Genomic DNA, 113,227 nt, shown 5'->3' with positions numbered 1-113,227 from the left:
CGCCGCGCCGCCGTCGAGCCAGATATCGTTCTTACGGATCTTAGAATCCAGGACACCCGATAGATGATCCCTTGTCTCGCACGATTCCCCTATTTTTTCTGATCCCACTCGCCCCAACACTGATTTTGCCCCACGCAGAAAATCGAGTCGTGATGTTTGCGGCTACATCCCGTGCGGGCGCTTTCGAAGATTTCCCGGTTCGAAACGTGTTAGGGTAAATGTGCCGTATTGCAGCCCCTATAGTCTGCCTTCGCGGCATGGAATTGCTTGAAGATAAACAACTACTAATCTTAGACGTTTCAATGAACATAATGATTCAGTCTATTCCTTATTCTCCATGTGTAGGGTAGATATAAAACGTTTAGAAAATATGTACTACGTTATTAATAACACAGTAACCATTTTTCTGTAACCGTTTTTCTTCGTCGATATTAAAAAAGTTGTGAGATTAGTTCGTTTCTTGGAACTTGGAGCAGAGAATTTTAATTTTACACTAGCATCCATAGTCCATAAAGCGGTCTTTATGCAAAATAAAAATGTTACGCATAAATTGTAAGGAACCGGAGCCAAGTAAATAGTTCTTTCTTTCGTCACTAATTTCAAATTCTCTGAATCCTTTCACTGTTTGAATTTGTACCTACCCATTTTTGTTATAAATGCGTACAATCCGCAGTCTAGTGATCACGTAAGGTTTAACAGAATACATAGTCGGCCCTTCATCCACAAAACTTTCCATTCGCGGTTCCGAGTATCCATTTCTGTCGAGAAAAATCGTTTCTTCCATTAAGCGTGTAAAAGGTGCAGCAGGGCGCTTAAAATCTGCAAAGTATTCAAATCGAGTCAGTGCGAAGTGGCCTTTTGAAGGGCGGTGCGCACCCTGCACGACGGAAATTCGTTTTAAAACGTATAATCACGAGTCTTCAGCTCTCCCGGAATAGCAAAAAGACAGTTTCCGAGAGCGGTGCTTGCGAGACGGGCAAATATTTTCATTTCGTAATCGGAGAGAGTGTTAATTACGAGTCAAAGGGTGCCCCGAGCAGCCAGGTCGGATGTTACGAGGCAACTGTGCCGAATGATATTCGTTTTTCCCTGGGAAACGCGTCACATCGCCTCTCTTTCAGAACGTTTCCACACGTACTTCGACTAGATTAGGCTCTGAAAGACCGGGAACCAGCCAGGTGAGCTCTTTTGTTATTTGCTCAAAGGGATATTCACCAGAATTGAAACGCGAAAACCGAGTTTACCCTGGCGAAATACTTTTCACGGGGAAAAACAGACAAACCTCTTGTAACGCTCTTTTCACTCCTGTTCCAACTCGGAACTTTCGAGATTGATGGTGGTTACACCCTCTGACGTTCCAATAGCGGGAAGTTACATTTTTACAGGACTTTATGGAATCTCGCTGCTTTCAAAAACATTTATAAGTGGATTCGCCGCATCTGCAGCGCGGCGGGAAATAAAAAAAAAGAGTCACACCGGGATGAAAGTTTTGACGAGCATTTGAACAACTGAACTTTTAAAAGCCTCGATTAAATGCGAACGAAGCATACCGAAGTTCGTAGCTGGTCTTCGACTTGTTCGCGAAGCAACGCGATTCTTTCGCTGCAAAATTCGAGTCCCTGAGCTCTGCTCGATGTGGAGACATTCATAGTTACACTGTGGATCTTATGCAGCATTTTTGCAAAACTTTAACGAGATGTTTACCTTCCTCGGATGGATCGAATTTCTCTCAATTTCTCAAGAATTAGAAAATTGAAGTTTGCACGAAGATCCACAACCTTTTCATGGTGAGTTCCACAAGCTACCATATTGACGATGGCAACATTTTTTATTTACTTTAGGAGGAATACCAGCAGTCAATTTTTAGCCTTCACTCTGCGTACACATATTCTAATGTTAACACTATACTCGGCTGCAATCACACCCCTACATGTTTTCAGTGTAAAATGTAAAAAGAAAACTCTTTGACTGCGTGAATATCTCTGGAATTTTTTTGATTTTCATGGCGGTAGGTATAAGAGAATTTGGGTCATTTTCATTCGGTAACATTCCGTATATGTTTTTATTAGTCTGGGGTGTAGTTACACCCCTATACGCAGAGTAAAATAATCAGAAATTCCTGGAGATTAAGCTAGCAGAAGATTATTGAAATATGCGGAACACATTTGAAAGCTTTTAATGCAGACATGGGGATGCATTTTATGGAGGAATGCGGGTATGAATGAAAAATGGAAAGTCGAGGGAACGCATCAATTTTCCCGAACGTGTTACCGATACGTTTTCTATGAAACGGCCGTTTCTTGGCCACAAAAGCCCGCGACACACCACAACATGGACAACCGGGCCGGGCTGTGCCATGGAATGCGTTAACGATCGCTCGTCTCCTGGTATTTCGATGAAATCCATTTTTCACAAGGCCGACGATTCTAAATTGACCGAGCGGATCGGCGGGAACACCTTCGCCGATGATCCACTCGACGCGAAACTGCAAAAATAAATGGGACGCGCCGTAAATAATTTCTCGCTGTCGGAGTTCTTTAAAATAGAATCCTCCGTGCGATCCTTGCTACACCGATCTCTCATCTGTACGTGATACAATCCGGTCTGCCGCGAGAAACATCATAAATCAAATATACAATAATTTTCGTCTGACCGTCGCGACGAGAGTCGGTCGAAACACGTCATTTTTATACAACTAAACTGTCGCGCGCTATTGATTCGACAGATTCGTCGCATTCATCGCAATTAATATTTGAAACGGCGCTTCGTTTAAAAATTAACCGCCTTTTCGTCGTCCGCGTAAATTTTTATTCCGATTTAAATGTACACTCGAGCTCCGGACAGTTTTGACGATTATACGAATGACAACTTTTTTGAACCACTCGGGATTTAGCAATTTTTTAAGTCGAAATTTTCATGTTTATGATTTCTGTTTGATGACAGTGCTTAATGCATCAATTTCTTCTAATTTTGACAGTGGTTTACTAATTTATATACACGTATTTTTAATCAACCCAAACAGCCGAATTACTGATCGAAAATAAACCTAAATAGCATAGCAATGGGTTAAATAGTGGGACGTGAAAGACTTATACTAAGCTAGCAGAACCATCTCTATGTATTCTCGAAGTTGCTAAACTAATCGTACTAAAACACACCAGAGATATTATTCACATCTTAATAAAACGGAGCATTATAACATCACTGTCTTCTCTTGTTTATTTTCACTATGTATTCAATTAATGTGAATTTTCTTAATATACCGTGCCAACGGAACAAAGTTTACTGAAGGCGGGGCCGGTCTTTAGCCAGTTAATGAAATTTCTTAATGAAGCGATGCGCCACCTTGGTTCTGGCGTTCAATCTGTCCGGCCTAATCTGGTTACACCGCCAAACGCAAACAAACAAATAATGCAAATTACGCCTCGTAAACGAAAAAATAGGACTTTTGAGGGCGATAGTGCACTAGATCGATCTTTTATCTAGCGTTTTTGACTACTGAGAAACCCCATTTGTGTGTTATCGAGGAATAAGAACGCGAATCTCGCACCCTTGCAATCCTGAAAACGAGTCTACCGCCTCCAACCGACGACATTCGCGCGTGAACACTCACACACCGCTAGACCACGTATACGTACGCGAGGATTGCAAAGGTCGGGGATTCCACTTCTGATTTCTCGATAATGTTAAAGACGGAATTTTTTAGTAGTCAAAACCGCTAGATGAAAGATCAATCTAGGGCGCTGTTTGCCTCAAAAGTCCTTCTTTTACCTTTCCGAACAGTGGTTTTGCAATATTCGGCTGCATGTTGCCCGTCGCATGTTGCAAGTCAGATGACGCTGCAGTCACGCTGGCGTACTAGCCTCTCCGACGGACAACATGCAGCCGAATATTGCAAAACCATTGTTCGGAAAGGTAAAAGAAGGACGTTTGAGGCAAACAGCGCCCTAGATTGATCTTTCATCTAGTGGTTTCGAGTACTAAAAAACCCCGTCTTTGCATTATCGAGAAATCAGAAGTGGAATCCCTGACCTTTGCAATCCTCGCGTACGTATACGTGGTCTAGCAGTGAGTGAGTGTACCCTAGCGGTGTGTGAGTGTTCACGCGCGAGTGTTGTTTGTTGGAAAAAAGACTCCCTTAAAGATCTACACTCTACTTATATGTACATATGCAACAAGAGGTTAATAAAGATGCAAAGTGTTTCTGTGAATATATTAACAATATTGCAAATATTGTAAGCCAGATGGAAATTCGAGATGTGTTTCATACTCTTTTCAACCGAATTGCAGCACAAACGCCTGTAATAAAATCAAGTATTTTGCATTCTCGATGAAGCTGCTGTGGCTGCAAAGGCAAGCAGCCACGGCAAACGCAATAAAGCATCGGAACCAACGAGCTGTGTCACTTTCGTCAACGTTTTCGAGAAAATTGACCGCCGTGTGGTGTGATAGGAGATCGCCGAAACAACCCGTGCAGCTTTCATTAAGCTCGAGGACGACGAAGTTGCAACAGACGCGATAAACAAACAAAGCTGCGGAGCATGCTCGACAAAGTTCCCTATTGTTCCCAGGTCCCAGCTGCGTTTCCCATTACCTTTTCCAACACGCACCGAACAACACGGAGAAATCGCGTGTTTTTTCATCCGCCCACGTTTGCCTGCGCTCACCTTGGTTCGTCTAGGCTCGCCTACGTTTAAATATCATGTAGTCTCGTTTAGTCCAAATGAACGAATGCTCGATCGGTCTCCACTTAGACAAATTCGTGCTCATTTAACCTTGACTCTACGTATAGGGGTGTATCTACACCTCAGACTAATAAAAACATACATGAAAAGTGGCCTAATGGAAAATTTCCAAAATTCTCTTAGGGATGCTACCTGTGACATAATTCACAAAAAATTGAAATGTTTAAATTTATTATTTTTATTTATAGAGAACTCTCTTATACAGGGTAGGGCGTTATAAACAGATCACCCCAATAACTCACTTTCTTTTTATGATCGAAGAAAATGCATCACATCGAACTTACTTGGTTTTCGAGACGCTCGTAACCTGATGCTACTAATTTTTTTATAGGTGGAGAGGTCAAGGATGTACGAAGGTCAATTCTGTTTTTGTTTAAATAGAAGGGTATGGTTTTTTTTATGTACATTCTGGTACAGTGTTACAGAACGAATACGATGACCTATTATAGAGATCATTCTAGGTCAGTCAAGGTCAACTGCAATAGAAAAATTGAGTAGCATTCTTCGATCATTCTGAACGCTCGGCAAATACTTTAATGGTCATAGACGAATGCTCGTCTAAATTTCAAGTTTTCCGGAGTGGGGGCTGAACAAATATTAGATCACCAATCCTCGATTGAACTAGGTGTCCGGTCGCCTGTTGTTTTTCCATCGCGACTTCTCCTCTTCGACGTCGACGGCATCTGCTGACCGAGCCTGAACCCCGGGTCACGCCTCGGCGAGCCCGATCAGCACGCTTCGACTGCGACGCCTCTTCCCTCCGGGACCGAATTATCGTGCTAATTGACTTTGCTTTTCCCGGTGCAACGCGGTGTAGCGCGGCGGTTCGACCACCCCTAACGAGATCAGATATCTCGTTGCTCCCTTTTTGAGGCCAGGCCTCAACTTCCCAATAATAGATCTTGAATCGTTCTGCTGTGACTTTATCGAGGAATTTTGTTAGACCTAATTAAATAACTACTTGTGGGATACTGTTAGCAATCTGTCTTTGACCGAGTTCATTCCTTTGTGAGTCGGATCGTGAAACTTTGTGAACAGTCAAATTGTTATGTTGCTTTCAATGTACATTTCTACGTAGAAAACCTATTATGTATATGTTCCCTTATAAAAATGACAAGATTGATTTTATTCAGACTTTGTGCAGTTTCTATTATAATATGTGCTCTACTAAAGATATCTATACAATCATTTCTTATGAAATTATTTTTATTATATCAGTAATCGTAAAAAATAAAAAATCTGGAACCGGTCATTTTGACCGGTGATAGTAGGTTTAGTGTTAAGGGATGAAATGTGAATTTTTATGTAACTTCTGCTTCCAAGAATCGACGCAGAATACCATTGTACAATATGTACCTTGAACTGCACAACAATGAGCAGATTAAATACTTGTTTATGACAATAATGAGCAGTCCAATACGAAGCAGTGATATATTTAAAAAATTCAACAATACTGTTATGTTATTTTCGGCTTGCCAAGAGTATTAAAAAGAAAAAATATAGTTCTACTTAGTTGGTGATTTAGACTTTGAACATAGTTGTAGAAAATATAAGAAAATATATGCAAGTGTAAAGTGAGAAATGATAAAGTATGAAAGTTTATAATAAGAGTTTAGCACCTGTAATCGATTTTTAAATATTCGTCAGACTCGGTATGGTGTACTAACGTCATCCTCGAAGGGTTAACTGTCCTGTCTTCTGCGATTAATCACTTATACTTCTCATAAAAATCCGTAGTCTAGTGGTAAATAAAACTCGTGAGAACAATAGCATGTCCACTTCCGGATCGCAGCAGGAACCGAGTCGTTTCCCACGGGAAGAAGAACACGTTCCGGACGGTATATCCTGATCGACTCTGTACAGAGGAAGGATACGGTTGCGGATCCTTCACAGAATTGGGTTATTCGAGAACACTGTCTGCGGCAGCGACAGGTCTAATTGTCTCAGCCTCGTGACCGTTCCACTCGTAGTACAGGGTGCACTATGGCCTCCGGAGATTCGAGACCTTCAGCCACTCCATCTTCATTAGGTTGCCTACTCTGTCTTTGGAATGGTGTGCCGATTTTAGAGACTGCGGAAAGTACCTCTCTAGAAGAACCTAAGGATCTTCTATTTGTCTCAATTTATGAAAATAAGTGGCGAACAAGGACATGATGTGAAGCGATTGCTTTGGAAGATAATCTGGTTCCTTCGATTCAACTCCTCCGTAATTTACGAATTAGTGAAAGAAATCACGTTAAAGAAACATTATTAGATTTTTATGGAGCATAAAAATTGTCCAAATCAATTGTAAGAAGCACAAGCTAAATGAAAATGTGTCTCTTCCTTTAATCATCCTAACAATATTACCTACCAACCACTAAAAGCGATTAAAATGTTTTACCTCCTGAAAACGACAAGGAGAGTTTGTCACGTTTAATTATAATAATTAGCCTGCGGATCTTTATGCAAAATAAAAAAATATTCGCATTGATAGCACGACACAGGAGCCAAATAAAAATTGTATTCTTCTTTTAATTATTCTATTATGCTGAAACTAATGCATTGATGTCCTTAAATATTTTTAACATGTCCACTGCTTTAAATTGTACGTGTCCATTTTTGTCATAAATGCATAAAATCCGCAGTCTAATAATAATATAGTAAATCGTAAAATAAATATTAATACTTGTATTTGACCTATTTATTTTCATCGTAAATACATAAAATCCGCAGTCAGATAATGCACTATTACCAAGATTGCAACAGGAACGGAGACGCAAGAAAATCGGGTACAGCCTCGCAGCTAATCTACAACGTCGAACTAAACGGAATGAATGGATTCATCGCATTCATCTCGTTCATCGTGGATAATTCATCGAGAAACATTGTCTTCGGGCTTTTGAAAGTTGCATCATTCGCGTTCATTGTGTGAAGGCTGGCTCATCCGCGATAATCACCCGACGCGAAACGATGTAAATTCGGCTTACGATAATTGAACCTCGGAAGATTGATGCGCGCTCGAGCTTAACTATCGGTAGGCGTGCACCGCACGGATCAGGGGCTAGAGAATATTGCTGCTAGCTATCAGCAACGATGATCGATGAGGGAAAATGGTGGTTCTTTCTCGGGGAAGACCATGGTTCTTGGAAGGCAGGTGGTAAATTCCGCGAATCGATCGTGTCACCTGTCGTCGGCCAAGCGTTCACAGGACAGTGAACCTCGCGTGCGTCTTCGTTCGAACTGTCTAGACCTGTAGTCCACTGGTAACTAGAAAAAAAACCGCAATATACACGCATAGACGACGACAACGACGACGACGATCGTCGAAACGAGGTTTCTATGATCGATTCGATCTTGGTTAGACACACGCGATTCTCGGGGAAATTTTCATAATGCCCGTTGAAATATGTATATGGAGGTGTTGCATCATGGATGAGGTATGGCTCGGACATTAATTCGAGCTGTTTACGACGCCGAGGAAAACACGCCCGTCTAATTACATACACCCCCGTCGCGTGGTTGTAATTAAATATGGAGGAAAAGTTGCAGAGATGAGGTAATCCGAGAATGAGACCGAGCTTGTTTTTGATCCAAGAATCCAAAGGTACACGGTGGTTGAGAATTTAAAATTAGATGCACAATTAAGCTGTACATCATATTCTCTTGCCCATTGGACGTGAACCAACTAAATGAGAAAGCTAATAATTTCTTATAAATTGAAGCAGAATATTCTAGCTAAAATGCTCATTAAAATAACATGCTCTTTTCTAGCTAAAATGCTATATTGAAGTTAATTTTCCAATATCAAGGTAAGCGTAGATATTGTTACGACGGCTTGTGATGAAGTTGCCTCCCCCTGTGATATTCTGAAGATATCGTAGTGATCGGGAGAGAAGGTTGGATCCTGTCGGATCAATATTGTGGTATCCGGACGACGAGGTTGCTGTTGACAAGAAAAAGCACGACAGATCTTCTCGAGTCGTTGAAGCGAGAGCACGCGTCATCCATTGCACCGTTATTAGACATTGTCCGTTTGAAAGAGAATAGAGAAGTGTTATTGTTCTGTGTTTATAATTGCAACGTGTTCTCCGGCAAGACGGGGCCGAAGCCTCCGCAACACTGGTGTCAGAAGTTGGGATTGCGGACGATCGCACCGCAACGGCATCCACTTCGGGAGCAGATGCGATGATGTTGCAAACGCTGTTCGAAGGTCCCAGAGGAACATTTCGGGGCAGTTTCAAGAGCAGCAGAAAATCTCGGTACGGAGATGGGAAGAGGAGTGGGCCAGGTTTGAAGAGAGAGAGAAGCAGCAAACAGGGCCGCTCAAGCTGTCCTAGAAAAACGGTTCGGGATCCTGGGGGCTCAGTGTCAGGTGCTCACGCAAAATCTGCACGCGCTTGTACAGCCGCAGTTAATTAACTCTATCGAGACCCGTGAACCTCAAAATGTAAATTGTATATCTGTTTCTAACGGGTCCACGGTTCCGGTCCTCCCACCTTCGCAGCAGATACCTCTGCGCGATATGGTTGGTGTGTTTCCTGGTGTTTCGGAGTTGGGATACGCCGTGGAACCGCCTAGATTCGATGGTAAATCTTCGTGGGAAGAGTATCGAATTCAGTTTGACACGATAGCCCGCGCGAATGGATGGGATGAACCGAGGAAAGCTTTGGCCTTGGTTGCATCTTTGGAGGGCCCCGTTCGAGGAGTGTTGACCTCTCTTTCTGTGGATAAGCAGAATGATTTCCAGGCGATTGTTTCGGCACTGGAGTTCCGTTATGGAACCACAAACACTTTCAAAATTTAAGCTATGTAATATTTCAGAATTACAGACAACGGAAAGGAGAATCGATCTTCAGCTTGCTCAAGCTGCATTTGGCGAATGCCCTCTCGAAAGTAGAGATAAACTTGCAGCCTCACTATCGCTGAAACTCAATACAGAAGCCAAAATAATCGCAACAAACCTCACTATTTCCCAGAACAACACTTTCCTGGACGGAGTTACGGTGTCCGAGGATACGAGAGAAGACCGGACGGAGCCGTGTGCGGAAGACGAGTTTCGTGAACCAAAATTCGAGGACCGACACTGAACGGGAAGATTGACCCAGAGTGTGTTGGACTTGTCGGCAGACTGGACACTTCCAGAAGGACTGCCCGAAGACGCAAGCAAAGAAGAAGATAGGAAACGCAAAGAAGTCGCAGTAGAGGGGGAGACTGCAACTTTATCTAACTTCTACTCCCGTCGCGCTGAAGACTTACTCGAAGAAATATTGTACGGCCATCGAGGGATTCATCGATGGAGAAAAAGCCACGATAATAAAAGTTCGAGCGTCAATCTTTTGGAGACAAATACGTTCGGGAAAAGAACAGGTCGTTGGTGAAAAGGGAGACGTCGCGGTGCCTGTTTAATTGGTGTACAATCTCCCGCATCAATCCTATGTTGGAGAATGTCACAGTTTCCAACATGTTCAGGATTTTCCGCGAACACATCCTGGAACTCACGTGTTACTTCCGCAAATGCTGTCTTCCGTGGCGGGGTTGGGGCCGTGCCGCATCGCTGGAAATCTTGTCTTATAAATGCTTTGGCACAGGTGGGACTGCAATCTCCTCTTGCTCTTCCGCTGCCGGAGTCTTCTCTTCCGCTACTGGAGTCTCCTCTTCCCTTTTCGCAAATAAGGCCGTATCCACCTTATTTCGCTTTTCCTGGCCAATAAAGCTGACCTCCTCCTTCTCAGCTATTTATAGGTTTCTCGCCGAATAGTCGAGCCTACCACGCGTGTTTCTGGAGAAATCCACTTCCTAAAATACACTTCTCCGCCATGTTATCAGGTAGGAATCTTCCTCTGATTCGAACCCATTGATTTTAAGGGGGCATCTGTACCCACCCCGAATAGGTAGGTTTTCTCCGGAAATGGATACAATTTCCATTTCAGGAAGTCCCTCCGCACAAAAGTTTCGAGTCGCTGAAAAAATCTCTGCGCCGGGTGTGGGACCCAATGACGCCAGAAGAGCTGCGGCCCATCGCCGAAAATTTCAAAACACGTATGAGCCTCTGAATCGGCTCAAAGGGTGGCCACTTCGAAACTTCTTAAATATATGAATACTAAAAAGGTCTATATGTTATGGTTGTTATCATTTGGTTTTTCAAAATTCGTCGATTTGGCAGAATTATAATAAGAAATGTTTAACTCCGTTATTTCTTGTCACCCTGTATTAGACATTGTCCGTTTGATAGAGAATAAAGAAGTGTTAGTTCTGTGTTTATAATTGCAATGTGTTGTCCGGCAAGACGGGATCGAAGCCTCCGCAACAATATACATAGAATAAAAGAATAGGCTGTGAACAGCATTATAAAATGGACATAATGGAAAATAAAAATTGTCTAGTACGAACGAACGAAAAATGGATAAAAAGGAATAGGATCAAGAAAATTGTATTCTTAATGAAGCTATACATTGAAACCTCACCAGAAGAATCCTATAATTAATTAATGGAACGGAACGAGTTGCGAATTCAATACAGAATGAAGAAGGACAGAAAAGATTGTCATTAACAGAAACAATAAATTTAGAATTTGATGTCGTAATACGACGATTCAGACTGCTATATGTATGTACTATGTACCAGTGCTTGAAATGAATAAGACTGTCGATCGCGATTCGATTACCTTCCGTTTCGATCCCTCAATCGGCTTCGAAGAAGACACGGAGACACGAGTCTCTTTAAAGCTCTTTAGTTCGGAAGGCAATTGAGAGAGTCCAGCTCGAGAATTTCGAAATAAATGTTTCAGTTCGCGAACGCTTTACATTGCGACGGTCTCTAGAGATGTAGGCTTGTTAAGCTGAAAATCGAAGAAGGTTTCAATTTACAGTAGAACTCGCGGAGGAATCTATCGAAGATGAGGTTGTTCGAGTAATAAATAAATGTTCGATCTTCACCGTTTCTCTTCATGCCAGTTCCGATAATGAGGATATCAAGTTAGTGAAATTATGGGGTTAATCGATGGTACGTTCTATACAGGGTGTCCAAAAAATGTTTCGATTCCTGAAGACATTTGAAGCAATTTCTTCTTTTGCAAAAATGTTCTCCGCAGTTTTGTTCAGGAGTTATTAACGAAAAACACGGACCAAACAGGACGCGGTTACAGCGGACGGATTCCATCACGGCGACGTTGTCATTGGCCGAGCCGGAATCCGTCCGCTGTTGCCGCGTTCTCATTGGTCAACGGTTTTTCGTTAATAACTCTTGGACCAAGCCGTGGAGAACATTTTCGCAAAGGAAAAAGTTACTTCAAATAAACTCGAGAACATCCTCCTATGACTGGAATATGTATATATGCATGTCCGATTTAAATAAACGTGAGTGATCGTCTTGAATTAATAGAACAAACCGCGATGGATGGATTCGCGAAAACGGTCTACCTTTCCTCCACACTGTTAATCTCTCTAATTTTCTAGAGACAAATTAGACAATTCAAATATCTTTGTAATTAGCAGACTGCGAATTTTATGCATTTATGACAAAACTAAGTAGGTGCGATTTAAACCAATAGGCTGATTAAAAGAATATAATTACATTCAAATTATTAAAGGAAGAACAAATTTTCTATTTGGCTCCTATTTCTTGCAACTGATGCAAACAATTTTTATCTTGTCGTCCTTAATGGAATTTAAACGTACATCGACTGCACAAGATGAAAACTGATAGCAATTGTAAATGCGTTGGAAAAATTAAAATCGTCCACGTGTAGATTTATCGTCGAAAATTGAATGTGCGTGCGCCAGTATCCTTGAAGAGGTTAATATCCTACGACAGCCCTTCGTCCTTGCGCCCTTAGACCCTCAGAGCCATTTGTCACGTCCCTCAGGGAAAAAAACGTGTCAGGCGATTTAAAAAAAGAGGAAAAAGAAAGAAAAAGATCGTAGGCGACGGTCTCCCATAAAAATCCCGAATAATCTCCTCCACACCGAGTTACTGTCCCAGCAAGCCGTATCTTCTCACGAAGAATCGAGAGAAAAAAAGCTATATCCATGACCCCAAACCGAAGATGAGAAAAGTTTCGTTTGTCGAAGCCGAAACAGCCTCACGATGGAACGACGATGATCACAAAACCGATTACCAGAACAGTAAAACGACGTTCATAGTACCGAAACTCGTGGTGCTTGTGCTGTCCTTTGGTGACAAATTGACACGATGGTAAAAGATCAATAGAATGGAAGGAGAAATAATTAACGTTGCTGTAATTACAGTCCCTTTGTCTCTAGTTGACGCGATCGCAAAGGATCAATACCATTAACTCGAGAAACAATTAGCTCTGGTATAATTAAATTTGTCCGTTGGAATCAAAGTAATCAGCAGTCTAAAAAACCAATATGTTGGAAAGATGGATACCTAACGCTAGTGTAATTTCCCTCGGTGTCGGATGGACATAATGGAAAGAAACCAATGAGATGAGAAAATAAATAATCAATTGACAGCGGATCTTCTTGCATTCATGGCAGGAATGGGTAGGCGCAATTTGAAAGAGTATCAGCATACATATTGTTCAGAGCTTTTGAAGAATTAACTAAAGAAACAAAGAATTTTCTGCCGGGTACCAGTTCCTTGCAATTGATAAAGACAATTTCTGTGTTGCATAAGAATCCGCAATCTATCACCATGAATGGGGATGGTAATTATGCGCGATCTGGCGGTCACGAGGAAGTGTGTTTCTGTGAATCCAAACAGAAGTGGCACGCGTCGCGACACGACGCCGACGTCTTTGGGCGCAGACGCCGAGCGGAATATCGCGTACACGAGAGCACGAGCGTCGCATCGTCGTTCCGTTGAACCGAGGAACGACGCCGACACTCGTGCGGCGTCCGCGACCGCTGCAACACGCGAAAATTCCGCGCGCGCTTCACAGAACAATCGGCAAACACCCGCCACGTCCGTCATCCGCCGTGCCGCGCCGCGCCGGCTCGTGCCATGCTCGATCGCGCTACGATCCACGAGATCACCGATCCTACGGAACGGTGAATGAATCCGAGGCGATCCTGATCCTTGCGTCGAGAATTGATTTCGGGGAAATCGTTTTTCTTCTATCGACCGGTGAAAGTGGACTCATGGTAGGTGGCTTGTGTAATATTTATCGGCTACGATCGGTCATTGAAACAACCCTAACAGAGTCAGCGACGCTGCACGATAATTGGCCAAGGGAGGAACACGCTGTCAGATGGAAATTTATAGTACCAGCTTTATTTATGTTTTTGAATACTGTTGATGTTTAATCGGGCTATTAGTTCGAAACTTGATAGAGATAACAAGAATACGTATATCCTTTTTAACCAATTTTTTCAAACTATATTAACGTTAAACCTACCATCACCGGTCAAGACGACCGGTTCGAGATTTTTTATTTTACAATTCAATAATTCCTTATGAAATCTACTATTAATGTCTATTAATATCAACTATGACTTATGAAATCATTTTTATTATTTATTGAAATACCGCACAAAGTGTAAATAAAATCAATCTTTTCATTTTTATAAGGGAACATGTGTACCAGTTATTGTACTTTTAAGGCTCGGTAGGTTTAGTGTTAAATATATGACAACAAGGATATATATCCAAATTTTTAACCAATTATTTAAAACTATATCAAATATACGACAACAAGGATACGTATGTATATCCAACTTTTTAAAACTATGTATATCAAATATACTACGAAAAGGACACCGTGTATCCAAATTTTTTACTAATTTTTTAAAAGTATATCAAATATACGACAACAAGGATACGTATGTCCAAATTTCTAACCACAATTTTTTAAAACTATATTAAATATATGCACTAATAAATAAATGTGTTGAAAAATTTCTCATATCGTAGATTATAAATATTAATCTAGTGTTAATTCTTCGAACTCGACTGTCTCCTCCAGGGAAATACAGTAGATCTAGGCAGCAAGTCAATAAAATCTCCTTTTCGAGAGAACGTGAAAGGATTGCTAGCAATTATAGTACTTAACATACTGTGTGTGAGTTATTTTTGACGATTTGGTTAGAAGGATTGTAAGAAGTCGTTGTAAGTACTAATATACTGTAAATTTTCGTTCGATCTGTTTTCAGTTGTTCACAATCAACCATTTTCTCCAATGACCTCTCACCTTATGATTCTTATGCAATTTCAAACTCGCATTTCAATCGGCAATACATATGTGGCACATAGTGTGTTGATACCTAACAGTTTTGATTCATAAAGTCTGTGTCAATTTCATGCCAAATATCGTTTACAATACTGTTGGACACGATTCCAGATTCGCGTATACACATGCCCATACTTCTCATTCAGCTTATGCTAAGCTAGCTCCGAGCTTACCTTCCCTCTATTCTACATAATGTATTCTGTACATAATTGCGTATGCAGACCTTGGTTACATTACTCACTACTAATCTCGAATCATAGCTTGATTCTCCTACCAACACTTATTAGCCAAGAATTTCGATTCGTACTCTCAAACTTTAAAAAGACACATCTGACAGTCTTAGGTTTATAAGAAGCTTATTGTCTTAGCTTCAGGAGAAACGCATTGTCTTAAGAAGGAATGTTATGTTACTTACAATTAGTCTTAGAAGAAGCGCATTTTGTCTTACAATAGATCCATCAGTTTGAAGAATTAGTGCTAGAAACAATCGGCGCTTTGTGAGATAGAGAACTTCCTTGTACAAAGTTTAAACATCGGATCTTCGTGTACGATATTTAAGCATCTTTGTACAATGTTTAAACGTCAGTGTTCCTCGCACAAAGTTTAAACATCAGATTTCCTTGCACGATATTTAAGCATAGGAACTCCTTGTACAATGTTCAAATATCCGTGCTCGTTGCATAAAGTTTAAACATCGGAAGTTTGTGTTGAAAAATCGGAATCCATAATAGAGTAATTATTTCCGTAAATAATGAATGAATAAATGTGCTCGTGCTGCTGGTACGTGATCTGAAAGGGGCCTCCGTGTGCAAACGGTTACATATTTTAACTAAATTAATATTGAACGTGGCAAGCAATCGAAGCGACCGAATTCGATTTTATTACATAAATTATGAGAGCGCTTCACCGAGATATCAATCGACGAGGGCTCAATTTGCTGAATAAATTGCCGCGAGGATAGTTGTGTGCCTTTGAAGGTTGTGAAATAAGAAGTCCGAAATTGGTAAGTTTGACTCTGTGGACACAGTTCTAGTTGTCACAGTGCTTTTATTTTATCTTGACAATTTTATTTCGAAACCTGTTAATAGAACCCTCCATAAACGTTTTAATTGCAGAAGAAAATTCTTATTGCTCTGAAAAAATTTCTCAAACAATTCCCAGTTGTAAACCGTAGAATTTTAAAATATAGTGAAACTCTGTTGGTAATTAGTTTCTTTTGCATATTTAACCCTTCGCCCTATGATTTATTTTACGGTTTCAGTGATTAGAATTTTTTTGTAGTTCGTCATTTCCTAAAAACGAAGAAAATTTGTATCTATTACATATATTCCCCAATAGAGGACATGAATAAAGACATGAATAGCATACATATTTATCAAACTCTGTTCAGAATTTTCATGTAGAGTCTGGCACGATATTGTAGGGCTATCGGTTAAAACGCCCGAAAAATTCTGTCAAAATTTACAGAACCACTCTCAGGTACTCGGATCGTGTTTGTAAAATTGGAATATTCGAACGGAAGTAAAAATGTTTTATAACTCCAATTATATTTTATTTATTCGGATCGTATATACGTATAATGTATACATATGTCGCCCTAATTTACTCGGATTTGCTTGATCGAAACCACTCGCTTCGCTGAAATAGGAACAAGCTCAGTATGCGCAGATTTTAATGAATTTCCATGTTGTTTTTAGACGATCAGTCGAATTCTGTACATACATCGAGGTCGAACGTTCACATAGGTACTCGATTTGTGAATCGGAGCTAGAGGTGTGTTGAGTCAACGAACTCGAGTGCAATTAATTCTATCAAAAGAGAAGTTCCGAGAAATTTCATTAAAAATGATCAAACCGTTTCCTATTTGAATAATCGACGGCGAGAAGCGTGCTCTTTGTGGAAAGAATTTTCATGTTAATGGCGTCGATTACGCTATTCCCAGAATTTCAAACAGAATATCAAACTTGGTTGAGTGGTCCAGAGGACCGAGCTACATATCACTTTGGCCGACTATAACGTCGACTTGGGCGAAACTTTTCGGTCTTGAAGCTGTTAGGCGTTTGCGAAAGAGAACACTCGGCAAGGACTCAAAACGAAACCCTGTAAATCCTTCAGAAATTAATATCTTTCGAACACACTTTGTCTCTCTACTTTCTTGTCGAATTTAACACTAGAACTACTGTGGATTTTCTTTGGACTTTGTGCGGTTCCTATGATAATACTGTACTGAATATATGTGTATACTCAGAGAGTCACCACTAAAAATTACTGTACCAGTATTCACAATATTGTTTACATTATTTATGCAAAATAAAAATGTTTTACATTGCTTGAGGGAAGCAGGAACTACATAAAAATTGATTTCATCCCTTAACGACTTTGTTACATTAAAAGCAACATTACAACATTCTTGAATTTTTTAAATACTTTACTGTTTTATATTCTACCTAACCAATTTCTTCATAAATGCATAAACATCCGCAGTCTACTGATCACACACACTTTAAATCAGAATCATAATAACTTTCGAATGACGTATAAAAATATGTTGAAAAAATGCATTTGGTCGGAATTGTGAAAAACAATCCTAAAAATTTATTTTTACGACCTTTTTAACTGGGACAATAACGAAAATTTAACAGATGTGTTTGGTTAACTTGTATAAATTTTGTACGCTCCGAAAATTTAATTTAATTTAATAAACGTTCGAAAGTGGTAAAAAGGCTCAAAATCTTGAAAAATTGCAATTTTCACCGACGTCATTTACTAAACTAATTCTTCTAGCGCTACAGAGAAATTCAAGTCGTTTGGTCCATTCACAAAAAAGTTATTCTGATTTAAAAAAGCGTGTGTTCTCAATTTTGCTCCTAACTGTATATTCGTATCGAACCAATTATTAAATATTTAAGTACTGTATGACGTAGGTATCGCATCAATTTTATATCCATAAAATGAAAAAGATCATATACAGTGGAATTATTCTAGGTCGCATAAAATGTTTAATTTTCGAGTTGAAATAGCTCCGACTGCAAAGGTTTGATCTTCTTGTAAGCCACACGAATTAATTTATTTTTCATGCGATTAGGAGATGCTACAAATTGAGATTTCATTTTTCAAAAGACAGTTTCGATATAATCCCAGTAGGCTCTGAATATCCTTGACAAGGTAAACCGAAGTTTGCAACCCCAATTACCGCTCCAGACGCAGACAATGAAATTACTGCGGTCGAATAATAAAACTTCCGATTCAATGAGCTTCATAAATGAGTTACGCGTTGGAAATTATGTGTAACGCCGTCGCTGCTGTGCTGCGAGCAGAATTCGATTCACACTGTGTGTGTAGCTTGTGGCCTGCAGCATGCGCTTACAGTTTATTTCATATTCGACTCTCTTTGCTAGAATTCCTCTGTTGCAAAATGATCATCTATTTCTGTGATGGCCGCGATCGAGAAGGATCAAACAGTCCGCGAAAATTTTAGTTAGTCCATTTGTCGATCAACTCTTTCGTCGACCTAGTTCGCGGGACTGTTTATTCCTGCGTTCGCAATCGGGAAATAAGGAAGTAGAACAATATTCACAGAACTCGTTGGAGGAATCTGGAGGTTCGATGAAACTACGCTAAACGACGCGACGCTTGAAAATTCTATACTTGCGAACGACCCTTTCCGGTTTTCCCATTTCTCTTTCGCTCCCGCGACTCGATTGTTTTAAAGTCGGAGCTATTTCAACTTGAAAATTAAACATTTCTTCCGACCTAGAATGACTCCATTGTATATTATTATATTCGAAGTCCTTTTACACAAATATTTACAATAGAATGACACAAAGAATTAACGTAATTTAACTAAGAGGGGACAATTACAAAACTGTTGGAATACAGGTATGGTATTATCAGATAATCGTGCGTAATTTTCTTTTGAATGTGTGTAAAAATCCATTAAAAGAATTAATACTATTATATAGTGTGTTAGAGTTTGCAATAATGCGATTAACAGGATTTATTAATCCATACGTGGTTTTGGATTTAAGTGTTAGAAATCCTGCTCTTGATCTCGAAACACATTCAGTTAAATAAAAATTGATTTGCATAAGGAGAGAGGAACAATCAATATTATTTTTAATCAAATTAAAAATAAAGCTTTGGTTGGATACTATTCTTCGAGCAGACAATGTTTCCAGGTTGACTGTGTTTAATATTGTAGAGTAATCATGATCAAAGATTGACATAGGACTATTTGTCTTATATGTTTTTTGATTGATATAATACCTGATGCAATACTTAAATGTGTCGTAATTGATTAGATACCAACATATTTAATAATGTAAATAACTTGACTTGCGGTTCATTGCGGAATGTTTGCGATTGACAGAGACATTTTATATTCCCATTGAAAAAATAGCCGCATCACTGTCGATGTAAAAAAAATCATTTTTCGAACTTCTTCAACAGATCACTTCCTTCTCTCATCCGTCTTCGGCGAAGAAACTTTGAATATGAAATATCTCATTCTCCCGACTTCGCTCTTATAAAACAGCGCAGATGAACTCGGTCTTTCGGAATTTCTTAGACATTTAATAAGGTGCGGCATTGTTTAAATTCAGAGCAACCTTTCTCGCCTTTCGGTACGAAGTTGCGCCGCACAACGCACACAGATGGGAGTTGCTGTTGAAAGACTGCTGGCTATTTTGAATTGTAGGGTTTTGTACGAAGCGTTCGAACACTTCCTGCAAACTATAATAATATTCATCAATTTTTCTTTCTTGAATGCCGATCTAGGTAATACTATCTGTCATAGTTTCATAAATAAAATAAGTACGAAAATCAATAAATATTTCCGAAAATGTTCTAGCTCGATGTCGCAGGTGAAAAACTGAAGACACGTTCTTTCTCGAAAATGCTATTACTCGAAACGTATGTGAAAGCATTGTAAAATTTTTTTCGTGAACGAATCTACCGTGGATTTGAAGATTGAAGCTTCCTCTTTACAGTAAGACCTCGAAAATTGATCTACGATTTTTTTTGGTTGCTTTATGTAACAAAAACAAAGAACAAGTTTTCCCGCGTACACCTTCCATTCGAAGCTCTATCATTCGAGCGAAAAAAAATCGCAGATAAATTTTTGAGGTGTCGTTGCAAAGGGGAAACTTTAATCTTCAAATCCACGGAAGAGTCATTCACAAAAAAGATTCAGTGATGTTTTTAGAGACATTTAAACTTGAAGCATTTTCGAGTCGAAATGTGTCTTCAGCTTTACACCCCCTATATGCTGGAAAAATATTTTATAATACAAGGGAAGAGAAATGAACTAAGTGATGTCGAACTTCAAGCTTTACAATGAGGCCAGGTTTATATTTTTTTTAACGAAGCTATCACAGTCTAAACATCGAAAATTTTTGAATATTTTGCAATCGCAGCATGTTGGAACTTACGCAAATTGATTTAGCCAGCGGTACGGAGTTAGACTTCGTGTTTTACAGGGGGTTTAGCTCTCCGCGGGGATGTAATACAACAGCTCTTTAATGGCGATAAATGTATAATGCGCTCCATTCCAGCTGAGAATATCATTTCGGTCTATATTTTCGCGTGGGGAGCCGCGCAACTGATGTTATAACAGTAATACCGTCGCGTGCAATATCTTCGCATCGCGGTGCATTACAGCCACGGACGTAAAATGCTGAACAGTATTTAACGACGAGGCCGAACCGGAGAGAAAGACGGAAGCCGCGAGATACAAAGAAGTACAAAGAGAAATAAAGAGAAAGACGAAAAAGGAGGATTCGAATATAGACAATTATCTTCCGCGTGACATCGCGTTCCACCGGCTGAGAGGAAAAAGAAAATACGGAAAATCGATGGTGTTACGCGGTCCAACTAGCATAACGTGAAATGAACTGTGCGCAGGAATGCACACTGTCAACGGAATGTACAGCGAGTAAACCCAACGGAGTAAAATATGTATAGTATTAGCTCTGCCGGCGACAAATGCCCGGCCATTATTTCTACCCTGAATTTTATTTGTCGTGTCGCGTATCGGGATAATAGGGCGAGCCATAAATTAGTGGGTCACTTTAATAAAGTTATTCTATCTTCATAATATCACTGGGTTATTCTGACGTAAATTGCGGTTTTACGTCCTGTTGTACCTGGAACGTTTGTGCACCCAACGTGTATTTTGAATTTATGTCTTGACCTGACTTGACAGACGTGACAGGACGGATTTTATGCATTTATAGTCGAACTGAGTAGCTGCAATTTGAAACAGTAGGAAGATTAAAAGAATTCAGGACCGTTTACATGTTACTTCTGGCCTACTCAGATTATCAAAGGAAGAAAGAAACTCATAAATCGCTCCTATTTCTTACAGTAGATGCTTATTAACTGCAGACCATTTCTATTTTGCATAAAAATCCCTGGTACAGAAACCTGTATCATTTCTATTTTGCATAAAAATCCGTGGTACAGAAATAAAGAACCAAGTTGAATGCATTGAATTTGATACAATCTTTACTAACTGTACATACAACATCAGTGTTAATAAACACACCAGCAGCGTGACACAATTTCAGCGTTACGACACAGTCATCAAGAAGCCTGCTAATGGGCTTTTTAAGGTTCCGGCAAGTTTTGACAATGGAGTCAAAATGAGGTTAACGTTGACGTCAAACAATATTTCTTATAACCAGGCCTAGTTCATAGCGATCTTTAATATTTTCGTTTCTCCATCGAACAGAAGAGCAAACTTTGAAAATGGGCGATGCATGAAATTTTGATCGATAATCGTTTCTGCCGTTGTCCCTTCGATTTTTGCAGTCCGCGCTTGTAGTTGGTAAATTCGAATTTTATTCACGAGGAATTCGATGTTCACGCTTTTGCCATTTTAAAATAACAGAGTATCTATTATTATCGATAAACGAATTGGAAACGAAGCGTTGTGTAAACCTACCGAGCCTTAAAAGTAACTGGTACATATGTTCCCTTATAAAAATACAAGATTGATTTTATTTAGAGTTTGTGCGGCTCCTATTATAATACGTGCGCTCGTCTAAAGATATTTTACAATTAATTCTTATAAACTAATTTTTATTATTTCAATAATTGTAAAAGAATAAATCTGGAACCGGTCATTTTGACCGGTGGTGGTAGGTTTAGTGTTAAAACCTCGCAGGTTCCTGCGTATGAATAACGAAAAAGCCTCGATGTTTTTAAAATAAACACATTCCAAACTGTTACGTATTTATTTCAGAAACGAGTTTAGAATGTTTGCCTACGGGTTGACGCATGTTGAGCGCAATTTTTCCAAAATTGATGATCTCACTGTGCGTAAAACATGAAACTCGATCTCATATTTCCGTGAAAATGAAATATGCAGGGACCAACAAGGGATTTGCAAAAATGGATTTTAAATAATAGGATCGAACATGGAATTGAATTCGATATTAACAAAGAGTGACCGTTGTAAACAAGCGGGTGCTTTTAAACTGAAACCATGAAGGATTCAATTATTATCGCGCCCGCGCGGCCCGGTGGTAGATTGTTATCGCTGTGATTAAATGTTTAATTAGGTATTAATGGATCATGAATTATTGGGGGTCTCGTCGACCGAATTTTGTAATAATATTGAACGACAATGAGAGCGCGGCAATGTCGAAAAACAGCGTGTTGACCACGGGAGAGCGGGAGAGTAATGGCTGCAATTAATAATGTAGCCGGAACGAAGACAGGCTCGTAATAACGATAAATATTAATGCAGAAAAAGAATAATGTCCGATAACAACGCGGTCACAGATCGATCCCCGGAAACGGAACAGCGACGAATGATTATTGCGAGCGTTTGTTACAACGATAACCGCCAACGCTAATTTCAGCGTAGTCGATTGGACGAAAGAACGACGAAGTCTAGAAATGACAATGCGAGCTCCTGTGCGACGGAGTATTGATTCCAAGAAACCGGAAATGCACGCCGCAACGAGCACCAGCTCGCTGTGCAAGAAGTTGAGGCTCTACTTGACTCGGTTGTCGTATAAGCTCAGTTGCGTTGCGCGAACTGCCACCCTATTTTTAGACGCTCATTCTGCACCCTCGTCCGCGGATTATGCCAGTATGATCGCGTCGCACTTGTCCTTAATTAGCGCAAACAATTGTTCTACTCGCTGACTTCTCAATTTTGAACGCTGTGTGCTGACTAGACTGTGGATTTGATGCGTTTATAACAGAAATGTGTGAATGAAATGAATATCGGCGAAACGGTAACATGTTCGCTCTACCACTGTCATACATATACAGGTTGAACCACGTATCGCGACCAGTAGAGATTACTCTATTAGCTGTAAACTGTTTTTATTTCCAACAAAATTTTTTGTCAACTCTTCTTTTTCATGATTTCCATAATTTTTTTACGCCTATCTGTTAGAGCAGGCATGTCGAACTCTTTCACCGCCAAGGGCCTCATTAAATATTATAAATTAATTCGAGGGCCGTAATAGAAAACAGCAGACTCGAAATAAAACGGAACATATTTTTTATTAACATTGCTGTTACACATACAAAATAACATACGTACAAAAGTTTTGAAACCATGTTATATGTGATAAAAACATTTTCGATCGGACTGCTAATATAAAAGAATAATCTCTACTGGTCACGATTCGTGGTTCACCCTGTATATGACGTTCATTATTTCGCGAGTCACACAGAGACAGTAAAATTAATTTTATACACTTCGGTGTCTCATGTCACCGTACTCAGCATAATTCTCTGAAATTGTTTTAATATTCCGTGAAGGAAACGCACTGCATTTAGTAAAACATTTTATCTCGTTTATACGTGGTAGCGAACGTGTCAGACCATTTAAAAATCTTGACATGAACCATCATTTGGCTCAAAAACTAGACCTACATTCGGGACGTGACAAAATTGAAGAGGAAGCACAACGGAATCTATCAGACTGGAGAGAACGCAGCTTTTTCAGTCCAAACCAAAATCGATAGTGACCGCAGCAAAGTTTAACCACCGAAAGCACATGACTGATGGTTCGGGTACCCCTCTAATCCCGGGAGGAGGCAAACAGAAATAAAACCAGAAATCGCGTCTCTGTGATGCCGGTGCGAGACGGGACGTCTCCCGACAGGATTCCCGATAAGAAATCATAATCCGTCAGGCTTGATTCCCTGTCCCATCTATCATAGAAGCCAGTGGCGCAGTGGCTCGTTGCCGACCGAAACAGAAACAACGTTTCCACCCCCGGGGAAAAACAAAAGTGCATCGCTACGAGGGTGGACGGTCCACAGCGTTTGATGCATAGCAGTCGATAAATTCTTGTTTATCGGTCCAATGAACGCGGACCGTACGCGATACTCTACATATATGCTGGTCGATTAAATGTCAACGAGAGGGTTGTTGCTGGATCAGCGAAAGAAACTGCATCACTTCGGGGATGTTATGGCAGCGGAATTGTGACTGCAGCTGACAGGTTAAGTGCTCGAGTTGCTTCACGCGACTCGCAACAGCCTTCGGAGGCCTCGCGATACGTAACGTATGTATATGGCTAATAAAAACTACCGTCGAACTTCACTTATATCGCGACACATCGATCCTTTCAGTGCAACGCCGGGAATTGACCTTTCCACCCCGAACCGTTTCAACCCCCGCGATAGAAACGACTTCGGGTCGATGGTGACACTTATGAGACACCCGATGGTAAAATTGTATGATTACTTCTATATAAATAATTGCGAAAATTGTGAAACTTCCACTTCCACTTCCTCAAAAAAAGTTCAACTTCTCTGAATGTAATATTATACGATTCGACGAAAACTGATAAAAGTTTAAATTCTAGTACGATCCGCTCAGTACATAATACTCGCTCCTATGTCTGGAAACCAATATGGCAGCGTTCTAACCTGTCAAACGCACTTGAGATCGAGCAACTGTAAAGAAGCGAACTCCGCACACTGAAACTTGGATTCCTCGCAATAAAATTTAAAGTTTCATCATTTTTTCGTTTAATTGTATAAAATTCAGCCGCGAGAATAATTGATCAAAGGCTCTCGCAAGTAGTGTAACCACACCGGACGAGGTGCTTACTTGCTCTTGGTCTCCAGGATTTCCGGTCACGAAACGTCGAATGGAACGAGGACGAAGTTCCCTTTCGAAACAGGTGAAAAGCTCTCGCCATTCGTACAGTAAGTAATGAGATGCAACACGTGAACGTCGCGTCGGGGCTAATCGGAATCGCGAGACTGCGAAGCGGAATGAAGGATTCACTATACGCACGGGGAAAAAAGAGTGGAACGATTGTGAGGCGTTCCCTAATTTTCCGAATCATCTGGGGGCTCGGGTCCAATTACCCGAGTGACCGAGAGGTAGGAGGAGGGGCTGAGAACGAAGAGAGGGAGAGGGATCGAGAGACAGAGTGCTAGAAGAGAGTCACGCGAACGGACCGGCGATTAGCCGGAAGATTTATGGATCGGACGGCTTTACGGCTCCCCGCCGAAGTTAACGAGGAGAAGGAAAAGTTTCCTCTGCGAACCGAGGAGGATTCGCGGAGGATCGCGTGCGTTCTTAAGAGGGGAGACATCGAGGAAAGATCGATTTTTTGTTTACTACGAGAATCGACGCTTCTGTTGTGCGGATCAATGTTGTGTTCCGTTAAGTACTCCTTTATTGCTCGACTGCACTTAAATCATTTCTTTTTTACCGTTTAGAGTGTCGGCATTTTTCGAATTAAAGCTTGAATTTGCTTTACATAAAATTAATGTATGTATGTACAACTAACATGTTGCGCAAAATTACCAAGTTTATCCCTGGCCACTACAATTGCCAGCTTGGCCCTCTAAAGGTTTATCCCTTGAGGGGTCATGCATCTTTAAAGTGGAAGAACAATTTTCAACAATTTTTATCGTGTAATATGTAAATATTTTCTCCAACGATTTTCCACCAACGCATTTCCTGGACAATTCAGCTAAATATCTTAAACTGTAAGAACGTGGAAGCCGTTTTGCTAAAGGCATTTCTGCGGAATATCGATTGTGGTACCCTGGTATGACCTATGATGAACAAACATTGATCTGTCCGCTAATGAATAATGTAGAAAGTAATAGATAATGTATATCGATAATACGTATATATTCACAATAATTTATGATAATAGAACGTAATTGAAAATGGTCACATAAGGTGTCCACCATGTATGTTCGTATTCTTTGATTAACTATTTAAAAGAACGTTTTAGGACAACCTGATAGCAATAGAGAATTAAATAAATAAATTTTCTGAATAAGCTCCTAGAAATTCACAGCACAATGGACCTTCAAGATCTGTTCTTCGGTGCCCGATAGGCATTTCGTTTAAATTTCCTGGCTGTACAATAAGATTGCCTATTTTATAATAATCTACCCCATACAATGGCGTCGGCTATCGATCGATGACTGATTCGCAACCCTTACTTGTTCGCAGAATCTGTCGCGAGTCGCGGAATTTCCCAGCCCTGGGGACTGTTCGGCGGTGCTCGATCAGCCGATTAATTAACAGCAGACGATTCGCGGGACAATCTGGTTGCCGCTCGGTGAACGTCATCGACGTTGCAGAGGACGACGTCAACGTGGAACGAGAGCGAGGGTTTTCCGGTTGGCGTTATCCCGCGAATTAGCGCCGCGGCAATCGGGATTAATTAATGCGAGAGTCGGTGTGGGAATAATTAACGCGACAGCTGGAACCGGCTGGGGGATCGATCGAGGATTGAATCGACGGACGCGACGACTGCGGCCGTTCCTCACCGATTACTCAGCCGTCGGGAACATCAGTGATTCAACCGTGAAAAAGCGGGTTCGCCTAAGCTACCGGAAACTCGTGAAGGTGAAGGGAGAGAGAGAGAGAGAGATGAATACCTGAGTGGAATCATCGAAGAAAAGGACCATTTGTAAGGGTTCGTGGTATGACAAAGTTTGGCAGGCAAGTCAGAGAGGCTGTCGAGGGAAAAGCGAGTCGAGGATGTTTGCTGACGGATGAGATATCAAAAGGGAAAAGGAACTTGTGAGGTTGGATGAGAGAGGTCGAAGGGTTCTCTGAGCCCTGCGGCGAGTTCTCGCGAGGTGTCCGAAAGGTTTGCGAGAGAGAAATTGGCCTAATAGACGGCCCAGGGGGCTCTCGAGGAGAGCAGTGATCGATCCGGGGACAAAGGGAAAGGTAAACGGCCGGGGGTGGTGGCCACGCAGAGTTTGTTCCGAGTGAGGAAAAATCGGGTAGCCTTCGGATAGGGATCTAATAACGGAGGAGGAAGAGCATGGCCAGATAGAAACAAGATTAACCGAGCCACTGGAACGGTACAAACAAGGACAAGCTCTCTCGCGTTTGGATGAGGGAGAGCGAGCCTCTATCCGATGAATATTCGCGCCGCGAGGAGGTGGAAGCATGAGATTTCCGAGTGGCTGTCTATCCCCGGCTCGACAAAAGTACTCGGCTCCAAGCTACATCGGCCACCACCGGCTCTCTCGTGAGGTATCCGGATCCATTGAGTGGCGAAAATGGGCGCCATCCAGTCGACTCGGAATCTGCCTACCCCCGGCGAAGAAGGTGAGTAGCTCCGTGTTTCTGCGGACGACGATGAAATTTCTGGGTGAATGAGGATGGCTCTTGATCGACGCGGATCCGCGTTGAACCGTGTGGGCGTGGCTTGCTCTTGACTTTCATGAAGCTAGGCTAATGTCCCAGAGGGCAATCTGCACGTCTATCTAGCTTAAAGTCTGCACCGCACTAAAATCACCCTTTGAATGTTCTACATTCTGTAGGAATCTTAGATTCTCTGTGTAAAATGCCCTGGGTGGGCGTGGCTTCTATGCCCTCAACATAGACGCAGTGAGATTCTAAATCTTCATCCTTTGTTGGGTGTGTCTTCTTTGCTTCCGACTTTTATCAAGCTAGATCAGTGTCACAAAGGGAAATCTGTACTTAACTTAACTTCCATATCTCCAAGAAATCTATATAGCTTTAAAGATCTCCCTTTCAATTAGATCTATCAACTTACACTAAGTTTGACAACCTTCCATTGATTCCCTCGACGTATCCCCAGAGGCAAAAACTTAAAGACCAAACACATCAAACGAAAATAAATAGGAAAAATTGTTTGAATTGCTCCAAGCAACCGCAGTAGGCGTGGCTACATAGCTCCGACTGGAGGAAACCAACGCCCCAGGGCAATATCCGTGCACACGATCCCGAGGAACGTTCGTGGAAGCTTTTCTGAGTCCAGAATACCACGCAGACGTTATTACAGAGGAAATCGTTCTCCCCCTTATACAACGTGTTAATTAGGTCTACCAGGTCATATGTTTACGATCGGTACGAGAGAGAGCGCGATCGTTCTTAGAGACATGCCGCCTTCGAGCTTGGATATTTTCCAAGTTCCGGGCCTCGGATTTGGTCCCGTCTCGTCAGCCGGTTATTAGTGTTTGAATTTTGGTTGACAGAATACGCGTAGAATCGATTTTCTCGAAGCAGTAAACCTCGACGTCGACGACGATAAACTTCCGCGGTCTCCGCCCCGTCACGAGTTTAGCAATCTGACGAGCTCATGGGAGAGTTCGCGCGCTGGGTTTACGCGCACGGTTTTCCGTTAATTGATCCTTTGTGGAAGACAATCGAGGCACCTTCCATAGGTCTCCTCCCCACCTCTCTCACTCTCTGAAATCATTGCATTGTTTCTGCCGTGGGAAATTGAATACTTTCTGGTCGATCGTCAAATGAATTCCACCGAGGCTATCCGAGCCGGTTATTAGTTTCGGATTAAAATTTTACGCTCGGACGCGCCGTCGCACCGTTTCAAAATCGCTCGTTCATTCGTAACGTAAATTCAAACAGCATAAAACAATGCTGTGCTTTCCATTGTCTCCCATGGTCGTTTCCAATCTCACAAATAATTAACTGTAACGATGCACCGTAATACACAGCGACCTTCGGCGTTCGTGGCACGTATAAATATTTTCCAGCGAATGTTTGCCTTACAAGTAGACAGCGAATTTTGTGCATTCGTGGGAAAAACGAGTAGGTGTAATGTAAAACAGTGAAGAAATTATAAAAATTTAAGGATGTCGAAGAATAACTTTCATCTATATACAATTTTTAAATATATACATATGTATGTGGCTCCCGTTTCTTACAATCAAGAAGCAAATTTTTATTTTGCTACACCCGAGAATTAGAAGTTGTATTTTGGGGATAGAAAATTGAAAAATGTTTGAGAACGTATTTATTTTGATTCCCGTCAGTGGGTTGCATTATTTTAACGTAAATGAAATGTGCAACTTGACAACGGAGTGGGATAAAAGAAATAATTGTTCCTACAATGAATTTCTTAATCAGTGGAAAAAAAGTTCTGACAAGCAACCTTTGAAAAATAAGAAAGTTGGATAAACAATGGATGATCTTTGTCTGTTTCAGTGAATTTCGACCACTTCCAAATCCTGCGCGCCATCGGGAAGGGCAGCTTCGGCAAGGTACGCGACAACTAGTTAATTATGGTCCCTGTAATCAAGCCCGCGGCATTCTTTCGTTATAATCTCCGGGCGTGCGTTTAATTACGTGGATCCGATATACCTGTTCGCCATCAACCAAAGTAATCCCTGTTATAATTTGCAAATGAAAGATTGTTTGCTTCGGGGATCGAAGCCGAAATTAGGTTACGCCTGTAATATCGGGCACACTGCGCGGGAATAATGGCCCGAGAGCCGTTCTCCGGGAACGCGTTTAAATAATCACATTAATTGAATTAGTTGAGGATATGACAGCCGCGCCGCACGGCCCGTAACGCTATCACGAAAGTTGATTGCCATCCAATCGCATTCATTAAATACGTGAACGTCCAACAACGCTCACGAAATCTCACGCAATTAATTTCATATTCATAACGTTCTCTCGTATTCATATATGTATTTAGACGGCCCGCGGGCGTATTGTGGACATATTCAAACTTTTCTAAATTAACGTGCACGCTTTTTCGACGTTTAATTACGTTATTTACAAAGTTTAATTAAATCCAGAAGCGTAGCGGCCCCCTTCTTGCCCCGCACGAAAGCTAATTACCCTCATGCAACAATTTCGTAATTAACCCTCGATCAACTGCACCTAAAATTTCGAACTTCTCTCAGTCTCGTGTTGTTGCGCGTGTTACTTTATTTACTGGTTAAGTGCGCCGTTTTACATTCAGATTTTCTGCCTTTTACGAGTGTTCTACATTTTCTTTAAAAATTGCAAAAACCCCTTTTAACTCGAGTACTCGCTATTTTCACAATTTTCTTTTTGACGATTTATTACTTTTTGAATGTGAAGTGTACCGTCAATTTCACAGTAGTTTAAAGAACACTCCTCTTTGTTTCATAAAACAACCAAAAAGAATCGTAGATCCATTTTTAAGATCCCGTTGTAAAGAGGAAGCTTCAATCTTCAAATGGATTCATTCACGAGAAATTTTTCTCAATGTTTTACAGAGGTTTTAATGCGTGACCTGTTCGAGCAACATCATGCATTCCGTTTTTCACCAGGCATGTCATGCAAAAATATTTTCGGGAAAAAGAATGATCTGTTGTCAAAGTAGAGGCTTGAAGCTTTGAAACGAGTTCAGGATTATTGTCGTACTATTTATTTCTACAAAATTATCACAATTTGAACATCACAAGTAGTATTCGAAATGTTACTTCATAAAAATCGCACAGTTCGATGTCGGTTCTCGTTTCTTTCTGTTAATTGCACCTTATTGGGTTGCCGTTGGGAAGCGAGAACTCTTCGGTTTCGAGAAACATTTAAATTACTCATCGATCGAAAGATCTCAGCAGAATAGCTGCTTCTCTCCCCTGGAAAACAACCCTCCGGGCAAACTTTCTTCCAGAACTCGTTCCCCGGCCATTAACTGAATGCGCATCTAAAAATTCCTACCTTTCATTACCTTCAAGTTACACCGCATTCTTTTCAAGCATGCTTGGCGAAAGTATATCTCACTGGTGAAAAATAGTCTGCCACCCAGTTGCCAACAGCCCTCCCCCATTATTCACCCTCCACCCATTAACGTCGCACACGCGAGTCTGAAAATCTCCACCTTTTGTTTCCAAGTTGCTCCTCCAAGTTTCGCTGTTAAATGCAAACGTGTCTGACATTTGAAAGATGGCCAATTTCGCCCTCCAAATTCTCTAGCCGCCGCGCGACGCCACCTTTCGAGATAAAAATCTCATCCCCGGAATACAAAGCCAAAAAATGTTGCTTCTCATTCTGTTTCGAACCGCGAACAGGAACAGCGTACCGGTAAAAAATAATCAACTAGATTCTCTTGTGTAGTCTGTCCCATAACTCAACCCCCAACCCCGGGTGTCCCAAAAGTATAAATTCGAAAATTCCCACCTCTTATCCCCAACTCATACTACATTTCATCCCCTGTACCATGGAACTGACGGTCGGAAAATATCAGACTGACCATTCGCTACCCTATTGTTCTAAAATATTTTAAAGGATATTTTCGAATCGCTTATTTCTTTTTTTAATCATTTCAACGAATTGGAAATAACGCAACAGTGTTTTCAAATATTCTCACTGTATTGTATTTGATTTTTCAGTTGCTGCAAGAAAATTTTTGCTTCTAATATTTCAGAAATTTCGTTCGAATTGGAATTCTTACTTTCAACAATGTTTTCATTCAACTTTATTAAAACTTAAAGTATACAAAGATGTTTAAAAAGAATTTTTACAAACCATGTTTCAAATATACTCTTCGAAGTTACCACGAGGAGGAATACGCAGAAAATCATTATGGAGTGAAACTCTTTAACTTTTCAATGCAACCGGGTTGCATTGAACCGCAGCCCCATTCGTAATTCAGGTTCGTTCGTTACCGAGCGGAATTCAAACTTCCCGCAATCTCGATCTTGCAACATTCGCGTGCGCTTCATTTCCGAACAACAGCTAATTACCCCCGCTGCGCCTTGCCGGCCACATCATTCATCCCTCCCCTCTCTAGTCGGCTAACGAGCAATTAATTATTTCTTAATAGGTGTGCATAGTGCAGAAGCGGGATCGCGCCGGAAACATGTACGCGATGAAGTACGTCCACAAGGGTGAGTGCGCCGAGAGGGGTGCACTGAAGAACGTCGCGAGGGAAGTCGAGATCCTCTCGCAACTCGAACACCCCTGTCTCGTTAACCTGTGGTTCAGCTTCCAAGGTAAGCTGTCCTCCGATTCCCCCGTCCGGCTAATTGATTTCACTTGTTAATCAATTTCGTGCGCCGTGGATTACGTGCTACTAACAACACTGTGCAACTTAAGGGGGTAGTCCCATTAGAGTCATCAATTTTCAACAATTTTCCCGCATGAGAAATGGTTAGGTTATTACAGATCAAGTGTTCTATTTCGTATACAAGTCTGGCTATACTTCAAGATGACAGTGTAATTTTTATGCAATTAGCTTTATTACTATTTAATTTATTGTGTGATTCCCGCAGCATATCAACTTTCCTATCACAGGGTATAGAAAATTACCGGCTTTTTTGATTTTTTTACTATGTGCACCCACTTTGAAGAATTTGAAAAACTATATGTTACAACCATAACGAGATGCTAACATTCTAAAACTGCAATTATATCAACTGAGTATTTCATAACTTCTACGAGAAATCGGCATTTCAAAATTTTTGTAAATTCTTTAAAATTCGGTTTCGAAGCTAATAATCCTGGAAAAATTATAGATGTGTATTGTATGATAATAGCTAAAATATGTCTGATTTTTTCAGAATTTTCAATTGAAGAGTTTTCAATTGAATTTTTAATTGAAAACTCTGTTTTTCTTTGTCACCCTATTACGACTGCAAATTCAGTTTGGTTTAGAGGTAGTTTTGACCCCCTGATCCAGCTACACCCTTTACAGACTTTGGACTGTAGTATTTACACGAGAATGTTGTCTAGTTTTTAATTTGATTGGCAGTGTTTAATAATTGAGATACATTTTGGAGTACACTTCCCCGAGTTCTCATCCTCATTTCCACTTGGGAAGATCAGAGTGAGAATTTCTGATGAGTCGAGAAACTTATAGAGATAAGTGCAAAAATAGAAAAACTTCCTTTAGAAAAATTGAATTTTACAGTGCTAATACATATACTTGAGTATTTATGGTGCTGTCTCGCGAGAGAATTGCGAATATGAAATTGTCCTAGCTTCCCTTAGAAAAGTTGAACTCTGTAGCCTCGAAGTAGTATAAGCTTGAAGGTATTTTAGAAAATGTTGCAGAATTTTAGGATGAGTCCCACGATTCCAAGACGAGTCTCTTTAGCTTTAGAAGCTAAAGTCTCTTTAGCTTCTAATTGGAAGAGTCTTGTTATTATTCCAGCGAAGGAGAAGGAGGACGGCGAAATTATCGTCGCTTTCTCAGGAAGAGGATCAAATTAGCGTCGGCATTATCGATCTGCCACTCTCGGCGAGAACATTAGAGAGACTCTGATCCCCGTGGCTCGCTGATTTTCCGCTCGTTCCGCCGCGCCGGCTTGATTAACCGCGAAATCTCTCTCCATTAAAAGCGTGGATTACCCTCTCGGTTCAACTGTGAATATTTACACGCTCACCTTTTAATGAGACTCGCGGTTGCTCGCCGGGTCTGCTCCTCGGGTTCGTTCGTTCGTTTCTGTGAATTCTACGAAAATTGATGTCCCAGAGTATCTTTCTCTCCTCTTGACTGGCAAGCCCCGTTTTCACTAAAGCTCACGAGACGCCACGCTTGAATAACGATCGAGCTTTCGCTCGTATGATCGTGAACACTTGCTCCCTCCACCCTCCAGCCCTTTGCTCGATCTTTTCATCAGTTCGCTCGCAATTTTGCTTTCCACAGTGCCCAGAAAATTCGAAGGGCGTGACGACACTGAAAGATATTCATTACGGGTGTGAGCTTAATATTTTTCATCCTTGTGTATTGAATTGTCAATGGCTGTAAGAATTAATTCTTGGATGTTCCTTCGTAGAATCGTCGTTCGATTTTAAACAAGAATGAATTCCTAGAGGATGGACAAATTAATTAATTCAATTTTAAACAAGCAATATCTATTGAAATATTGTAAAATAGTCCTCATTATTGTCTATATATTTACTGAATCTTACTGGTGAAGCCAATGGTCAATTTCAATTTGAAACAAAATTCAAATGACTCATGGCAGTGGCTACGAATTAATTTGTGAAACTAATAGTGTGTTTTGCGACGTGCATATTGATGTTTATGTGAACGAGATGTAAAACTTTTGATTCTGCGGGTAAAGAGGATTTATTCTGGTAATTTGCAGAGATATTAAACACGTTGCGAATATAATCAGCTTGTTCGGATCAGTTTCGAACAGAAACAGACCGTTGCTCTTAATTACAATTCCTCTTGCTGCAATACTAATTCATTAAACCCGCGTAGTTTGTGTACAGTTTGTATATTCCACACTAGTTAAGAGAGCTGGACTTTTTCCAGAAACGAATGCCAACGGCGATCCAATTTCATCCTCAAAATGAAATGACCCAATTTTCTAAACAGTGTAGCTGCAGGAGTTAATCTTGGGACTTCAATTCAATTTGCATTCGTTACTATTTTGTTCAATTTGATCGGAACTGTGTGTTTCCGCATTCGAATCTCCAATTTACATGCGTTTCCATTTGTTTGTTTAAGTAATGAAGTAATTAGTGAAAACCCGTGTAATCAATCGAGAATCGGGAATACGCAGTCGTTGCAGTAATTGAATATTTTTCATTGTTTATTTTCGATATCAATTTGTTGCAGTTCTAAATATATATGACGAAGCCATTATGAATTTTAACTCGACTAAACCTACTTCAATTCTTAAAAAGCCTACGTCCGCGAATATTTTGTAGCTACATACTATTTATGACTTTCGCTTAAACATATCTTCGAAACGTTTCTTTTAGGTAGCTCGATGTTCTTATTGCGGTTAATGAAACAGCTGCGAACTTAAATTATTCGGCAGAGCAGTCGTTCGACGTTGCTTTTAAAGCACTGAGACAGAAGATGGATGAAACTTGTCTCGCTTCATCACATTTTTTAATTTCCAAAGAAGGGATCTGGTATAATAATAAGCGCTAAACTATAATGACGTAATTTTCGTGGGCGCTTTTATTTATAGTCACTAATGTCATGATTTTATTTAAATTTGTAGTATATTTTTCTATCTATTCCGACACTAATTTTATAACGGAGGAAATTTTGAACTAGTTGCTTAAAATTTTGGGGGAAAATATTATTCATCATTTAGCTAGATTCGGTATTTTCTAGAGAAAACCAGGAAAAACATTATTTTCTCCTTTTTAGTGCATTTTAATATAAGCGTGGTTTTTAAAAAATCTTTTTATATATTTTTTCGAGGTTTACTTTACTTGGCCAGCGGCCTGTAGCTTCAGTGTTGCAACAGATCTAAAAATATGAGGCAGAATAATTACTTTGTTTAGAAGTGTTACGAATTAAGATGGGTACGCTTCGGAACGCAGGGAGAGCAATTGGTATGTCCTTGTTGGATATAGAAGAATAATTTTTATGCAAGATGCTTGAAAGAGGATTTTCTTGATTGACGTGGAACTAGCGTTTCTCCAGGATGTTTGAAAGGATCTCTTCATCGTTTCAGACGAAGAGGACCTGTTTATGGTGTCAGACTTGCTTCTCGGCGGTGACCTGCGTTACCATATCCAACAGGAAGTGGTGTTCACAGAGAGAAGTGTGATCCTCTTCGTCGCCGAAATCGCATTGGCCCTGGACTATCTGCAGAGCCACAAAATTGTCCACCGTGACATCAAACCGGACAACATCCTGCTGGACGAGGAAGGTGAGTCACCTTAGAAATTCATTGTCTCCCAGCAATTGGAGAATTCTCTTTCTCAAAACCACAGCCGAAAATACGAAGAACACGCCCGTCCCAGTAAATATGATTTGCCCAGCGTGGCAAGATAAAAGAAAAGACGCGTACAACGGTAGTCTAATCGATTTACGAGCATCGCGTGGCACGCGGTTGTGAAAACCTGAGAGGAAAAGCTTGTAACGAGAGTCACCGACTCCCGTTTCCTGCCTGACAATAGTAAAGCGAAACCGTGCTTCCCGGAAACACCGTGAAAACCCACGGAAAATTCGTTCACTCGGCTCTAATCGATTGATTTATCCAACCGCGGACGGGAACATAATGCATCGTCCGGGAAGCCATTGTTGTCCCCGGGATTTCCGGAAGAAATTTTCGGAGGTTCGAATCGGCAGTTCCGGTCACCGGGTTGAATAATTTCGCGGGATTCTTCGACCGAAAGGACGATAGATAAATCACGATGCACGCGAGCAGTTCGAAGACAATGAAAGTCAATTCTGTCGACGGTGTATATATCACATTCGCTCGAAGAATCTTCATCCTTTTCACGAAATTTCCCTGGCGGACTTCAACTTCACAAGCTTTCGGAGATGTCGTGATTAGACTGCGGATTGTATGTACTTATGGTAAAAATGAGTTGGTGTCATTTCAAACATTAAAATGATTACTAGAATTTTAGAGTGTCTATGCATTCCTTAAAATTTAATAAATTCATACTTGGCTCCCATGCTTTTTTAATTAATGCCAACAATTTTTATTTAGCATAAAGATCCGCAGTCTAGTCATGATAAGCTTTCTGAATAGATCGATGCTGAAGCAAAGGTGCAGCCTTGAAACTCTACACTTAATGTAATTTCATTCTATGACTTAACCCTTAGAGTATGTACATGATTATTTTCGAATGATATCAAACATATTTTCTTTCGTCTAACTGTTATACTTGAACTTTCAATCCATGATCCTGTTTAACAGGAAAAATTGTAGATACATCAGACTTCTATTTATTGTATTATTAGACCCATTGAAAAGTAAGTTAGAAAATGTTCTCGTTCACGAAGTATAATGTTACTGTTATAAATTTATTTAATTCAACAGGCCAGCACTGCTCCAATGATAAAAATATTTACGTCAATAAACGAATGAATATATTTTTTGTTGTTCTAGCAGATATAATAAAAGTCGAGCAAAATTGAAATAAATTCAATCCTGGTGTTATACCCACCATAATTGTAATTTTCAAATAATTAGAGACTTCTGTTATTCCTTTAAATAAGAACAAAATTCATTAAAGGGCCAAGAAAATTGCTTTCTCGTTTCCTCACGAAGCCCAGAGGAATCAGAATGTTAAAAATGTCGGACAAAGTCTTGAAAGTAGAATATCGATCGAGCATGGCGTGAGTCTGCGTAATAAGCAATTAAGTGCACGATAATTCGTGCTAGGGTCTATAAAAGCATGAAGAGAGTCTGCCACGTTGGCTAGCACGTTCCACGAAAAAATCTACTAAAAAGCTCGTTACCGTTGCAATCTGATTTTCGAGTGATTCAGAACTAAATATTTTATGCTCGATAACGAAGGTTCGTTAGAGTCGAAGCACGTGCATCGTGTATCGTGTTGATACACCCCGAAACAAAGCGGGGTCAACTAGATCTGTTCCAGGTTTTCGACAATCGTCGATCGAATCGTGAATATAAATCGCCAATTGCCAATCACACACAATCGCCTCTCGTTAGTGTGAAATAGCAGAACATTTGGGGAGAAGTTGCGTCAAACGAACCCTCGAAAGTTGACGATCGTTAACAGTATAACAGGTTCGAAAACGGTGGTTGGACGTGCATCGAGTTTCTGTTCGGCCAATAATCGGCTGGAATCGCTCGAAATTTCACGAGAGATACCATAACTATCGGAATACTGTGCGCCGATGTTCGGGATATTGTTAAAACACGACCACAAAGGCTGCGCCGAGGTAAGGCACATTCTGGGAATTACGCAAATTACAACCGGTCCAATTTCACGGCACGCAAATATGCTAAGCCGCTCGTAAAATCTCGGTTTTACATGAAAATCATCGGATAATCCTTCCGAGTAATTTCCGGGCTGTTACGCGCCATTAAACGTCGAGCAATCGCGTCGAGCTCCGATCAAAAATAAAAAAAATCGATCCGAGTTCCGGCAGACTTTTTTCCTTCCTGCGCAGCATCCCCTTAGGGGATACACTGTGTGTATCGACGTGTAATCCGCAGCAAAAGTTTCTTATTAAACTGAGTAAATTGAATACAATGTATTCCTGTCAAGAACCGACATGCTTTATATGTTAGTTGCGGATCTTTATGCATAAATTAATGTTGACCCGTGAAACTGACAATTCTTCTGATGCCGCTCACGCACAAGAAAAGCGTCACAAATATAAAAATACAACTTTTGCGGGAGAGCGGTTCAAAGTCCTTTGATAGTTTACCTAGCTGTGACTGCAAGTAAAAACAAATAGAACTTAATAAGGCTATCTATGGGGTTAGTTTTATAAGTATATATTAACATAAAAATGTATTTATCAATACTCTGGCGAGTATTTTAATGTAATAAAACGAGAAAACCGAAAAATTTCGAGATGTGACGTTTTTCTTGTGCATAATCACATTACACGTAAAGCGTTGAAGACGTTGATCACAGTACGAAGTATAGATATGAATGATGTAAGAATGTCGAATAAGGCAACGAGCCAGATACCAATTATTTCAAGCACTAATTTGGAGGACCTAAGCGTTTGAAAGAGAACTCGCTTCACTAATTAGCTTCCATTGCGAGATAGATACACATGCATGCTCGTAGCGCGCCGATGTGTATAGTCAATAGCGAATGTGGAAACCAACTAACCAACCGCGGCGTGCTCTGGTCCAGAATATTGGGGATAGAGAGATCCTCTATGAGAATGCTTCGATTAATTTGTTCCTGTATGGATTGACATGTTTGTGTGGTGGTTCCGATCGGTTAGAGTTAGACGATCCTCGGACCTATCAAACAAGAATTTTGCGTTTCTTTTCAATTTGGTAGCTTCATCGTGATTTCTGTGGCTTATAAACATTGGAAAACGCGATAGAATTCACAGAGCATCCATTTACGTTCAATGCTTGATTTAGTTTTGTTCTATTTTTCTTTGCGAGAGGAACGCGGTGTTACTGAAACATGCGTGGACATTCTGTGGTTGTAAGAAAGAGCGCCGCATGTCACATACTTTCCCTTTTGAAATATTGCCGTTTAAAACATAGGTCATCAGTTAAATTGCATTATTTTTTGAGCCTTCCAAAGTTGTTTTCATGATTTTATTTCTGGTAAATATACAAAATTTGTCTCGTATTTTTTGAAATATTATCGAACTCTGAGTGAGTGATCTTGTGTTTTTGAACCGGGACTATTTTGCAGTCGATAAATGGACAAGTTCAACGACCATATGGTGATCTTTAAAACGAGAAAATGAAGATACTGATGGGAATGCAGTAAATTTTCTGAACTGCCGTTTGATTGAGAACTCATGATTGCGGGGATAATATAAAAGTGCCTTAGCGAGATAAACTGCCGCAGAGGGACGCGACGCGACGGATTCCGTTTGTGACGGTGTTCGCTGGAATGCTAGTGTCCCCGGAGCCCGGAAATCAATAATATTTACCTGTAATATTTGCCTGTACACCGACCGGTGTAATATCCGTACTTTGACCCAGCTGAGCTATACTTTATTACTTAACGTATCTGATCGTATTATACAATTCACTAGCGACCGTCGACGCACGAGGAAAAGAGACATACTAGAGGACTGATGTCCTCTAGAATTGTGCATAATCCAATGAAATGATTAAGATCACTCGACGAGTTGTTTCCCGTTCCGAACATGTTAATAGCCGATCATATTCCAGCAAGAAGTTATTGTCTGAATAAAAATGGGCTCCTTATGGGTCGCGTGACGGCTTCTCTGAGTGACACTAACAATAAGTCGAGCCCGAAACGAGAACCAGTTCAAGTGTGCTCGGAACGTGACTGTTTCGTAGAAACGAAATGGCGGATCAAATAAGCTTTTCTGGATTGCAATAAAATGGAAACGCGTGTCGTGTATATTCCCAAAGCTCCCTACGACATGAATTTGAGTTTGACGAATGGCCGAACAAATATAAATTATTTCGCAAAAAACCTCGTGCTTGCGCTTTCCGTATATCGACCGCTTTGTGCCACGACACCAGTTGATACAAGGTAAAAATATTTGGAGAACTTTCCGGAGGCGACGCGAATTTCGTTTATCCCGCATCGATTAAACGAAAATATTGCTTCGCAGCAGGGACCAAAAATAACATTTATTATGAAATTTTCTACGATAAAAATCATTCATATATGTAAAGTTGATTATTATTGAAATTTAAGATAATGTACAAAAAAATATAAAGGAAAAAATTCGGAGAACAAAATGATTAGAAAATATCGATTTTTATACTTTTTGGTTACAAATAACAGTTATTAGTGTCCAAAAAATTGGATCCTCCTCGATAACGGTTATCGATGAAGAAAAACTGTCGATTGCTCGATGTTATCGATGAGAAAAGTTCATTTCGATGACTCATAACAGTTATCGATGAGAGAAATTTATTTCGATCTCTCATAACAGTCATCGATGATCGAATTTCTTTTCACTTGTCCATAATAATTATTTGACGAGAAAATTCATTTCGGTTGTTTATTTAATTATTGAGTTGTCTACTCTTTTTCTGTGGGCTTGGAAATCAGTTGGTGGGAAGAGAAGATACATTAATATGTGAAAGCATGTAGAAGAATTTAAGGATTTTCGTAATTTCCAGTGTCGAAAATTTTCAATTTTGCGCCGCCTCCGAAAAGATTGTATTGTATTTAAGTTCGTGTGTATTCACAGAAATTAAATGGAAATTATTTTATACTTTTTAGTGCGTTTTTTCGAAGTCGGTTTAATTTTTCTTTATAAAATTTTTTGTTAAATTTTGCTCTCTCCACCGTTTGGTTGATAAATGTATGATATAAAATTCGTAGGTCAGTAACGAACTGTGTCGGACCAAAATTCAAGCCAACTCGAAACTTTTTCCTCTACTAATTCTCTGAACCGTCCTGAGGGAAATTTCATCTATTAATTTTTTCCATAAACGTATCAAATTCACCATCTAATTTTAAACGCATCTAAACTGGAGCACGAAGATATGCGCTGGAACTCGCCGTCAGACGACTGGCAGTGTTATTGAACGTTGCGGGAATTTTTGGTATGGACATAAGGGTTGAACGAGCACGCGTCAGCCTGGAAATGTGGCGAAATAAGGCTCTGGAAGGCTCCTGACGGCGAACACACGCGAATAACTTTCTGTCCCGGTGTACCTTGACACTCGCCGCCCTTCCTCTCGTCTCTCATTCTCCTGTTGTCGACGCGGCACACTCGAAACTTTCATAATTCTTCCTCGGGGCACGTTGTTCGCGGATGAAACACAAACACGTGCCACCCTTGCCTTCGAATCGGACCAAGGGACCGGAAAAACGATAGAAGACAGTTTAATGAGATGGCCCGAGCACGAAAATTAGAATCCTCGAGTGGAGCGAACAAGCCTCATAAAAGCTCAACAACCAGGCATCGAAATAAACACTTCGGTTGTAATTTTTCATTCAACCCTTGGATAGCAGCCAATTTTTTGAACTACATAGGGGAGCGCCTAGGTTGGATTTAATTTATGGATCATAGTTAATTAACGCCACTACTAATACTGTTACTATTTTTCCTGTTATACCTAAATCAGATTCATTTCTAAGTAGAAATGTTGATTAATTAGGATACTAATTAATGAGATGCTATTAGGACCGATCATTTCAATAAAATCAGATTCGTTTAATCACTTGTGAAACGTATTTTTGAAGGCATTTCTATTCAAGTACGTTGTAAATTCTATTCCAGCAGGAAGCGTTTAAGAAGAAGAAAACTTTGCATAAATCCCCGCGAACTCTGTTTTGCCTTTTCATCGAAATTCGCAATATGAGGACGGCTTTTTTAAAGAGGATTTCTGCGGTCCATGTTTTAAATAGAACCGATTAAAGAGTCCCATAAATCTCTCTCGATCCCTGCAAAAAACTGTTCTCAGAAACGAGTCGGTGTTCTTGACAGCAATCGAAATAAAGTCGACGGGGGCGGCTTAAAATTGTATTCGATTAACACCATTCCACTTCCGTCTCTCGTCTTCTCCGCGCGGCGAGTTTTCCGGAAGTAATTAAAATTATTCAAATCCGAATCCGACACGGATATTTGCACAAATTTTCAATCTCGAGCCTGGAATTTTGCGGGATTCAATTATCAAGATCGTCGGGTAGGTTTTTGAAATACCACGGTTGGTTAAACACTGCCGGTTCCTATCCCGTCGGATAATTCATTTGCTTGTTTATTCTTCGAAAGGATGCACTACTCTCCGAATAAATTTTCGTTTCCCGTTTTCCTCGATGAAAAGTATACGCTTTGGAAGTTAGCAGAAATTAATGCGCGTAAATAGCTGCGGAAGTTGTTGCGCTTTGAAGATGTTCGATTATTTAGTATGTCGTAGGAAAGATTTTATTGCGACTGTAGATATTTATATGTAGAGACTGACATCTCTTTGGTGTGTAGGAGTTTGCTCGCACCCTCTTTGCTGTAAGTTCACAAAATTTACAATGTAGTTACTGTAAAAGACCACGGGAAAATAAATTGGCGTGAGCACCGTGTTCGCGATCCTTCTGAATATTTAAAACTGCATTTTCTGGGAGCACTATCATTTTAATTGGCAGGCAGCGCAATGCATGCGGAATAATTAAAAGACCACTCAACAAGAATTTAACCAAACGTTTCTCTGAGAAATACCAGACAAAACGTGGAACAATACGAAATAATTGAAATAATCGAGAGAACAGGAGAATGCTTTCTCGTAATCAACGCAAAGAATTTTTATCCCGCGTTAATATTTGTAATGAAATTATCACCACCGAGTGCAAACAGAAGTATGTTTCCCAATTACACGAGAACGTGTTCTGCACGTCGCGCGATTAACGAGGCAATGCAATGGCCGAGATTATTCTACCGCATTGCTCTTATCAAAGCCAATCCTATTAACGTGATAACGTAGGCATCCGGAAAATTGCGTTCGCTATTAGCACCGTTGGTATTAATTAAATTTCGCTGGTCCTGTGCGGTGCTGTTCGAAAAAGGACTCACGTTGAGAGCGGAGAACCTCTTTCGTGGGTTCTCCAATGGTCGAAGAACGGCCACAATGCAATGGAGGACTGCATTATATTCCGGTGACGTAGCAGGCCGCAGATCCGGTCATTTTCCTCTCTCTTTTCACGGCGTGACTATGGCAGAACACTGACTCAGCCTATAAAGAATTCTACGGTGTTCGGAACACGTTTGACCCCCCATTATCGACTACGAAAATTTGACGCGCAATCACTTCATCGATCTAGTGCTTAATTTTATTCGATATTTATCAGAACATTATACCAGAGTTAATTTTTTAGCTTCCGGGATCGTCCCCCGGTTAGTGGGATCGCGAGAATTACAAACGATCTTCGGTTCAAAGGCGGGGATAGGTTATTTTCCTCGACGGAACACACGACTTCACAAAGCGACTGCAGCGTTCGATCGCGTTCCTCGCGATCATAAACTTTGCAAGCTCCCCTTTGCTCTGAATTTCTGAAAAATAGATTCGCCGTGGAGGTTGTTGAGAAGCCGCCTTCCGAGGAAGTCGTTCCATTGAATCCTTTGAGCGTGTCGTCACGGGGCAAAATTCATTTTTGAAACGGCAAAAGAAATGTTCCGAGTGAAAGATTTAGCGATTTTCCAAGGCTCGAGACTCGACCTCCCTTTCAGCTTTAATATTATTTGTCCTGTATTTTCGTGCCACGTAATCTGTCCTATACAAATATTCTGGATATACTGCACAATATATTACGGGTATCTTTGTTTCGAAATTGGCGAGATCGTTCGACGAACGCGATAAAACAGCGAGACAGCCTTTTGTTTTATTCCACTCTCTCGATTGCGATTATCAAGATCGATGCAAACCTCCATGCAAAATTCCCAGGCGAGCACCGCTACCATTGCATCGATGCGAACGCGAATGAGAAAATGAAAGGGGTTGACATGGTGCAGCTTGGGGGAGCCTGGAGGAACGCGCAACCCTAATTCCCCGGTGTACTTAAGCGACTGTTGTTCAAGCCACGAGATTGCTTCTGCATCATTTAAAATTACGGAAGGCCGGTGTCACCGTCCTCGAGAATTCCTCTCCACCGCAAAAACCGCCTCTTTTCGAAACCTTCCAACGAGCGACCTTTTAAAAAACCCTATAGAAATTGCAGCGTAACTTCCGTATTAATTCCAGCGGAGAGCACGGCCTCGTTTTAATCCTCTCTCGATATTGGCGAACGATAATGACGGTATACGTTCGCTGCATATTTTACTGCCAAGATCCTTCAGAAACTGATAATAATTTTGTCGAAACATTTAACCGGTGGTTGAAGATGAAACAATATTTTGTTCGGAATATACATAATATCAAAATGGTACTGCGATACACTTGCCGGAGAACGTGATGTAGTTACAGGTCTCCAGAACACAATCCTAATCAGGAATCGCCGAGATAATGGTGTCTGTATTCGACGAAGCAGCACTGTGCAGTTGTTCTTACAAATTTTGTTAAGCAAATCTCGTTAGATAGAAACGACCTAATTTTATAGAAAATGCCATTATAATATTTCAATTCGCTATATAGTTATTAGTAGACAGCGGATTTTATGCATTTATAGCAAAAATGAGTAGGTATAATTTAAAACGGACCATTAGAAAAATTTAAAAATACTGTTGTATTATTTACAACCCCTTCAACATACGAGGAAAGAAAATAAATTTCTATGTCGTTCCAGTTTGTCGCAATTCTGGCAGAAAATGTATATTTCGCATAAACATCCGCTGTCTAGTTATTAGTAAAAATGAATTGACGTAGTAAATAACAAAAAAGAAGATCAATTTATAAGCACAAATCATAACTTTTCAGGACCCAACACTCGCCGAGATTTGCTAGTAATATTTCCAATATTCGCAGGACATATTTCCAGAAATTTTTCGTCAAGGGTTGAAGACGAAATATTATTTCGTTCCCAACGAGCGAAGAGACAGTCTCGTTAGAAGAAGCGTGGTTGATCACAGGTTTCCAGAACTGCACCCAGGAATTGCCAGCAATTGCTCCAGTATTCACCGAGAGCCATCCTACAAATTTCTGTTTCAGGGAATAGTCTTCCGAACAAGTAATAACGACACTGCGATAGAGATACGGTCTTGTTAGAGACGTCGTTGATCACAGGTTTCCCGTGTACAATCCTTACCTGGAATCACCGGCAATTGCTCGTGTATTCAGCGGACCGTTCCACTACAACCCTTGCTCCCATAGTTGCAACATTATACCTGTGCACTGTGGAAACAGAACACCAGTATCGTATTAAAATTCAGCACACAGGTCGAACCCTGAAAGGGAGATAATGGGATACCCGATATCCTCACGGCTGATCGGAGGCCACGCAGAGATGACATCTTGACGCTTCTCTTCAGTTGACAGATGTTGTGTGACCGGCGACGATAGCCAGCTGACAATTGATCGATTTCTCTTCACTGTCTTCGAGGAAACTCGTGGATGTAGAACGATCTCAATATCCTTGCGACTCGTGTAATAGGGGAATTATCTTCTTTGTGCAGGACACGCGCACGTAACGGACTTCAACATCGCGACGGTCCTGGAGTACGGCGAATTAGCGACGTCCATGTCAGGAACAAAACCGTACATAGGTAATGAACTAATTAGACACCACGCGTCGCCGACCTAAGGCCATTAACGACTCGAACGGGAAATCTGATTATCGTAATGCGCTTCTATCCTGCCTGGTACTAGGCCGGTTACTCTAGTTTGCAATTAGTCATGCGGATCATCGGTGCTTACTCTTTTGTCGCTAAATCTGATTTAGCAGAAGCTAAAAGTATTTAGTAGTATCATTCTGATGCTAGACAGATAAGGAACCTTATTAACTTTACGGTGAATGTGTACCAAAATTTTGAAAAATGATAAATTGCATGGGTCTTACAAAAGAAATGAGACTAAGGCCTAACCCAGAACAACCTTCGCGTGCTCGAAAATTCGACGAAAAGAATCCTCAGCGACAGCTGCACCGAGCAGCTTGCACTTCGGGCGTTGCAACTTCGCCACTGCAAGTCAGCTGCGCAAGCAACTGAGTGGATAGCTTGACAAACAATTATGTTCATGCACGTTCTTACTCTACCATTGACATCTTAACAATAGAATCCTAAGCAAACCTAGTTTTCGGTGAAATAAACGAAACTTCTAGAGAATTGTGTGAAGTAGAGAGAAGTGAGAAGTGAGAGAAGCGTAGAGAAATGAGAGTGCAATCATTAGGATCTTTATGCAAAATGAACATTGTCTGCATTGTTTTCAATCTGCAGGAAACACATATTGATTTCTTTTCTTAATGATAGTAAGAAGCTAGAAATAATGCTCTATTTAGATTCTTTCAATGATTCTCTCACTGTTGTTCATTTGGTCAATTCAATTTTCTCTATATGTATAAAATCCGCAGGCTATTACTAAATTATGGTGCAGCTTACTTCCGAATGAAAAGTCTTCATTTCCTGTCGAGCCTTCCAGCTCGATTTCTCCATTTTGAGCCCAGATTTCGACCCTATTCCCGCTGCTCCGTTATTTCTTAGCCACCGATGGTCCTTGTCCCTGATCCTCTTGGGCAGGCCTGGGCGCGGTTGGCTCGGGGAACACATGTTGCTGCTTCTCCTCTTCGCTTGGTCGACAAGTAAGTCCCCACCACGGCCACTCCGACTCTTCCCTTAGCCTTAGCCTTAGCCATAGCCTTAGTTCTAGCACGAGCACCCCCACGATGCTGCACCGGCAGGTTACTCACCACTACTATGTAAACATGTACACGCACATAAGACCCTTGCCCGAAGCTGTGGAACTAGCGGCATTTACCAATTCCTTTAATTTCGTGGGGGTGCTCGTGCCAAGGCTAAGGCTAAGGCTAAGGGAAGAGTCGGAGTGACCGTGGAGGGGACTAACTTGCCGACCAAACGAAGAGGAGAAGCTGCAACATGTGTTCCCCGAGCCAACCGCGCCCAGGCCTGCTCTTGGGTATCCTTTGACCTCTAAATCTCATTGATCCTCCTGGTACCCCTCCGATCCTTCTAACATCCCTTTGATCTCCGAATCCTCTTGATCCTTATAATAATCCTTTGACACTCGAAAACTCTCGATCTTTTCAGCACCGCTTTCCCCCGTTGACCTTTCGCATTCTACTTGATCTCCTTATTTTTTACTCCCTGTGGTCCCCGAACCTTTCTCGATCTTGTATGACCGTTAAGCACCTACGTACATTTCTTATCGTCTTTCTTCGATGCCTCGATGGTATGCGATACCTCAACGTTACTCGTAGGTTACGCGAAACAACATTGAGAACACGTTACTCCGGGAATTTCGAGAATGTATTGTAATTAGACCGTGAGTCTTTATGCACAGTAAAAATTGTCTGCGTCCTGTTCTTTTTTTCTTTAACAATCTTAATAAATCGAAGACAGTATGTATTAACATTCTTAAAATGTGTTAATCCTTATAATAATTCGAAGTTCCAAGAAGCAAGAACCAGGCATCAGGTTTGATAGAGGCAACACGATTATACAGTTAGTTACAGATTCTTAAAGTGATTTCTATGGTTCCTTTAATATCTGGTTTACCCGCAGCTCCTGAAATCTACATGTGTTCTTGCGAAGAGTTTGGTGTTCTCGGCTACGGTTTCGCAGTGGACTGGTGGAGTCTGGGAATTCTGGCTTGGGAGACGCTTGCAGGGGATCGTCCTTATCCTTTACACTCCACCACGTCGCACAGAGAAGCTCTGCGAATCTTGCAGGTAATGTTCTCAAGTACATCGAGAACTATGTATAGTACGTGAAGAGTCCACAGGAACAGTTCTTTGTAACCATTCTTCATGTTTCATCGATGTTTAGAGGGTCTCGTCGGACGAAATGAATTAGAATGTTTCAATTTGCTATCTTCGTAAATATAGTAAGTTGTAAATATAGTGCTCTAAAGGTTGAAGGGATGATTTCGCAGGAGGAAAGGCATACGCCATCCGGTTGGAGCTCCCAGATACGCGATCTCTTAGAACGTCTGCTAACCGTGGCGCCGGGCGCGAGGGTGTCGACGCTGAAGGAGCTGAAGCAAGTGAGCATAATGAGAGAGCTAGACTTCGAGAAGGTGTTGAACAAGCAAATCAAGCCGGCGTTCACGCCGCCGAAGGATCATCTTAATTGCGATCCGACTTTCGAGCTCGAGGAGATGATCATCGAGACGAAGCCGTTGCACAAAAAGAAGAAACGCCTGGCGAAGCAGAGGTGAGAAATAGGACGTGGCTCCATTCAATCGCAGATGAATTTTTACTCTCATCCGGCCCTCAACTCAATTTCTCCCTCTACGCGGTAGTGAAAAATCAATCTGAAAAATACATGTCTACTCTGTGCGAAAACGTTCCGTCGTCTTGCAGTGAACCTGTCTTCTTCGCCGTACGATTTTCTTCGTGACTACAATAATTCGAACTTCTTTGTCGTTAATAATTTCACCGAAAAAGAAGAAAAATATTTACTGCAAGCCTGCATTTACTTTAATGCTTGAGTAGTGGTTACAAAATAATAGAATCTTACTTTGTCTTAAAAGAGGGGCATGACATTCGTATTCGGAAAATTTCGTTTGAAGTGTCACTCGTTATTACACTGCAAGAGGTTAAGATTTATTTTTTCAAATAATACCATCGACAGATTAAAAAGAAACAAAATGCAAAGACTTTGTGGCCAGCTTAGCACTTCTCATTCCTTTTCCGACACAAGAAACATGCACCAGCTCTTCGTAATTAGAAATTAGCTAAAAGAGGTTGAGAACGCGCTCCGTTTTTCCGTCTCCTTATCGCGAAGTAGCGAGACTTCCGCAATATCCAACACAATACATTCTCTTAGGATAAGAGCCAAGGGTGCAGAAGACCCGAAGGATCGTAAGATGTAGTACAAAGGGCCGGGTCCTCGTTATCTCAGTGTATACGAGTTTTCGATTCAGAAATGGGGGACGGAGCTACCTCGCTATTTTCTGTTGTTCACCCAGGTCCTTGAAAGTCGAGCACCCTCCGGAGGACTCCCTCGCGTTGGCGGAAGGCGCTGGACCGAGCATGGATCTCAGGAGATTAGCATTCATTCCGGAGTACCGTGCGTACAACAGAGAACGCGAGTTAGAGAGGCAGGAGAGGGAGAGGAAGGAGAAACAGTGGGAGGAGGAACTGAACACTGCCATGCTGGGTGCTGAGGAGAGACTAAGGTCAGACAAAGCTACCGTTTCGCCGAGATTGTAGCGTTCAGAGTTCAGAAGTTGGCAGAACCATCTGCCTCTGCGATTGGTCCCAAAAATGTTAGAGCCAGCCTTTGTATTGACATCCCCATTTCCTTTCTTGGCCAAATAGTCACGCTCATTGGTCCCCAAATGATAAAAAAAGCAAAAACCTTAAGGAATTTCTTGGGATTGAAATTTTGAGGACTATTGGGACAACTTAAGACGTAGGACTACCTTTTATATTCTCTTACCATCTCTATGCTACTTCTCAAGCTCCCAATAGTGAGTGTAGTTTCAAGTGAGCATGGGCCACAAAGGGCAATTGGAACTTGGTTTTTTATTTTCAGTTTTATGTAAACTGTGATGTAGTTTGTAATGTGTCAGACCCGAAAAGTATTGTTGATTTCGTTCCAGAACGAAACAACAGCCGCAGCAGCGGACCGGAAACCGGTTAACCGTCTCGACAGCGAACGTCAAGACGCGGATAAGCTCGTCCCCTCGACAAGGCAGACGCGCGAGTACTGCGACATCCTCCGACATCGACTACATCGACGCCAGTCCCGAGCCCTCGACGTCCTAAATCCCCAGGAAACATACCGGACATCGGGGACACGCTTTTCTCCGTGGAGAATGCTCCTAGAGCATGCTGGAATCGCCCCGTTCACCCCATTCCACTGCGGAAAATCACTTGAACGGGTCACTCGTCGAGAATCAGGCTAGTTCGAGTCGGTTTTAACGATTCCAGACCTGAGAATCGCCTAAATGCAAAGCAACGGCACAAGCCATGCCCCCTCCGGTTGATTCTGGCGACAAGGAGACGCGTGTTGCTTGCAAAAGCTACAGACACGACGATTCCGAAGACAAGGATTGTCTAAAAGTGAAACCACGCACATTAGGAGCCATTATGCGAGTCCTAGCCAGCTAAACCCCCTCTACCTGACTTTAGAGACAAGACATTCTATTTCTACGAAAGCCCTACTTGGACCCACCTCCATGGACGAATCCAGAGCTAAGGGCGGTTTAAAAGTGAAACTACGCCCCTCTGGATCCAGAGTCCAGCATAGTTAGATGATCTGAGAGCGAGGTAGTCGAATAACTACTTAAACCCACTCTAACCTCTAACCTCTAACCCACTCTACTTGGCTCTAGAAGGATGAAGAGGCGTTGCACCTGCAAAAGCCCTACTTAAACCACACCCCCAGGATCTAGAATCGCATACTTATACGATCTTAGAGCGAGGTAGACTGCTATGGTGCGAGCCCTAGCCACCCAAACCCCCTCTACTTGACTCTAGAATCAAAAAGAAGCATTTTACCTGCGAAAGCTCTACTTGGACCGATTTGTTTCAATGATTACACAACTAAGGACCATCTAAAAGTGAAATAATGCTTCTGAAGAGCCAGGATCGGACGTCTAACCGATCCGAGAGTCAGGTAGACATGTTATGGGACATCCCTCAGTTACCCAGACTTTCTCCACCTGGTTCTCGAGGCAACAATCGAAGATTTATCAGCGAAAACCCTACTTGAACACGTCTGCCGTACCCCAGTCGACAAATTCTTCGGTTCCGTGACTGTTACGGGCCAATGTGATACTTGTGCTTTCACTAGGACTAGAATAGCCGTAGAGGATATTCTGTTTCGTTCACCTCTATGCTGTAATCCACATTTTATTCTAGGAACCCATCCTGGTAGACTGTCCTAAACTCTTGAAAATCATGTTACCCCTGATGAGAACTAATTGGTTCAGTTACAACGAAAAGAATGGGCAGACTGCGCACACGTCTCGAACACTTGCGGTTTGTTTCGATTGGAATAGAGGATTGTGTCTCAGACACGTGACGAATGTTTCAGAAACAATTGTTACATTTGACTAACAATAAGACTAATCGTAAGGATAAAACCGTAAAATTGTTCTTTCGGTTTCTCACGAATTTTCTAGCCAAGTTCACTTCGTCAGTCAGATCTTATAAGCTCTCTGTACCAAATAGACGACAAACGATATCTCTATTTTACCCCCCACCCCGTGTACGTGTATATTTCAAGGAAAAGTCTATTGTTTATTTTTATATATGGAATGGAAAACGCAAAACCCGACCAAATAGAGAGCCCTTTTCTAGAGAGCACTTCAACAGATATAAGCAGTTAGCTGGAAAGGAGCATCGAGTCCGCGCGATTTCCCCATTCGAATCCTGCTTTTCTTTTGGAAAAGATCGAGGAAACCGCACGGTTGAAAGGAAACTCGGAGCTTTCCTCCGCCGCTGCTCGCCCGTCGCTGATCTGCGGATTTCGCACACCAGTCTATTATTAATAGAATGAAAATTCGAGTAAACCAGCAGGCTGAGGATTCACGTGAAAATCGCAACTCAGCGACTGTCGCGAATAATTATGCAGTTGTAACACACCCGATTATCTCGAGTTATTAAACAATAAAATGTTTAATAAAGTTCGACCAGATTTTTATACTTTCTTCTTCTTTCTGTCATTCCTGTTTCAGCGAGCTGCCTCCCTAAATCTGCTCGGCTTTTCGCATGTTTGAATGTTAACAGGTAAGTTCTACTTACTTAAATTGAAATTAATAAAATGTAATTGTCTGTCTCATTAGAAATCGATCTGTAGTCTTGCGGTATCTTTTAACTTTTATCTTTTAATTCCAAAAGCACACGGCTTGCAGTCGAAAGATTCAACATTGAGAACTGTTCACTGCCTAGTCGTGGAAGCCTCTTTCTGATGAAATGAAACGTGTTTGTGGAATTGAATTTATTAATTAAAATATTTGACGGGTCGTCTGATATCTGATATTTACGAATCGGTTAGTTCTCCAGCTACAGAAACATCAGCATCTCGTTTCTCAAGCACTGTTACGATCGATTCTGCAATGATATTCTCGACGAGTGTGACTATTCAAACGCGCTGACGCATTTGTCGTTGGTTTTCGACCGCTAGAACAACCTTGCCCTACATCTGCGCCAGGAAATCCATTATCGGAACCAATACCATGGATGAAACGTTCCATTTTTACCAGTAGAAACGCCATATTGGATTCAGTCAGCACTAGACGAACAGAAACGCATATTTATATGGAAAGTGGAGCCGAGCCACTCATCTGCCAAACCTAACTCCGCAAAACGCAGAGAAGGTTGGTGAAATTGATAGTCCTTTTGTAACTTTTTCGTGTAAAACGTTCCGTGGTTCATTTATGACAAAAATGAGTACGCGTAAGTTAACAGTAAAAACATTTGAAGAATTTAAAGATACTTTGATATTGTTCTTAATCTATTCAACATATTAAGAAAGAAAGAAAATTTTTCATGAATAACTACAACACTTTGAAATACTAAATTAGGCAAGTTTCAATCACACCTGTTCGTCCATCTTCGCCCTCTTTCTATTTCAAAATCGTACAATTTGCGCTACTGTAATTGCGCACAAGTTCGTGTCACTGCTCGAACTCTCGCGCTAGGTGATTAAAATTGCAGCGACTACAGAGCAACCACCAAGATATAATGCAGTTTTGCGTATAATCGTAATAATAGGCGAAGCCACCCCCGACCGTGCCCGCGCTTTGCGATACGGGTTTATCGGTTTAGAAATCGTGGCCGACGGAAACAGGCGGATCAATCTGATTGCCGGGAGTCGACGGGATCAAAGGGTAATCGGTTATCACAATTCGCTAAAAGCCGCGCCTTTGTCGCGAGACTTTCCGCGCGTAATTGATATTTACGGTACATCCCAGGGGTTCGTGAACTAGGATTGGACATAAAGCCGCGCACTTGTCGGAAAAGCGATGGATAATCGATACATACTATCGGACTCATTTCGCAAAAAAGAAGCCGAGGATGAAACCGGCAATAGCTACACTGATGGATTGCGTACACACCGAAAATCATTCTCAACCTTTCGCCCACCATTGCCACACATGTGCGGCATTCACAATCTCGTGGTTTAAATCGAACTAGTGACATTCATTTTATGACGTTGTTATTTAAAATCATAGAACAAAGAGTTGCATTTAATCGAGTATTTTAAGCTTTGAAACGGTCGACTCGGAGACGCGGAAAATACTGCTCGAATTGCCAGGAAATATTTTCTCTAAAAGCTTCGTTCGGGGTGCTCGCGAATTACAAAATTCGAAACGTGCGTGGAAACGATTGAGGCAGGTTTTCCACAGGAAAAATTTATCGTACGTTTTCATACGGTTGTCCCAGTTTTCTAGAACTACTGCAAATTAATTTCTGCTCGCATATCGCGCAAAGAGGAAGCTTCCCGATGAAATATTTCCGAAGGACGACAAATGAGCACGGAGCCCTGAACACGAAGAAAAAAAACGAGAAAGACACGCGTACGGGGAATCGATACGTCTGTGTGCGAAACACATTCAACAGGAAGCGCGAAAGTAATTTAAAGTTGTTCGCAAATAATCTTGGAAGGGTCGCGAACCATTTTTCATCTCTTCCTTTATATATTATTTATCGAGCAGAGCATCGCCAAGTCGCGCAAACTCGATAACAACGAACGACAAGTAATCGCGTTCGTTCATTGAATTTCTCTGACGGAACACGCCTACTTTCAAGGACATTAACTCAATGTACTCAAGGGTGTTTCTATTGGAAAAAGAATTTTCATTTCCTTCCTGCAGCCCAGAAATCCTCGTCCATGAAATTTGATCAAGATTAATGCAATTTGCCGTTCACAGGCGACAAGAATCGCTTTTTGCGATCGATTCACACCTTATGGAACGTTGAAAGTTCTTAGTTGATCGTCGAGAAGTTTCTCATTCAACGGGGAACTTTATTACGTTCGCAATTCTGAAGGGTATTTAACGTTCTCGAAAACTCCACGCCTAGAAAAGAAATATGTAATTGCGAAAATGATTCTTTAAGGAGTAGCATGAAAGGAAGCTGAGCGAAGGGCTGCCAGTCTACGAAAAACAATTTTCTTGAAAATGTATATTTCAACAAGAAAATGGTACATTTTTATATGTATTACTCATTGATGAGATCTCATGAAAGGGATGCCGGACCATGGAAACTAATTTTGTGGAAGCGGAGTGAGAAATTGCAAAAGTGGCAGTGCTTACAGTTCGAAATGGTCTTTGTCAAATCAATGAACATATAATAAAAGTAGGAAGGGATGACAAAGCGGAGCTAATCGAAGGGATGCTAACAAAAATTAATCAAGCTCGAGAAATTAGATCGTAAAGGACAAGAGAGGAAGCGTTCAGGTTTCTGTTTCAAGCAAGAAAGTACACCATCCTATTCAGCCTTAAAAATATTAATTTATTCTTAACTCGAAAATAAATTCACAAAACAAAAGAACATCCTGTATCAAAGACTCGATTAGCATAGATACAGAATATGTACTTGCGGCGATAACAAAAAACGACGTTGTAGTAATTATCTACGGACTCCAAAAACGATCGATTTCGTGTTTGTTAATATCACAAATGTATTGTTTTTATGCTAGCACATAGATTATTAATTGCATGGTGCTCCCATTAATTCCTGCCGCTCGTGGCACGTTCGTGTACAACCCGAGTGGCTCATTTATCATCCCTCAACGGTACAATGTAGTATCTCTATGTATAGGTTACACTATATCAGCATGAAAATAGAATGAATTTTATATCCCTATTTACCTTCTGCGAAAATACTCTCTTCAGAAAAATAACGTACTCGATATTTGCTTATGTACGTCCCGAATTCTACCCCCTTGCGAAAAGTCTTCCATAAAAATAGAATTAACAATGACTACGGCGAAAAGCTTATTGTTACTGTCAAACCATTCCACGGGTCGTTAAAGTTAACATTAAAGTGAAACAAAATTATATCTATAGCTACTCCTAAGAATTAACGTGTTCATAGTCCCTTTACAATGGAGGAAATTGTTACTCGATTATTTTTGGGAGACAATGGATTTCCCATGGAACGATCTGATACATTTTTCTCTTCAGTGCACACTTTTCTCGGGAGGTAGTTTCGTCTAACAATTAATTAAACTATCATCATCAGTCTGTAGGGTCAGATAAGCGTTATCGAATGCCACACAGATATGCACCCAGCCCTCCGGCTTCCGGTGACCGGTCACGCGAGAAATTATTGCACTCCACACTATCCCTTACCGTTAAATATTCCTCACGCAATCACAGTAGTTATCATTGAAACGATTTGTAATGGGCACGTTAACTCAACCACGATTACAAATAAAACATTCGATCTTGACCAAATAAACTCAGCGATGTAATAAATCCGTATGAAACCGTAAAGCTTGTTCGTCTTTTCTGGATAGACTATCGATCGATCACAAATTAAATGCCTTAACAACTTAATTATGTACAAGACAGAGGAGGATTACTTTGCGACTCATATGTACAGGCACCTGCGTTTTATAGCGTAAAGTTATAAACAGCTATTGATCCGTGAAAATCGGTTCAGAACCGGAAACGCTGTAAAAAAATACTTTATCACGATTTAAACGAATGATATATATATATCATCCTGCGCATTGTTTAAGATTAGTTGCATATCGAGGAAGCACTACGACTGTCTCAGACGGCAGACACATCGGTGACTTCGATTCTCGAGATCGGCTTCGCAGGTTCGACTGTTATAAAGTCGTCAGAGACTCCTTCGATTCGGAGATTCTGTAGGTTCGCCATGATCGAGTCGACCTGCATCGGCTGTTCAGGTAAATCGGTTTCCTTCTTGGGCTTATTAAAATGAAGGTAACAGATCCCGCGGTAGCCCTGCCAGACGATTCTGTTTGGTTTGACACCACGTACCTGCAGAACGCCCTTCAAGTCACGGATTCTCGCCCGGGAGGAGATGTTCGACAGCTTTAACGAAAACTCTATCTGCATCCTGATTTTTGGCCTCGTGTTCCTATGGCGTCGCTTCCCTTCATACTGCGGCTTCTCCTGAAAACAAATTTCACACGAGCACCATACAAACAGGCTCTGTATCCTATTCAGATTTCTAATTTATACACCAACCTTCGCATTATTGGAATCGTCCGGCTTCCAGGTCACTACTATGCCATCTCTGGGGAACAATGATTTATTTATATGTGTACATTGATGCAGTTAGTGCAAATGTTAATACAAATATACTTTTCGTCCATCTCTTTCAGCTTTTGCAACACCTGCCTGTTCTCCAGTCTTTTCTCGCTCAGCATGTGCCACACTATACCGGTTGGTTTCTTCAATCTTGGATTGACTATTATCGTCTGGGTCGGCGTAACAATTATATCCACAGGTACGTCATGTTCTTTGAACAATGCTGGAGGGAGGCTATCGAACACCTGACAATCATGCACTGTTGCAATGACTGTAGTGTCCTGTGTTACTGCACCCATTCTCATCATCGTGGCAAACTCGAAGTCCGCAAACCCTTTGCCTTTACCTAATCTGTAGCCTTCACGACTGACACATACTGATCCCGTTATCACAAGGTCTACCTGAAAGATGACAGAGAGAGAATATAAGGAATAATATCGACCGAATGCAGGTGCAGAATTACAACTTTAATAAATATGTACCTTTATCTTAGCGTCTACTCCCAGCGGTTCACCAGATTCCATCAGACCATAAATTTTTGACAGACTTCTGAGCAATTTCTCACTCATACCAGGTACTGGTTTAACATGAAGAAACAGATGAGATCTCAATCTTGGTATTGGAACCAATATCTCCTTGTTGGCTCTCAATGCCAAAAATCTCACATGATCTTGAGGCTTATCTGGGTTTATCTTTATAATCTTTGCGTTCTTGAACTCCTCCAGCTCTATTAACCGTGCTGCTGCTTTGCTGGCACCTTTGAAGTTTGGTGTACGGTTGTATATGCCAAGAGGAAAATTGACTAACTCGTTTTTCATCATGTAATCCCATGTTTGCTGGCGAAAACTGTGCTTGGTTACTTCTGGTTCTGTAACACAGAAATAAATAACCTTCGAATTATTTATTTATAAAATTACATTTTCAATGCAATGAAGTTTCTGTAATTTATTAACAAGTGACCTGTCATTGACGACTCTATACTATTACCGACACTATTGCCGTTCACAATCTATACAGCTAAATTAAACACGCAGTAAAAGTTTCAATAATAGTGTTTCGTATTAGAAATGAACATGCAATAGATGAATACTTATACATAGTATATGTCGAAGTATTACTCACGTAATTGTTCTGTCATTTCTATTTAAATGGACAAAGCGATTCTTCGGCAAAAGTATACGTTGGTCACAATTTATTATTAACTCGCGAAAAGCTGTTTATGACAACCCTATTTTACGAAAATAGATTTTATGTCTGTGCCTCTACTCCCTTTTACGCGTGTGGTTCATAGAGTAATCATCTCTTAGAAGAAAGTATAATAAACAAAAAATATGTATAGTTACCGCGTGGTATTTTAAATCCTTTGGCGTTATTTAAAGTAGATTAAGACGTTTCACGCTTGGGCCGCAGACGATTCAGACCAATTCAGACACAGCTGATGCAGGCGCAAACACGAGCGTGGACGTCTCAGGCACAAACAGGCACAAATGATTCTTACCACCTTCCTCATTGGAGACTATGTAAATTCCGGCGAGAATCATTTACTCCGTTCAAGCCAAAGTACTCAAACTGTTCGCTAAATTTATCGACAGATGATCCCGAATTTTGCTGCTAGATAGCGCCATTTAAAACTTCTGTCGCCGACAAGACTGAAATTGGTTGCTATTCGTTGTGAGCACCAGTGAGCACCGACGAGATATTGTCAGATAGTCTGTATCTCGATGGTGGTGGTTATGTAGAGTTCCGTGTTGCGGTAAAAGCGCGAAAAAGTTGAATCGTGTTTTGTTTTGATTCTTAGGGGAGTCGATTCGTCAAGAATCAAAGATTCTGAGGGATAAGTCTATGGTTGTCGGGAAGAATGCCGCATATCACATACTTTCACTTTCGAGATATTGCCGTTTAAAGTTTTAATCACTAATGCTTTGACATAGGACGTTAGTTAAATTGCATTGTTTTCTGAGCCTTTCGAATGTGTTTTCATGATTTTTTCTGGTAAATACGTAAATCCTATACTCTAAAGCTCAATTAATGCAAAAACTCAAGTTTTTTGAAATTGTGACATGCGGCGTTTTTCCTTACAACCACAGAAGTAAATGAAGACATCGAGCCGATGGATGACGAAGTCACAGAAGATTCAAAATTTCAATAGATTCTAATATATATATATATCACATTTATATTTACAAAGTACATGGCGTGACAAATATTTTAAATATGTACAAATAAGATTTAGCGTATCATAAGAACACGCGAATTTTAAGTTTTGTACCAATATTGCATCCACCGAAATCGGGTGCATCTTTCGGTTTCCAGAAATATCACGCTAAAATATAGTGTATTTACATTATTTTCCAATTTGAAATCGCATCTTTCTCTAAGACAAATAATGAAAAAAGTAGGCGATTATTTCTTCATCAGAAGTTCGAAACAAGTGTCGAATGTGCACATAGATGGCGGTATATCTTCCATTAATCTAATTATACATAATGCGTGCGATATATGCTTCCTTTTCTTTAATTCTTGAACAAGAAATTCCGCGTTTTCCCTTGTATTCGCCAATGATTGATTAACAAGAACATGTTCAATAATTCGTCCATACACTTCGTGATTTGGATCGAAAGATGCAGTCAAATTTTTCAAAAATAATGCCTCCAATATGGGCGCCGACAATGTTATTGCCTGAAAAACAAAATAGAAGATGAATAAGTGCATCTAGTATTACAATAATGCTTACTAAACATTAATCATAATATAAACGCACTTTATGCCTTTCTTTGAGAATATTCACAGCTTCTTCATGAAGTTCTGGATCATCCGTATCTAATCTGATATGAACTGCATGATCTAGAGGAAGTTCTTCTTTGTTCAGGAACTCTTTAAGTGTCTAAAAGTATTATTAACATGTAATTACTTTGCCGCTAACTGGCAGGACATGATTTATTAAAACTTACGTCTAACGAGGGTAAGGCTGCCATTAAGTCTTTGTAGTCTTGGAAAATTTGTTTATACTTTCTTTTATCCGTCTCTGTGTTGCAGACACTAATCAGTTTCATCATTTTGTAAATGGGATGTTTGTCAACAGCGGTGTATTCAGGATTGCTAAATTTCGGCCATTTTAACACTATATCCTTCATCTCACAAAAGTGATCCCTACTTTGTATTTTATCGCACACGCTCTGGAATGCTTTGAAACGGTCCTCTTCTGTAGCACAATCGCCAATTTCTTTCATCAGTGAAATATCATTATCTGTACATGGTTTTTGCCGTGGAATGTTCTGCTTGTTTTCCGCAGTTTCTGCTACATCCTCGTCAGAAAACTTTCCCCAATCGTCTGTCCATTCCATATCATCTTTCTCCTCCGAATAGTTCTTGTTGACTTCTCCATCAAGTTGAGAAATTGAGTTTTCCGTCGAGTTCTTTTTTTCCTTAAATTCTTCACGCATAGGACTCTCAATGAGATCATTGTTATGCTCCACCTTCACCTCACTATCTATCCTATGATCATTCTTCTTGATTATCTGATTTGAGTCAAAGAACTTGATGTTATCCACCTCTTGATCATCCAAGAAACGTGTCTGCCAATACTTGAAGCTCTCGTGCATCTCAGATTCCTTGCACTTATGCATTGCATCGATCATTTTCCGTATCAAGCTCAATGGATTAAACAAATATAAATTCTCGGTATTCTTGTGTAATTTCTTATACAACTCCAAGGAATAATAATACATCGCAGTTTGAACGTGCAGTTCTGTTTGCGGTAGCTCGGCTAGCACATTCTGGGTCTCTTTTGCACAATCTCTCTGTACACTAAATAAATAAGACATTCCAAGCAGCCAATCTTCCCGCAACGTGTGCTTCGCGCACTCCAAAAACACTGGAACATTGAAAAGCACAGTTCATTAAATATTTCATCCACATTCATTGTACTTAACGTATTGGGCAATACATACAATGATTAATGTCGCTCACTACCAAGCCATAGCAAGAGGACTCGCTTAACATTGCTATCCTCAGGAAAGCTCGGAAACATTTCAACTTTGCATTTTGTATATCCGGCATCGAGTAGTTTACATACTTGGTATCCAAACTACTGAGTCTACTTCTCTCGTGCAAACTTTCGTAAAAACATGGAAGACTTTGGATATCGCAATTATCCTCGTGACTCTTCTGATCATTGTACTCCACGTCATTGTCCTGGCCGCTCTCGAAGCCGAGCTTCAATCTAGATTTCCAGAAGCTCGTGTCGCTTATGTTTCTTATTAAACTAAACGTCGACGCTTTCATAATGTTTGCGGAAGTCTTGACCATTTCTGTGGAGGCTTCCAGCACCTTCGGAACGAAATCTTTCGTCTCCACTTGAGGCTGCAAATTCAAGACTATGTAAGATATATTAAAATTTCTCCGTGCAGGGTGTCCTGTTCGAGACATTACCCCATGTATTCTTATTATGCTTTTTGTATTGTAATTCTTACGGTGGTCATGGCGTCTATGAATTCTTCTTCACTATCAGCATCGTCGGGGTCGTCAGGTTCACTCGGTGGTATCCACAACTCCAACTCCTTATGCAACATTTGTATCTCTATTAAATGTATCTGATCCAGCGCTTCGCTTAGTATTTCATTAGGCCCCTTGTTTATCACAAACCATAGACACTTTTGTCTAGTCTTCAAGTCATTGTACTCATCACAGTTTCCTAAGTCTAAGGCGACCGTCCACGCAGGAATGTAATTGTTCTGTATCAGTTGCTGGCACGTGGCAGCACAGACACTGAAGTCTTTTATCTGTGAAGTTTCATCGCGTTAGAACAATGTGCTTTACGATACATAATCCTAAACAATAAGTACGTACCTCCAGTGCTTTCTTCGCAATCAATTCCAAAACCTTCCCCTCTCTCGCTCTGCTGTTATTCACCTCAATCCGTAGATAAGTCGCCAGAGTCAACAGTCTCTGACGACTCTTGTGAGCATCCTCCCGTCTATTCAAGCAGTCCTCTATCAACTTCAATCTATCATGCATCAACCGGACTTGAAGCGGTAATATACTGATGTTAAACTCGTTTAAAATCTGAAGGGAGTTGATGAGATCGTATTCCTCCTTGATCTGTGGATTGTCGTCCGCAATCAGATGGAGACAAGCCCTGAAACGACAATTACTTGTTAGTTAAGAGGGAAGGTGGACGCGAGGAATACAAATAGCCACCTAGCAAGCTCCATGTTTGCATCGGTCAGAGAATTCGAGCTGTTGAAATACTCTCGGCTGGCCTCGAGGATCAAGTTCACAGCCTTCTCGTAGGAGACCTTCAGCAGAGATTGCTCGTTTCTGTTGGTCTCGATCAGAGCCGCACAACTCTGTATGTTGGACTTAGCACCTGACACCAGTCGCGCCGATACACATATCTCGAAACATATTTCTATGTCGACACAGGCGAAGATCATACCGTGAATCTCCAGCATGTCATTCAGCAATTGTGCCCACTGTTTTTCATCGGGAGGTGCGATCCTTCGAACAAATAAAGATTATAATGTTACTGGGCGCAAAACACACTTCTTCACATTATGGAGAACATCGTTCGCTTACGTTCTGTTCAAGCTTCTCGCCATTTGCACCAGCAAAAATTTCGCAGAATCGGGATCAGTCTTATTCTTTCTGAGCGCATTTAGCGTGGTCGTGAGCCCATACTTATTCAAGATCTTCGTACACTCGAGTTCCCTGTCCAGTTCCTCGAGAAGCGAATTTATTCCAGCGCTTCTCTTGTCGTCTCTGTCTTTCGAAATCGAGTCCACGATGCAGATCGCTTTCTCGTACATATTTGCATCGTTGCAAGCATATATGCAGTCCAATGCCAGAGTGTCAATGCTCTCTATCATTTGCAGAATCTCATTATCCTGAGAAACTTTCAAATGCTCGAACAGTTTCACTGGTAATCCTAGATCCTCTTTGCTGATGCATATCAGGTAATCGCTGAACAAATGTCTCTGCAGTTCTCCCTCCTGAAAAAGAAATAGTTCAATAACAATTTATATTTAATTCCGATTTCTTGATATCAATACCTACCAAGTATTGGTGTCTTCTTTTTATAAATGGCAGTACGAAATTTTTCAAATCGTCGACAAAGCTTTTCTCAGTGGTCATGCTCATCAACAATTTGATTTTCTCTAGATTAGACAATTTCTGTAGCTCGTCCAACGACAGATCTTCTATGTAAACTTTATAAATTAGGTCGTCCAATGTTTCTAGGTCTAACAATAAATTCTCTAAGCCATTAATGTTATGCGATTTCGCAATTTTGATTAATTGTAAAGCGTTGTCGACTATGTAACTGTTCCTCTCGATCTGATAGGCTCTCGACTCGTACCATTTTTGCAACAATTCCGGGGTGAGCAAGGTATCCCTTAAATAAAAATGTTATACGCGTGTAAAACAATATCAAACGCTCAAGATTTAAAAAAGTAAGTCAATTTACCTGTAAATAGATAAGGAAGAATCATGCTCGTAGAGTAGCTCAGACTTATCATCATTTTCATACTTAATCACTTCGTTGAATTCAGTCTTCTCGGACCAATCCTTTTGCCTCAATTCTCGCTGGTCAAGCAAGAACAATTGGCAATCGGTGTCGCATTTCGGTAGAAGCTTCATGTACTTCAATGGGTTCAATGTTTCCGGGAAGAAGCTGATAATTGCTAGCCAATGGGGCAGCAAACTCTCTCCGTAATAGGTGAACATGATCTCGACCCATCGGCAATCGCCATCTTTCGCGAATCTGTGCTTAACGAAGTAATGTTACAATAGACGCATAAAGTCTGGGATAAAGACATTGTGTACTCTAAATAATCTGCATCATTTTGTTGGTACCTAATCGCATTCTCAACCGCCGAAAGCTGACGAAATTCCTCGTAGAAGTTCTTATCATAATTTAATGAGGGTCCCAATATAATCTCGTAGGTGAGCAGCTTGTCCAAATGATCCAGCAGTTTTCTTCTGTACTTGATTAAATCTATCTGGGCATCGGACAGGTGATTCGGATCGATCTTATCCAACAATTCATTTGCTTTCTGTATCTGAACGTTTGTAAATGTTCACCAAGGTCAATAATTAGTCTCTATACAGCTTGTCAGATTTATGGCATACCTGTCTCAAATTTTCGCTAACTTCATCCAGATCTGTCCATTCTTCGTCCACATTGTCTGTCACGAATTTCCCATTGTCGCAAGTACCTATTGCCACGAGAGTCTCTAAATTGGCACCTTTCAGCCCAAAATTCAGTAATTCTCTCGCTGCCTCGATAGTGTCGGGAACTCTTGTTACACACTCGTGCAGGACCCAAGATCTTTTCGTGACTTTGCTCAAATGTTCCTGGATAGCGTTCAAAGACAATTTCGATTTTCGCCATTGTGTTTGATAAACCAGGTCGGTGTCCAGATTGTACTTGTTAGCTAATGCCAAAGCTTCTTCGTACTCCTGCAAGAAATTACAAAATGTTCCACCCTCTGTTCGGAAGCGTTCGTATAAGTACTCATACTTCTATATCAATTTTTCTCGAGTAGAGTTCTTCGGGTGTTGTACTCTTCAAACCAAGGATCCTGTATGTTCTGAACAGTACTTTGGACTTCCTTCTCTTAGGCTGAAATCTTTCGATGTCCGTTATGGAGTACAATGTACTCTGCATTAAATTTGTCGTGTAATTCAGTATGCTGACTGGCTCCAGCTCGTCGTCTTCCTCCTCGCTCTCCGATGAAACTTCTAATGAAATGAACAAATACTTTATCGGACATGTAAAAATTATTCATTCGTTTATCGACCTGATACTTGACCTTCGACACTGGACTCTCTATTCCGTTTTTTGCTGGTTAAAAATGTCTCACAGTCTAGACACAAGAAGCCACGATCCGAACCTAGTTCGCATATTTGTGGCTGGCCAGCTAGAAACTCTGGGCTCATTCCTAAAAGATTCTTCAAGTTTTTGGTAGCACATACGGAGGTTGATCCGGCGTATCTTGCAATTATAATCGCCTGGAAAAATGTAACTAATGAATAGACAGTGGATTTTATGCATTTATGACAAAAGTGAGTAGGTGTAATTTAAAACAGTAAAAACATTAGAGGAATTTAAAAATACTGTTATATTATTTTCAACCTATTAAACATATTAAGAATGAAAATCAATTTCTATAGCACTCCAGTTTGTTGCAAATCAGGTAGAACATTTTCATTTTGCATAATAATTCGCTGTTTACTAATCAACGATACATAACTAAGATGTAAGAGCAAGAGTATTACCTGCTCAGACCACCAACCAATGTCCAATGGATGGAACTCCGTAAAACCTGGTGGAAATTTCTTTAATTTTGCAGGTCCCAGTGGATTAGGTATATTAAAATCTGGCTGGTCAGACAATTTCCACTTTTTCTGCAACACTAAATTTGGTAATCCCCATAGGGATATAGAACCATCCGTGTGCAAGCAGGTTAAGAATTGGCTGTTTGGGGAAATTTTTATTTTGAATATAATTGACTCCGGTTGGAGACTTAGGGATGGAATAATGTTCCATATAGAGAATCTTGACTTGTTTGTCGAGTCATTGTCAAAAGCAAATGACAATTTACAGTAGGGGTAATCGTTTAAGGGTCTCCAGGATGTTAAGCCACTTTCCGAAGCAGTCGACTGAAATGTAATACATAATATGAAATGTTGTTCTTTCCAATTTAGTACACACAATTAATAAACTTGTTAACATTACTTTTTGAGTTATTGTGTTGCCAGCAACATAGAATAGACAATGTTTTTGATCATAGGCAACTGCATTGACACCGTTCTTATAAAAATTGCCAAAAGAAAATTCATAGTTTGCTTCGTATCCATTGTTTAACGACACGTGATAGGACTTGAGTAGGCCACTGTAGGTGATCAGCATGAACTCGTAGGACCATTTCTCAGAGGTTGTTCTCGGTTTAAGAAAAATCATAGAAACTATCGCGTCACCAGCTTCTAAGATCTGAGGATTTTGTGAAACAGTTTTTGGACTTATGTTAAAGATATTATTTCCCAAAGCATTATAAAAGGAGGTGTAACCATTACTAGATGCTAATACTAAAAGCGTTCCATCTGGGCTCCAGGATAGTTTACGCCAATGAGGGAAAGCATCTTTTGGAACTATAAGAAACATTATAAGTCATTGTAGTATTGTATACAATATTTTCTATATACTTATTACTTACCAGAAGCTTTCCCAACCACCGACGAATATTCATCCTTTGCTTTCCGAATTTCTATGACATTCTCTTGCAGAACTGCGAGCAGTCTGCCAGAATCGCTGATAGCGAATTTCCATGGTAAAGTGAGATTATTTTGCTGTGATATGCTTTCTGGTAAGCTGTACCTGTTATTCAGATATCTTAATGCATTTTTAATCGTTCCGGTTGTCGGTAATATTATAGCGTCGTTCTTGCATTTCTAGAACCAACAATATTGTACATAAATAAAAATGTCACAGCACAGTTAAATGATAACAGTTCGATTGAATATTTTTCTTTATAAAGAAAATAATGAAAACTTACGATCAATTCTGGTTCTTGTTTTCGAACGAAATACTCCAGCAATTCGTAAAGTATCGGCTCGTTCTCGTTTGATTCCTCGCTGTAATTAACCATTTTGAAACCAGGAACATAACCTAGCGAACCGACGAAAACATAGAGCAGAGAGTAAAGTCAGTTAGAGCTTGATGAATCAGCAGGCCAACGTCATGATTGTTTCCCTTTGCTTTATACCGACTATATGAGGGTTCAAGTATAATTGACTTGGTCGTTCTCATCTAGGTAAGCTTAAAATAGTAATTGTCTAGAGATTACAGGCATTTCGGTGGAAACAATTTCGATAAATAGTACCTGATAGTACCATATTGACGAGATATCCTCGCAGCGATGTAAGCTGCATACTGCATACAGCACTGCCGCACATGCATAGGGTTAGTGGTGGTTAGTGGTGCACGCATGTGAATTTCAAAATACAAACTGGTCCGAGCTTGCGGTTGTCAACAGGGTAGCGTGAATTTTTTATTTCCAATATTCGAAGGCTTTAAGTATTCTGGAAAATGTCAGACGGCGAGGATGATTTTATGTGCGAAGAAGAGGAAGATTATGGTCTTGTGAGTATTCGTTTGTCTACAGTGGAAACGCTGTTAGACATGTTTGTAAACGTTCCGGTCGAGTTATAGGTTAGAATTTTCGTTTTGACATGTATGAAATTTCAAAATAGTTTCGAAGCGATTTCCTGATTGCTGGAAAAACCAACGATTATGCTCACGGCAAGTTCTTACCAAAGAAATTCACAGATATATTACGATTAAATAGCGTTCGAATTGCATTTAGGTTATATCGACGACTAGGGACACCAGTGCTTTTTCTCCTTTGATTTATCGTTTTATTAGGTTACTTTAACTTAGGAAAAATGTGATATGATATGGCTTTTTAATACCGATTTTAGGAATATTCTGAAGACTCAAATTCAGAGCCAGACGTCGACTTAGAAAATCAATATTACAATAGCAAAGCATTGAAGGAAGATGATCCAAAGGCGGCACTGCAAAGTTTTCAAAAGGTTTTGGACTTGGAGGGTGGTGAGAAAGGAGAATGGGGCTTCAAGGCTTTAAAGCAGATGATAAAAATTAATTTTAAATTGGTGGGTTATCCGAATTAGTATTACGTAGAAATGTATGCATTTATTATAACATTTTACTCTCATAGGCTAATTACAAGGAAATGATGGCTAGGTACAAACAGTTGTTGACATACATTAAAAGTGCAGTTACGAGAAATCATTCAGAAAAGTCTATAAACTCCATATTGGATTATATTAGCACCTCGAAGAATGTGAGTGGCTCACTGTACAGAATGTTGGTCTTCCAAAATGGTCACCATTTTTAATTCAATATTTCCAGATGGAACTATTGCAAGATTTCTACGAGACCACCTTAGACGCATTGAAAGATGCCAAGAACGATAGGTTATGGTTCAAAACTAACACGAAACTGGGCAAACTATATTTCGATCGATCAGATTTTAATAAACTAGCTAAAATATTGAAACAGCTTCATCAGAGTTGTCAGGTTGGTGTGTTGCCAAATCATCGCTTTAGCAAAGTAAGACTGAATCAGCTTGTCTTTCGTTAGACCGACGACGGGGAGGATGATTTGAAAAAGGGAACACAGTTGTTAGAGATTTATGCTCTAGAGATACAAATGTACACAGCACAAAAGAACAATAAGAAGCTAAAGACATTGTACGAACAGAGCTTGCACATTAAGAGCGCAATACCGCATCCGCTGATAATGGGAGTGATCAGAGGTATGGCGATAGAAAAATTAATCCTTGAGTGGACTATTCGAGCAGAATCTCTAAACCAAAGATTTTCAAGACCTATTACCCTTTCGGCATTTATAATATTGCAAAGCAAAACGAAATTGCTGTCACAAGATATTGATTAAGAAGACTAGCGTGCCATATAGCCGATAGGTAAAGCATTGAACAAGCTGTTGCAGATTTAAAGTTTACTTTGGTAGTCCACTCGAGGGTTAAGGATATCGGGGCTCGGGTGAAGGTAAAATTGCACTTTGTTTCTCGAAGAATGCGGTGGGAAAATGCACTTGAGGGAAGGTGAATTCGAGAGAGCGCACACGGATTTCTTCGAAGCCTTTAAGAATTACGATGAGTCCGGTTCACCGAGACGTACAACGTGTCTAAAGTACCTAGTTTTAGCGAATATGTAAGTAGTTGTAATAAGAGCAGAGTAATCAGAGTACGTACTTCGTCTAACGTGATTACCGTCGGGTCATTGTGCTCGGCAACAGGTTGATGAAGTCTGGGATCAATCCATTCGACTCCCAGGAGGCGAAACCATACAAAAACGATCCGGAGATCTTGGCGATGACGAACTTAGTGGTTAGTTATCAGAATAATGATATCAACCAGTTCGAACTAATTTTAAAGCAGAATAGAAATAACATAATGGACGACCCTTTTATAAGAGAACACATCGAAGATCTGCTGCGTAATATACGCACTCAGGTATGTATACCTGGTGTGCACAATCACCGTTAGAACAGCACAACAGGACTAATCCGCTCGATTGTGTTCTAGGTCCTGATTAAGCTAATAAAACCTTACACTAGAATTTATATACCTTTTATAAGCAAAGAATTGAATATCGATGTGTCGGAAGTCGAGAGCCTTTTAGTTTGTTGTATTTTGGACAATACGATCCGCGGCCGAATCGATCAGGTAAGTACAGTATTTGCGTCATTGCATACGTGTCTCTTTGTGAGTATGATCTGAAATCGATGGTTTGTCTGCAACGTTATCAACAGGTGAACCAAGTCCTCGAGCTGGATAAGAAATCGGTATGCGCTGCGCGTTACAATGCTCTCGACAAATGGACGAGTCAGTTGCACTCGTTGCACTTAGCTATCGTGAACAAAATGGCATAAGGAAGCGCGTGGGTGAGTGCGGTACCGGACAAAACAAACGAAACTCGAGCTCTAGACACTACTCTGTATAGAATATCATGAATGCCTGTCTCCAAACCATATGAAGAAATAAATTCTATTGTGATATATTAAAGTCATAAGGTGTTAATACTACCTCTTGTCGAATCAATCTCAATCTTCGCCCTTTATTTCACCGTTCTTTCATTTTCTCGCCTATCTTCGAACGGGACACTTTAGTAAATGATTATACTTTAGAATTGTTTCAAAGGATATGCAATAATAAGTTTAATACATAAAATATAATTCAAGTTGTGTTGTTTCTTATCCCATTATGTATAAACGTTCGTAGTTCGTTTATGTCACATTTTAGGATGCACCCTTTTATCCTGAATGTGCATTCGAAACATTCAGAGCGATATTTCGTATTTGGAAAAATTGAGGAATGAGCGTTGACGGTGTAAAGAATTTTTCGGGTTGATCAACAACGTTTCATACTAATAGATTCAAGACTGTAATCAGAACAAAAGTTTTTCAATTGAAAACTCAACAATTTCTTGAAAATAAAATGAAGATGTCGCTTGATAGATGAAAATGAACGATGGTTACGCAACCACGATTAAAAAGATCACTGCAATAGCTATAACTTTATTTTGAATTGAAATGCTTCGACCACGATATTGGAGATAAATTACCAACTTGATGGATGAAGCAAATGCATAAAGAGCGATGGAAATTATTTTAGTGTACTTACTTGTTTGCTACAAATTAACTCGTACACCTAACAGGTGTTATTAATTTAAAGTTGATGTATAAGAACGACACGTCTTATTGGGCGATCCTAGCGCGAAACGAAACGGAACGAATTTCGCGTCGCGCGAATCGTAAACGGGTATGCGGTAGCGCGCCAAAACGAACTATCATAAGGTGTTATAACTCGAATGGCAAACTCTGACGGCGTTCAATTAACAAAGCCTCATTCAGCCGGCCTGATTTCCACGGAAGTTCGATACAGTAGCAGTCCTTGTGTGCTCGAACGGAAGGGATGACGAACGTGTGTCGTCTCGGTGGAGCTGGTGGAGTCCGGGGCTGGTTTTAGCTCCGTTTCAAGCATTGTTATTCAGTCTACGCTCGCGCCTATGTAAATGTTGGTTAACCCCAGAACCCAGCTGGGCGGCAGGGTCCCTAGGCTCGTCCTACATCCTCGCCGCACCGGGATAGTATAATCTTCTCGTCCTCGAACCGGTTCATCCTCATCCTCGCCACGTTTAAGGTGGCAGCTTGCGAACCTATGCCGGCACGGCGAATCAATTTCGAAAGTAAAACCGAGCGACGGCCCTGCAAAAAACAATCCAACAATTTTTGAAATCATAGTTTCTGTTTATACAAAAACTAATAAGCGAACTGTGAATTTTATGCATCTATGACAAAAATGGTACAATTTAAAACAAAGAAGTAATGTGCTATTCTTACTTGGCTCCTGTCTCTTAAATTGATGCACGATATTTTCATTTCGCATAAAGTTCTCCGCAGTCTATAAATAAGGAAAAGCTGATTTTCGATTCAGTTGATTAGAAGGAATACTACCAGGTAATTAGAGCATATAGGAAAATGTGGGAAATTGACTTCGGCCGAGGGCCAGAAAATTGGATGCTGGTCGAAGGCTGATCTTCCATCGAAGGTTTTTCGAGGGAGCAGGGGTAAGAAGATAAGAGGGACTACAAGGAATTGCCGTGAAAGGACCTTGCTCGTCGTAGTTGCGAAATTGTCGAAGCTCTTTGTCGGGTTTCCGTGTATTTTAACATTAAGACTGCGCTCGTCGCGGTTTCGACTGCTGGCGGCGTGATTAGCGGGCACGCGGCGGGTACACGCGTGGAACGACGTCGACGATAACGACTATGACGACGGCGCAACCCCAGCGTTAATTGGCTGCGCTTGCAATCAAAGCAGAGCTCGAAATACCTGCCGGTATTCACGCGGTTTCTCCGTAGTCTTTGGAATGAAATTTTCCTCGAAATTTCACGGCTGTGGCGTGGTGGCGGGATGACAGAATAGAGTGGGCCCCGGAGCGTCGCGGCGCGGCGCACATCGGTCTGGAAACCCGTTTTTCTCGCCAAAATTGAATTTTGGAAAAGTTGCGTATTTTGACAAAAATTTTATACATTAATCGATAACTTCTCAAAGCTTCAATATCCAAAAGATTAGGCATTTTCCATAATTATTAGCGCGGGGACATCGCTACGAAGATAAATTCAGAAATTCAAAGCGAAACCATTCTAAGAACTCATTATAGAGAAATAACAGGTTTGAGTTAATGTTTTTTTTTCTCTGTCTTTGAGAAGGGTTTCAAGAAAACGTTTAATGATTTGGCAAAAGATGTTTCCAATACAAGTTGATCAGTGTTCACTTTTCTACAAATAGCAATACAGAAAATTTTTTAAAAGTTTTTCATGAAAAATGGAGTTCTCCTCGACGTTTTGCATGTCAATGTATATTCTTGGCTACATAGTATCCCAACTGGTGTCGTTATAAATAACGTTAAGATAATTTTGGCCACAAAAAGCTGCACGACGTCGCGAAGCGTTTGCATGATAAATAAACCGCCTCGATGTATTCTTGGGATAGTTGGCTATAAATTGTTCATGCCTTAATGCTTTTTGTCGAGCAGCGGTCCCTCGATAAGAACGAAAATAAAGCGGGAGGAGTAATTAAAGCTATCAGCCCTACCGTGGAGCTGGAACGACGCGCAAGGACTCGTTTTAGCGAAACGCCGAGCCGGACCGAGTCAACGTGAAAATCAAAGATCCGGCTAAACATTAATGAACCGGCGGCGGCTGTCCGCGTCTCTTTTCCTCTGTCCACTGCTTTTTACCCTCTAATCCGAGCGTCACGTCTGCTGCAGCTGCAGGTGCATGTTACAAGGCACACGGGACCGTAGCTCGTTGCAGTCGCGAGTGGATTCCATCCTTTGAAGAGAGTTAATTTAAGTGAAAACTCCATTTTCAGCGTTGCTACCGTTCTTGGCCGTTCTTCGACTCTCCACAGAAGTAGAATCCTTTGGGTTCTATTAGTATTAGATCGTCCCATAAGTTGCCTATTATCGCACTTGTGCATTAGTCTATGTTTCTATCTTGCCAATTTAATGCAGTCAAGGCAATTAGAAGTTACAAAGTACAATACAGTTAAACGAACAATTAAAAATATTTGTGGATATTAGGTCAGTGCAAAAGTTCGTGCCCGATTTTTTGTTGTATTTTAATACGAAATCGGGCACGAACCTTTGCACTGATCTAAAGTAACGGAGTTGGCGTCCTTTTCGTAACGGTGTTGTATGAACAGCACTTAGTATCGAAATATTAAAAACTGTAAATGAATGATTAACGTAGACCTCAAGTTGAAAACGATGGTCGAGATACATCGATGATTAAATTTTCAACATTTAAGTTTAAGAAAACCACACGATTCGTGGGTTACCCTAATATATCTCCATTTAGCGAGCATCCAGTCGGGGATAGGTTTCATTCGAGACCCTTTGGTATTTCGAGGAGCATCCGAAAGTGTTCCAGAGGTCGCAGGATTTATAGCCGGTTCGTATGAGATTAATACTGTTAATTAATCGTCGAAGGAACGTGGAAAGGAATAGGGTTGATTATCGAGGGTTCTTTAGTAGAGCCGTATCGTGGGCTTCGCCCCAGACATTTTTATATTCGACGCACTCGTGAGATTCCTATCAAGTGTCATCAAGTTGTGGTAACAAATTCTTTTCGAAGTCCTACAATTTCTTAGAGCATCCTGCAGTGCTTTTGCAAGCTCTACACTCTTGTAGGGGGCTGTATAATTTTTAATAATGGTAGAGTGTTTTACAAGCTACATAATTTCTTTGGAAACTCGGCTCTTTAGTTTTGGGTCCTGTACCAAGATATTCGAGACGTCTTTTGAACATGTCCCAGGCTGAGCACTATTCTACTCCGTTTTGCTGATAGAAAAAATTACATCGAGAATACATTCGTCTCTGCAACTCGGTTAAACGAGCGGTCAGCTTGAAATTAAAGTTCAACCTCGCAGTAACCGGCGAAGGAGCCGAGGATTGTTTACTCCGCTCCAGCGGTTTCTTCTTCCAGTGGTTAAAACGAGGTATTAAGGGAGCGTGTTCGAGAAAACCATAAAACACCTGTCGCCGGACACGAGCGTCTCGTTTGCACGAACTTGGACGGAGCAAAACCTCAGGGAAAATTTTGAAACAACGATCGGTGATCGTTGGGGAGCATGACAGTGGCGGAAAGGACCTAGGATGAAGAACTCTCGTACACCTTTCGTGGATCGAGAGACTTGCTCGAGGAATGTTTTTTTCTTCGAGGCGGCGCGGCGCGCGGTAGCTCCCGGAGAAACAAACCGGTCGCTCGCAAGAACTCTCGGCCGCGACAACTCGCTTGGGGTCATATATCACCGGGAACAAGGAATATAAGGTTTTTCGGCGTGGCGCGCGGCGTCACGACGCTAGGCGCCGGCCGAGCGTATAATCTCTCAAGTATTGTTCGCGTCTTCCGTCGATTTATCCCGGGCGCTAAGGTGGGAAAAGCTGGGAGAGAAACTGGGAGTAAAGCTGGGAGAAACTGGGGGGTTGCTGGGCCGACGATTGCTGCGAAACGGAAACAGCGCGCACACCACGCCCGGGGAAACACATCTGCCAGTTTTTAGCGGCCTCACCATATATCATAAGTGCGAGTGAAACGTTCGGGGCCGAGACAGGACCACCGGCTGGACCATCCATCTTGTACGGCTTAACTCGCGCGGATGTGCTGCTGCACGCTCGCGCACGCCTCGGATACGCTTCGTACCTCGCACCACGACCTGACAAGTGTAATAATATCGATTTCGGTTCTAGAAACGGCCACGAAGAAGTATACGCTCTGAGTAACCATTGCAAACTACTGCAATTTGCTGCTATTGTATTGGCATAAGGGTTGCAATCAAAGCGTGCAAAATCCAGGTATATTTATACTCTCAATACAGCTGTTCCGCTTAAACGAGGTAAGGCATTATTATTTAACTCCTGCTTCTTGCAAATGGCTTGGACAATCATGCAATTCACACGATCATGATTACAGTCATGTAAAATAGATAGATTGCGTATTTTTATGCAAAATAAAAATTGCCCAAGTCGACTGTAAGAGACTAAAGTTGAATAATAATGTCCCTAAGTAAAAGTGTACGTCCTCAAACTCTTCGAATGTCTTTTCAGTTTTGCATTTGACGTACTCATTTTCGTCATAAATTGCATTAAATCCGCAGATTAGCAATAAATATTGTGAATATCTAATCAGATAAGCAAGACCAGTTGCGAGGTAGCTCGAGAGAGGTGATGAAACCGAAGAAACTAGAGGTCTCCACTCCGGCGGAATATTCCGTTGATTACTATTCGCCAGGCGTGAAAGCCGAGTCCTTTATAACGAATCGTTTCGATAAATGAATCTCTCCGAGCCCGGTACAGGGACGAGTAGTGGATCCATCGGCAAACTTCCCGGAGAAAGAGGTTCGTAAATTATATCGCCGAAGGAGGGAACGCACTTAGCCGTGTCCTTTCAGAGGGTCTGTTCAGGTCGCGGACGCGGACGACGCGACGGCAGCTTCGTGGAGGACATCTCCACGGGAGAAGTAAAACGGGCGCAGTTAGCTGCACGTCCGTGTGGAAAGTTTCTGGCGTGTAATCGATTCAATTTTCCAATTCGTCTTGTCCAATTCCAGGCAGCGGCGTGGCACGAGGCCGTTGAAAGCTCGGGAGGAAGGAAGAAAGGAAAGTTACGCGACAGCTACGCTACCGAGGAAACGACTTTGTCGGGGCAACAGGGAAAAACCGTTCTCGCGTCGTCCTCGACTATTGCGTTACCGGAGTCTTGCCATCGAAACTCGCGACAACGCGACAATCCCCGATCCTACACGCCTCTGGTCCTCCTTTGGCTTCTGGACCAGGAAACACGGGAGAAACTATCGTTGAGAGCTCGGGGACGGAGCTATCTTTGGCGCGAGGAGGTTCAAAAATATGGAAGTTGGAAGTAGGAAGGTAGTCCTGAATTGTCCCAATTGTTCTTGTAAACTCATTGTCAGTCTCAAAGCACTCGAAGTCCCCGTCACTCGATGGCCCGGGTTAGCTAGTTCCCTGTCCCGAAAGGTTGTTCCAATTGTTCTTCTCCCAATTGTATCTTGACACTCCCAAGCCATTCAATGTCTTTTCAATTGGTGGTCATTGCATGTTGTGTTCTCAAGTGGAACAGCTCTTTAGAGAGTGTCGAATATAGACACCTGGATTGCACACTTTGACTGCAACCCCTATGGAGGTGGGAAGGTAGTTCCGAATTGTCCCAGTTATTATTATTGTAGTTTCATTCGCTGTCTTCGTCAATCGGTGGACATCGTGTTCTGTCCTCCGATGCAACAGCTGTCTACAGAGTGTAGAACATAGACAGCTTGATTGCGGACTAGTTACCAGACTCTACTAGCAATTAACCCCTTGCTTCCAATAACGAGTCAGACTTGTGACGAAGACGTCGAGCAGAGTGTACTAAACGTAAACGGTATCCATTCCTTTTCTGTACTGTAGGCATGAAATAAATCTAGATTTCCTGTTTCTACTAAGCAATTATTAAGTCACGTGAATTTGGAGGGTTAACCAAAGTACATACGCAATACAGCAATGGAAAATTTTAACGAGTGACTATAGTATTGTCAGTAGCATCGAAAGGGCTTAAAGGGCTGCTCGTGGATCCTCGCCTCGGCTCCAGCGAGTTCATCGGCGTTTCGAGTTGCGGAGTCCGCGCACGTCGGCGTGGCCATCAGGAATCATTAAAACACAGGAAAGTTGTTCGGAACCGGCGCTCGCGATAGTAATAATCAAAATAGAGCGCGGCCGGAAGTTGCAAGCGTTCGTTTGCTGGAAAGTTGACCTCTCCGGGCCAGTTCGGCCGACTGGGAGGAGGAGGAGGTGTTTCGCGACGCGAATCGATCGGGAAAGTTTATTCGTCGCGGGGCGAGACACGGCAAAGTTAAATGTATTCGTTCGGCATTCAGGTTGCCATGAAAATGCACGAGCATCGGCGTTTCGAACAGAAATTTTAATCTCGAGTGAAAACGGGCCACGAAGATGGCCGCCACGCGCGGTTCGACGCACCTCAAAAGTGAGCCGTTCCAGGACGCTAATTGCTTAGAATCAATTTCCTAGATTAAAACAGTCCCTGTGACAGTTTTGATAGAGACAGTTTCTATTTCCGGCAAATAAGTAAAACCTAGAAACCGTTGATAATTTCAAGCAGAAGAACAATTAACAGAATTTAGGAATATCAATATTTTCAGCTCCTTAGAATGATTAAAAAAAGAAAGACTCCCTTTCGCGATTGATACAGGTAATTCTTGTTCTGCGCAAAGATCCGTAGCCTAGGAATCAATAATGTATAATTAACAGAGACCCCTGAGTTTTGTCGAGTTTTTTACGTTACCGGCCCACCGTGCACCGCGGCGGAATTAATCCAGCGGCGAACGCGCGTACGCGCCGGATAAAAGGGTCCCCGGCATATTGGCAAATTGAGAAGTTCTCCGTGGGATCATAGCGAATCCACGGCATTTACATTTTATGATATTTGTCGAGACCTTCGACCCTTGTTGCCGCCGGGGGTAGACATTCCTTAAGCCAAGCCATCCCTCCGTTCCCACACAAATATCTTGCCAAGAATGCTGTTCCTCCTTTTCCCACAGCCGCGCAACGTCGTCCGACGTCGCAACGTTGTGTATTACCCACATGATATACGTCTCGAAAAAGGAGCGAAAAGAAACGGAGAACAACCACTCATTATTAAGGCAAAGAGAAAGGGAGAGGGGGAAATGGGAGAAGACAGAGACATTTTCGGGATCCGCGTTTAAAATGCTCCGCCCTCTACCGCCCATCCGAGGACAAACATTATTTGTTGCTCGCCCCCGGGATCGTCGTTTCTCGTATGCTTTATTTGTCGGAAGGAAACGGAGGGGACGGACATTTGCTTTTCTCGAGCGAACGTAGCCAACGGTTACAGCCGCTACGGCCATCCCCGAATATCTCGCCCGTTCGTGTACTTTATTTAAAATTCGCGGCCGACGATGCTGCGTGTCCGTATCAATTCCACGCACTTTGTGTTTGTATCATTTAATATGAAAATCCGTTCCCGACTAACCGGGCCGCGCTTTTGCTTTCTCACAAAGATGCGAAAAGTGCGCACTTCCCACGACACTCGACGCCACTCGTCTCTCGTGATATGGCACATTTTTCCTCGATCCGCAGCTGCGAGCCGTGTGTGCAACGCGTTTCCAGGAACGCGTATCCCATTAATTCCAAAATAATTACGCGCACGCGTTTGCGTACGATACCGTGGCGGTCGTTATTGTTCCACTGATATCTGGATCGCATAAATACCGGTATCCGTTGCATTCATTCGACCCGTTATCGTTGCGCGGGCAAGCATTTATTACGCATCTGACCGAAAGGGCCGGACGTTCGCGTTGTTAATTCCATAATTGAACGGCAACGATATGGCCACGATAAAGCAACTGGTTTCTCCACCGGAAGGTCTTGTGAGCGACTCCTTCTTCAGGATTTATGTAACTACACTATTTCTCGATCATTGTACGGTGGATTCCTCTAGTTTTAGTGCTTGGAGTTTTTGATAGTCTCTGTGGTCCCATTTAGGTCCCCCGAGGCCCTCGAATGGGTCCGAGATCCTATTGGGACGTTTAAAAAGTGGTATCAGGCTTTCGATGATGTTTCAGTGGATTCTAGGACCTCGTCAGGATACTTGGTGGACTTCCAGTGGGCTGTTAGACCTCGTTAGACGTCGTCGATGGACCTCCAAGTTCCCAGGACCTCGTCAGGATCCTTGATGAACCCCCAGCGGATTGTACGAGTCCAGCAGGACTCTTGTCGAATCTCTACGGGACTTGGAGACCTTTTCAAGACTGTGGATTGATTTGAAAGGATTTTAGAGTTTTATTTTACTTGGACTCTTTTGGTTCCCCGTCACGGTTAACAGAAAACAACGGAAAAATGAATGACGAACCAGGCAAAATACATTGCAAATAATGTTTATGGCTCCGTCGAACGTCAGATCGTTCGAGCAATTAATCGTCGCCGAAGAAAAATCGAAGAAAATATCGGCGCCGGCGACGACATTACGTCGGCGCTATTATCGTCGTCTAATTAACGTCGGCTAATTATGTGTCAGTGGCGTAAGATGGCCTCGCGTTCCGGACCGCGAACGACACAGGCCACAATGGCGTCGTTTGCCTTTAGGTGAACTGTAATTAACACGAGTGCCGCGGGAACGGAATTACCGGGACTTCGTTAAGCGTTGTAACGCGTGTCGAACGACGCCGACGACGACTCGTCTCTGGTGTGCCCGGTCGTTGACCAAACAATTTTCGTCCGCTTTCCCGAAACGAACTCTCCCCATGTCCTTTTATCTCCGTTACGTGACACCCGTCAACAACTGGGGATCGATATTCCGACGGAAAAGTCACCGAAAACAACGTGGTACACTTGCTTTTTTCCGACTGTTCCTCTTGTCAGGCGGCTAATCTGCATAATTGATTAGGTGCCAGCAATTCGTTAATTTCATCCGCGACACCACGGATACTCATACATGTTTGTACAGTATTTCGCGAAAACAGAGCTAGAGGGTAATTGACTGCAATTAAAGTAGTACTAGGTATGTCTGCAGTTACGTTAGTATATTTGTTAGCAGTCCGACGGTATTTAGATGAGTTGGTTGGTTGTTTAGTATCTCAGGTTAAGCGAGTTACGTCGCGTTACCGAGTGAGATAGACGGATTGCCGCGCGCGGGCTGTGTCAGCAATTTCTAAAAAGGGAGTTAGATTATTTCCCAGGATAAGTCCTTTGAATGAAAGCGAGATCACACCAAAGTTTTTCTATTACTTCAAGGGTTTCAGGGAGTACCAAGAGTCGACAAGGATTTGTTAAGAATATTTGGAAATGCAAAGGGTTTAGTGGACCCGCAATTCTTAGAAAGATCCTTAGGACTGCCACAATGGGGGGGTTAGTATTCCAAGGGTTTTAGGAATCCAAAGAACCAGTACTCACAAAGGGTTTTTCGAGGACAGTTATACAAGGATTTTAGGAACCAAAGGGTCAATATTACGAGGGTTCCACAGATTAATGGGAAGCAGAAAGTGATCCTCATATTTTGATGTGTTCTACGGGAATTTTGGGAAAATAAAGAGGGAGTTGGGTAGTCTTTTTCAAGAATGCGATACGCTGTTTTTTTTCTCAAATTCCACACGATGCGCTGCTAATCAGCATAATTGATTAGCAGCCAGTCGTGTTCCGACGCGGCGCAACGCGTCGCGACGTTCTCGCGAGCGTCAACGTCGCAACGGTGGAATCTTTGCATAGCCTAATTAACACCTGCCGAGCAGCAGAACTGTAACTAATCTGACAGCGCTCCGTTAAGGTGCTTGTTTTCGTCGTAATGCATACGTATTGATGCACCGGGAATATAGCTTGCAACGAGCGCGTTGCAGGGCTCGCCGGAAGTCACGATATGCGCCGTTTCGAGGGGAATAGGAAGGGAGTGACATCGGAATAGCGAGTGTTCTGACGTAACGCCGTTTCCGCTCTACTTTTCGTCCCCGCTGCTATCCATTAAAGACACGCAGCAACTTTGCAGAAGAATCGGAAGCTTCTCCGACCAGTTTTACCCCGTTCTGCTCGGAGGCCGGGCATTAAATTTTCATTTGTTAATGCAGTTCGCGAAACTTGCGAAACCGGCCGTTTTTTTTTCTCCTTCGATCCCTTATTCCATATTAAAGGTCCGAGCATCGCTGCTGCAACCCTTCAGGGTTCTCGAGCTCGAAAAAAGTGCACCTAACACAGACCATTATCGCGTTTTCAACGAAAAATCGGTTCGATGAAATTTTTACTAACAAAACGGAATTGTGTAGAATCGACCGTTGGCAGATGACGCTGGTTCGTCGGATAAACAAACATGGAATAAATATTCATTTTGTGGTTTATAAAAACTATGCACTACTTTAACGTCTGTTCGTCGAAACATGTTAAAATAAGTTTGCAGGATCTAACAGGGAAAGTACAGAAAAGTGTTAAACATAGTGGCAGTGGCCTGTCTCGTCCAGTGAGCGGAAACTTTACATTTTAAGCACTCAACTCGTTATTCTACAACAAGCGGCCGCGAAAAATAAATTTCGCATCGCCGCTGTCTGTTTCCAAACAGTTTTTATTCTATTTTCGCGCACAGGTAGCATTTCCTGCTTTACTTTCTTTCCGCAAGTTGAGCTTGCAAGAAACAGCGCGTTCCACTGACGCGGCGAGTAGAAAGTTATTCTTTATGGAAATGTCCTATCTGGCTTGAAATATTACATCGAGATTAATTGAATGGCAGCATTTATATTTTCGAAGTCATGCATATAATTCAAAATAAATATGATCATTTAGTTACAATTATTGGTGCCGCATTTGCCTGGATTGTTCGCCATTTTCCGCCCGTTTTCAACGGCACGAGGTGCACAACGATGCGAAATAAATAATAATCCCGTGTCCCGATCTTCGTCTATTCGAAGTTCTGGGTCTGCGGAGGTTCGCACCCTTTCCTCAGAGGGCCGCGTGTCCCCAACATTCATTTTCCGCAGGGGTGGTCGGTCGGTAATCGAATTAATTATATCGCTAGCGTACGGCCGATCGGGTAACGATTGCCGGTCTCTCGACGTGGAATAACGAAAACGCTTTTCGAACTCGTTACACGTGGCGAACGGCACGTAGGGGGCCCTCCATTGATCCTATATAATTTCGTAATAATCCTCTCGTGTACATTTCGAGCGACCGTGCCGATGGTACAGCAGGAGAGGGGGCGAGTGTAAGGGGGAGGGGGGTGGAAACCTCGTGGAAATCACGTATCCGCTGATCCCCGACTAAGTTTATCTTAAATGAGTCCGGCGGATAGTTATCGTGCGGGCGCGCGGTCGCTCGGATCAATTGCGGCCAGGGCAAATGGAAAACTCGTTCGGCACTAGTTTGCTCACGCGAAAACGAGATATCTGCGATCGAGCGCTTTCGAACACGGGGGTCAGGAGAAAGGGGACAGTCCCCGTGGACCCGGCCGCAAGATATTGGACCGACGACAGGAAATAATTCGCGGCTTGTTAAAACGGAAATAATTACATTCGCTGTCCCCGTTCCACCGCCCTCGTTTCCATCGGAACTTTAAGCTCGTTCGGGAAAAGCTTCTCGATACTTTGCCGACGATACTGTGCTCCCCGGCGCATGCTCGGAATTGTATGGACCTATCGATGGAAGCAGAATTTCCTTATGGTTTTACCTTGTCTATTCATTTCATGGATGATATAATCGGACCGCGAACCATTGTGTACACAGTACAACCTTGATTACTCGTGCTAATTAGTGGAACATGATTGGCGAATAATAGAACTATTACATGGTTTCAATATTGAACTGAATACTTATTGAATGATGCAGTAAATTGTGCAACATGTGGATTAATATTTAATATAATATTTGTTTGTGGTTCTAGGTATACCTGAAGTTACCTTACTATACTTGTTAGTAATCCGTGGGTATCTCGATCAGTTGGTTAGTCGTTTGGCATTCCGGGTTAAGCGAGTCAGGTCGCGTTACGGAGTGGGATGGGTTGCTAGGGGATGATGGGCTGCCACGAGCGGGCTTTGTCAGCAATTCAATGTCCCATCCATTTTCAATATGGATCGATGGACATCTGAAAAGGGTTTTAGGGGTCAATCTATGTCCCAAGGTCGGTTTTAAGGTCCTTGGCCTACATGAAAGGTCAATTATTCTGTCAAGGTTTTTGTGAATCCACAGATATAATTTCAAGTGTCTCAGAAATAACTTCAAGTATTCTACATATTTTAGGGCAGGATAGAGTTCTAAATAGGGAATCTTAGGATTGCAGAAATGAGCCAGTCAGTACTTCGAGGATCTTTAGGAATACAAAGGGCACGGTATTCCAAGGATTAGGAAAATAAAGAATGAAGGAATCCGGTATTCAAAAGGTAGAGTAAACTGTACAATGATTGGCACCCTAAGCCAAAATCGTAGTAAAAATCTTTTTATCTTTTTTTCACATGTTTAAACGAGCTTAACTTGCTATTATTATTAGCTAATAGAGATTTTTCAGCCAAATCAAACAGTTTTACGAGTCATAAATCTTTTATTATATAATATGTATATTCAGTGAATAACAATCGTAAGACAAATAGTACAGCCATTGGCACAGTAAGAAGTAAACGTTGAACAGGCTATTTGTTTTATAATTAAACATATACGCACTTATTCCATCTGTAGTACAGTCCGAAATTAAGTTAAAAAGCGATAAAGTATATACTTACTTGTAACGAAAATTTTAAGAAAACACTATTTACACTGCACTGTGGTCATCCTGGATGTACGTCGGTCTTACAGGATGTACCAGCGTTGCTAACAGTCATATGTGGAACTCTGTTATGAAAACTTACAACGTTGCTTTGAAATATAAATAAGAAGCAATATAAATGATTTTCTATACCAGGAATTCTTAATATTTGTTGTTTAAATCAAAAGTATCAATAACTACTGTAGTGCCAGCAATAGTACAGTTCACCCTATTTAGGAATACAAAGAAACCAATATTCTAAAGATTTCAGAAATACAATAGGGTTATTGGTATTTGAAAGATATTCAGAATGGACAAAGAATCAATATTCCAAGCGAATTCGGAGAATGTAATGGGGAACGGGTATTTCAAGTGTCTTAGGAATGCGAAGGCTCAGTATTCCAAGTTCTCCTAGGGTTGCCTACTCCTGTAGTTTAAGGGCCATGAAAATATGAATTGTAAGGACACGCGCGCGCGCGGTGTTTTGAAATCCGTGGGAAAATCTGTCCGCCGGCGTAATTCCCTCCGTACGGTATAATATCGTATCGGCCCTTGAGCGGCACGCAGCGATCCCCAGCAGTTAATTCTGTCGGTAGCCCCGATGCTAATTTTAATCGTTCCGATCGCGTAGCAATAATTCCTCGCTGCTACTTGTTCGCATTACTCTGCTCCATTGATAAGTGTATCGTGCTCGCGAGCGGGTAACGAACGATAACGTTGTAATTTCCTCGGTTGCAGACACGCGCGGCACAGCACCGCAGCTCGAATTGCTCGACGATCCGCTAATTTGTCTGCAGCTGGCAGACTGAATTCACTTTAACCGGTTCGGTGTACGCAACGAGCGGTAACGCGCGCCACTATTTCCTGCCTTTAAGCAGAATCAAATTATCACCGTGCACGTGACAAAACAGGGGTGGGCCAGCGCGTGGCCCGTCGACGACGCTCATGCCGATGACGACGCTGACGACGTAATCCACTCGCAAAACACCGTCTTCCCGCGCTGGCCATCCGCGCCGACTGAATCATCCACTCGATTAAACCGCTCCACCCTGCCAGCCGATTATACAATTAGCTCTCACCGCGAATTATCCTCTGTTCGATATTCTCCGGTAGCTAATCAGCCGTGGTCTTTGCGCTCGATTATTTGTTTCTCGTTCTTAAGGGGGATTCTCGAAAATCAACCAATAAGACTGAACATTTTTTTTCTAAAAAACTATTGGGTTGGCAAGAAAGTAATTTCGGGTTTTCAAGGTAAAATAAAACCGAACTTCTTTATACAAGCGATGAACTTTAATCAGTAAAATATTTTCTTATTTATTCTTCTTGGTAAAAGATCATCGAACAAAAGGGAAAATATCTTATTCATTAAAGTTCATTGCTTGAATAAAAAATTCGGCTCTATTTCACATTAAAATGTCAAGTATAAAAGAAGCTTATTAATTTAAAGATACAAAGATACGTCCAAAAAAAAAAGAAACTCTTGTGGTTTTTCAAAGGTATCACAAGCTTGTCACTTTTAGTCTAGTGTTGACTTGTGCATTCCCTTCTCTGCTGGGAACCATTTTCGTACAGAGGCTTTTTCCATTGATCGTTCGCGGAGTATTTAAGTAGGACTTGGTAAAAGATGAAGATTGTAAGTCTCGAAGTAGCGTTTTGCCAACAACCTTTCGCCCGTCGGAGAGGTATAGTCGGCAGATTTACGACGTCCCTAGAGAGGACAGTCGAGTGCAAAGGGTTAACAAAGGACACTGCGGGTCACGAGAAAGATTTTCGAAGTTCTCCTCGGGGATGCATTGATCTTAAGGCTAAAGATTTGAGAGGACTTTCTCGTTGTGGAAGTTGCAATTTCATTGGAGAAGTGAAGACAAAGAAATACGTAGTAAGAGAATGTGCTCGTTCTTCCGTTCGAAGGTTAATCAAATTCGCCACGTGACGAGAGTGAGAGAGCCGAGGATTTTCTTTCGAGTATTCAATAGTTTCGGCTGGGGGGGAGCAAGGCTCTGTATTTATTAAAGATGATGCGCATATTTGTTACGTGTTACATTCGCGTCGCGTCGCGAGCCGAGCTAGTGCGGAGGGAATGCGCACGTGTAACAGATATAAGTCGAGCAGGTCGCACATGTCTGGCATACATGTTGCCTCGGTACGTTCTCGCCCCGTCCGACATCGACTGTGTATCCGCACGCTGTACCCTCGTGTATCTGCTCGTCTATACGTTTACGGGCGTGACGTGACCGTCGCCTAATCACAGCACCTTCGGTGATGGATCATCCTACAGAGGAGGCGGTGGCCGTGCTAAGCAGACGTTCGTTCGCTCTAATGTTCTAGCACCTAATGCTAAAAGCGACCGGGCCTAATTAACGTGCAGGTTCCATTCGATTTCCTCCTCTGTTGCATCTTCTATTCTTCTAATTAATTATCGTTCCATGTTTCGTTAAGGGGGCCTTCTGTTCTGGGACTTTTAGAAGCTCGATTCCTCTCTTTTCGAGATCCTGCTTATAGAGATGTTCGAAGAACACAGCTTTCACTGTATGGAACTCAAAACGTGCTACGCATTTTCTCGAAACTTTTGTTCAGCCTGTACACTCATTGTTAATGTATATTTGAATGTTGATATTTTCTGGATTTGACGAAAATCTTCTCCTAGGTTGTAGGTTCCATAGGGTCCAATTTTTCGCTTGGATTTATCGGAAATTTAGTCTCGTCGTGGAACACAGTAAAATTGCTATAAAGAGGGCGAGAGAAAAGCAACCCCCGTCGATATTACTCCGCGAGCTTGAACTTAGGCCGTCGAGGCAGTTTCACAGTCACTTGGGTCCTTTAGAAATGATCCTGCTCAAAGAAAATTGCTCCTACAGCGACCCGGAGCAGAAAGAAACTCACGGCGGGAGTCAATTTTCGATAGAGACTTCCCCGTTGACATTTCTGTGGACTGCTAGTATCGATTATTCTCCCCGAGAGCAGCCCTACGGCACTAAATATCGCGAAATTAAAACGGATCAAAACCGAGTTTTGATCGGAGCCGGGATTGTTTAAATATTGAATGTTTAATATTTATGCCGGGCGCGAATCGACCGGTATTTATTCAGGAAGAAGCGAACGGGATTGAGAGGTGACGCGGTTCGATACTACGCGCGCGATCCCGTTACGCTTCCATCCATCCCCGCCCAGGAACTGCACTGTCAGTTATATATTTATAACTTTACGTCTTCCGAAGGTGTTTAGTCTACGATCCACGCGGAAAGATACTCGCCCGTAACAGATATAAGTCGTGCGGGTCGCACATGTCTGGCATACACGTTGCCCCCGTAGGTTTTAGCTACCCCTTCGTCCCTTCTTCGTCCCTTCTTCATCTCCTTCCTACTCGGACAGAGATCCAGCGGGAGCTCTGCTTAATATTGCAGCGTATTACTGCTGGCTCTGTCCCGCCAGCTAGAAATGATGCTAGCAGTTCCAAACTTACGCGTGAAGGCCCATTTATTCCATCGACAGGCCTAGCAGAACGAGGAAGCACCGTAGAACGCATTAATAGTATTTTGTCATTATTTCGGATTATTTGCTCAATAAGGACATTGAATTTTCTCTTATTAATTTAATTATTAGTGTTAAAGGAAAAGGTCACAACTGTCACGACAGCCTGATTAACCCTATCTCCCACGAGAGAGTGTTAGAGGTTTGTAGCTCGTGCCTGGTCCGCGAGAAGCACCGCAAAGAGTGAGAGAGTAAATCGTCCAAGAGCAGCAGGCAGGGAAAACAAAAAGGAGGATAGAGCGAGCGTAAGGGAAGAAATAATTGTCAGAGGGTGCAGATTCGCCGAGCAGCAGGTAATCCCGACAGGTTTCGCGTGGAAAAAGTGGCTGGCTCGTCGTCGTGAAGCGAGAAGCGCGAGCACAGCGTCTTACTCGAGGGCGTGTGTTGTAAGCTCGGAAATAAGGGAAGGTTCGAACCCAATATTCCGTTCTCCGACGAGAAAATTCAGCGGGGGAAAGCGTCGGCTCCGGGTTCCGGTTAGGCTACTCTATTTCCCGGGCTAGGTATGGTCCTCGTCGAAAGTAACGGACTAAATCCTCCGGAGACTTTCATCGATCGGAGCGCCCGGAAAGCTCGAGGAACGCCGACCGACAAACGGACAGACGGACACAGATGAACAGAGCCAGACAGGTCGCTCTGTGTGTGCGTGTGTCCGTTCGTCGAGCATTCGCCCCGGATAAAAATGATTACGCGCGACTCCGCCCCGGTCTCTAAACGCTCACGGTACAATATCGCGCAACACTCTCCCCCTCTCCCCCTCCCTATTCCGATTTATCGATGAAATATCGCCGGCCATGCAATATCTCGTGTCGCGGCGCCCTTCGATTATCGATGGCCGAATTTCTTCGCGATTCAGCGAATTCGCCGCTTGTAATTCGATATCAGATAGCCCGGGCTGTCTCGTTGTTGTTGTTGCCGTTGCTCAACGCTGTTGCTGTTGCTGTTCCCGGCGCCGCCCGGTGCCTCGACGTGTTAATAAATCGCTGCCGTTGCGTCGATAACGTTGCCGCGACACTGAACTCCTAACTGCGATCCTAATCGCTGCTCGGTTCAACGGACTTCATCGCACCGCTCTCGATTCACCGATTTCTCTTTTCACGACCCGTAACTCTCGCGTCCACGCTGAAAGTTGCATAAAAGTATTAATACGTTAACGATAATTTTTGTCTTGATCTTGGAATCGGACGGACATTTCGAATTCGAACGTCCCGCGGTGTCGCGCGCAATCATTACCATAGCTTCCGGATACTACATGGATCCGGATCGACATATTTTCTTTTGGAAGAGTGGATACTGGAATTCCTCGGGACGACGGAATATTGGACGTTCTTCCGTATCAGCGTGGACGGGGACGAAAGGGGACAGAGAGCTAGATAGAAGGAGACGTGTATTTGGCAAGATTTCACGGCTCCCTTTTGCGGATATGACGTAAGTTCATGCTCTCTGCGCCCATCTGCCGACCACGTACCCCACGTGTCCCAATTTCGAATATTCGAACGGCGAGACCGGTTTTCGAATCTGATCCATCGAAATCGTAAATAGTCGCGCGAACGATTTTGGCAACGCTTAACCCATCGAGGGAACTGTGCCCGTAATTTTGGATAAATGGATGGAAAAACAAGAATGCGAGACAGGTGACATATAATAATATTTGCAAATATATGTATCGAAACTCTGTTACGTGGAGAACACATGATAATTATGCTGTACTAGGAGTTTATACAGTGTGCGGCCGGATGGGTGGTACAACCGAGCAGGAGGTGATTCTACATGTAAAAATAAACCGGAAAAAAGGAATAATATTTTTCTGTTTGACGCTTTGCGCGTTTTCGAGACAATCGAGATTGAAATTGCAGCGAATACACGTGCCATTGCATAGGAATCGTCTGACGCGTCTGACCATGATCAACCAATTCTACTTTCTGCATATACTAAAGCACGCGAACCTGGCGGAACTTCAAACTCGATTTTCTCGAGAACGAAGCGTCAAACGATAAAATATTGTTCCTTTCCTTCTACTTATATTTACATGAAGTATCATCCCCTGCTCGGTTGTACCACCCGTCCGGCCACATCCTGTATAACAATCCCAAGCGAAAATAATTACATTACGTTACCGAGGGTGACTTGTTATCTCACGACTGAAATTGACCATAGACTTTCAAAAATTAAAGGAAAGGATTAAGACAAAAATTTAGAGGGGGTCTGATTAAATTATTGTGAACAAAGTTTGAATACAGTAAAATTATGAGATAATGTTACTGGGACTAGATAGGAGCATCGGATGAAATCTGTGGAAACACGATAAGAAATGTTCGGGGTTCCGTTGTTGGCCCGCAGAGAGACCAGGATACGGGAATCGGTAAAATTGTTCTGATCTGCCGCACGGAACACTGGTCCCGGAAGATTCCTATGTACTATTTGTATAATTCCCGGGGTGCACAGTTAAACCGCGTCGGGAAGACGTCGGAAACGGTTGGCGCGCCGCGATTAGAGCGAAAGAGAGCACACGGGATAGAGAGGAGCGGGTAGTTTACGGAAGTGTAGGCGAGCCGTGAACCGCGTGTTTGCCTTGGCTGGGTGTCGCGGGCCGACACACCAAGCCGAGTTATTGCTTCATAACCCGTTGCTTTTACAGGCTCGACGAGATAGGTACGCGGGCCGACCCGACCAGACTCAACTCGAGCCGATTCGCGCGAGCGACAACACGTACGCGCCGCATAATAAACATCGATCGTTCCATTAAATCGCAATCATGTGCCCGACTTGCGAACCGATCCGCTGCCAGCCCGTTTCCGCTCGGCTACGCTCGATTGCAAAAACACCGTCTTGTCGATCAGCGTTTATTCACGGCTCGGCGACGCCCTCGCGGAAAACTTGGGACACGAAAACATGAAGTGTCGTCTCGTGGAAGGTCCTTCGAAGTCGCATCATCCGCGACAAAGAACGTTTTTCATCGGTTTTCCACGAGCGAAAATAATCGAAGTGGTTGTGTCAGATGTTACCCTGTGTCATGGGGGTGCATGCTTGCCAAGGAAAGGAACTACGAATGACTCTCGCTTCGAATAACAAAGAAAGTTTCGGGATGAATCACGTTCCTCGGCTTTTGTCCACGACCCGCCGGGTCTTGGACTCGAAATAGAACGATAGGAGACAGGCGGGTACGATGCTCGCCCGCGATTCGAAATGTATCCGGCGGCTTCATATCGCCATCGCGCCCGGCGGTAGTATTTCGGGAGCTCCTTTCGCTCTCTCCGCACGAGCACCCTCGTTAAGCGCCTACGTGTTCCCGATCCCCGATCGACCGGACCCTGGAATACCCACGATCTCTGGATCGGTCACCGTATCCTCCGACCCACGCCTTTAACCCCGTCTCGACGAAATTAACCCCTTCGAACATATCAAGCTGAAACCGTGCCCTGCTCGAAACATATCTGACGAATTTTGACATTTTCTTACTCCCTAAAAGCGTACAAGATAAGAAGGCATAACGTTCTCTTTTTATTATTACCACGCTTATATTAGCTTGCCGAGTTGTCGTTGTTGTTGTTGTATGCGTCAAATCTTGTAATCGAATTTTAAACTATCTGCCGAAGAGCTAGAGACTTGAAACTTTAAACACAGCTCAGAACTGGATGACAATGCAATATTAAAACACAAATTTAAAAAGAGACTGTGCGTTCAGAAGAAAAATATATTCCCGTAGGTAGCTTTACTAGTCTGTGCAAAATAGCTGAGACGTAGATTTGACAAGAAAAAAAGATTTTCAAGATCTTGCGTACTGGTACAGATCCCTAAACTGGTCAATCCCGATTCGGGACCACTATTCGCCACGTCACATCACGTTGACCAAAGCGTGCAGAATGTGTCGACAACACTCCGCCGTGCCCACCGGGGCGGAGATCGGTTTTTCTATGTACGTAGAAGTCTCGCTGCGAACGTAGTCGGAGCTTATTTCAATTTCACCGGCAAATCCGGACCGGATGGATCCCCGGTCGGCCCGGACCACCCGGAACGATATTCCGTACATGTTTTATGCGGAATCGGTTGCCGATACACGGCCACCGACACTCCAAACTTTGAAACGCTGCTCGCTCCACTCGAGCAAACGGAATTCCGTCGCTGCTGCTTTATTGGAAATGTCGTTGCCGTTCCGCGGGACACTAACAAACATAGGAAGAACGATTTCACGACTCGGGGAAGTCGTTAGCTGGACCGTTGGATTTTTATGTATACTCGACGGAGCATCCGAGAACTTCGAAATGAGACGTCGATGATCGAGGAATTGAAACTTCATCGGGGCTCTTCGAGTCTGGAAAATTTCTATTTCGACAATGTCACTAGAGCTGCGAGTACGTAGAACATGATTCATATTTGGAACAGGAGAAGAACACTCGGAAATTACTACCCTTAAGGGGGTAGACTCTTGTTTGCAGGATTGCAAGGGCGCGGGATGCGCCTTCTTCTTTCTCGATAATGCAAAGATGGGGTGTTTCAGTAGTCAAAAGCGCAAGATGAAAGATCAATCTAGGCCTCAATCGCCCTCAAAAGTCCTTTACGTTCACGATGCGTAATTTGTGTTATTCGGCAGCATGTAGCTGTCACAGCTTCATGAAAATAACTACACGCGCAGCTGTATGCTTCAGAATAATGCAAATTACGCCTCGTAAACGTAAAAATAGAACTTTTGAGGGCGATCGTGGCCTAGATTGATCTAGCGCATTGGACTACTGAAAAACCCCATCTTTGCATTATCGAGAAATGAGAAGGCGCATCCCGCAACCTTGCAATCCTGGAAAAACAAGTGTACCTCCTTAAGAAAAGGCTAATTAAGATCTCAGTCCTGCATAGTTTCCTTTATAATCCAAGAAAAATGTGAACCATGCAAGTGAAACTTTTAAACGACGAGCTTGCGGTACAGGTACCGGCCAGGACTCGGTTCGGGGACGCAGAAGAGCGGGTTCCTCGCTGAAGAAGGGGCTGGCACAAGGCGATGGAGCCGGTTTCTAGTTATGTGCGTCACGTCCGGCTTCTGGATTACATTTATACCCGGGCCCGGGGGGGCCGATGCGCCAATACGTGCCTATAATCTTCGTCCTCGCCTCTCTATCGCCCTCACGGAGATTCTCGTCGATCCTCCTCGATCCTGGACTCGCTCGTCTGCGGACCGTTCTCCCGTTTTGGCGCACGGACTCTCACGCCCACGCCTCCTCCATTGTTTGCGACGATGCGCGTGCCGCCGCACACTTATCCGACCCCGAGATGCTGTGAGCGAGCTCTTTTTTCCCTCCGTTATCATCTTTCGTCTTTTTTCTTACCGACTTCGTTCTCCTTTCTCCTCTTTCCCTCTCATCGGCAAGTTGCTAGTTCGTTCTCGACCTCGTGCACCTCCTCGGTTTCCTTCCGTTTCCCGGTTCAGACCGCGAAACTTTCTCGTTTCTCCCTTCGACCGCGACTTTCGGTTTGAATCGGAATTTTTGGCAACACTGCGTTAGCTGTAGATGTGAGTATCTTTGAATTTCGGGTCTGCGATTCGTTTGAATCGCAGTTTCTTACCATTTTTGGCATTTTTAGTTATTTACGCCTATAATTTTAATCGACAACATACTTAGGTCTACAAAAGGCACCTTTTCAACTTTCATTACAGGCACAGTTAAAAATTGTGACAATGCAATTCCAACCAATAACAATTTAACCCTTAGCACTCGAGTGGTGACTCAGAGTCACCATTAGAAATTGTCGTACCATTATGTACAATATAGTTCACACTATTAAATATATTGGTATCTAATCAATTACTACACATTTAAGTATCGCACGAGGTATTATATCAATTTCACAAAACAGCTACAAGATGTGTTTCGCATAGGCTGCTACCGTGCAGTTAGCGGAAGAGGCATCCTCCGCGAGTCTCTGAGCTTTAAGGCCCGCTACACACATCCGTTTTTCTAACGTGCGGCGACCGTGCGGCAGTGTACATCGACTTATATGCCATAATGAACTGACGATCGCATATGCGGTTTTTATAACGTGCGGTGCAGCAACTACTACGTTTCAAACAAATGTGCAGCGCCTAATTGAATCCATAGTATTTGCCAACTCTAACGGACGCCACACGTTACAACAAGGGATGTGTGTAGCGGGCCTTAAGGTCCACGAAAACGTAGATCACACGTGGATGTCTCTGGTCGCCGCCACTACTCTCTTGAGACGTTTCCCTTCTGAACAATGTCTCGGTCATGACTCGACGTCTTTATCGCAGGAGCCCTCCAGCCCACGCCTGCAACAGAGGGTTGGATATCTGCCACTCTCCCTCTCTAGCTCTCTTTAAAAAATATTCCTCGTCCTCTTTCTCTATTTTTCCCTGTTCTTGGTCTGTTCATCGCGGACGATATCGCCCGGATTTACACGCTCTGGGGTTGTTTAGGAACGCGCGGCGTTGTTTTTCACCCGCTTACCCGCGGACGACAGCCTCGGGAATTTTCATAATGCGGCGAATTTTATTGCACCGCTTTACCCATGCTCTGCCGTTGTTTACGTTCCGCGATAGGCGCTACGAATTTCGCGGCTGCACCGGTGCATTCTTTTCTTTTCGTGGGCCAGCGAATATAGACTTGGAAATTAATGTTTATCGCCGAGGAATTGTTCGAGTCGCAACACAAAGATGTTTCAGATACGTCTATTTCTTAAGCCATTCTACAGATTAATGTAAAATTTGTAAAAATTACACTATTTTTTAAAATCTGTGTCTGAGGATTTTCTTAAAGAGATTACAAGTGTCCATCGTTCCAGAGATGTAGATTCACCTCAACGACGGATGACCATTACTTTTTATATACCCTGTACAAAAATCTGTCAACAATAGTAGCAATTTTAATCGTGAATCGACAAGACCCCTGCACGGTAATCATTTCGATTTGGATTAGCGTGTAAAAAAATGTTTTCAAGTTTCATTTGGTGTAGTATAATTATTGAAAATCATATTCATAGCCTCCCGGCAGATTAAGTGTTAACATACAGTGGATGTCTTGCTATACTCATTCGCTAAGTGCGAGAAAAGCTCGCTGATCACTAGGTACCTCATTGTTAAGCTTGCAGAAATGACAAGTTGACAAGTAAAGACATGGAATAGTTCATTAAATTCATACGCCAAGGTGTTAATAACATTCGTCTATGAACAATTTCCCTTACTTTCACCAAGCAGTGGTCAACTTGAGACGCTTACTCAAGAATTTGCACATCATCAATTTGTTCCTAAATAATTCCTCGCGATTGGAGTTGGGCGCTACCTATTTGGCCGAGGCAAATTGCCTATTTGGCAGCATTTCAGTAAAATGGTTTAAGATGGATAAATTGAATCGACGTCGGCAATTCGGAACCGAAGCGCATGCGTTTGCTGTGCGACTGCAGGAAGACGCGATCAACGATCGATGCTTCCTGTGCTTCGCTTCCTGTTTGGTGTACCAAGCTTCGCAACAGAACCGAGTCCAGAATTCTCCGAGGAGACTATATAGGAACCTGCTTGCTCGGGGACGTGTTACGAAGAAAAATAATAGGACAGGATAATAATGGGTGGGTCCCGGCGTTTGATTAACGCGCTTTTAGGAGGGCGACAACTGGCTTGTCGAGCTGAAAGTTTCACGGGATCGTAAAGCGGCTGCCGTCGCTCTTTTTCGTGGCTCGTCCGGTAAAAAATGAAACGGGAGAAGGGTTCACGATTTCGGGTGTTCGTTGTCGCCGCTCAAAAACCTTGGAAATTCCCCGATGCTCGTTCCCCTCCCGTCTCTCGTAAAGGGTGTGATTTACGGGGCAGGCTTAACGCGGACCCTCTGGTTTGTTTTTATCAATAGTTAATTCGCAATTTACATCCGTTTAAATATTCATACCGGCGCGGCGAGACCGCCGCGGAAACCCCGGGCTTTCGGTACTCCGCATACTTATTCCCGACTCTCTTCCAGCTTTCTCCAGCCTACCTCACTCTCTCTCTCTCTCTCTTCCTCACTCTCTCAGTCGCTCGTTTCCTTTCTCTCTCTCTCTCTCTTTCTCTCGCACATCGAAGAACAAGCACAGCGACAAAACCAGACGGGATACGTTCGAATACCATCGCGCCCGAAACCTCTCACGCATTAAATTCTAAAGCCGCTTTCTAGTTTCGGGCTGCGCACCCTCCGCCGCTTCACCCTTCGGTGCTTGGATCTTGTTGAGAGAGCGAGAGAGCGAGAGGCTTGCAAAGCTCGCGGTAGCAAACTTTGTCTGCGAGAGCCGGGGCTGTTGGTTACGGAGCTCTAAAGCACACCTTGGCCCTGTTTACGGTCGCGAAACTGCGATCCACCAGTCGCGATTAATTAGCGATCTTTCTTTGATAGGGAAACAGAGAATTTTTCGAAAGCTGGCTTCTCCGAATCTCGAAATCGTAGTCGTAGTACACAGCACAATATTCAGAGATTTCGTGATATTCTCAGTCTAAATTTTTGTAATACTTCGAAGAAGGAGATACGTTGCACTTTACCAATGACAAATGAGTAGTAAAATAAATGCTGCAAGCAAACGTGTTCAGTAGTGTTGATGTACCGACGCATTTTTATGCTAACGAACCATAGACGCGTTAGTGTTTAATAAATAATAAATGTATATTCTTTAAAAAATGAAGGTCGCTTTTAATTTTTAATAATCAATATATATTTTTGACTTCATAATATTGTAGCTGATGCCAAAACGAATCCAACGACCTACATTACCCTTAAACTTCCAAATTGTACTAAAATCTTAACGAACTGCTAAATCTGCCGTCCGAACCACTGTGAGCAGGTTTCCTTTTCGAGAGAATCGAGCTTGGAAGCTGGACGATCGTCTGCTCGCGGATGACCGTTTCCCCTCGAAAACGAAGCACCCCTAAACCGTAGATATTCTCGATCGAGTATTTTCGCGGGGTATCTCGAATTAATCTTTCCTGTGTGTATCTATAAAAGTTCTGAGAACGTAGTGTAGAATCGTCGACTCGTATAATTCGAAATCGATAGTTCAGACGCTTTAATATTAGTCCAGTTCAGAATACGTGATTTTTTTTATGCGAGTTATGCTTGTTCCGGTCTCGCGGCCTGTCAGCGAACCTTGGACGAGAATCGGAAATAGTTCGGCGCTTGGTCTTCGAAGATACTTCATTTCCGCCGGTTTCCAATTGTGGGACGGCACGTTCTCGCGACGATACACGTCTTGTCTGCGTTCGCCGCACCTTATCCGTGGCGATACGACAGACAGCTGGGTATTTCATGAATAAAACACGGAAATATACGGGAGCCGACAAGCTGCGAGGCTGCTGCCCGGGTATATCTAAAACGGCACGAGCGCGGAATATAAGAAAGTTTCGTACGGTGCGTGCCTCCGCTCCGCGTTGCGTTGGCTCGCGAATATTTCGTCGCCGAAACCATAACTCGAGCGCACGTTCCTTCTCGCACCGTGAATCGACCGATTGTGTACTCTCCTCCTCCTCCTCCCCCGTCTCTCGAGCTTGCGCCGTTTTTCGTTACATCCAGCAAACTGTTTTCGACTGCGACGAGTTGAAAATTGTCGGGAAATTTGTAATTTAGAGGACTCGCGTTTGTGCAGAACTTTACTGGCGCGAAAAATCGTCGATGTTTGAGCTGTCGTAACTTTGCGAATATAAATCGGACACGGTCTACATAGGATTATTCTAAAGGGCGTAGCTTTCGACTACTATCTGCCTGTGGTACTCTGCGATAACACGCGAGGAGTTCAGCCGTTTCTGTTCGACTTTTCAATCGAGGAATTCGCGGGAGATTGGTTTTCGTTTCGCAGCTAATGCGAGCTCTCGACAGTTCGAAAATTTGAGAGAAAGGAGAAGGTGATCTATTTCAATTTCACTCGCACGCTTTGCGTATCGTCGCGAGCAGACGTAACAGGAAATGCGATTCTGTGAAATTTGGTGCACTAATTTATTTCATGGTTTCTGTGGTTAGATCTTCTTTGTGGTCCATTACTTCTTAGGAGACGAGGGAAGTTTATATTTATTATTATTATACATATAATAAAATCGTGTCTGTCTGTCCGTTTATGACGGCATCAACTGAGAACGGTTGAACGTAGATAGCTGACGACTTTTTCGCCTTCTTTTGGACACGTTTCTGCTTATAACTTTTGGATTTGTTATTGCACGTGGACAAAGACGCGGGTACAGCTAGTTTATTATACGCCTACGTATTCCCCAATGGTTACATATCGAGAACAAACATTATATGATTTTTTCTCGGTTGAAAAAAGAAATTAACAGCAGCCAGAAGAGGATCATTCTATTCACCGTCTCTTCAAGTAATTTCGCAGCAAGGAAACGTTCAGAAAAGGTGGTATATTACAGAAGAAAAGTGTGTGTGTGTGTGTAAACGTGTTAAACAGAGTATCGTCGAGGCGCGGAGTGCAGCGACGTCGACCGACAACACCGATGGATAATTAATTGGAGCGATCGGAGCGTCACAAACGACGCGGGGTGGCGGTGTGTTATTCGGCTCAGGCGGCCGGGCCCAATCAGAAAGTGAATCGTAACGAGCAAGGAAAATCGGATTAACAGGAAATTGCATTAATAAAGTCGAGTGTCCCGGGGGCAGCGGCATCCGGCGGGCAGCCAGTGACGCGCGTGTCGCCGCGTTACGCGGTTAATTTTACTAATTAATAAAGCCATTGTCACTCGGTCATTAAATTTAATTAATTGTGGTCACGTCCCGTTGTTCCGGCCGACGACAGGGCAAACGGAAAATTGTTTGATAAACGCACTCTTCTTCGTCGAGCCGGGTCGGGTCGGGTCGACTAGGGTCGGGTCGAGCCGGCGAGTGTCGCGTCGTTTCATGTCGCGGCCGCTTTCAATTAATTAATTTACATTCCGTACCAGTGGCACGGTTTAAACGCCTCTGTTAACAGCGTCGACGCTTGACGGGATGACGCGTCATTTCCCGTCTTGGAAATCTCGCGAAAACTGCGACGTGAACGCGAAAAAACTATCGGAAAGTTCTTCATTCGCCGATCGGTTTCGACGCATCGCTAATTGATCCTTCGGGGACGACGATGGTTTGTCTGCTTGCATGTTGCATATGTTACTCTAATCTCTTGATGACATAGACTGTTTGATAATTTTCTCTAGCTGTCTCCAGATTCCAGAAACCGGACAATAATGCATGGGAATTCTGTAACCAGTTTTGAGATATATTCCTCAGAGTCCGCCGAAAAACTTATAAAAAATAACTTTTAGTATTTTTGCTGCAATTCCGATTAGTTGAAATTTTTTCAAAATTTCTTGTCCGCAATTGTTCTAACTTCTTAAAAACAATCCAATTCGTACGGTCCGAAATTAGAAAAGTAGAAATCTTTCAGACTCCAATTAGCAGTTGTAACCTACTGAACCTAACGGAAAACATACGGCTGTCCTAATTGTACGATTGTGTCCACGTAGATTGACTTATTTCGCTGTTGGCAATCCAAATCGCATGTCAGCAGGTTGTCTTCTTCCCACAGGCGTGCTGTACACCATTCTCTCGGAATAATTGCTAAAAATCTTGAGCCCGGGGGGTCTGCAAAGCTTGCTCTGATAGGACAGTGGAGCATTTTTCGTTGGTGGATCAATTCGATGGGAATTTTGGCGCGATAACGCGGCTGGTTTAGCCGGTCGAGTCGGGTAGATCGCGAGCACTTCGATTATTACGGTTATCGCTCGCGCGTCACAATGCCTTGGTGGGATTGGGTAGTACGGGTAGCGGCGGGTGGTAGCATGGGTAGCACGGGTCCATGCGACACGTGCATTGTAAACACCGGTCGGCCGCGTTATACGATCGTCGCAGGTGCAAAGTTAAATGCGCGTGGCTCCGTTCGGACTCGGTTTACGGAATTTGCACTTCAATATCGATGTCCCGTGACCGTTCGCCTGACCAAAAGTCACTCCATTCGCAGCCGTTGTACCCGTTTGTACCCGCTGACTATGTCCGAATCGATTCGAAACGCGCTCGTAAAAAAAAGATCCCCGCTCCCCCACTCTCTTTTTTTCTTGTCCTCCCACTCATCTCTAGGGTCCTTTATATTTTATTCCGACTGTTTTTGGTCGAGGCGCGCGATTCTTCTCGGGGAAAAATGCACGGAACGTGTCTCCCCGTGGCACTCGAAGAATTCGCCTCAAAGAAATCGTGCCGAAGGAATTCTATTTGCACTCGGAACAGGGGACGCGCGGCAACTGCCTCAAATAATAGATGACGGATGGAAACTCGTGTTTATTCGACGAACATCCAGCCTGCTTTTTAGGGTCGGAACTTCTCGGGGACTTCGTACATACTTTATTCAATGTCTGCGCTGTTTCAGACTCGCTCTGCCAGCGAGACACGGGCTTTCGCTGGGCCCAGATTCACGCTGATCGCTCTTCTGTTTCGGCACTGCCCATCGAAAACGCCCTACCCCTTATTTGCACGGTTGTTATTTTAGATATTCCATTGCTAGCGACGGAAGCAGGCAGCTTTGTTAACCCTTAGCACTCTACTTATCTAGTATCTAACCAATTACTAAACATTTAAGTATTGTATGGGTTACGTATATCAATTGCATATCTATAAAATGAAAAAAATCGTTTAGAATGGAATTATTAAAATGGCTCCGACTGCAAAGAGTTAAAATCAGCTCGCTGAATTTACCAATGGCAAGCTTAATCTTGTATAAATACGCAATTTTAACTATCGGAAATTTCTTGACGTATACTCTTTTTATTGCAAGAAGTTTTAATCATTTGGCTGAAACACCACCTGCATATTGAGTTAGAGTTATCAGTAGACTGCGGATCTTTATGCAAAATCAAAAATGTTTGCATTGATTGAAGGACACAGGAGCCAAATAAAAATTGTATTCTTCTTTTAATTATCCTATTAAGCTGAAACTCGCACGTTCATGTCCTTAAATATTTTCAACATGTCCACTGCTTTAAATTGTACGTGTCCGTTTTTGTCATAAATGCATAAAATCCGCAGAATTTTTGCACATTTTGCACAAGAACAGGAGCGCGGGACGGAAAATGGAGAAGCAGTTGCGTGGACGATGTTAACGAAAAGTAATATTGCCGATTTATTATTTTGTTTTTCAATTTTCGAAAACGCGCAGGTCACCTATTCTCAGTTCTTGGCAACAGTCCCGTTCGAGGCACGGTTTTCGTTTCAATTTTGCAAAACGTATGTTTGCCACGGTGACAGCCCCAGTATATTTACGTACGGTACTGATAAAATACGAATTTGTTTGTTTACCGTCGGTTGTTGCAGGGACACACTGCGCAGTTCGTTCTCGTATCGATCGTATCACTTTTGATCCGTAATTGTTTTCCCAGCCTGCGGCCGTGGCTCGGCCGAGGCTCGGACGCGCACTTTATAATCTAATTACTCGTTAACCGCTCGTGGATAGGGACGACCGAGGGTCGGCCGCGTTATTGTTGGCCGAAGTGACTGAAATCTGGCTGCGATCAACCATTTATTGCTTCCCGGCTGCGACAAGTTTGCCAAAGCCCGGCTCGCAGCGTCTCGAGTCTGACCGTAAACCAACGTTTACTACTTGCCCCGTTCATTCGCCGGATCGTTCCAAAGCTGGTACGATTCTACGCTTGTTTCAATAAAAATTCAAAGATCCCCACTAACTTTTTTTATTATGCCAAGTGTGAAGAAAAAGTCTGAAAATAAAAAATCCATGTTCATTATGCCGTCATTCTGCTAAACAATGAGATTTTTTTCGATCACACCATCATTCATACGAATTAAAATGCATGTTCAACTTTTCAGTTGGGACCGATAGAAGGGTAGCGGAGCTACCCTCACCACTAAACGTTCCTCCACAATATATACATAATATATCACAATATACAATGAAGACTCCCCCTTGCATTGCTCAAGACAAGAAACTATAATTCTTATAATTTTGAGTATTTTCACTTGAAAAAATTCTATTGTATGGTCCAAACAATAGGAAATATGTATACAAAACCACGATGCAAATCAATCGTCCGAAAATTCCTAAACAGGTCCTACAAAATGAACGCTCGAAGAGCTTCATTAATCGAGTCCCCGTGTGCAGCCGCGATTAATCGCGAATCGGGAGGTTTCACGTGTTCGGAGTTTCGCGGGCGTGTTCGCCGTTAAAGAAAAAGAAGGCGGGAACGTTTGAGGGTCGATTCGATTCTTGGTTGATGGTCGGACGGGCCGTTCGGGCGAGAATACGGCTGACCAGCTGGAGCGGATTAAAGCGGAGCTCTCTGTAAAGCAGGCTACACCGTCGCGCGTATCCCGGAGGCTGATATATCTCTAGTTTGTAGTCTGGCTACTAAAAATCCTTTATTTCTAGCCTACGAAAGACAAAGAGGGAGAGAGAGGGAGATAGAGAGAGTATAGCGATGCTGGGACGAAGGGCGAGGAGGATGAGAATGACGGTCGCGCACCATCTGTGCCCTTCTCACGCGTTTAGCCAGTAGTGCCAGCTAGACCGACAATAAGCTGATAATTGAGCTTTTGAATAATTCCAGCTATTTAATCCTGGTTTAATAAAGCTTCCCCGTTTCAAAACGCTCGTGAATTTCATTAGGGGTAGACTCTTGACTGCGAGAATCGCGCAGCGGGCGGGCGCCGGACGGGGTGGACGACATTAATGCGCGCAATTTACTCTTTCTTTCTGTTTTCCTTTTATTCCTTCCACTCCCTTCCACTCTCCTCTGCTCTCCTCTCTTCTCTTTCTTTCTCTCTCTGCCAGAGACTCCTCCCGCCGTGGTTTTTCGTTTTCTCTTCCGTTTTTTCGGTCACCGTCGAGAAGCGGACGTAATTTTCCGACGGGGGTGGTGGAAAAAAGAAGCGAACGGGAAGAGAAAGTAGAAAACGAGGAAACAAGGAAGAGTTCGAAGGACGCGCGCAGCACAATGGCGGGACCGTTATGCCGTAAAAATTTGGAGGTCGGTTCGCCTTTATTATCCCGTGAATCGTGCCACTCGTTTAACGCGCGCCCCTCGTAAACCGAACAGTCTCTGTCTCTCTCCCTCTCTTTTTCTACTTTCTTTTCTTTTATTCTTTCTTCCTCTTCTCCCCTTTCTTCGGGCTTAAATACTACACGCGAAGCGGATCTCTTTACGCCTTATCGATAACCGACCTCCAACCACCGAATGCCTCTACTCCCGCGAAATAACAGAGAATTGTGGCAACTTTATTCGAGAAACAAAAATCAAATATCTTCCGTACAAGCGAACCGCTTATTTTCTTGGACAACAAAAGGAAACTTCATTTCTGAAAAATACGAGGAAAATTCTTCATCATCGTCGAATATGTTCTATAATATATCAAATTAATTGGATTAGTTTCATATAGACCACTAGATCGTGGACGTCACATGCGTGTGATGATGGCAGCGATCATGTTGCAATAATTCAACTCTCTCCGAAAGCATTTTTCCATAAAATGGAAACTTACGGAAACAATTGCGACGTGTCAATTGGGGGTTATTCAAATCATGATAAATGTGGGATAAAAAATCATGAATCGAATTGCTAAAATAGTTGGTCGACTCTCTCGCAGACATTAAAAGAACGCAACAAAAGCTGCACGTCTCTCCATAAGTAATTGTTCTATCGTAAAAGCGTAGCAGTCAAAAAATTAGCATAGAGAGATTACAGTAGAGAATTCGCTCTTCGAAAAGAGCGTAATTCGATCTCGCTCGGGCATTCTTTTTCGTCACGAAGTTTCAACGGCTCAAACACGTAGGATTTTTGCCCCGGGAGATTCGCGTCGACCCTTGAGCCTCGATCGTTAGTTTGATTACGCGACGGGCCGAATTTGCTATTCGTTCTTTTTTCTCGATTGTTTGAGACCCCGGTTCGGAATCCTAGCTCCCGTTGCTCGTTTCGCAATCGAATTTCCATGGGGGCGTGCGCCTAACTGTGTGTGTTTTCTCTATGTACATATCTCGCGGAGAGGAGGCCGGTTATCAAACGTGTTCCCCGCAAACGAGGCGAGTTTATGCGCTGGACCGTTTAGTCAGCCGTCGGTTCTTTCATCGGCAGATTAGTTAATTTCGGCGCAGCCATGCCCGGTCCCCGGATCCCCGATGTAATTAGCTGCACAATAGGAAACAGCTGGCTCCCTATCGCTCGGCCGTTGTAACGTCTAAACCAATCTCCGGCTACAGACAATTATTACACCTGTATTTCATAGGTCCAAGCCCCCTTTCCCTCCTTTTCCCTATCTCTCGAGAGAGAAGAGAGTCCACGGGCGCGATATATCTTAAACGTTTGACCGGTCTTGGGACTCTTTAATCCGCGCGGAGGCTGCCGGTAGGATTCCTCGTCTCCGCTCTTCTCTTCTCTCCTCTTCTCTGTCGCGGCCGCTCCAGTTTAATCCCTTAAACGGCCACGTTATATACCTCTTACGAGAATTGAAATATTAGCGGAAATTAAATGTAACTGCTCTCTTTCTCCGAGGATACTGCGAGAAAGCACACCCTGGGTCTTAGCGATTTTTTATTGCGGAAGTCCTTCTCTTGCGAGCCCTTCGAGACGCTTGCTCTCCGACGTCTACAGAATTTGCTGTGAGGCGAGCGAAAAATTATTGGCTTCGTTAAGTGAAGATCCTGGGCCACGGGTTCAGTCTATTTTTTTAGTGAAATTGCTACTGTTGATGCTTCGTATATCTCGATATGCTACCGATTGTTTCACGCCTTCGAAATCTAGATGTACTTGGCTTTTGTATGTACAGAAGTACATTGTCTACACAGGCGTTACAGTCGAATCGTTCTATTGAAACACACATAATTTTATGATTCTGTGCAAGAAAGTACTTACAGTGGATGATCAAACTATTGGAACCACTTAGAAAATTGATGAGTTCATTTTGATTTTATATTTCTTCTGCGAGGCATTTATTAAGACTTACAAGTTTAAGTTACAAGTTTAATCAATTTTCTTATCCGTCACATAATAAATGGATGTGCCTGGAAGAAGGGCTTATGTCAGATTTCTAAAATTTTATAGGAGCGCAATTTTGAACTCAAATGTGAATTGCAATAATAAAAATCAGCTGAAAATAACAAAGCTCTTCCTTTGGAAAAAGACTGGAAACTGAAAGACGTTTTTACGATTTGTTTTATGAAATGTTAAAGCAAAATAAGTTCCTAATTGCGCTCCTATAAAATTTTGAAAACCTGACATAGGTCCTTCTTTCAGACACCCATTCAATGTTTTTCAAACGGTGGCTTTAACAATTTGTTCGCCAGCTATGTATAGCAATTTTGATATTAATATCAATGTATTGTAATAGCAATATTGATATTTGTCAACAAGAGGATATTGAAATAATTTTTAAACAAGCTGGAAGAATGTGTGTCAGAAGAGTTGGTAAGAAGTCAGGACAGGTTTGCGATTGGAAGATAGGAGAAGTCTACATTATGAACAGAAATTCCGATACAAGTGCATCGCGCCCACGGTAAACAGATAATTGCTAATTGATTCGCGCAAATGCTCCTCTCCCTCCCACTCCCAAATCGAGTAGAGTCGATCCGAACGCGCGCGAAATTAAGCGTGCCACTCGCGACGCGACGCGATACGATACGATACTAATTAATCGACTAGCTCACGATTATCCGCGTTGCACTTCTGACGGTATTGCCTAGTGGAGTACGGCGGCCTTAATGAAAACGATCGATTCTACTCTCGATACCTGCTTAGATTCTATCTATCCCTTTCTCGAAACAACGTCGATCGTTTGTCTGCTGGGAAACAGGATTTGAACTTATGGAATTTCGAAATCTTTACACTCGAAGAGAGCGATCTTCCTCGATGAATAACATTAAATCTTTGTATCATCAACCGTCAGTACTTATTATTATTTTTCTTGTTTGCACAATAATTATCATTCGCTGTTGTGCACGATGTCATTGCAATAACAATAAATAACCTTTGGAGTTTTAGATGGATTTTTACATTTCACGGAAAATTATTTCTTGAAAATAAAAATGTTCGTTGTTTATAAAACTTTGATGAAATATAAATATCAATTCTTTTCTGTAGCAGGGACTTTGCTCGTCGATCTTAAAGAAAATGTCAATTATTTCAATATCAATATCATATTCTGTATATATTTTTTACTTAGAACCTTAACGTTGCTGTTTCACGGTTGAAATAAAAATAAATATCTGTTCTATGAGAAGAATTCTTAAAGACGCTCCAGAGAGTAATATTTTCCTCCGCGAAGATTCTTCAGGAACAGCTGTTTTCTTCGAGATTTCTAACATTTTGTTAAAAGCGAGAGACGCATATCTGTTTATTTCTGATTAAAATTTGTAACCGATGATTTACTTTCTCTTCCAGCTGAAGAACGAGCACACAGGTCCTCTCTCGCAAACAGGACAGGAACACTGAGGTTGCTGAGAGGATGGTGACCGGTCCTGACAATCGAGGAACGCGATCAATTAACAGGACGAGGCCTAACACGTGCACAGGCCATCAAAGAGAATTCCGAGCCGGTGACATATTTGATGACCGCCGCAGACTCCTTCGCTGTTGGCTTAGTTAAAACGTCATTGCGTCCTGCGTCCTGTGTTCTGCGTCTCTCTACCCTTCTATTAAGTATCGTTTAACCCTTCGACATTACTACTTTCAACTATATCTTATAACAAATTCAGAACATTTTCATTTTGCCTAAAGATCGCGCAGTCTACTAATAATTAAATATAAAACGCCAGTAATTTCATGAATTTCAAGTAGGGAATGAAAAATGAATGAAAATTTAAATGCTACTTAATTACACCTGATCTACTTAAATGCTCAAATATTACTGATGGAAGAATAAAATTTGATCTCGTTCCAAAGAAATTCGTTACTTACAGCAACGAGTTTAATTAGTCTTGATCAATAAAAAGTTAGTCGAACAATTTTAATGGATTTGAAACCAAGACTATCTGTAAAACACTTTCATTGGATTTCAGGGGTATACAGTATCTTCATTAGCAATTACTTCCAGCTTTACACTATTTCCCAGCGGATCGAAGAATATTTTAATGAAAAATTGAGGAAGCTTCCGGTCTTGAAGCAACGCTGCTTCTTCGAAGAAAAAGGAAACAAATGGATTGGAAGAGAATCCAATTAGGTTCCTCTGTAAAGCTCACCGAGATCTATCAAGAATTGATGTAAGCATCAACTTAAGCAGCCGCGTCGGGATGCACTGGCAGATCTGCTACTATGCTCGGAGCTCTAATGCTTCAATAATGATCCATCCCACGGGGTTCCAATTACAAAACTCTTTCTGCTGAAAAGAAAATAATAATAGATTTCCCTTATCGTATTTTCCTTTGAACCGTGCATTCCTAATGTAACAGTCATTTAATTCGACTGCCAAGCATTCAGTAATTTTTCAAGAAATCAAATAATTGAAGATTTCAAATGGAAAACCATTTAAAAGCATTTACTTAATTTATTTCTGTTAAATTGAATTTACCACAAATTCTGTTTGATCTCAATATTTCACACGTTAGATCGTAGATGCCACATTTAACCTGATCTCTTAATTGATACTTTTATAGCCTAGCTTGGGTTCCATTTACCAAATTACTTTGATTTTGTCGGAACTTTCCGGTTGATTTTTGGCACTTGACGCGTTAATACTAGGTCGAACCGTTACAAATTTCAAGAGAACGGGATCTACACGTCCCCAGAAAATCGTAGGATCAACCATTCCCTGTGCACTCTAAGAATCGCGTGCGGCCAGCAGATTCCACCGAAGAGATCGCCAACCGCTAAAGCCGATTTGTTCGCAAGGATCGCATTTTTGTGCAGCGAGTTTTTCCGTCGGGTTCTCTAGGATCGATATCCGAAATGGATTCCGGGTTGAACGGCGTGCCTCGTGCTAGATTTCAAGCCCGTCGGTCCGCCATCTTGTCGGGGATCGAACATTCATGAGAGGTTCCGCTCGGGGATGCAACTTTTATAGGGCAAGACTCGGCCCCCGGATCATTGCATTTATACTGACATTCTCTCTTTCGAACTCACGTATCCCGTAATCGCGTGTTCCGCCGCAAATAATTAATGCACCGGGCCGGTCGGTTTCCTGACCCGCCGCGGCGCGCCGTACCCATGATGTACCGTCCGATCGAAGATTGAACTCGAGCCGGCGAGTTACGATCCTTCGTTGTCGGATCGACCCGCTTCTTCGTGATTTATTTCGGCGCCGTCGCGAATTAAATTGTTTCGTTAGCGGCCGCTCAGACCCGTCGACGGAGAAAATCGCTCGAATCGCCGACAAACAATGGACGTGCTTACTAACAAACGAGTAGGTTAGTTACACATTCTTCGTGGGCTATAATGCGATCCTCATGTCTCATATGTACTCTCTATGCGTAAAAAAGTTACTTTTTCTTCTTTTTTGTAGCATTGTAACTCCAAATTGTAATGCGAAATGAACTCAATTAATTAAGAGTGTGAAGAGTTTAAATAAAAAAATGCGATCTGATGTGAGCTGCGGAGATCTTCATCCTCTGATAAGAAATTCGTAATTTTTCGTGAATTATAATTAGACTGCGGTTTTTATACAGAATAAACATTGCCTATATCAATTACAAGATACAAAAGCTCCGCGAACATCTGTCTCGTCTCTTGAATACTTTATATATTGAGTTGAAAATAATGTGACAGCATTTTTAAATTCTGTAAATGTTTTCACGGTTTTGTAATTGATCTATCTATGTTTGCCATAAATGTACTGTAGTGAGATGACAAGAAGATCCCCGGGGCAGTGTCCAGATCAAGACTTGTGTCCTCATTCTGCCTTCCCTCTCTACAACGCTATCAATTCGTGCTCCCTCCCCTCATCTAGCGACACTGCTGCCAAGGACCTTCGTGTCATCTCACCGCAATATAAAATCCCCAAAGTCTAGTGATAAGATACCAGTCCTTAATCAGAACATTAAATAGCCTGAATGAAAGATCGAGCGAAAATGACTCAGGCATGGAACGTTTTAACCCTTTCACTACGGAAGATAACACAGGTTCGAAAGATTTAATACATACGTTTCACACCAAACAAGTAAAGTTCCTTGCAACCATTATAGACAAGTTTTGCCGGGCTCCTTCGGTTTGGTTCGACGATGTGAAGAGAGCGCTTATAAGCATCCCTCGCGTCAGCAGAACGAACTGAATCAAGCGCCAATGGGCGCCCTCAGTATATGCATTGCAATTTTTTGAAGCGCCTTTAGGTGCCATCAGTAATGAAAGGGTTAATGGAATATTAATGGTCAGGTTTCTAATATTGTTGAGCGCTCACAAGAAAGTCCCCGGGACGGCACAGTGGTGAGAAGGGTCTATCGTTCTGCATAGCAGTACTAGTGTGTGTGTGAGACCGCTTCGGCCAATAGAAGACGCGTTCCTTCCAAGCTGACCAATCGGGCGCGCATTCCTGCCAGGGACTTGTGAGCGCTGAACGATACATAAGTACCTACACCATTTTTTGGCGGAATGTTCAAAGTAATCAAGTTCGAATTACGTAGACTTCCGCAATCTTCCAGGCGTCATTTTGTCATTGAGATTCGCGGATCTTTCGGATTCTGCGCGTATCGACGGAGTTCTTCATGAAAACGTTCAGCTCCGACTCCACGCGGGTGGTCTCCGCGATTACCTTTTGGCACGAGTTTCGCACTTGTATCCGCCGAGGCGGAAAACACTAAGTTCTTCTTGTTCTGGCAATTCTCAGCAGTCCCGCGAGTGCCTGCCCTTTCTCCGCCCACCCACACGCGCGCTGCGCGATCTTTCTCTCTCTCTCTCCCTCTCCGGTCGGATCCCGAGGGTTTGCAGAATGCGAATAACTTAACCTCGTGAAACTTCGCGGGAGAACCGCGAAGCATTAAGCCCGGTTTATATTACGGCTGGTATACGTCGGCGTGTATTACTTAGTTAGTCGTTCGCTGGGACGTGTGCACGCGCGCGAAAGTCACACGCCGCGTGTCGGGTATCAGGCTTTCGAATTCCGGCACTCCTATCCGATTAATCAACCGGTTTCTATCTCCCTGCCAGACCTAACCGCTGAATTACATGTATTTAGATTCACAATTTCGTAGGCTTTTATCGTCGTGATCTTTATGCAAAATAAAAATATTCTGCATCGATTGTGGGAAGCTGCAGTTAAATAAAAATTCGTTTCATCCCTTAAAAGTTGTTTCACGTTGAGAACAATATAACAACATTCTTAGATGTTTTTATATCCTTCACTGTTATATATTTCACCTAGTTAATTAATTTATGAATGCATAAAAATCCGCAGTCTAGTGATGAATAATATAATTAATATAAATATAAATATAATTAATATAAATAATTAATAGAAATAATATAATTTAAATAATATAATAATAATTTCATTTGCGTCGCAGGACCATGCAATATACAATATTACATGTCCTGTATATGTAATATACACGTTTTAAGGCGTGCATCAGATAGTAATAAAAAAAATTCTTTAAAGGTCGTTTAAACAGTTTTTACAAAGTCACCGTATTTTTTTGCATATTAAGGTTAGTATAATGAGTCATTGACTTATGAGCCAAGACGAGTTCAACGACCTAGACCTAGAACGAAGAATACAAACGCAATAAAAAGAAAATCACCTTATTTTATTAGATGCTCAAAATGCTGGCTATTTGTTAACGCTTGTACTTGTATATGTAAACCTGTATATGTATAGGTTCTAACTTGAATGGTGGGGGTTTAGGAATTGTAAGGGCTAGGATGATAACATCAGAGTTTTGAAGATGACGTGGCCAGGCAAAGGTTCGATTATGATGCGGCAAGGACAGAGGTCGATGATGGGGCAGAGTTTGAGGATGAATCAAGGATGTAATCATGAGTTTGTATAGTAAAAACAGGAAGCCGGGTATCTGTGTAGAATGTAGAATGAAATGACGTTGGTATACAACATCATCAACAATTGGACCGACAATAACAATGACAAATAGCGTGTTTCCTGATCGTAATAATCGGCGGGCGGCACGAAGGCGAGAAAGACTGACAGGGGCCTATCGTCCTGCGTTTCTGCGGGGAAACACGCGGTGATCGATGGGGGTTCATTCAACGGGTTGGTTTTCATGGGGCGACCTCGTGTGTAGGTAGCGGCGAGTCAAACGCATTCGCGTCGTCACGGAAAATGCGGTCCGGTTGGGGCGGAAACGCGAAAACTGGAGGCGTGCAGTTGACACGCACGGCCCGCGATTTCGGGATTTTCTTCTCCGAGCTTCGATTCCGCCGTGGTAGTGGGTCGCGGAGGGTTGGAGAGGGTTTCGGGTTGGCGACCCCCTCTGGAAAATGAGCCACGCGAACGGCTCGCGTTGAGGTTTTGCGGTGCGGCGATACGCGCGCGGATACGGACATTCGCGCGTGGGCGGGAGCGGGCTCGGCCCAATTTTACATGCAATTTCGCGGTAGAAAGCTCACTCCCTCCGTCCTGCCGGCACGGCTGGGTTTTTAATTATATCTAGCTGCCGCAGGCCCCGCGGAATATAAACCGGAAATAATTCCGACCGGGGAACCTCTGCTATCGACATTACGCTCGCCCTGCTATGCCACTGCAAGGCGACGCGTCCGAAACAAAAATGGAACAATCTTTTTCTCTCTCGTTCCATGGCCGACTGTCCGTGGCTTCGTGCTGACTTATCGGTGCATCGGGTGCATCCACATGGCCGAGCGCGAATTAATCGTGGTCTTGAATCGATGAAACAAACTGTGACCTCTTGACCCTCTTGGCTTTCACTAGTTCAACGTAAGTTAAAAAGTTCACTGAACGATTTTTCTTCTTTTATGTATCCTTTTCAAGGATGCTGTGGCTGTTATCACCGATAGGAAATAGAAACCGACGGGTTTCGTACTCGTTACGTGAAATTTCAGTATGATATGGCTCGTCGCTTGCGTGTAGGAATTGTTTTAGTGCGATCGTGTTACGACCAACGCCGCATGTTGGCATCAATTACGAGAAACAGACCTTACTTTTCTTCATTAACAAGCTTAGTAAGCTGAACACAGTATATTGACATTCTTGAATTCATTTAGTGTTTCCACTGTTTTAAATTGCACCGAGTCGTTTTTGTCGCAAATAAGTCTAATAGTCACACGATTTTTATGACAATTCAGGCGCTACTAATTAAAAAGGAAGCAACTACGATTCCATTTTCTGTTAGACTGTCTGGCTGTCTTAAATTCCATCTGCGGTACATCTATGAAAACTTTCATTTAGAAAACAACATAGCCAGTGATAAAAAAGCAGTCGCCCTATTAAAGACGCAGATAGTGTATTTTTTAACGTAAAATACAATCTGTTTTAAGCATAATACACGCTACACGGAAATCTATAATGAATAGACTGCAGATCTTCAGGCAAAATAAAAATTGTCTGCCTCGATGGCAAAAAATAGAAACTAAATCGAATGTTATTTCTTCCCTTAATGATTTTAATAGAGGAGAAATCATATGTTGACAATTTTAATTCTTAAAATTCCTCAACAATTTTGAATTTCTTCAACTCAAGTTTGAAATAAATTCGTAAAGATCCTCAGCCTAGAAATTTTTCCTCATCCCGGGTCGAGCCCCTCTCCCTAACGTTTAAATTATGTAATAAAATACCAGTGTCCGGCGTTAGAAGACTTCCTATCATTATCGCAGCTCCAACATGAAGGTACCCTCTTATCACCAGGCTGATCGATGCTCTCGCTGCTTTTATCGTGGCTCCAACATAAACGCACCCTTACAAGACCGAAGAAGCACCGAGGGTCGTTGCCGGGTCTACATGCTAAAATCTCGAGCCCGGTGGCGGCAGAGTGTCAAATGCAACGGTTTGGATTTCCTGCCGCTAAACACGTTGCTGCGACCGCAGCCAGCGGTACTTTCGCAGAACTAATATATGTGTCTGAGTGGCGGTTCGTTTGCGCACCTGGCAAACCGTCGCGTCGCGCCGGTATTTGTAAATGACACCGAAGGAAACCGGTTTCCCAGTGTTTCCGCGATACTTCTTGCTTGCGACGTGTAAATTGGCGGAAAAAGCTATTTCACCACCCTAAAAGATTTACAAGTTCGACGAGAAGCGAATCCTCCGTTCACCAACTGGCCGACTTGAATAGCATCGAATTTTACTTTTAAAATAAACGATTATTTCACCGACATCAATGTGCTTGCCACGTATGCTTTTTATATGAGTGGAAAAATTAATATTATAGGGTTGAAGTACGGATGATGTATGTATGTATGTGTGTCTATTAACAGGCAACCCTATATATGTATAACTAAATTCATACGATCATTAACGTTTGGTTATCCGTGTGCCCAAATATAAATCCCGCTTTTCCTTACGGCTTTTCCTTACAATATATTGACAATGTTCGATTAAAATGTGGTGTCAATGCATAACTATCTGTCGATGCGAGGAAAAACCCAAAAGTGAAGATATCTCATGAATAGACTGCGGATCTTTACGCATTTCTAGTAAAATTGAGTAAATGAAATTCAAAATTATTGGAGAATTTTAAACATTAAAGATGTCAATATACAGGGTGTCTCAGCTGAAGGAGGCCACCTGAATATTTATGGCATAATTTGAACGGTATCGAAGAAGGAATATCATAGAAGAACAATTTCTTTTATTCCTCATATTCCTTCTTCGATAGCATGTAAATTATGCCAAAAATATTTTTTTTGTGCCATTAAAAATACAGGAGATATTTAGGTGGCCTCCTTCTCTAGTTTCTATTTCTTGCCATCTCGAAGCAGACAATTTTTATCTTTATTTCGAAGCTCATAATTCCTTGGCAGAATAGGTAGGCTAGAATGGCGCTTACCATGATCAATAAGTTTTATTTTCAAAAGAAGTTATGGACATTTCATTTGCAGCAACTTTACAGTGAGACGCACAGTATTGATTTTTTAACGATGTATGATTCTGTACATAACGTAAAATTATCGAATTTTACTAGTATTTGAACGGCACGTAACCGCTTTGAGAAATTCTCTGTTCGATATCGAGAATTTGATTCTCGGAGCTATGTGAACCGGATATCTGTGTGTCTCTTTGGTCGATGGTTGCTCGGTTTTCGGCGGGTCCGTGAGACGGGATTGTCGCACGGATAATTGCGCGCCGGGCGAATTAAACTAATAATCCGCCAGCGAATTCAACTAATAAACCAGTAAATCCCATATTAGCCGTATAGGCGACGCGGATCGGGACGGCCGCCGCGTTGCGCTTGGCTTCACGGAGCTTATCCAATATAACGAAATAATTAATTTGTTTGGCGAATCGCAGTATCGATTTGTGGGCTGCCCGGATTTCTGTTCGCCAATTAGAGAAGTATCGCGCATAAATTGGCAAGATCCGCCGTTCGTCAAGGATACCGTGGTGTGCCCCCTCCCCCGGCGGATCTCTGTTTTTGTTAATAATTTCGCGAAAGTCGTCGGGAACGCGCGCCGCCGCTTTGATCAAAACCAGTCTGTTCCGCTGACACTAATCTTCTTCGGGATTATCTTCTTTTATGAAACCGTCCTGCGTTCGGCGTTGTTAACGTTGTCTCTCTCTTTAATCCACCGTTCTTGACAAATGTATTCACTTTTAGGGGAGAGATCTTTGCGCGTTTGTAGAGATCGTGGTCCACAGATTTGTTTATTCATTCAATTTCGAGGATTTTTTCCTCCAATCCCTTGGCGCATGATTTCCTTCCGGATTAAATAAAGAGGAATAATTTCGTTTTTTGGTTTTTCGTTATTTAGAAAGTTCCGTTATTTTCTAGACATACTGTGTATGTATAGACATCATTTTCTACAATTGTTTTCCAGCGTTTTGTAGATCGTTCAAAGGAGATGAACGAGATAAAGTACCGAGAGAAAGGCTGTAGGACTGGCAGAGAAATTACGTCCTGGAGAAAAGGATGGTGGACTTTACGACATTGTAGGGTGTCTAAAAAAATGATAGGGTCCGTGAAAAAGTTAGAGGGTCTACAAGAAATTGTAGGCAGTACGAACGAATGGGGCTCGCAAGAAAATGTGTACCACTGTCGAGGGAATGATGGGGTTTCGAAAAAAATGTATCAGGAAGTTGTATGGCTAGAAGAAACATTGTAGGGCTTTCGCAGAAATTGATCGCCGCTTCAACTTTGATCGTTACGTCACAATTGTACGGCATCTTCTACACGACGCAAGCAATTTTTCCTTTTCTAAATATAATATTTGTCAAAAATAATCGATGGTACAAAATAAACTTTCTAACCACTGTTCGAGAGAAAGATATTGGAAGTCCCATGGGATTTTCGGTGAAATGAGAACGTCATGGAAAACTGCAGGCGACACAAAGTTCTTTAATTGTCATTGTCATTGATGACTTCTGCTGTCGCGCGGTGGCTTGGTCACCTGGGACAATAATCGAAAAACGAATGGAGGTATTATCGCGAAGTTTCTTGTTGGACTATCAATAAGTTACAACCACAATGAACTTCTGATA

The 113,227-nt window shown here is 42.2% G+C and overlaps 4 protein-coding genes across 6 annotated transcripts; 2 read left to right on the top strand and 2 right to left on the bottom strand.

Moving 5' to 3' along the window:
• Positions 1–13,526: 13,526 nt before the first annotated feature.
• On the top strand, positions 13,527–51,679 carry LOC143209213 (serine/threonine-protein kinase 32A). Its single transcript, XM_076424581.1, has 10 exons — positions 13,527–13,831; positions 26,371–27,486; positions 29,350–29,405; positions 31,946–32,114; positions 35,550–35,747; positions 45,533–45,622; positions 47,594–47,760; positions 47,964–48,244; positions 49,002–49,211; positions 49,638–51,679. The coding sequence occupies exons 2-10, from the start codon at positions 27,438–27,440 to the stop codon at positions 49,801–49,803; spliced, it is 1,386 nt and encodes a 461-aa protein (XP_076280696.1). The 5' UTR covers positions 13,527–13,831; positions 26,371–27,437; the 3' UTR covers positions 49,804–51,679.
• Positions 46,988–57,869, bottom strand: Lost (methenyltetrahydrofolate synthase domain-containing protein lost). Of its 2 annotated transcripts, none has more exons than XM_076424584.1 (5): positions 57,620–57,869; positions 56,759–57,144; positions 56,331–56,677; positions 56,214–56,262; positions 46,988–56,138 (listed from the first exon to the last, which is right to left on the bottom strand). In XM_076424584.1, exons 2-5 carry the CDS (start codon positions 57,095–57,097, stop codon positions 55,770–55,772), a joined length of 1,104 nt encoding a protein of 367 aa, XP_076280699.1. In that variant the 5' UTR covers positions 57,098–57,144; positions 57,620–57,869; the 3' UTR covers positions 46,988–55,769. The 2 variants fall into 2 exon arrangements, with proteins under 2 accessions (XP_076280699.1, XP_076280698.1); XM_076424583.1 differs by lacking the exon at positions 57,620–57,869 and adding an exon at positions 57,399–57,602.
• Positions 57,870–58,428: 559 nt separating this feature from the next.
• Positions 58,429–66,309, bottom strand: LOC143209212 (NBAS subunit of NRZ tethering complex). Of its 2 annotated transcripts, none has more exons than XM_076424580.1 (19): positions 66,168–66,309; positions 65,831–66,093; positions 65,492–65,726; positions 65,014–65,426; positions 64,554–64,937; positions 64,088–64,286; positions 63,796–64,016; positions 63,405–63,734; positions 63,129–63,334; positions 62,740–63,036; positions 62,331–62,667; positions 61,854–62,266; positions 61,476–61,775; positions 61,125–61,413; positions 60,749–61,057; positions 60,227–60,638; positions 59,228–60,150; positions 59,038–59,160; positions 58,429–58,955 (listed from the first exon to the last, which is right to left on the bottom strand). In XM_076424580.1, exons 2-19 carry the CDS (start codon positions 65,921–65,923, stop codon positions 58,680–58,682), a joined length of 5,760 nt encoding a protein of 1,919 aa, XP_076280695.1. In that variant the 5' UTR covers positions 65,924–66,093; positions 66,168–66,309; the 3' UTR covers positions 58,429–58,679. The 2 variants fall into 2 exon arrangements, with proteins under 2 accessions (XP_076280695.1, XP_076280694.1); XM_076424579.1 differs by having other exon boundaries at positions 66,158–66,232.
• Positions 66,278–68,887, top strand: Alien (COP9 signalosome complex subunit 2 alien). Its single transcript, XM_076424582.1, has 9 exons — positions 66,278–66,417; positions 66,756–66,950; positions 67,016–67,141; positions 67,210–67,377; positions 67,441–67,615; positions 67,895–68,033; positions 68,119–68,335; positions 68,408–68,548; positions 68,635–68,887. The coding sequence occupies exons 1-9, from the start codon at positions 66,364–66,366 to the stop codon at positions 68,752–68,754; spliced, it is 1,335 nt and encodes a 444-aa protein (XP_076280697.1). The 5' UTR covers positions 66,278–66,363; the 3' UTR covers positions 68,755–68,887.
• The last annotated feature ends 44,340 nt before the right edge of the window (positions 68,888–113,227 follow it).

Source organism: Lasioglossum baleicum, chromosome 5, assembly GCF_051020765.1.
Source record: "Lasioglossum baleicum chromosome 5, iyLasBale1, whole genome shotgun sequence".
Lineage (NCBI taxonomy): Eukaryota > Metazoa > Arthropoda > Insecta > Hymenoptera > Halictidae > Lasioglossum > Lasioglossum baleicum.
Note: the sequence above shows the minus strand (reverse complement) of the source record. Positions and strands in the feature narration are given on the sequence as shown.

What these genes read in the sequence shown, in the direction of transcription:
- LOC143209213 (XM_076424581.1), top strand. Translation starts at nt 27,438, where the DNA reads ATGGGCGCCATCCAGTCGACTCGGAATCTGCCTACCCCCGGCGAAGAA. An exon ending in GGAAGGGCAGCTTCGGCAAG is followed by an intron (nt 29,406 to 31,945) that starts GTACGCGACAAC and finishes ATTTCTTAATAG; the next exon opens with GTGTGCATAGTGCAGAAGCG. An exon ending in AGGAACAAAACCGTACATAG is followed by an intron (nt 45,623 to 47,593) that starts GTAATGAACTAA and finishes GTTTACCCGCAG; the next exon opens with CTCCTGAAATCTACATGTGT.
- Lost (XM_076424583.1), bottom strand. An exon ending in GAGTAGACGCTAAGATAAAG is followed by an intron (nt 56,678 to 56,758) that starts GTACATATTTAT and finishes GTCATCTTTCAG; the next exon opens with GTAGACCTTGTGATAACGGG. An exon ending in ACGATTCCAATAATGCGAAG is followed by an intron (nt 56,139 to 56,213) that starts GTTGGTGTATAA and finishes ATTTGTTTTCAG; the next exon opens with GAGAAGCCGCAGTATGAAGG.
- LOC143209212 (XM_076424580.1), bottom strand. Translation starts at nt 65,923, where the DNA reads ATGGTTAATTACAGCGAGGAATCAAACGAGAACGAGCCGATACTTTAC. An exon ending in TTGCGAAGAAAGCACTGGAG is followed by an intron (nt 61,058 to 61,124) that starts GTACGTACTTAT and finishes GAAACTTCACAG; the next exon opens with ATAAAAGACTTCAGTGTCTG. An exon ending in AGTGAGCGACATTAATCATT is followed by an intron (nt 60,151 to 60,226) that starts GTATGTATTGCC and finishes TCAATGTTCCAG; the next exon opens with TGTTTTTGGAGTGCGCGAAG.
- Alien (XM_076424582.1), top strand. Translation starts at nt 66,364, where the DNA reads ATGTCAGACGGCGAGGATGATTTTATGTGCGAAGAAGAGGAAGATTAT. An exon ending in AAGAGGAAGATTATGGTCTT is followed by an intron (nt 66,418 to 66,755) that starts GTGAGTATTCGT and finishes TACCGATTTTAG; the next exon opens with GAATATTCTGAAGACTCAAA. An exon ending in TAAAAATTAATTTTAAATTG is followed by an intron (nt 66,951 to 67,015) that starts GTGGGTTATCCG and finishes TTACTCTCATAG; the next exon opens with GCTAATTACAAGGAAATGAT.